The sequence below is a fragment of the Ammospiza caudacuta genome, chromosome 25 (assembly GCF_027887145.1).
Source record: "Ammospiza caudacuta isolate bAmmCau1 chromosome 25, bAmmCau1.pri, whole genome shotgun sequence".
In the NCBI taxonomy this organism is placed as follows: domain Eukaryota; kingdom Metazoa; phylum Chordata; class Aves; order Passeriformes; family Passerellidae; genus Ammospiza; species Ammospiza caudacuta.
Window position 1 is genome coordinate 4953053 of NC_080617.1, and position 138149 is coordinate 5091201.

General features: G+C 49.6%; 8 protein-coding genes and 1 long non-coding RNA gene across 9 annotated transcripts in view; 6 read left to right on the top strand and 3 right to left on the bottom strand.

Annotated features, from left to right (window-relative positions):
• PSMB2 (proteasome 20S subunit beta 2) overlaps window positions 1-3591 on the top strand; it is a 9943-nt gene extending 6352 nt beyond the window's left edge. Inside the window, exons 4-6 of the mRNA XM_058819992.1 lie at window positions 737-899; window positions 2512-2561; window positions 3358-3591. Coding sequence (XP_058675975.1) covers window positions 737-899; window positions 2512-2561; window positions 3358-3465 — 321 coding nt within the window. The 3' untranslated portion in view covers window positions 3466-3591. The remainder of the gene's footprint in view (window positions 1-736; window positions 900-2511; window positions 2562-3357) is intronic.
• Window positions 3592-16302: 12711 nt separating this feature from the next.
• On the bottom strand, window positions 16303-39394 carry TFAP2E (transcription factor AP-2 epsilon). Its single transcript, XM_058819970.1, has 7 exons — window positions 39286-39394; window positions 38731-39177; window positions 38378-38429; window positions 22539-22767; window positions 22211-22329; window positions 18324-18465; window positions 16303-16591 (listed from the first exon to the last, which is right to left on the bottom strand). Exons 1-7 carry the CDS (start codon window positions 39310-39312, stop codon window positions 16303-16305), a joined length of 1305 nt encoding a protein of 434 aa, XP_058675953.1. The 5' UTR covers window positions 39313-39394.
• A 5165-nt stretch (window positions 39395-44559) lies between these two features.
• NCDN (neurochondrin) lies at window positions 44560-49145 on the bottom strand. Its single transcript, XM_058819939.1, has 6 exons — window positions 48710-49145; window positions 47352-48338; window positions 46981-47207; window positions 46581-46805; window positions 46198-46340; window positions 44560-45273 (listed from the first exon to the last, which is right to left on the bottom strand). Exons 1-6 carry the CDS (start codon window positions 48809-48811, stop codon window positions 44807-44809), a joined length of 2151 nt encoding a protein of 716 aa, XP_058675922.1. The 5' UTR covers window positions 48812-49145; the 3' UTR covers window positions 44560-44806.
• Window positions 49146-49488: 343 nt separating this feature from the next.
• Window positions 49489-80657, top strand: KIAA0319L (KIAA0319 like). Its single transcript, XM_058819934.1, has 21 exons — window positions 49489-49663; window positions 50918-51084; window positions 54814-55466; window positions 60402-60675; window positions 63361-63462; window positions 64299-64396; window positions 65801-65888; window positions 66916-67008; window positions 67562-67694; window positions 68543-68771; window positions 69518-69641; window positions 70165-70297; window positions 71106-71254; window positions 71531-71682; window positions 71857-71995; window positions 72305-72464; window positions 74358-74500; window positions 75462-75584; window positions 76217-76307; window positions 76654-76745; window positions 79085-80657. Exons 2-21 carry the CDS (start codon window positions 50943-50945, stop codon window positions 79270-79272), a joined length of 3306 nt encoding a protein of 1101 aa, XP_058675917.1. The 5' UTR covers window positions 49489-49663; window positions 50918-50942; the 3' UTR covers window positions 79273-80657.
• Window positions 80658-88499: 7842 nt separating this feature from the next.
• LOC131568108 (uncharacterized) lies at window positions 88500-90932 on the top strand. Its single transcript, XR_009275696.1, has 6 exons — window positions 88500-88964; window positions 89203-89258; window positions 89501-89560; window positions 89850-89912; window positions 90359-90449; window positions 90709-90932. It is a non-coding gene; the product is annotated as an uncharacterized LOC131568108 (long non-coding RNA).
• A 9003-nt stretch (window positions 90933-99935) lies between these two features.
• LOC131567859 (uncharacterized) lies at window positions 99936-105826 on the top strand. The gene is made up of 9 exons (XM_058819621.1): window positions 99936-100005; window positions 100225-100284; window positions 100572-100640; window positions 102442-102768; window positions 103095-103385; window positions 104289-104351; window positions 104716-104877; window positions 105102-105394; window positions 105668-105826. The coding sequence occupies exons 1-8, from the start codon at window positions 100002-100004 to the stop codon at window positions 105245-105247; spliced, it is 1122 nt and encodes a 373-aa protein (XP_058675604.1). The 5' UTR covers window positions 99936-100001; the 3' UTR covers window positions 105248-105394; window positions 105668-105826.
• A 334-nt stretch (window positions 105827-106160) lies between these two features.
• Window positions 106161-108651, top strand: LOC131568104 (interferon alpha-inducible protein 27-like protein 2A). Its single transcript, XM_058820000.1, has 5 exons — window positions 106161-106210; window positions 106424-106478; window positions 107501-107563; window positions 107928-108089; window positions 108315-108651. Exons 2-5 carry the CDS (start codon window positions 106469-106471, stop codon window positions 108404-108406), a joined length of 327 nt encoding a protein of 108 aa, XP_058675983.1. The 5' UTR covers window positions 106161-106210; window positions 106424-106468; the 3' UTR covers window positions 108407-108651.
• Window positions 108652-109642: 991 nt separating this feature from the next.
• Window positions 109643-112389, top strand: LOC131568105 (interferon alpha-inducible protein 27-like protein 2A). The gene is made up of 4 exons (XM_058820001.1): window positions 109643-109702; window positions 111363-111413; window positions 111778-111939; window positions 112207-112389. The coding sequence occupies exons 1-4, from the start codon at window positions 109699-109701 to the stop codon at window positions 112284-112286; spliced, it is 297 nt and encodes a 98-aa protein (XP_058675984.1). The 5' UTR covers window positions 109643-109698; the 3' UTR covers window positions 112287-112389.
• A 3838-nt stretch (window positions 112390-116227) lies between these two features.
• The window catches only part of ZMYM4 (zinc finger MYM-type containing 4), a 26323-nt gene continuing 4401 nt past the window's right edge, over window positions 116228-138149 (bottom strand). Inside the window, exons 4-27 of the mRNA XM_058819930.1 lie at window positions 136971-137049; window positions 136023-136275; window positions 135282-135456; window positions 134963-135175; window positions 133412-133562; window positions 132630-132745; window positions 132241-132510; window positions 131617-131767; window positions 131181-131353; window positions 130936-131086; window positions 129530-129670; window positions 129201-129238; window positions 127870-128014; window positions 127575-127699; window positions 127068-127239; window positions 126448-126501; window positions 126152-126331; window positions 125537-125631; window positions 125245-125416; window positions 123485-123636; window positions 122105-122216; window positions 120767-121015; window positions 119728-119857; window positions 116228-118195 (exon numbers count right to left, since the gene is read on the bottom strand). Of these exons, the coding sequence (XP_058675913.1) occupies window positions 117988-118195; window positions 119728-119857; window positions 120767-121015; window positions 122105-122216; window positions 123485-123636; window positions 125245-125416; window positions 125537-125631; window positions 126152-126331; window positions 126448-126501; window positions 127068-127239; window positions 127575-127699; window positions 127870-128014; window positions 129201-129238; window positions 129530-129670; window positions 130936-131086; window positions 131181-131353; window positions 131617-131767; window positions 132241-132510; window positions 132630-132745; window positions 133412-133562; window positions 134963-135175; window positions 135282-135456; window positions 136023-136275; window positions 136971-137049 (3705 nt within the window). The 3' untranslated portion in view covers window positions 116228-117987. The remainder of the gene's footprint in view (window positions 118196-119727; window positions 119858-120766; window positions 121016-122104; window positions 122217-123484; window positions 123637-125244; window positions 125417-125536; window positions 125632-126151; window positions 126332-126447; window positions 126502-127067; window positions 127240-127574; window positions 127700-127869; window positions 128015-129200; window positions 129239-129529; window positions 129671-130935; window positions 131087-131180; window positions 131354-131616; window positions 131768-132240; window positions 132511-132629; window positions 132746-133411; window positions 133563-134962; window positions 135176-135281; window positions 135457-136022; window positions 136276-136970; window positions 137050-138149) is intronic.

Below are 138149 nucleotides of genomic sequence, written 5' to 3' on the forward strand. Positions count from 1 at the left end.
TACTGGAAGTATATAAAAGCTGCTTTTAAAAATACATACAATGCCCAAATTTTTTCTGATCCTGTGTTTAAAAATAATACAGTGCACGTATGTTTCATGGTTTTACAAAGTACAGATCTTGGAAGGAGATGTAGGAGAAGAAGAGATGTGTGATTTATTCATGATGGTGGAACACTAAACCAGAACATGGAGTAAACAGCCAAATATTAAAGATTAAACTTGGTACATGCAATAAAAAGCAAATTGCCAGTGAACAGGACACTGTGTGTAACTCACTGTGTGAGAGCTTTCATATGTGCTCACTGGGAGGGGGAGTGGGGAGAGAGCACAGAGTAGGTTAAATGAACAAAGAGTTCTCAGAAACTGCAAAATGTTCACGTTGTGCTCACGTGTCAGCAGTAAAAATCCACAATTTTTATGTTGAGTGAAAGAATCTGGTGTGAAAACTGCATTCAAGTTTTTTAAAGTTTGAGTGTGTTGTGAAAGCTGTAAGAAACCCCCAAACACACTGGTTTGCAAAAGAATGAGAGTTCTGTGTTTTTATTTGCTTGTGCACTCCATGTTACCAGAAAACCTGATCATTTTTAGCTCGAGACTGTGCTGCAGACAGGATTGATGTAGCATTTTATGATAAGGAATTGTCTAATCAGCTCTGCTGCTGTTCCCAGGTGCACAGGGAATCAGGATTCAGAGATTTGCTGTGAGTGCTCTAACAAAACCATCAATTCTCTTTCAGACCCCTTACCATGTGAACCTTCTCCTGGCTGGCTATGATGACCACGAGGGCCCTGCCCTGTACTACATGGATTACCTGGCAGCTCTGGCCAAGGCTCCTTTTGCAGCACATGGATATGGAGCATTCCTCACCCTCAGCATCCTTGACCGCTATTACAAGCCAGGTGAGTGGAGCCACTGGACAGGAAAATTCTCCTGCTTCAATTTAGCCCTTGAGTTTATTAACCAGTGAGAGTGACATTTGCTGAGTCAGGTGGCATTGCTGTGGTGTAACAGATTGGAACTTGACTTTTTGTTGGATAAATGGAGCTCGAAAGGTTGCCTTTGGTTTTGCTAGCAGGGGAACAGAAAACTAGTCAACTCCTTAATTTTTTTTCCTGTTTGCAGCATATCAGACTGGGAGTAAAGGACATTTCAGTTATTCTGAAATATGATTAGACTTTCCTGGACCATTGGCAGCTGGTAGTCTGCTTTTAATAAATAACAGTTTGACAGCTCTATCTTCTTGCTTGTCTGTTGGCTCTGACATGTACAGTTTCCCAGAGTATCAATATTCAGAGGTCAGTCCCAGACGCTATTGCTCCATATCTTGGATTGGCTCTGTGTGTGATAAATTAAAAACATTCAAATGAAAAGATGTTCCTAGCAAGATCATCTCCAGCACTCTGGAGTGGTGGTGATGAATCACAGAGTATGGAATGGTTTGGGTTGGAAGGAACCTTAAAGCTCATCTCATTTCACCTCCTGCCATGGGCAGGGACGCCTTTCACTGTCCCAGGGTGCTCCAAGCCCTGTCCAGCCCGGCCATGGACACTTCCAGGGATGGGGCAGCCACAGCTTCTCTGGGCAAGAGAGGTTTTAGACTGATTTACATTTCTGTGCACTTGGCAGCTGCTCATCATAACTCTTGCACGTGTTTGTACCTGTCTAAACTTTCATAATCCAGTGCCAAGAAAGATACGTGGCCCCATCCCCACTGTGCAGATAAGGAAATGTGCAAAGCACAGAATATTGTTAATCTGACATCTTTGGCTTTAGCTACAAACTATTTGACTCCTGTGTGCAAAGCTGAGTTTAAGTTATTATCTCTGCTCTGAGATTAGAAATCCTTTCATCTACCTCCTTCAAGAAATGTAACTATAAACTGATCGTTTTCATTTAACTTGCCTGAGCTGTGGATGCAGGTCTGGAACAAAGCCTAGAAAGAAGTTTTAGACCCACCAACCCTGTTTGTTTTCTAGTCATGTCCCTCAACATTCTATTGTTCCATTTTCACCATTCCTCGTGGAACAGAGGAAAATAATGAACTTCATTGTCATGGCTTGTCACCCCTATAGAGTGCTGGATTTTATCCTGAAGTGTGAGAATAGCAGGAGCATCCCACACGTGCCTTGTCCTTTATTGAGCTCACACCCAGCAGGAACATCCACTAAACCCATCTCCACCTCCTGCCCTGGACTGGGGCAGCTGGAGCTGATTTAGAGCTGCAATAAACTGCAGGAGAGGGAGGTGGCTGTGCTGCTCTGAGCCAGGCCCTGGCCATGGGAGGCAGAATTCCGTCATGCTTCCCATTCCCTGTAACAAATCGATTCTCAATGGCTTGTTGGGGCGTGAGCACCGCGGTGCAGAGCGTCCTGGGGACATCTGGAAAGTGTTTTCTGTGAGCTGGGAAGGAGAGGTTTTGGTGCTCAGCTGAAAAGTTGTTTAAATTTAATAAAAGTTTCTGTGGAGAGAGATGGCCTCTAGAAATCAATCTGTGGATGTTTTCCCTTTCAGGTATCACACGTGAGGAAGCTGTGGAGCTCTTAAAAAAATGTCTACAGGAGGTGAGTGGCTGAACTCAGGCCCTGATGCTCCTGAGAATGTTTGTTTGCATTCATTCCTGATACTTTCCTGTTCCTCTTGCTGCATTTCTTGCTGCCTTTGCCAGAAGGGTAATAAAGGCACTGGCCAGATGTGGAATAGCTACTGAGGAAAAGGATTTACAGGCAGTTGCATTGCCTTTGCATGGTTCACGTCCTCCAGAACCTAAACTTGAGCTTTTTGCGTGCTTAGCATAATATTGATCCAGACTTTTCCCTCTTATGTTTCTTCTGAATGTACTGCAGCATGCTTGTCACTTGTGTTACACTTAAGAACTCTTAGAAGCATGTACTAATTCTTTTCCAGCTTGTGTGAGGTAAAGCCTTGACCTTAAAGTTCATGACCAATTTTAGTGTCAACATTAGACTCCAGACATTTCAGACACCAAGGCTTTCATTGTAGGAAAATAGTCTTTATCCTTGTCTTTAAGAGGTTGATTTGAATATAACATCAAGAAGTGCTCCAAAGAGGTCCTGTTTGAAGTATCTTTGTGTCCAAAATTTTAGCCCACTCTAGTTTTATTGTTTAAATATCTTCTTGCTAACAGGCCTGGCTGTTTTACATCTCTACCCAAGGTTTGTCTAATGTGATCCATCTTACAACAAACTCCCACTAATTCATTCATGAGCAGTGAAAAAACCCACCCTAGTTCCTAATATTTCAGGTCACTAAAACCAGGATGGAAATTTAAAGTATACTTTTCTCTTTGGTATAAGCTGTGAGTGAAACTCATTTCTTCTTTTTGTCTTTGCTGAACAGCTCCAGAAACGCTTTATCCTCAACCTGACCTCCTTCAACGCCCGGTTCATTGACAAGGAGGGCATCCACGAAGTGGACAATATACCCCTTGCCAAAGTGGAGTCCTAACCCCAAGATCTTTCTTCAACAATCTTGTTTTGTTCTCTCTTGGTTTGTTTTTTTTTTTTCTATTCATTTGAAGTACACGAGTAATGTACTGCAGTGGGAGCTCGAATAAAGCCTGACATTTATATAGCCAGTTTTATCTTTTTATTCCACTGATCCTTCCTGAGAGGATTTGAGTGAATTGTTCCACAGTGAAAGTGAAACTTGATTTACAGTTCATGGGGGCACATTCAGGTTATTTATCTTTCCTCTTCTGAGATTTTACTGCTCTCCAAATTTCTTATTTGTGGGGAAATTGTGTTTTCTAGATGACATTGTGCTGTCATCCCTCTCATCAGTAAAGCTCATCAAACCCCAGGCAAGTGGCCCATGCCAACATGCAGCATCTACATTATTTTTTCAAAGATGTTACCACTCTTTGCTGTATAAATTATTAATCAGGTTTTCAGAGACCTAATTTGCTTTTGATAGAGTTTTTTTTTTTCACTTGAATTAGATTGATACAAAGGTTTCCAAGTAGAATGGATTTTGAAATGCACTTTTAACTCACCTGGCAATGGTTCTGTTACTGGGAAAGAACATTCTGCTGGCACAGTGGGTTCATAGCTACATTAAATAGACTTTAGGTAGTGTTTTAAATAGAAACTAATATATCAGTTGTGTGATGTTTCTTAATTGATGTGTCTGTACATTTAGAAGTACATGAAAGCAGTTCAGTGAGAAATTAAACTGCAGCACTCCTCATAAATCTTTGAATTACTCTCAGCTAGCTAGAGCTTTGTTTCCTTGAGAATAATCCCTGATGATCCATCTAGGCTCAAGATGCTGCTTCCCTACAAAACCCCCATTCATGGAACAGCCTCAGATAATTATCATGTGGCTGATACTTGTGGTCTGCCCAGAAGTGATTTTTCTGAGAACAGTTTTCGGTGTGACTCCTTCCCTACTTGAATTGGCATTAAAATTGCTCTGGATGCTTATTTTTATGTTGGAATAAGCTCATAAAAAGAATCTTGGAAGTAGATGTGTGCAGAATAGTGTGCAGACTGATAGTTGTGTGTTGTGGCACAAGTTCTCAGCTGGAGAAGGTGAGTGACAGACTTAATTTGTTTAAGCTTTTTGGTCTTACCTCAGTGGGCTGTTTGAGAAGATTTTGTTTTTTCGCAAAAAGAAGTTGTCAGTCTTAAAGTATTCCTGTCTTCTGGAATGGATGAGAACTGGATGAGGCTGAGACTTGCTTAATGACACAGAAGAAATTTGCAGCTCCAGTGCCTTAACTCACCCTTCCTCTTACTTAAATCTAATTCTTCCCTGGAGTCCCATCAGGCTTTGTAGTTTAATTCTTCCCAGAATGACTTTAATTACAGCTGGTTTTGCTGTAATGCCTGCAATGGCTTTTATTTAAGGCCAATGGCACAGAACTCTAAAACATTTTGCTACAACTCACTTTATCTCTTGAAAACCTTTTAAACTTTCACACTCAGCAATCCCCAGCCTGATGATTTCCTCTTGGCAGGTCACATTTAACACGAGCAGAGTCGGAGCGTTGTCGTTCCGCCACTGAAATCTCACCCCTTCGTGTTGCATTAATCTACTTGTTTAGCTTAATGCAGCATCTCTAATTTATTTTCCCACTGATGTTGAATGTTTTTGCAGGTTTCTTGTCTCATTTCAAGCTCATCACTGCAGAGGGGCTGAGCTGATGTGATATTTTTGTCACTGCATATCAAAGCAGCGATGCCTCTTCATTGGAGGGATTCATTGTTCAGACACCAAACTGTGGTGTGGAGCTTTTGGGTGATGTGAGCCTGGCAGAGAATCTGCCTGCAGTTTTTATTGGCACCTATTTTGCATGCAGGTGATTAATAAACATAAAACAATTATTCTCTGGTTGGATCCAGGTTGCAGTGGAACATATGTTTTGCCTGAGGGCAGGGCCCAGGATCTGAATCCCCCATGGAAAGGAAGATCCAAGGGGTTGCATCTGAAGCCAATGGAGCAGCAACCTTGAGGAATGAATAAATACAGCCCTTGATTCCAAACCAGGAACAAAAGAACTGGCCCATGATGAGATTGGACTGTAGCCTCTAACAGAGGAGATTTTTTTAAGGACTTTCCAAGAATTCATACTTTTAAAGGAAAAGTGTGATACTTTGCTGTATAGTTTACTTTTTAAAATGTGCTGATACTCAAATTCAGAAGCCAGTTTGCATTTTTGACAGTATTACATGGAATCTGTTTGAAAAACCAATATTTAAGTTAATGAAAGAGTAGAAAACTTTTTACCTGCTTCACATTTAGCCCTAAAGCTTCTGAAAACCTTATTTAGCCTGGAATCCAGGAATCCCTTTTCAAAAGAATTCACCTCTCCATTTGTATTTGTCATGACAGACCTCTTTCATAAGAAATCTCGGAAATAATTGAGCACTGCAAGAAAATACTGCTTTGTACTAATTTTTGTGGTTCATATTATGAGAAATGAATGTAGCAGTCAAGGTACCTTGTTCCTGGGGCACTGTGGCCACGGTGAGCTGCTCTGCCTGGCCTTGCCTGCTAATTCTGACCATATGTTTTACTCTCAAAGCCTCAGGGCCCAAAGAGTTAACAAGGCCCTTTTTCTCGTGTTAGGTTTCTTGTTTAAGGATGGGCTTTTCCTGGGGAGCAGATCATCACCAGCTCATCTCTCCAGAGCTCTGAGTGAGCTCCAAGATCAGTTTACAGATTCTCTGTGCCTTAGGCCACGTTGGGTTGGGAGTGCTTTGCTGGAAGAGGAATGTGAGCGTAGGTGCAGCGCTCATGGGGTTTTTTCTTGGTGTTAATTACAGCTTTCCAAGGAAGAAAATCTGTGTTTTGGGATAGACCTCCCTGTGACCAGAAGCACTGGCCCAGAGGAGCCATCAGAGCTCAGCTGCCTTGTGGAATTGGTCTCACAGAAATCTGTAATGGTGCCAACACCGTTCTGCTGCCTAAAAGCGACTCCACAACTCGAAAGTCCTCCCTGAGTGAAGTGACAGCCAAGCAGGGACATCAATCAAAAACTGAAATGCCTGGAAGGTGAAACTGCCTCCCATGCTGCTGTGTTCAGTTTTGTGGGGAGCTGCTGAGCCCCCCAGGCTGATTCACCTTCCTTTCCCCAGGATTTCTTCAAGAAATCCATGGCCCTGTTAAACCAGGAGATGCTCCAGCCCTGGGCAGGTGATTGGGCTCAGGCAGGGACTGGGTAGCAGTGCAAACCTGAGTGTCAGAAATTCATGAGACTGAATAGTAATAGTAATAATAACTATAATAATAATGATAATGATAATAATAATAATAAATAAATTCAACCAAGACATGCTCCAGCCCTGAGCAGGTGAATGGGCTCAGGCAGGGACTGGGTAGCAGTGCAAACCTGAGTGTCAGAAATTCATGAGACTGCCTAATAATAATAATAATAATAATAATAATAATAATAATAATAATAAATGATAATAACTAAATAATAATTATTATTAAATTAAATAATTAAATAATTATTAAATAAAATATTAAATAATTAACTAATAATGATTTAATTATATAATATTAAATTTAATAATGGTAATTAAATAATGAAATTAAATTATTAAATAATAATTAAATAGTAATATAATAATAATAATAATAATAATAATAATAATAATAATAATAATAATAATAATAATAATATTTCAACCAAGAGATGCTCCAGCCCTGGGCAGGTGAACAGCCTCAAGCAGGGACTGGGTATCCGTGCAAACCTGAGTGTCCTCAGAAATTCATGAGACTGCCTAATAATAATAATAAATAATAATAATAATAATAACAGCAACAACTAGAAATAAAGAGTGTGTGATCAACCCTGCATCCTATCCTCAGCAGTCCCCGAGTTCATCTTCTGCTCGTGGTGATCGGGCACTGGCAGAAGCTTTGTCACCAAATGGAGCTGTCACTTCCCAGAGTCACGATGTGGGAGCAGAGGGGAGAGATGAGGCTGAGCTCTCCCAAGGTTGTGTTTTCCTCTGCTCCTGTCTCTAGTTTTGACAGTAGGCTCCTCCAAGAGGCATTAGCCCATGCCAGGCCTGACATTAGGGATTATGCTCATAGGATTTGTTAGAGTCCATTTTCCCATCTGAAGCAGGGACAGTATATTCCTTTTGTATTAAATAATTTAACATTTAAGGAATAAAAACCCTCTCTTTGCTACCTGTGAAGCACTATATTTATATATTTAAGGAAAAATTAATTTATCCTACTTGTAAAAAGTTTATCCTTCAAGCCATTTTTAATTCTTTCAAGGGTTTAACCTTACATAGAATTTCCATGTGTTGTTATCAGCCATCAACAGTAATTTAATGCAGGAAATTTTCACTGATCAAGCTAAACAGACATCAGTTGTTTTAACAGATTAAAAAAAAAAAAAAAGCAAAATATAAATGGTGGAATTAAAATATACAACTTGTCTATTTTCCATGCCCTTGACTATGTTGGTTTAGATCTGAGTGGCTGAAGACTATGTTAAAAAATAAGTTAGTTGTCTTGAAAATGTAAAGTGACAGTTTAAGTGTTTTGTTTCTGTGCTAATGTGCAATTAGGTCGTTATCCAATAAGCTGATTCATGTAGTTTAACTGGAGACAGCTGTGGAAGGCAGAGAAAACCCTTGGCTGTTGGGGCATGGGGAGAGGTGTCTAAAAGGATCTGTTTCACAACTGCCAGGATGGTATTTTCCCCTGTGTAATACAGTAAAGTTAGCAAGATTTATGAAAAATTCAATTCTGCTGATCAGATCTATAGAGAGAAAATCAAAATGAATGCCAGCAAGTGTGGAATAATTTTTGATCTATAAATCAACTCTAAGACAGCACTACAAGGTGGGGCCAACATAATCACTGAATCCCCCGAAATGATTTCTTGGTTGGGTGTGTTTTGATTTGGTTAAATTACCTTTTGCTTAGGAGAGGTTTCCTTGATGTTGTTAAATATTTCTCGTGTTTATGCACAAACATGAAAATTGTGGATCTCCTTGAGTTAATTTCCATCAGACAAAGGTAACTCTAGGGTTTTTTGTGTCAGTATTTTGGGGATTATTGACAATATCCTGCTGCTGTACCACCAAAACACCCGTGGGCCTCAGTGGCGCTTGATCTCCTTTTACCAAATATTGCACTGGGAATGTGGTGATGCCATTCCTGCTCCCAGAGATTTTGGTTTGTAGGGAGGACCTGTGTGTCTCCCCAGCTCTGGATTCAGCAGAGGGCAGTGATCCTGCACGCTGCTGCCTTCTCCCAAACTGGTTTGTCCTCTCGCTGCCTTGCAGATCAGCTGGTGGTCACAGAATTCATAGAGAGACAACCAGAGCCTTGCCCAGCTGTGGTGGACATACAGGGTTGTTTCTTCCTTTAAGGCACTTATTTTATTTTAATAAATTTTCTTTAAAATAAAACAATTTTGTTTTTCACAAGTGTTGGGCAGTTGTGCCATAAAACAGGTAATTATCCATATTTTCACAAAGGAAGATAGCCAAAAACCACAAAAAACTTGCCAAAAACCAAAAAAAAAGAGCAGCTGGAATCCATCCTGTCCTAGTTCATCCAAGCACTGATGTGAAGTTAAAGTAAATGAAGTAAATCTTTAGGAGTTTTAGAATATTTAATTCTCCCTTGCAGAGCTGCTCTGGACATTCACTGCTGTGTCCTCACGCTGAGGATGCTCACAGGATTTTATCAGCAGCTCTGCCAGGGAGGGAAAAGCTCCTTCACCACATGGTGCTGTTTCCAAAAGACTTTCTGTGATCCCACAGCAAAATTTGCTGAAGGAAAAAAAAAAAATCAGGAAAAGTCTGCAAAGGCCGGTTTGGTATGTGGGGTATCACAAACCATTCATTTGCTCCCTCCCAACAAGCCTGCAGTGTGCTGAGGCTGTGGCTCAAGGGTGGCATTATGGGCCTGGCATTATGGAGCAGAAAATGCACTTGTCTGTGTAATTAAAATGTCCCCAGCTGGATTATATGGGAATCAGAAACTTTCAAGTACATAGCCAGACTCTGACATGGGAACTAGGAAAACATTTCCAAAGCTGTCAGCTCATTTGGTGGTTTTCCTTATTTTTTTGGGCAGCAGTTCCGTGTATCTTTGAAACCTTTGTTACTGGGCAAGGCTGAGTTTGGGATATGAAAGGACTTCCAGGGTTTACTTATTCCTTATTTTCTCTGATTTAAAACGATACAGTTCAAACCTGGTTTTCTTCTTCTTTTTAAACCCACATAGTTTTTAGCGAGGACCTTAAAGAAGAAAAGAATTAAAACAGGGTTTTAATTTAATTTGTCTTGCAATGTTCACTCCATACACATGAGAAACCTGCCCAGAGCATCACTCTGGGGGCACATCTGATATTCCAAGGTTTTTGTGTTGGTTTTTGCCTCAGGATTGATGGCCTGTGCTGTGATAACCAGGGGAAGGCTGCTTGTGTGAGCTCCATGTTCACATAAACCAGAAAGGATTTGAGGTTGACCCCTCCTGGTGTGTTTAGGAGCTGTGAAGCCGCACAGTTTTGGTTTTGGTTTCCATGTTGGCTCCAACATTTACAGGGTACTAAAGCAAAAGGTTCTTTATGTTCAAAAGCTGTGAAAAAGCTTATTAACACATGGAATTAATAGAAAACATTTTTTGCCCCAAGCTGAGCTGAACGGAGCTGTTTTTCCTCACAGGATTTGCTGGATTATTCCTTGGCTCAGCAGGTTCAAAGGCATTGACAACTTTTTTCAGGAATACTTTAAAACAAGAAGGTTCCTTAATTTTTTTAGCATTCTATCTAAATTTTCTGCTTTACCAAGTAAGACCTTTGTATTTTCTAAATAGTCCATATACTAAATATTCTGAAAGATGATCCAAAGGTTTTCCCATCTCTTGGGCCTTCCTCACTTTCCTGGAGAGTGAGAGGAGAGCTGAATGCTTCAGTTTGTCTGAAACCTTCCCTTTTTCCCATCCTGGGATGGGCTGTGGATGTCCTGTGCCTGTTTTGGCTCTGGAGAAGTTTTTTTTGGAGAAGTTTTGTGCCAAAGCCCATCTTCCTCACAAAGAGAACCTGCACAGGGCTGTCTGTGCTACAGGACTGGTCTCATCTCTCATGGTGATTACTGCGTGCTCCTGGAGGATCCCTGTGATGACCAAATTAGCAGGAAACTCCAAAAGCCATAATCTGTAATATATAATATATAACATACAATGTGCTGCTGCCATATGACAGGGCTGGGAGAGGAAATGAAATGAAAATGGGTCAGGAGTGGGAGGCCTGGGCTGAAATAATTCCCTGTGGTGCCAGGGTCCATTTAAGAGGCAAAACAGCAGCACATTACCAAGAGGGTGTAAGAAAGGTTGTTTTCATGGTCCAAACTGAGCAAACTGGCCTTTCCACCAGCCTCCTCCTCCTCAGCATTGCCTTCATCCCGTGTCCTGCCTGCTGCTGGAAAGCTTTTGCAGGTAGTGAAGAACAGAGATTCTTGAAGGTGATAGGCTTTTATCATTGAAAATAAAATTATAAACATACAGATTATATCTTTGAAACAGAGTGTTGAAATGAATTTTGGTTTTTTTTTTTTTTTGTAATGATGGTGCTCAAATTGGTTTGTCTGTGTTTGAACCCCAACAATTTCCTAAACTCCCTGTGTCACTGTGTTCAGCTCTTTATGTCACATCTGTCCTCAGTGAGGTGCAGGTAACTGTTTCCCTTGTAAACTTACCTACTGAAATAGAAATTTGCAGGGAAGAGGTTTCAACACAATGTTTAATACAATGAGGATTTGATGTTTGATGGCACAACAAGGTACTGTGGGAACATAAACTTCTCTGTTCTGTGAAATAATAAATAGAAGCACAGAGAACACATGGAATTTTGGGCCAGAGGAGGTTGATGGACCAGTTGTTTTTTGTTGGGTACAAGTTGTTAGGTAACACCAAGAAAATGCTGCCTTTTAGTGAATTTAAGGCTCTAAACAGTGGAAAAACTCAAGAAGAATTTAAGGCACTTCTGCACAGCAAAACCATTGTCAGATGAGAAGCTGCAGCATCCAGACACATCTTGAGGTGCTGCAGAACTTCTTGGCTTGGAGCAATAAATTGATCTTTCTCTGAACTCATTTACACCCCAAAAAAGCTGAGATGTCTCCATTTGGCTTTTTTTCTTTGGCTACAACCTTTGCTACTAGAACAAGGCTATCCCAATGAGAAATCCTTCTGGATCTCAGGGATTTCAGCCTTTTCTGTGCTGAAAATCATCTTAATTTGATTATCATCTGAAGGTGTCAGGATAAAAACATACAAAGGAACCATCCAGAACTTCACTGCCATAATTTTTCCTGCCTTGAAAAAGTTCTGGGATGCTTCAGCACCACAATCATGGGGACAAAGCCTGGGTGGATGTTCAGTGTCTGGAATTATTATTGCTATTTATGGTATCATATGGAAATGCTCAGGTGGACACAATGGGAATTATTTTTCATATAAAGGAGATAAAGTGGGAAAACCAAAGTGATAACTTGTGCCTCAGCATGGGCACATCTGGGTGATGGCTGGGTCAGATTCTGTGCCAGCTCTGTTTGGGTAATGCAGGCTCCACATCCTGCACCTGGACAGGGAGAGCAAGGTTACACCAATAATCTCAGGAGCATCGTGTCACCCTCACAAATCACATTTATTTCACTGCCTGGCTTGGAAACATTTCCAGTATTGGTGTTTGATTGCAGTGTTGATGTTTTGGTCTACACCAATAATCTCAGGAGCATCGTGTCACCCTCACAAATCACATTTATTTCACTGCCTGGCTTGAAAACATTTCCAGTGTTGGTGTTTTGATTCAGCTGCACCACCAGGAAAAGCTTCCCTTGCTCACAGGCTGTGTGGCTCCTGGATTCTGAATTTAATGGGCTCTCCTATAGGAAGGAATGCATTAACTACAGGTCAGCAAACTCTGGTTATTGGGTTGTTTCACACCAAGAGCTGTTATTACCCTGTTGCTTTTAAGGTGCCTATTTAAAGGTAATTATTCAGTCTGTCCAAAGCTGTGTGGAATTCCAGCACAGCCTCTGCTCCCTGGTGTTAATGATGCAGCACAGTCACTGCTCCATGTTCCCCTTGGTTTGCCCTTGGGACAGCTGACTCTGAGGGATTGAAGAGTTTCTCTCTTTTTCTTTTTCACTTGTCAGGGATTGCTATGTGGTTTCCCTGGATTTGTCATTAATTCAAAATTAATTCAAAAAAGATTTTTTTTTTTTGGTTGTTTCATTCCCCTTTAGAATTGAAATTCCAGCGTGTTCTGTAACAAGCATAGAAACCCTGAGCCTATTTTTACTCTTGGATCTATTTTGGATCTATTTTTACTCTTTGACACAATCCTATGTATTTTCCCACGATGAGATTTGTAATCAGTGTGGGAATTTATACTGGGCTTGAGCCTGGAATTGTGTAAAATGTTTTTTTTCTTCTGTCAGGATGGAAAGGGAGAGGACATGTCAGGGGATGGGACAGTGAGCTGGGAGGGGACTTCAGTACAAGAATTGGCCTTGCACGACCCCTGACTCTTCTAAGTGTCTCTGTAGGCCTGCAGGAATGCGGGTGTCCAAATTTTGGGGAGTCTTGATGCTTTTAGAAAGTTGCTCCTATGTGACATGTCCATTACTCATCTCGAGCATCTGTGGTGGAATCAACAAGTGAATCCAAATCATGCAACTTCCTCCCACTCAGGGTCACTGGAGGTGCCCTGGCCTTTCAGGCACCAGACTGTTCTTCATCAAACATTCCAAAGACTTGCAGGTGCCCAAAAAGGAAAATGAGGAGGGAGGGAGGTGTTTTCCACCCCATGGATGTGGTGTGTAATTACTGGAGGCAGATCCTGATTCTCTGTCTGCGTTGCTCATCCGTGCTGTGTCTAAGAATTCCTTGATATTCAAAGTGCCCCAGCCAAGCCAGGTTTGCATAATGTGATTAAATTAGGAAATGATATTTCATGCCTGGATATTACAGTGTGCACACACACACGCTTTCATCCTGTGTTGGAGCGTCGCTTGCTCTGCTCTGATACCGTGCACCAGAGGATGTCTGCAAATGGAATTATTTCAGCATAGTTATCCTAAATAACCCCACGTAGGGAAACCTGTATTGTGGCACAAAAGCACCTTACTCTCCTTTATCATAATCCATTTAAATGTGGATTATGCTGATGCAGAACAGGGCACTCCTACTTTGGAATAATTTTAAATAGGAATAGTTTTTGTGCTTTTAGCTCACGCCCTGCATTATCCAAACTGGCTTTGAAGTGTAAACAAGCCTCTGATGTGTCTGTAATATTTCCATTCTGCTCCCTGACTCCTCCTTGTTTCTTGGCTCTTCCTTTGGGAAGGTCCAGAGCAAAACCAGACCTGCAGAGCCCGTCATTTAGGTCTCTGCTTTCACAAACCTCATACCAAGGGACCTTTCCAATCCAATTCCCAATTTAAATGCCTCCCTAAGCTTTGAAGGGAATATTTAGATGCAAGTTTCTGACGCTGAGCCACCCCCACAGATTATATTAGGACATTAAATGTTTCCTTTCACACTTTCCTGAGATGGAGGTTTGTGTTTCAAACCTCCTGTGGTCTCTTTTGGGACTGTTTGGGGTTTTTCCTCTATTAGCATCAGCCTGTTCTGCACCTCCAGAGAAACCTGTGGGGTGCAAACTCTGAGAAGGGTTTGCAATGCAGGGATTGATGCTATAGCTCAGTCCCTGCAGCTGCTCCTCTGTGAGGAGCAATGATGTGTAAGAAAGGGTCCCTAAAATCACCCTCTTGCATTGTGCCAAAAGCCATTTTTAAACTTATTCTCATGAAAAATCACAATTTCTTACCCGAGGCACGTAAAATTTACTTAAATCTGCTTCCTGACCACTTCATGGGTGTCCTGCCTCTTGGTTTAGTGTCATTTTTCCCTGTTTGTGCTCTTTTATCCCATAATTTTCCACACCTCTGTCACATCCTGCTCACGTTCTTCCTCCTGCATCTCCAGCCCTTGGTCCTGCCCTGTGTGGGAGTTGCTCCCACCTGAGCTCCCCACGGATTTACCAGCTGGAATTTACCAGATCCGTAAGTGCCAGTTCGGGACAGAGCAGCACAGGGCTGGCACACACAATCTGGTTTTTTGCTTTGTTCATCCTTTTCCTGACCATTCCCATCGTGTTCATTTCTAAGCTCCGGGAGCTGCTGCCGCGTCCTGCTCGTGGCGACGCCACGAACAAAACTAATTTGGAGCTTCATTGCCTGGAGATCAGCGGGGCTCTTTTATCTCCTCTTTTATCACTGATACCATGAGGTCCTTCTGCAGCTCCTCACAGACAGGTTTGGATTTGACTGCCCTGAAACATCAGCAAGCTCATTCATCTCCACTGGCGCCGGCTGGCTCAGCACGAGGGCTGGGGACACCGGGCAGGAACATCAGCTCCTGTCACCCCCGAGCTCTCCTTGTGGCAGCACTCAACCCCCAGCCATGAAACTGGAGAATTCTTTCTTCAATCCATGCAGTTTTATGTCATTTCCATCTAATCAAATCCCTTTTATATACAGAGGCGAAGGATCTTCTCACAAAGACGATGGAGGTGCTTTCTTCAAATAAAAAGAGGTTTATTAAGAGAATGAGAATGACATTGTAGTGTGGGTGTTGTACATCTATTGCAGCATTAAGAGAAACGACAGCAAGTACAAAATCCTGCAGAACTTCTAGAGTCATCATCATCATCACAGCCTAGCTTGTCCATGCTACATTTTGGTGGATCCAAAACTTCATTCCCATTTCTAATGGCAGAAAATCCAAAGATTTTCATCTTTCAAAGGAAAAAAAACCCAACCCAAAACAAACAAACAATCAAACAAAAAAAAAAAGGCAAAACAAAAAAAAAAAAAACCAACTCAATTTGATATAAATAACTTGCACTGGACATTTTAAAACTTTCAGATTTTAATTACACATAAATAAATATATACAGATTTAGAAGAGTTCAGTTTGGCCTGGTTCAAGTTCTGCTCCTTGTGCTTTATTTATTATTATTATTATTATTATTACTAAATTTAGAAACTTGTGTGCTGTTATCTGTGGGTTGTGGAGTTTTATTTAGTCCTGGGTTTAACTTCACCTGCCTTATGCCCAGCCAGGAGGGCAGCAGTGGGGGCACTCCCCTTTGATCTGCCCTGGGACCCGTTGGCCGTGTGGTTGTTCCTCCCTCGTGCCGTGGCTTTGGGGCTCCTCAGCCCACAGGAAAATCCACAGTGAGTCTCAGTTTGAAGCTGTAAACAAAGCCTGGACCTGCTTTAAATCCACAGCAGTTCTGCCAGCAGTGTTCCTTGGCCTGGTGCTGGGGCTGGGCTGTGGGGAAATGGGAAGGTTCCAGCCTCAAAACCAGTGGATAAATCCAGGTAGAGCCAGGGCTGCTCCTGCTCTGGGTCTTGCACTGATGAGGCTTTTTGCTCTTTCCTCTCAGTTTTTCACTTGGAACAAATTCCAGGATTTCACTATGTTTTTATTTTTTTAAAAAAAGCAAAATAAAATCAAATTGCACATGACTTGTCTTCCTGCATCCACGTTACAAAACAAAAAAAAAAAAGGCAAAACCCCAAAGCCACCAGCCTGGCTTCTCTCAACCTCACTACGTTCATTAGCACTGTTTTCTTCTCAAATTCTTTAAATCTTCCTTTTTTTTCCTGTCTGTTCTTTGTTTGCTTCGTGACATCCAAACTCAGCAGTTCACAAACAGTGCTGTGGGTCACCTTTTTCCCCGTGGAGCCAGGGGAAGCTCCCACGGGGGGAGGCAGCGCTGTAATTTCGTTATTTCCGATGCTTCACCTCTTTGTCTGACGCTTTGGAGTCCCCGGCCGTGTGCCCGTTGCCCGTGCTGTTGAGGAATATTTTATCCAGCCCCTTGAGGGACTCCACCAGGTAGTTCTGGAAGGCGGTGAGGGCGGCACAGATGGCAGGGCCCCCGAAGCCGTGGGTGATGAGGCTGAAATGGGTCAGGCAGCTCTGCACGCCCGGCTCCAGGATCAGCGAGGGGCGGCTGTTCCCCAGCGGAGAGCGATCCTGGGCGATCAGGTCTGCAAACTCCTTGCAAATTTGCCTGAAAAAGAGAGGTTTGGTCACTGAGATGCTGCAGGACACAGCCATGGGATCACAGAACAGTTTGGGTTGGAAGGGACCTGAAAGATCATCCAGTTCTGGTGTGGGCACCAGGTCGCTCAGAACTTCGTCCAACCTAGCATGAAAAATGCATGTGTTTTATGACTGCCTTTTCACAAATATTAAAATGAATATTATATGTGCTGTGTTAGGAAGTGATGCTGTATTAATTCTCTTAAGTGCTGTGTTAAATATAGGTTTAGGTTATAAAAGTTGTTAAAATAGAAACGATGCTATGTAGGATACTTTTTTTAAAGAAAGGACTCGCAGCGAAATAGCAGCCACAGGACACCTGAATCTTTCAGAGAAAAGGAATTTATTGCCTTCTTATCAGAAGAAACGAACTTCTTCCTGCCTCAAAGGTGCTGTTAGGATTCAGAAGAAGAAGCTGGCACTGACCAGACAGAATCCTGTGTTTGAATGGAATTTATGCATCATGTATGAGGTGTATGAATATACAACAGGCTGTTGCTTTTAAGGGTTAATCCTTTGTTAACGTGGGTCCTTTTTCAGGTTTATGCTGCCCAGAAAAGGTACTTGGACTGCCCCTAACTCTTTGTATTTGTTGTCTCATATTGTCCTAATTCAAATTGTCCAAATTATTATTACTCTAATTGTATTACTATTTTAAAAACCATTTTATTACAATTAAACTTTTAAACTTTTAAAAACAAGTGATTGGCGTTTTTAACACTAGCATTAAATGCTTTCAGGGACATCCACAACCTCTATGGGTGCATTTTGGGGTTCTTTTCTGTTCCCTGCCTCAACAGCCACCTCCCCATTGGGAATTTTTGGCTCCAGCCTAGGGAAAGCCACTGAATGCAGAACTGGAGCCACAGCTTGGAAAGGGCACATGAGGCAGTACCAAAATGCTCTCCAGGGCTGGATTACCCTCTCCCATGCAGGGGCAAACCCTCAAATCCCTACAGGCCCTCCCCCTTGCTGGACACCTTCCTTCCCCACAGAAAAGCAAAGTTTGGGGGCTAATGCTGAACCCATCTCTTCCCTGTGGGAATTCACAAAATCAGAGGTTTTGGGAAAGCTGCAAAAGGCAGGCCCCAGAGACAGCATAACTGTGATTGGAGCTGAGCAGCAGCCGTGAGATTGGTCAGCAGAAAAATTATTTAAACTGTAGAAAAGCAAGGACAAATAGAACAATGGTCTGTGTATTAACGCTTGTCTAGAATAACTCTCTAAGCTGCAGAAAAGTTTATCTAGTGAGATATTAGGAAGGTTGAAGCTTCATAATGGAGCTCAGTGTGTTGTGTTTTAAGGCTCACAAGCAGGTATTGTATTCGAAATAAGCAAGCATTGTTTAACCAAAGGTACCTGTGCTTATAGTGGTTGGATGGAACTACTGTCAATGTGCTTTTGCTTTGTGTGATTGGTCAAAAAACTTTTAAAGTGAGCTGTAACATTGAGTTCTTGGTCTGCTGCCTGGGATGTGAGCTGGTGGCATCTTCCCATTGTCATCACCATGTAGTGAGACTGATGCTGGAAAATAAAACAGCTCAAGGCACGTTCCACAGCAACCCTGTACCATTTGTGATTTGTAAATAACGCCCTCGCTGGCGATATTCCCCGCAGAAAAGCAAAGTTTGGGGGCTCATTCTGCCCTGCCAGGCTGCAGATCCCCAGTGCCCCAGTGGCTCCCTGCCCTCTGTACTCACTTGGTGGCCAGCAGCATGTTTTTCCTGGTGTGGAGCTCCGTGGGGTCGGAGTGCTGCCGGCACAGGTACTCCGCTGCTGCCTTGGCCGGGAACTCGGTTTCACAGACGTAGCCAAAATCCCGGGCCAGGTGAATGGCTTCACCTGAGAGCAGGACAGAGGGACATCAGCACTGTGCCAGCACCAGTGGGACTGGGAGCTGGGAACTGGGAGCTGGAAACTGGGAGGTGGGAACTCCTGTAGAGCTTCAGAACCATTGGGGCTCAGTTCTGGTGGCACTGGCGCCCTTCCCTGTCTCAGTGGCCACCCAAGAGCTCTCCCCAACTTCATCTCTTGCTGCAGAAACACCACTGAGTTTCTTATTCTCATCTGTAAATTAGTCTGTGTGGGCCAGATAAGCCAGTGCCAGCTCTAAACAGCACCTGGGTCCTTCCTTTACTACATTTTACCAGAGCATCAAGGCAGGGCTGGCCTTGGAGCAGGGTGAGGAGTGACTCTGGGCACCTGCTGCAAAAGGAAGAACAGCAGAGGCATTTCTTACTTGGGAACATCCCCTGCTGCATCTTTCCCTGCCTCCTCCCAAATTCCCTACTTCTTCCCAAATTTTCTGCTTGGCCTCCCCAAATTGAGAAGAGATTGAAAGGGAAACTGGAGGGACAGAGAGTGACCTCAGCAGGGCAGGAGGGAGGAGGAGAAGGAAGAGGCAGGGGGAAGGGAAAAGAAGAAAGGAAAGGAGGAAGGGAAAGGAGGAAAGGAAAGGAGGAATGAGCAGGAGGAAAGGGCAGGAGGAAGGGAAAGGGAAAGGGAAAGGGAAAGGGAAAGGGAAAGGGAAAGGGAAAGGGAAAGGGAAAGGGAAAGGGAAAGGGAAAGGGAAAGGGAAAGGGAAAGGGAAAGGGAAAGGGAAAGGGAAAGGGAAAGGGAAAGGGAAAGGGAAAGGGAAAGGGAAAGGGAAAGGGAAAGGGAAAGGGAAAGGGAAAGGGAAAGGGAAAGGGAAAGGGAAAGGGAAAGGGAAAGGGAAAGGGAAAGGGAAAGGGAAAGGGAAAGGAAAGGAAAGGAAAGGAAAGGAAAGGAAAGGAAAGGAAAGGAAAGGAAAGGAAAGGAAAGGAAAGGAAAGGAAAGGAAAGGAAAGGAAAGGAAAGGAAGGAAAGGAAAGGAAAGGAAAGGAAAGGAAAGGAAAGGAAAGGAAAGGAAAGGAAAGGAAAGGAAAGGAAAGGAAAGGAAAGGAAAGGAAAGGAAAGGAAAGGAAAGGAAAGGAAAGGAAAGGAAAGGAAAGGAAAGGAAAGGAAAGGAAAGGAGGAATGAGCAGGAGGAAGGGCAGGAGGAAGGGAAAGGAGGAAGAGGCAGGAGGAAAGGGCAGAAGAAAAGGGCAGGAGGAAAGGGCAGGAGGAAGGAGGAGGAGGAAAGGGCAGGAGGAAGGGAAAGGAGGAAGGGAAAGGAGGAAGGAGCAGGAGGAAAGGGCAGGGGGAAGGGAAAGGAGGAAAGGGCAGGAGGAAGGGACAGGGGGAAGAAGAAGAGGAAGGGGCAGGGCGAAGGGGGTTACATCCCCCACAGGGCCCTCGGGCTGCACGTGCAGGCAGCGTATCCATCACCCCGTGGAAATGCCCACCCATTGATGGCATTGATCCATCTCCAGGCGTCCCCGTGGAAATAATCAGAGCTGATGGCCATTGATCATGCCCAACACCCGAAATCCCGCTCGGGCAGGCAGAGCTAATTTTCCTTGCCCCCCTGCTGCTCACATGTATTAGGCCATCCATCCTAAAGCATTAACCCAGATCCCAGCCCAGCCTGCCCAGCTCAGGCTGTGGAGCCCTGACACAGGGAAGTGTCTCTGCCTCCCACACAACAGCAGCACTTTCCACTTCATCTCCTCCTCCAGAGAAAGAGCAAATAAGGTAAACCCAAAGAATCAGAATTGCAATTGTTTGTGTGTTAAAAAAAAAAAAAAAAACAGTCAGAAAGGAACAACTACTGAAAAACTGATACTGGGATAATAAAAGAGAGCTGAGTGGCCTCATGTCAGAGCCAGGATTTATTTCTTCCATGACTGTGTGAGTAGCTGCACATTTTAATGTGTTTTAAAGGCAGTTTGGATGCTGGATTAGAGAGGTGCCAGGGGGAACAGGACACTCTGGCTTTAGTGTTAAAGACACATTGAGCCAGATCCTGAGGAGGAGAGCACACAGAGGGCCATGGTGGGCAGCAAGAGCCTGGCTGAGGGCAAATCTCCTCCCAGGAGCTTAGGGACATTTCTGGAGTGGAAATAGAGCCCTGCTGCTCCCCTGGGTTCCAGGCTGGAGGTGCTCTCATGGAGCATTTGCCCCAGAGAGGGTGGATTGCTTGGTGTACATGGTGAGGACTTCCAAGGGAGATGTTTCTACCTGGTGCTCCCTGGGTTCTCCAGGAATATCCTCCCCATCTCTATGAGTGGCTGTGGGTCAGTGTAAGAAAAAATATTTCATTAGCACTCAACACCCCATCCATACTGACTCTTTTAAATAATTAGACCTCAGGAAGGCAGAGGGGAGAAAACAAATTAAGCCAAGACAGTAAATGTTCAGGGAAGAATGTGTTTGGGGCAGAGAGGGACAAACCAGTTTGTGTCTGCTGGGTGATGGCAGTGCAGCAGCACCTTCCTCTGGGTGAAACATCCCCTGGTTCCATCGTGCTTACAAGCAGGAGGAAATTATATCCATCAAACACACACGGCACCACTCCTATTTACTACGAGCTGGGAAGCAGGAACCAAAACATCAGCAGCCACTTGAAATCAAACTGTATATTTCTTCCTTCCTTTCTTTCCTTCATTCTTTTCTTTCTTTTCTTTTCATGGAAATCAGCCTTTCACTCAGCACAACCAACTGCCCTGGGTAACAACCTCGGCCTAATGAAGCGGGTCATTTCATTTGCTGGCGACAATGGAGATGATTTTCTATTCAGGATCCCAAGGCAGCTGGGCAGGGACACAATGGATTCCTGAGCTCAGAGGGAGGCAGAGCAGTCATTCCATTTGTTTGCATCCCCGTGTGCTTTCCTCAGAGGCAGCATCATCATTTCCATGGTGGGGAGAAGTAAGAGGGGGGGAAATGATCGAGTCAGGCAGGGGCACCTCACATGTCTGGGCAGGGCAGCACCTTTTCCATGGCTCTGAGGGTGGCTGCTCCACACCTGAGCTCCACCTGCAAAACCTCAGAGCAGTTGGACATCTCCTTGGTGTCTCACCCATTTCCTGGAGCAGGGAAGGACTTGGATATGGGGCATTTCCCTTTTACAGGTGACATGACCCGGACCTGAGCTTGGGCATGGTTGGAAGCACCTGAGCTGTGCCTTAGGTGGGCACACGGGGCTGCAGGGCAGCTGGGAAATACTTAGCAGCTTTATTAAGGATTTTTTTGTGTTTGGACTCTGTGACCCAACTGTTAAAAAAGAGCTCAAAGACATGAGGGATGCTCTGAGTTCAAGCCAGAAGGATGCTCACATTCCTGCTTGGCACCCATGAGGAGCCCTTTTCCATGGGCCACACCTGATCCAGCAGAAATAGCTGAGTTTTGAAATAAAGACATGGAAACATAGACTAGAATGGTTTGGACTGGAAGAGACCTTAAAGATCATGCAGTTCCAACCTCCTACCACAGGCAGGGCAAATGTGCTTGGACATTTTCTGGGACATTTGCTGTCTTGGTTTCATTCGTGTTCTGCCCGCTGCCGTCCCAAGAGTCTGCTCATTTAAAAGGACACATTCTTGAATCAGTGTGGAGGCTTACACAGGGACATTGCAATGCTCATTCAGTGGTGACCACTCCATATTTTAAGAGTTCTGGTTTGTGGAAAGCTGGAAATTAAGGGGATGGAAGTTTTGGCACTCTACCCTCCATGGAGGGACTCTTACCTTCCACGAGGGATGTGAGCAGGGTGACGTTGGCAGCTTTGCGCCTTCCTGCAGGTAGATTTAATCCAATTTTCTCTAACCTTTCCCTTAAACACCGACCTCCATTTTTTGATTTGGCTCTGGAAAGAGAAAACAGAGGGAAAATAAATTTCCATGTAATTCATGTTGAAACAACCATAATCCTAATTTAAGCTTTGAGGTTTGAAAGGAAAGAAAAAAAAAAAAAAGCAATAAAAATACTATTCCTTGACGCGCCACACACCAGAATTTCTCATCTCTTTATCTGAGGCAAGAGCTGGTGCTGAACACAGATCCTGGGGCAGCTTACCTGCGGAGGACCCCGCCGAGGAGAGAGGCGTTGAGACACTCGGGGGGCGAGAGCCTCCTCTGCACCTCCCCGACCGTCACCTTGTACTTGGAGGTGGAGCTCAGCAGGGACAGGCGGCCGGGCACGGAGCAGAAAACCTCGTTGGGGTTGGTGACGCCTCCGATGAGGCCGTCCTTGCTCATGGACAGCGCGGGGATGGTGGCGCCGTTGGCCTTGGAGGGGATGGGCACTGGAGACAAGGGACAGGGAGAGAAGAGGAGGTCGTGGCTGAGAGACCTGAACACTCCAGGCAGCTCTGCAGCCCCTCCCAGACAGCAGCACGGCTGCTGGGATGTCTCATTAGCTCCTTGTTTTCCTCAATGAGAGAAGCGAGGTGGGGTGATGAAACTAAACTAAATAAAGGTCGAAGGAAAGGAAGAAGCCTGGACGTTGCCCTGCATTCTCACACCTCCCAGCCCAGCTGTAATTAAAGCCAAGGTTTGGGTTGGTCTCCTGAGCATTGTCATAGTGTGGATGGCTGGACCTGTGGCCAGCTGCCCTCCCTGTCCCCTCTGGGTGCTCCATGGAGTTGAGAGGCCGGGCAAAACGTGGCTGGTCCCATGGCCAGGATGCCAACCCTGTGCAGCTGCAGCCCAGCTCAGTGCCAGCACCCACCAGGCAGGATCAGCCACCTCCATCCCCTGCCCCAAGCCCAGGAGCTGCTGGGCTGGCCGAGAGCTCTGCTTCCCTTATGTGCCCACGGGAACCAGGGGAAAGAGTTCCTCTGCCTTCAGCTCTGGGATTAACCCCACAAATAGCCACAGCCCTAAACTTTCATCATCCCGGGCTTAAAGGAAGCTTGAGAAGATCAAACCCAATTAATACAGCGCAAACTTCCCTTTGCTTAATGGGCAAAAGTCAATTAGCACAAGGTTAGGCAGGCACTGGTAACTGCAGCATCTTGTTGGGCCCATGGCACCACACCAGGGCAAAGGGGCTCAGTTTTCCCATTTGTCATCCCATAAGAAACATTCCTAGATGCAATAAAGGCTTGTAAGTTAAAACTGTAGGTGAAACTTGGATTTATTGGATTTATGCTCTGAAATTAATAACTAATTTAACTCAGGGAGAAAAAAAGCAGGTTTTTGAAATAATCCAAAGACCATTTCAGCCCTGCCATTCTTTGTCCTTCCTCAGGAATGACTGTTCCACAGTCAGATGGCTCCTGCAAGCAATGCAGCAGTGACTGCCATGGTTTATAAAGGAAATACATATGGCCAAAATGAAACAGCAGCCCCAGGATTAACCAGGGAGGGTTCATGGACCTATGAGGGGGCTCTTACAATTGGCATATTGTAAATCCAGCTCAACCACTCGCTAGCATGGCAATAAAAATCAGCACATGCCCATAAAAATGACTCATGTTTTAAGGCTAAGGGATGAATGGAAAGGAGCTGAGGGAAATGGAGTTTCCTCCCAGCACAAAACTTGCACAAAGTCAGGGAGCAAAGGGCGAGATGCACCAGTGCCCTGCTGGAGCTGGCAGCTGTGTCAGTGTTTGCCAGGGCTGAGGCTGGTCTGGGGCAGAACAAACCCCAGGAACATCCCCCTGAGATGTAGGAAACCAGAACTATTTCCAGGAAGGAGCAACTTCAAAGCTTTCCTCCGCAGTCCCAGAACAGGTTAGGTTAGTCTCTAGGGGATCCCTTAAAACCAGAAGTCAGAGCATGGTTTGCAAATACCCGTGCAGTGCTGCTGAGCCGTGAAGCCCTGCAGGGTCTCAGCTATGGGTTCTGCTGCAGAAAGGGCCACCCCCAAACCAGACTCCCCTGGGGAGCAGGTGTTGCTTGTAGAGTGCTGTGAAGAGCTGTGTGTGACTGATCCACTCTGTAACCTGGATTTTATTTGGGTACATCCGTGCATGCCTGTGTTCATGCCATGGCTGCACTCAAGCTGCATGCGTGGCCAGGGATCTGCACACACCCAGGGGACAGCAGAGCCATGCAGGGACAGGGAGAGGGCTCGTGCCTCACCACACATCCATGGGGAGGAGGCAAACCCAGCTGGGACCAGTGTGGCTTAACACCAGAGCCTATGGAGAAGGGTGGGACACAGCCCTGGGTTTGCCAGGCAGCGACAGGGGAGGCACAGGTGATGTTGATGTGCAGCATGGAGACACACAACACTTGGGAAACACTGTACTGGAGGCTTTAGGAATGTCAGAAACGAAGCCCTGGGAAGCTGTGCCCTGGAGCTGACTGCTGTGGAGGGTGAAGCCCAGCACAGCTGGCTCAGCCCAGCTCCGTGCCACGAGCAAACCAGGCAGGCCCCAGCACTGAGCGTGGGTTTTGGCACTGCTCGTCTGCCTCAAAGCCTCAGCCAAGGCCACATCCCCGTCACGTTGGGCTGTGCAGGTGTGGGACAGGGCCGTGTCACGCAGAGATTGTGCCCTCACAGGGGACGTGAGGGAGGCATGGAGCAGGGAGCAGTGCTGGGAGCTGGGCCCTGGAGTCCTGCAGAAGTGCTTCAGCCATTAGACAGCATTGCCTCAATACAACAAGAATAAACAAAGCCACATTCGCCATTAATCACGAGTTATTGTTATTGAGCCTCACCTGCTGCTGTTTGCCTGGTCTGATCTGCAGCTTGTTTGCCCATAAACATGCTGCAGGAGGGAGACAAGCTACCATTAAAGCCTGACAGCTTTGTTTCCTTGGCTTTTGGGGAACCAAAATTGTCTCTTGTCATCTGAGTAAACCAAAAGTCCCCCTCGATCTTCAGCTGCTGCTTTCCCGCTCCCGCAAGCAGCAGGTGATCGGAGCACCTGAGCCAGCCTGCAGACAAGAAGGAAGCATGAGAGAGGAGCGGGCCGGCAGCCCCGCGCCCAGCACCGACCCCCTGAGCCCCGGGCTGCTCCCACAGCTGCCTGCCAGGGCTCAGCCCGGCTCCGGGGCAGGGCAGAGACCCCTGGGGCACAGCAGAGACCCTTTGGCACAGAGCAGAGACCCCTGGGGCACAGGAGAGACTCTTGGGACAGAGCAGAGACCCTTGGGGCAGAGCAGAGACCCCTCGGGACACAGCAGAGACGCTTTGGCACAGAGCAGAGACCTTCGAGGTGCAGGAGAGACCCTTGGGGCAGAGCAGAGACCCCTCAGGACACAGCAGAGACCCTTTGGCACAGAGCAGAGACCTTCAGGGCATAACAGAGACCCCTGGGGCAGAGCAGACACCCTTTGGCACAGAGCAGAGACCCCTCGGGACACAGCAGAGACCCTCTGGCGCAGAGCAGAGACCCTCTCGGGGCACAGGAGAGACCAGAATTGTCTCTTGTCATCTGAGTAAACCAAAAGTCCCCCTCGATCTTCAGCTGCTGCTTTCCTGCTCCCGCAAGCAGCAGGTGATCGGAGCAGAGCAGAGACCCATTGAGGCACAGGAGAGACCCCTCGGGACACAGCAGAGACCCTCGGGGCATAGGAGAGACCATTGGGGCATAGGACAGACCATTGGGGCAGAGCAGAGACCCTTGGGGCACAGGAGAGACCCTTTGGCACAGAGCAGAGACCCTCGGGACACAGCAGAGACACTTCAGGGCACAGCAGAGACCCTTGGGGTGCAGCAGAGACCCCTTGGGGCAGAGCAGAGACCCTCGGGGCAGAGCAGAGACCCCTCGGGGCAGAGACAGGGTCTGCACGGTGACTTTGAGGCGCTGAACAGCCCCGATGTGAGCGTGGATTGCGGCGCCTGAGCAAAGGAGCAGCCGGGCACAGCAAGGACCTGAGAGCCGCCCGTGTGGGATGGAAATTCTCATTGTGTCACTGCACACACATCCCTCCTATGGATCTGCCACAGGACACACCCGTTTTTGGCATCACCTCTCCCGCAGGGACCCGGCTCTCCCTCCCTCGTCCCCCTGGCAGCAGCTTGGGCAGGGTCAGGTCCCAGTCCTGCCCATGGAAACACAGGAACACATCCCAGAGATGCTCGTGCGCACAGTGACACACCAACACGCTGCAAAGGCTGATGAGGAAGGGTTGGATGCTGCTGCCCAAACAACCACAGCTCCAGCCCTGCCTGGTGAGCAGGATGGGGCACCCCTGGGTCACCCCAGCCCACCCCAGGAAGCTACAAATGGCACAAGTGGGAGTTTGGGTTGATTCAGCCAAAGAAAGGGGAAGAAGGAGACCTCAGACCTTTAAAAACTGCTCAGAGCACTCCTGGGGAATGCAAGGTCCTCTTTGTTATCTGTTCTTATTATTTATCAATTATTATTTATTGATGCTTGATTGATTCACTCTGTCCTCCTAGTTTTCTTAAGCTGCCTGGCATTTCTGAGAGGGTTTTTTCCCGTGGAAGTGCTTTTTATTCAGATTAGTCCTGCTGCTTCTAAATCAGCAAATTCAGGTGAGCTTGGCTGCAGATTTCAAAAACTGAAGCCCCTGTGACACATTTTGACCTGGACTGGGGATGCTGCAGGTGGGCAGGACACAGGTAAGCACTGACACAGGTCAGAGCAGTCAGATCCGAAAGGGAAAACAGATTTTGGAATAAGGTTGTGCTGGCAGGCCTCAAAGGGCTTCACACACTGCTGATCCTCAGTGCAGTGCAGGTACAGCACCAGCCACAAAGCCATTAACTCACTCCTGACTCAAGGCAGCTCCTGAAAATTGAGGCACAGAGCAAGTTAAATGATTTACCAGAGCTCAGGAACGTGGGCATGATGTGTGTGTGTGCCATTCCAGTCTGTGGCAATGCCTTTCTAAGCAATCCAGGTTCAGCTGATGCCCAAGTGTTGGGAAATGCTGTGCTGCAGGCTGGTTACACACAGCCTCTGTTTTCCTAGCTCTGGATTTTCTGTAGGAAGCTGTGAAATCGAGCTGTTTGTCACTCCATCATCTTGGCTCCTGGAGCTGTGGAGATTTGGAGAAGGGCAGCATGGCAGTAACAGCACACAGCAGAATCTTGCTGAGTGTGGGGAGGGAAATGATCCCCATTTCTTCTGTACACCTCACAGGGAGCGTTTCCATCAGACTCAGCCTCTCACTGCAGCCCTGAACCTCACAGGGCAGGTGCCGTTTGCAATCTGTTCTATTCCAGGTGTGTGTGAGCAGCACTGGAGAGACACAAACTCCCAGAGAGTCGCTTGGAGCAGGTACCCATGACTCCATCCTCCCTGTGAACCTCAAGGTTTGTCATCTCCCATCAGAGAAACCTTTTGTGTTCAGTCAGCTCTGGTTTGTCTTTAAAACACACCCTGGTGTAACTGTCAGATAATGAACCCCACAACTGCATTTGCTGTGGCTCGAAAAACCCTGATGCAGAAAGAGATTTCAAACAAGTCCTGGTGTCCAAAACCACCAAAGGTTTCATCCCTTGGCTTCCCTGAGCTGCAGAACACCCTGCCTGCCTGGGGTTATCTCTTTGTATCTGGCACAGCCAGAATGAAATTGTGTTATGACACAGGACAAGTCACCATCCCAGTCTGGGCTTGACTGTCTCCAGCAACAAATTGCAGATAATAATACAATAATGTCTACCTGGGAGGGATGTTATGGTGCCCAATTAAAACTTTCCAAGCAATCTCTGGTGGGAGATTTCTCCAGGGGAGAAGTCCTTGGGTGTTGAATGCACCAGGAGGAGCTGGTCCAGCCCCTGAGCACGGGATGTGATGATGCCCCTTGGAGCAGACAGGTGCTGGGATCCATAAAATTAGAGGGTTTTGAGAAAGTAACAACAGGTAATGGAAAGGCAATTCCATGAAGAGCAGGAGTCCCACACCTCCAGCGATGCTGCAGCCCATGGGATGGGATGTCACAGCTTTGAATCCCTGAGGGTTTTTCAGGAGACAGCCGGGAGAAAGATAAAACCGCGGCTGAATGGATTGCTCAGCTGTGAATCCAGAGAATGGAATAAGGAGCTTCATTCCTACAAAGTGTCCCAACAGAAAGCACAAAATTTCTGCCACTTCCGGCTTGCAGATCCTTTAGCTTTTAAGTTTAAGAGGTTAAAAAAAGGAGCAAAACAAACCCATCCTTCAAATGCTTTTACCTAGAAAACCTTGGAGAATTTCCTGCTTTTGCCCAGTGAAATCCAGCACGAGCCGATCCTCCTCCTCTTCCTCATCCTCCCTCTCCCGCACGCTCCGGGCTGAGGATGCTCCATCCCTCAGCTCCTGCATTCCTTCTCCTTCCTCATATTTGTTCACCAAAGTCTGTGGGTGAAATTACCATTGTGATTCCTGGAAATGGGCACTTTGAAATGTAAATATTCGGTGAAAAAGGTGCAGCTGCAGCCCAGCTAAGTCTTCGGTGCGGGGAGCTGCAGGAGCCGGTGTCCGTGCTCAGGGCTGGCAGCAAAACATCGATTTTTGGGTTTAAGGGAAAAGAAACTTTCCTACAAAAAGAGAAAAATACGAAGTACAGACTCGTTTCCATAGGAGAAATGCGCTGCTCGCTTGCAAAATTATCTGTAAGCAGGAAAAATTGTGGTACTTGGGAATTGAGTTGCTTATCGTGGTGTTGTTATTTGTTCTGTTCCATTTCCAGCTGGAGCTCGGGGTGCTGTAAGGGGAAAAACAGGTCCGGAGGGAACATGCAAATCGCTGCCCGTCTTACAAGTCTGTTTTCTTGTCTCTCCAGGTCCACTGCAGGTAAATTCTCTTCCTCGGTCAGGCGGAATCCCCGAATATCGGAGCTTTTATTGCGACATCCCTTTAAAAGTGGGAGTGTGCTGCTGTGGAGGTTGCATTTTAAAGAGGTAGCAGTGAATCGCCTTAGGAGACAACCTGGGACAAAGCAATCGCTCATCTTCAGGCACAGCAGCTCTGTCTGCAGCCCCCACCAAAGCCCCTGAGCCCCCCGTCCCTCTCCAGAGAGGGCTGTGATGTAAATTATAACATGGAGATACATATATAAAAAAAATATCTGGATGTGGGTGCGAGCCAGGGAAAGCTGCTCCTGCCATCCCTTTAAAAGCCCTTTTTCAGGGAGGAGGTGCTGCAGAGTTCAGCTGCACCAATTTCCCGGTGTTTCAGCAGAGAGGTATTTATGGATGGTCCAGGGAAGGAGGTCAGAGCCATCAGCTGTATTTCAAACGCACACGCTGTAATTATCCTCTCTTCCCAGAGGGGATTATACAGGTATTCTCTTTATCTCCAATGCACAACCTGAACCAAGTCCCCCTGCCAAAGAGCCTCTCTAGGAACCGCCAGCATCGGCCTTTTCAAATGGAAGGATGGAAAGAATCTTGGTTTTATCTGTGGGTTTTCGAGATCGCTGGGCTCTGATAGGGAAATGAATCTCGGACCCTCAGAGGAGAGCAGGGATACAGCCTCAATCTATTCCCATGAGAAAGCTGATCAGGAGAGGTCCCATGCCTATGCAAAACTCCCATATTTAACATTTTGTTTCCTATGCAAATCCATTCATCACGTTGGGAAGGAAATATGAAGTTGCCATGTGATATTAATTCCATTTTTCATTCTGCACCTCTGTTTGACCCAGTGAAGTCCCAGCCATGTGTCACTGCAGGTGTCTCCTGGGGAGTTTTGAGATGGATCTGAAGAGCAGGAAGGTTCAGACTCCCCCAAATCCATGGGTACAATGGCTTGGTCAAGAATGGTCCCTGCTGAATACATCATGCTTTGATAAGAATGGCCAGCTGATATAATATTAAAATTTACTCAGCCCCCTGTGCTCCTGCAGGACTTGGGAAGGGGACTAGAAAGTGCTTTGCAATTGATAATTCAGCCAATGCATTTTCTGCTTCACCATTTAGGAATGACTCGACCTCAAATATGCTGCTGTTCAGTTTGTCAGTTTTTTGGGAACTGCTCACAATTAATTTGTGGTGAGTTCCCACATGTTTCCTTTCCATGCTTCATTTCATGGAGTGGATTTTGCTGTCTGGGGAACCCTGATGTCACAGTCTGAGGAGTAACTGCAGAAACACTTCACTGGAAGGCACCAAACATCAATGATTAGAATGTCCCCCTAAATAGTAAAACTCAGGTGTCTGAACCTTTAAAGGGAATGAATGAAAACTATTTGGGTTCTGCTTTTGAGGGACAAAGTGTTTGGAGATATTTCCTGCACTGTTGGTTGGAAGCCACCCCGATGCAGCGACTTCATTGAGAAGTCAGTTTAATCTGGTAATTCACATTATTTCCATCCCCCTTGATTCTAAATTACTTTTTCTGAATCTGCAGCTATGCCTTTCCATACCTACACTAGAAAATTAACCATTTCAATTTCAGTTCAATTACTGAATAATTATTTAAAATTCAGTTCAAATTCTGCCGATATAGAATTCGTGTTTCACAGCACAAACCGGGCAGGTTTAGAAACGGGAGACTGGAGAGCCAGAGGATTTAATCCAGAGGAATTGAAAAGCCACACTGCTCCATGCTGACACCAAGGGAAGTTCCCCATCCAATGTCACCCCTGGCTGTGCTGCAATGAGTGATCCCAGCCCCACACACCCCATAACTCAGCCTGCAGCATCAACCACCCCAAATTCACTCCTTTAGCAGCACAAACACTTCGGCGCCCAGTCTATGAGATCTTTATGTGTTTAAACACATAATCCATTTCACAACAACATGCAGGGGAGCTTTTCCCTGTATTCCCTGTAGATGCACCTGAATTTGTGTGGTTGGGATCTCCATAATCTAAAAGGGAAGAACAAAGCTGTGACATCGCGGCGAGCGGCGGCCGATCCTGTGGAAGCCACTGCCACGTTCCTGTCAATTTGTTAAATCTATTCAGGTTGTTGTTGAAGGGCAAAAGACCATCCGGCAAAGATTAGACATGAATAATAATAGAAAAACTTCTTCCTTTTGTACTGAGCTCGCTGCCAGCCCGCCGTGCTGGCGGGGTTTCAGTCTGGGTTTGACCACAGCAACGTGAATCTCTCGGTTCAGCGGCTCCTCGGAGCTGCTCACCCACTGTCACAGCAAAAAAGGCTTTTCCTTTTCCTTGCTCAGGTGCCCTGGGTCGCTGACACCAGTGTATTGCTGAGACAAACCCTCTGATGACGGTTTTTCGATGGCCACCCCATCTCTTGCTAACTGGGATATTATGCTGGAAACCTCCCGAGCACCCTCGGTCAGATCCTCTGCTCGCACCTCTCCAGGCCTGGGATGGTGGCTCTGCTTTCTCCCACACATGTGGCCACTCTGGGGCTCCCAGGGAGCCCTGGGGACACCACCTGGGACCTGTCTGACCAGTCCGGAGGGAGCAGGGCCTGACCCAGTCCCTCTCTCGCTGGCGCCTCGGCACTCTGGTGACTGATGCCAGATAAATGCCTGAGATAGAGGGTGGGGAGACTCAGCCCAGCTGGAATCCCAAGCACGCACCACAGACACCGAGATGGATTTTTAAGCCACGAAGGTGAACCTGCTCCCAGCTCCCCTTGTCCTGCTCCAAGCCCCAAGCTCCTGCCAGGCTATGTTTTGGGGTTGTTTAATTGCAATGGGCACCTTGGGCTCTTTTCTAGCAATTCCCTCTCACTCCCATTCTCTGCCCTTTCCCCCCAAACCACAACCAAAGGGAAGGAAGAGCTGGGTTGGGGACAGGCCAGGGAGATGGGAGCTGAGCACGCAGAAGCATCACATCCAGATTTGTTAATTAGTTCCTCAATTAAGAATTAAAATAAACAAACAAATGGAAGGACAGCAAGAGTGAGTAATTCCCTGGATCACACAGGAAAGGGTGGGATGGTTTAGTGGTTAGAGCGCTAGTCTAGGACTTCAGAGAACCTCATTTAGGCTTCAAATAATTAAGAGAGATTGCAAACATTTTTTTTTCTGAGATCATCTATCTTGGAATATTATTAAACTGGGAGGAATAATCTGTGTTTGCCTCTGCTCTGCTGCAGGTTTAGTGTGACCCTGGTCTGGAGTGACATTTATGGGTCCCTATGGGTCTTGCCTGTGTCTGTGCTGCCCTGGGTGTGTGTCCTGATGGACCCCAGTGAGGCAGGGACCTGGGCTGTCATACAAATGAAGATCTTGGCACCACTTCCTTTGCAGGGACCAACACCACAGGTGTCACCTGGCCAAGGCTGTCCTGCTGCCACTCCACATGTGGATGAAGAGGCCCCTGTGGGAGCCAGGGTAGTGATGTGACAGCAGCCAACAAACTGCAAAATCACCTAACAGCCCCCAAAATATGAAGGGAAAGGTGCTCCAGAGCAAGCCCAACACATCTGTGCTGCTCTCTCAGAGCTGTCCATGGAGAAGCCTCACCTGAGGTTCTCCCAGAACAGAGGTGCTGCTGCTTTGGCTCAAGCCACACGCCAAAAAAACAACCCAAGCTGGCTTTCCTGAACCTACCCTTTAAGAGTTGCTCTTTATTTCAAACCAAGAAAAAAATTCATTTAGAAACATCTAATTAAACAGTAAGTCATGACAAGGTACATGAAACTTGGAGATAACACATGCCTGGGAGGCACCGGGGAGGTTGAGACAAAGCCCAGCGCCTTCACCAGTACCCGCGTGTGTTATCTCACATGAACACACACCTGGGCTTATCCTGGTGCAATTATAGGACATTAAAAATATAATTTTAATGGAGGAATGGTGATCTGGATGCAGTTCAGAGTGAAAACTTTCTTTCAAGTTCCTCTGTTTGATTAGTAGGTGTTCCTGCCGCGCACGGCGAGCGCGCGAGGGAGAAGCAGCAGGCTCGGGAGGTGTGACTGCGTTTCGAGGAGCGCTGCTCTATCTCCCGGTGTGTGCGAGGGCTTGTCCAAACTTTAAAGCATTCATGAGCAGCACTAAGGCAGCAAAACTTCCAGTCAAGACCCGGCTTGTCCCGGGTGAGCCCCTTTTCCTACTCAGGCAAACTGCTGCAGCAATGAGGCTGCAGAGAGCTGGGAGGGCTCCCCAGTGAGCCCAGCACCCTGCAGTTGACTGGGAGCCAAGTACCTCCACCCACGGCCCTGGACAGTCCTGTAAAAGCTGTGTCTTCACAGCCCCAGGTGTTTTACAGCATGACCTCATTTATTACCTTGCTCGTCACAGGAAATGATGTTTATCTAATCTACCATTCTTTCAGGGTTTTTTTTTTTTTTTTCCCCTCTGCCACATCTGGCTTCTTACATTTCTCACAGCTCGATTCCTCCTTGCACCAAAACAAAGGAGAAATGGCACTGCTGCCATCAGGCCAGTGCCCCAATCCCACCAGCCTGAGAAGAAGCTGAGAAGGTTCAAAACCTGGAGCTCGCGTGCGGTGGCGAGTGGATCTGAGGATCTCGGCCTTAATCTCCCTCCTCTGCTGCATTCCTTAGCAGTGACAGCTACTTCTTGCAATATTCCTGACTGTGGGCTCTGAGGCACAGCTTTCCATCTGCCTGTCCAGTATCAAGCCAAACAGGTCCACATTCCTGAGCAGAAACGCTAGCACTGCCCCTCGGAGCGGCTGGATGGAAACTGGAACAAGTCACAAACATCAGGGAGGGCGGCAGGAGCAGATCCACAGAAACGAGGGACAGTGGCAGCACCAGAGCCACAGAAATGAGGGACAGTGGCAGCACCAGATCCACAGAAACGAGGGACAGTGGCAGGAGCAGATCCACAGAAATGAGGGACAGTGGCAGGAGCAGATCCACAAACACAAGGGACAGTGGCAGGAGCAGATCCACAAACACAAGGGACAGTGGCAGGAGCAGAGCCACAAACACAAGGGACAGTGGCAGGAGCAGATCCACAGGAGCAGATCCACAAACACCAGGCACAGTGGCAGGAGCAGGTCTCACTGCCCCAGCACGGAGCTGTGCGTGCCTGGGTGCCAGTGTGAGCCCACGCTGGTCACACCCTGCTCTGCCTCTACTCCAGGTTGTAAAATGCCACAGCCAAAACTCGTGCCCTCGAGCGGGTGCACCAGCCCCTGTGGCTCACCCTGCTCCTGCTGCCACAGGGCCCCAGATCTCCCCTGCCCACCTCCAGCAGGAGCCAGGGCTGCTCCCACACCCCAGGTGCCAGGGAAAGAGGTTTGTATTTTTCTTTGCAATAAAAAGGCTCTCCCAGAAGCTTTCTGCTGATCCCAAAAGGATGTGAAAGCAATAAAACCCCTCCTTATTTTACAACCAAGCCGCGGGATTTTTTGCTACTGAGCACGACGACCTAAATGCTTGATTTCATAACCAGAAGGTCGCACCCTGCACCAGGAGCTCGGGACTTGCTGAGTCCCCAATTTTATCTCTGGGGGGGTCTCACAGCCAGACCTTGATAGCTGATCTGGGCAACTAAACATCAGGGCAGCAGGTGAGTGGAGCAGAAAATTCCTGAGCTGCTGTATACAAAGCAGATAGAGCCCCAACTGAACTATTTCAGAGCTAATTTTAATGTTTCCCAGTCTAATATTTCCTGGTCTTATATAAATGCTTGGAAGGAAAAGTAATAGTAATAATAATAATAATAATAATAATAATAATAATAATAATAATTCGACCACAAACAAAACAACAACAAAAGAAAGGCAAATAAAACAATTTCTGAAATACTGCTGGGAAAAAAGGGAGAATGAACAAATGGGGGTACAAGATATTCATAAATGCTCTGCTGCCCTATCCAAGATTTAATCCATTTGATTCCCAAACGAAATCTATCACCCCATTTGTCACGACAGCACGGGGGAAAGACTCATCCTCCATTTTTCAGAATTATCACATCTCTCCGTGCTCCAAGCGAAATCCCAGCTCACCCACCGCGCCCCACATTCAAACCGGACCCTTCACCGGGGATTTCTCGGTGCCTTTCACCACCCTGAGCGCCTCCAGCCCTGGGGATCACCACGGCGATAACGAACCAGAGCCAGTCCCGAGGGCAGCGGTGGAAATGGGTGTTTGAGCTCCTGTTTCCAGCCGGGATCTGCCTCCCTGGGCTGCCCCCGAAGGGAAGCGGGATGGGGATCCCGGGATGGGGGTCCCGGGATGGTTCCCGAGCCCTTCCTGGGGTGAATCCCCGCTTTTCATCTCCGCTTGTTTCATTCAGAGTTACCTGCAGGAAGGCATCGGAGCGCTGCGGGCTGGGGAAAACACTCGGAGGGGGAAAAGTGGCAAAGCACCGCAGCTCCGAGATGCCCACAAAATCCTTGGAATTATATTAAGGGCGGGAAGTTTATTTGAGAAGGAAAAGGAGGGAAAACAGACACGCGGTGAGGGATGCTCCCACATAGCACTCCGAGGCTCCGGGCAGGGGGACATCGGCAGTGACCTCCCCTGTCACAGGGATGTCCCCAAAAACCGGGATGCGGGAGGGGACAGGCTGCGGGGACAGCGCGGGGCTGCGGGCTCGTCCCTCCCGTTCCGGGCTCTGTCCGACCGGGCACTAAACGCGACTCCAAATATGGGAGCTAAAAGGGAGGTTTGGGGATTTAGGGCAGGTGATTAATACGTTGTTGAACCAGGACAATGGTATCTGGTACTAATTGGGCGAGATAAATCTGTTTCCACACGCAAAGATTTCTATCAGGTTTCTGTGCGACGGCCATTCCGTCTGGAATTCCGGGATTAATCGGTGTTTGGGGTCTCGGTGTGATTTAGGACAAAACTGCGCTTTTTGGGTTTAACCTCGCTCCCTTCAGAGAGGGGATTCTCGAACCCTGCTGCCCGGCCGCTCCCTCCGGCTCTTTCTGCCCGGGACCCGCCGGGAGCTGCCTCAGATGGATTTAATTTAATTTTATTTTATTTTTCCTGGGGTGTCATTCACCCTCAGCGGCTCTGGCCCCGCTGGGGCTCCAGAACACAGCTCAAAGCTGACAGAGCCGCGTTTTATACATTCTAAAATTAAATAAAGCCGAATGTAAAGGAATTTATTCCCCGGGCCGTGTGGAGGGCAGAGGGGTTTGATCCGGGATCCCTGGCTGCAGCTTCCATAATTTTTCCGATTTCTTTAGAGCTGGACTCGCCCTTTTGGGAGCTTCCAGGAGCAGGGGAAGAGGAGCACTCCGGCCCTCGTTCTCCCGATCCCTGATAGCGTGGAGGGTGGTGGAGCAGTGCCGGGACAGAGCCCCGGTGGCTCCGTCCCGCCGCTTCCACTGGGGCTGCCCAGCTCCCCACCACAATCACGCTCTTGGCTTTGGATTTATCGATTTCTCCAGCAAACTCGGAGCTTCGCGCTCCAAACACAGGAATAATAATAGGAAAAATTAAAATAATAATAAAGAGGGCAAAAACAGGGACGGAAAAGATGTATTAATATTAAAAAAAAAAATTTAAAATACCCAAACAAGAACGGGCGTGGAAGAACAAGTGTCCGTGAGCACAGGGGCTGCGGTTGAGATTTTTGCACCGTTCCTGCCTTCAGCCAGAGATATTTTAATTTTATTTTTCCTTTCTTCTTTTTTTTTTTTTTTTTAATTTTTCTTTCCAAGACTAGAGAACTAGAGAATCTTAAAGGGCAAAAAAACAGGCACTAAACAACGACAAATCCGCCTGATAGGAGATAAAAAATTCTAAGTAATGGCGCTTTTGGAAAAAGGAGGGGAAATACCTCATTGAACCATTATAACTCCAACCGAACTTCCAGACAAACATTCCCACTCCGGGATATTTCCCGAGCGTTCCGAGGCGCTCCTGCCCTGCCCAAGCCACCGAGGTAAGGTCGGTGCCGGCTCAGCTTCTTGCGAGCATTCCTCACTCCCGAATGTTTAATGAAACGCCTCTCCAGCGTTCTGATTAAAGCTCAATTAATGCGGGTCATTAATGTCCCGCTGGCAGCCGCGCGTTCCTAGAACAGCTTTTTGTAGGGAAAGGGGATTCCGCTCCCCCCGGAACGACCGACGGCAGCTGGGGAAGAACCGCAGGATCGGGAGGTTTTTCATGCATTTACCGGGGATCGCCCATGGCCCGGACGAGCACCGGGGCTGCAGCACCCACCGGCCCACGTTACCGAGCCGTCCCGGAGGCTGCGGTTCCGTTGTGGTTAAACGCATCCTTCCCATGCACATTTTTTGTAAAAAATCGCGGGGAGAAGCCAAGAGCAGTGCTGGATATTCCATAGCAGGGATCGCCCCGAGCCCCGCACCGGACGCTCCTCTCATCGCTCTCGCAACGGCCCGGCGGAAAATTTAGCACAGAAATATTTTGGGGAGTTGGGCTATTTACCCACCGGTTCCTTGGGTGGGATGTGGGGGACAGATCAGGGTGCGGGACAGAACCGGACGCGGGAGATCTCGGGGGTCGAGCGGGGTGTCTGCCCGTAGCCCCGATCCCCGCTCCAGTCCCGGCGGGGAAGGCTGCTCCTCCCCTCCGGTCCCGGAGCCAAGCCCCGGTTCTGGAGCGGCTCACGGGGGTCTCCGCAGACCCGGGTTTTGCCGAGGTGGGGATGCGGGACAGGCAGCACCGGCCCCAAAGCCGAGCCACTTCTCGCCTCCGTTAAACGCGTCCTTCCCTCGGTACCAGTCCCACCGAATGGTGTGAAGGGTCCGCGGCCCGCGCTGCCTCCGCCGCCGCCAGGCACGGGGCTCCGACCGGGAAACGGCGGGACCGGGAGCAACGGGAGCTGCCGCTGAGCACCACCGGGGCATCCCCGCGCTTTCCATGCAAACCGTACGCGGCCGCCGGCGGGCTGGGCCCCGGGGCTCACGGACAGCAGCGTCCGCCCGTCCGGGCCCTCCGGTACCGGGAGGGAGCGGCGGCCGCGGCACCGCCCGAGGGAGAGCAGCGGGCCGGGGGGCGGGTGGGAGCACTGGCCCGCCGGGACCCGCCGCTTTCGTTTTAGTCTCGCCGGGAACAGCAGCGAGCCCGTCCCGACGGGCGGGGAGCAGCCCCGCGGGGGCACCCGACGCTGGGGAGCCCCGAGGGCAGGAGCGGGGCCCGGTCCGGTGCCGCTTTCCGCTGAGCCGCCGCGCTCTTCTTACCTTTCTTGATCACGGACTGATCGAGCAGGTTCATGCCGCCGTCGTCCACGGCCTGAAAGCACCGAGGGAAGGAAGAGCCGTCAGCCGGCTCCGGGCACCGGCTGCCCGCGGCGCGGGTACGGCCCGAGCCCCCCCTGCCCCCGGCCAGAGGGAATTCTGAGGGCACGAACGAGCCCCAGTAATGGGAATCCCCGGCCCGGTGTTTGTGCTTGCCCGGGGGTACGAACGCCGTGGGGCCCGACTTGTCCCGGCCTGGAATCCCCGGTGGCACAGGCAGAGGGAGATCTGGCCCCATCCCCGGGCAACCAACCCACCCCGGGCACCCTCCCGGTGCTCCCGCCGTCCCCCCGTACCTGGATGTCCTCGAGGCCGTGGTGGCCGAGGCCGTGGAGGCCCAGCGGGCCGTCGGCGAGGCCGTGGCCGCCGTCGGGCAGCCCGTGGAGCAGGCGGGGCACGGCGGGGTACTCGCGGCGAGGGTCGAGCCCCAGGGCGCGGTGCGTCTGCGAGAGCAGCCCCGGCTCGTCCTGCCGGCCGCGCTGCGGGGGCCAGGCCGGCTGCTGGTGCTGGTGCAGGGGGCTGAGCGCCGCGTACGGGTCCGCCAGGTGAGGGTAAGCGGGCTCCTGGCCCTGCGGGTACGGCAGCGGCGGCTGCGGGTACGGCGGGGGGAAGTAGGGCGGCTGGAAGTCGGCGGCGGGCGTGTGGCAGAGCGGCGGCGCCGAGCCATAGGGCGCCTGGTTGAGCGAGGGCAGCTGCGGCAGGCGGGCCCCGGCCGGCGCCCCGGGCAGCCCCTCGGCTCGGTCCTGCGGCGGCGAAAAGAGCGGCGGTGAGGCGGGCACGGACCCCCGGCCCCATTCTCCCACCCCCCGTCCCGTCCCGTCTCGCCCCACGCGTGCCCGTCCCGCACTCACCATGCCCGGGTAGCTGTGCACAAGCATCGGTGCGGGCCCGCGGCAAGCCCCGGGCGGGCCGGGCCCCGGGGGTGCCCCCGTCTCCGCCCCTCTATCCCGCCGGAGCGGCGTCTCCCATCGCCCGCCCGCTCCTCTGCGCCGGCCCCGACTCCATGCACGCCAGTTATAGCGGCGGGGGCGCGCCCGCCGCCCCGGGAGCGCGCGTCAGAGCGCGGGGACGGGGACGCGCCGCCCGCTCCCGCGGGGCCCCGACGGCTCCCGACAGCGGGCGCGGCGGGACGGCGGCGGGAGGCGGCCGGGGCGGGGGGCGAGGGGCACCCGCCGCCCCCTGGGAGCTGGCTGGTGCTACCCCCGCGCCGTCGAGCGGCCCCGGTCCCCTGTCCCCGGTACAGCACACCCTCCCCGCGGTGCCACCCCGGCTCCCCTGCCCCGGGCCTGAGGATCCTGCCGCGGAGAGCCCCGAGGGTCGGGAGAGTGCGGGCGGGCTGTGGGACCACGGCGATGCTCTGCGGTTTGACTTTATTAGCCCGAGCCGGGTGCGGGGCCCCTCCGGGAGCGCTGTGAGGGCCCCGGAGGCAGCCGCGACCTCTCGGGAGCGGGGCCCGGGGCCGGTGCTGCCGGGAGAGCTCGGGGCTCCTCCCGGGGCTCTTCACCCTCCTCCCCGACGGGGAGCGGGGAGCTGCATCCCGGACTGGGGACAACGAGAATTGTCTGGGGATGCTCCGGGTCTGGCTCCCTGCCCGGAGAGACGGACGGGAGGACGGGCGGCGAGTGCAACAGAGCCGGGGGAAAACGGGGAGCACCGACGGGCGGCGTGCCTGCCTCTGCGCCCTCCTCCATCCCTCCCTCCGCCTCCCCGTCCCTCCCTCACTCTCTGTTTGAGCCCTCCCTCCGGGGCAGGACGAGGCGGGCCCGCAACACCGGGTCCCGGAGCGCGGCACCGGGCACGGGACACAGCGGGGCGAGCCGGGCAGAGTGACCCCAATGCCATCCCCCTTCCCCCGATATCACGGCCACGCCGGTCCCACGGCGGAGCGGCGATGCCCGACCCCACGGGCACACGCACAGCCTCGGCCGCTCGCACCCCGGCACACACTGGCGGCACCGGACACGCGGTCACAGCTCCCCGTGGCCGGTGTCACCGCGGGTCCCCGCGGGCTCCCCGTGCCACCCGCAGGGCGGGACCTTCCATCGGCAGCGCGTGTTTTACGTGGGGCAGAGCACAAACCCTTCACCCCCAGCTTAGCACGCCGCGCTGTGTGATCGACATCAACAAACACAGCCCCACACTGCAGTTAATTTAATTCCACTCTTCCCGCCCCGAGCTACAGCTCCCTTCATTTTCATTTTTCCTCTGAATTCCCACAACTCAGACCTCTTTGATTTCCAGGTTTAATTAACAATGCTCATTAAATGAATTTTTATTCATTTCTTTTAATATTACCCTGCCACCTGTCTTTAGGAGGCATGGGCTGATCGTTTATTCTAATTTATTTCTGTTAAAGATGGCATTTAAGGGTGGGAGGAGAGATATGAAGAGGTATAGAGGGTTGATCCATTCAAATCTTTTCATCCCCCTCAAATGCTCTTCAAGGACGCTGCTCCTGGAAGTTCTGTATTTATTTTCCACCAGATCCATTTCATTTGCTAGGAAAAATTGGATTGGACATGCTGTATTTTGCAGTTATGTTCCAGTTCATTCTTAATGTCCCTCACTCGTCTAGTGCATATAATGTCGAGTCTTTATTCATCTAAAAGAGGTGAAACTGTGCAAAATGCAGGCAGGAAGGGCTGGGAGTCAGCCTGCCCAGGACAGCAGGCAAGCAGGAGGATGGTTCCTTGCAGCAGCTTGGAGGGAAGCTGTGTTTCCACCCAAAAATGAGAGCAGAGGAAACCTGCAACACTGGCAGACAAAGGGAAGGAAAAACAAAAGGCAGAGCTGTCCCACTGCCCCTCACGGAACATGCTGGGCAAACTGGGGTCGTGGGAACACATCAGGCTGGGGCAGGGCCAGGCCAGCCTGGAGCTGTGGGGCTCTGAGGGGGTGTCACCCTCCCCAGTACAACACAGCAGGGCTCAGGAAGGAGAAAAGGAACCTTGCAACAGACTCTGGGCTTCAGGAAACCCCCAGGAGCTCCCCTGCCCCGGCACCTTCTCTCACCTTCTCTGGGAGCACAATCACCACCTTCCCAGCCCTGGTGTCCTGCCCAGCAGCACCCTCAGAGCCCTACAAGAAGCAGAATTGTCCTTGCAAGATGTCCAAGACCTGCCTGAGTCCTTCAGTGCCCCAGACCCTCTGTCCAGCACCTGTCTGGTGATGAGGGCAAACCAAACCCTGGGCCTCTCATGGACAGGAGGCACTCATTAAACCATAATGAACAATTGTTCACTTTTTGCTGTCCCGAGGTCCCAGCAGGGCCCAGGACTGTCACACAGGGGGTTGTCAACACACTCTCCCAGCAGCTGCCTGGGTTTGTTCCTGGTTCATCCTGGCCAGGACAATTGCTGGGGTCACCTGAGCACAGGAGGTTCAAGCACAGCTCCCTGATCTTTAGCATCCCTGTTTAAGGATCACAAGTCCAGCTGTGCCACCCCTGCTACATCTCATGGCAGGAGGGAGGGTGCTGCCCTGGGTTCTGGCAGCACAGCGGCCAAATAACTTTATGAAATATTTAATTTTATTGCCAGTGCTTTTAGGGTGAGATGAATAAATGCTGTAAAATAACATATACCACGGTCAGGTTTGCAATGGCATTATGACATTTAAACTGTCAAAGAGAAACAGAATGTGGATCTGCTCCTCTGGGGCCTTGTCCATCTTGCAGGAGCACAGTGAACAATCATCTTGCTCCTGGAGAGCTTGTCCTGGTGTTGGAAATGCACTGGGAGATAAAGCACAGTTTGCTTTGGGTGCTGCTGGCTGCAGTCCCACTCCGTGCTGGGATCTCAAACACTGGCAGAGAGGGGATGTGAGATGATGCCACATCCACCTCTCTGGCACCAAATCATCAGTACCCATGGATGCCAGCTGCCAGAGGCAGAACCTGTGGTTGGGCTTGCAGAGCTCGGGGTGGCTGAGGACATCCTGCAGCCTTTGAAGCCTTGGCCAGGCTGCCAGGGCAGCATCTCCCTCGCGTGGGCTGGGCCAGCCGGGCGTGCTGGTGCCTGTGCACTGGCACACATGGAGCCAGAGGAGATGCCCACGTGGCACGAGGCTTCCAACAGCTCCAGTGCCCTCCCCTCCTGAGCATGCAGTGCTCATGTTGTTAGCACTCAGTCCTGGGGAGGCAAAACAGTCTTTTTGGGGATGCTCTGTCCAGGAATGTTTGGAAAGTGCCCTGGGACAAGAGAGCAAAGAGGAGATCTGCCCCCTCCACTGGCATTCAGCCTGGTAACTTCCCAGAGCCACATTGGTGTCTCACCCCTTCCATTGTCAGCTCAGATCTGTGAGGGGCTCATGAGGAGCATGTTTTGTTTCATGCAAGGAAATAAGTGCATGACAAGATATCAGGGTCCCAGGGAGGGTCCAGCTCTGGCAGGGCACAGCTGGTCCTGCCCACACCTGAGGGGACTTTACACCAAAGAGTGTGAGAATGAGGTGCAGATGCTCCTCTCCAGGCACCTGTTGGTGGCCAAACCCCACTCCCTAAGATGGGGAAGGATAAAACAGGGTTCTCAGTTTGTTCCCAGGTAATCTCTCAGGAAATGACAGAGCAGCAGCCAAAGGCCTCTGGGTTAGGACCGTGCTAGTGCTGGAACTGCAGGCACAGGCTGGATCTCTGGTCAGGTGTTGGAGCTCCAACCACTGCCCACGGGAATGAACCATGGCCAAACCAGATCAGCTGCCCACAGCAAGCCCAGCACTGCACTGGGATAGCAGAACATCCTCCTGGTGATACAGGTCATATCTCTCATTAGCACTAATTAGTGGCTGTCATTAATGGGAAGCCCACACCCCTGACCAGAGGCAAGAGAGCTTACAGGACTGGGAGCACTTGAAGGTAAAGGCTTTGAGGGTTTGGGTGTTTTTCTGACAGCTTTTCCTGCTGCTGTGTCCCTGAGGTGCAGGGATGCGTTCCTGGCAGGCTGAGGAGCCTCTCCCAGCCCAGCTCCACAAAGTTCTGCTCTTTTCCAAGGCCAGGAGGCTCATTTGCTGGTTTGGCTCGCACCGCTCTGCTGGCAGCACCTGCCTTTGTTCCAACTTGCACTGGCTGCTCAGGGCTGAGCTGAAAAGATCTAAAGATACTTTCCCTGAGCAGCAGCCTCCTCTCCAGTTGTGTAAGGCACTCGCTCTAATAAAGCAGCGAGCCAAAAACACAGCGTAAAGCAGGAATACACCCAGAGCCAGCCCTCCTTTTGAGCAGCTTCGTGCTTGATTTTCCCTTGATCAGACGATTCTCAGCCCCCTCCAATGAGTTCTGATCAGCGCCTCGGGCTGGCAGCAGAGCGGTCCCGGCGAGGCAGCAGCTCCCAGAGAACTCCTCGGCTGACACCTGGTGGAAAAGCGGGAGCAGGGAGCGCGGCTCGGATCAGCCTGAGCCTCTGCAGCCACCCTGCGCAGCCGCTCCTCCTGGGAAACACCCTCGGGACAACGCGGGACCCCAGAACTGCAACTGGAAAGCCGGTGCTACAAGAGGTTTACTCCACGGTGCATGTGGCTCTTCTCTTCTCTTCTCTTCTCTTCTCTTCTCTTCTCTTCTCTTCTCTTCTCTTCTCTTCTCTTCTCTTCTCTTCTCTTCTCTTCTCTTCTCTTCTCTTCTCTTCTCTTCTCTTCTCTTCATCAGCAGGAGGAGCTCACCCATTTTGGCTTCCACACCCTAAATGGAGCAGAGCAGACCAAATCCTTCACCTTGCAAGAGTGGAAATCTCTCCCTGTACATCTCATCCTGGCAGCGAGAGGGAGCATAGAAAATCCCATGGATGTACTTCGTGCAAGTGTTTGATGGGGCAAAACCTTGCCAGCACTACTTGCTTTGCCTGTTTTCTAGGTGTGAACTTGGGATGATGGTAACAGTGGAGGATATTAACTGGGGGATCCTCCAGCAGCACAGCATCTTCAAGTCACAAGTGGTTATTCCCAGTGCTATCAGTAAATAATAAAGCTTTTCCCATTCCTGCCTTTTTCAGGGTTCTATGTGTAGTTAGTAATAAGTGCAGGAGTCAGAGAAAATAAGGTGAAAACCTACAGGGCTTACTGTGACAAAACTGTGACTAACAGGAGAAGCAAGCATCCTGTCAGGGCCCTGGGCAGAAAGAAATTCCAGCACTGAGGAGTTTAAAAAAACAAACTGACGAAATATCTTTAATAACAAAACAGGCTGTTTTTACAGAGAAATCCTCACAACAGGTCGAGCAAGGGCAAGGTGAAATGTTCTGAGGGGAAGCAGTTCTGCACACAGATGTGGACAGTGCTGATCATGCTGGGCGCTGCTGCATCACTCCAGTTTTGTGAAGTTTGGTCATTAAAATGGGTTTTTTTGGTGCCCATCTGGCAGAAGTGCTGAACAGACCTTGTGCAGGTTCATTTCCCACCTGGAGTGCTGCTGGCTCCTCTCTGCTCAGCCAGACACTGTTCCAGAGCTGCCATTCCATACAGATTGGCCCAGTCCGTGCCCTGGTGGGACAGGATGACATCCCTGCACTGCTGGCTGGCTCTGGCCAGCTCCACCAGCACGGCCTGGAACGCAGCGACCAGCTCACAATCCACAGAGGCTGGAGTGACCTGGGACAGCAGCTGTGCCATTCCCTGCAGCCAGCGTGCCCCCAGAGCGGTGTGTGGCAGCCAGGGGAGCAGTGGCACACAGCCAGCCCAGGCCTGCATCCCCAGGAACCAGAGCTCAGCGATGTCGTCCCAGGCGCTGGCGTAGGCGGGGGACACGGCCAGGGCCAGCCTGTCACTGCTGGGGTCTGCCTGAGCCACGTGGGCCTGGCACAGGAAGCCAATGGCAGCTCCAAAGAACTCCTTGGCCCGTTGTGTTCCCTGGAGGGCTGGGAGAAAAGGAAATCAATGTTACAATGTAGTTCACCCACTCAGAGAAGGGCCCCGTGGAGCAGAATATCTTCCTGCCCTAGAAAAATCTCTTCATCCCAGCACGCCATGCTGATTATTTCACGTATTCCTTGCTCCTGAACATTTTTGGTTTATTGTGGGATCTCAGCACCTCAGGACTGAGGTGCAGAGAGGCCGAGTCCACCCTTGGGGGGCTCGGGAGTCCTGGAATGTTGCCAGAAGTGTCTGGTGGCTGGACTTTGATCCTACACGGGAGACGACACCTGTATGAGGATGGGAGGATTTCACTGGGGTGAATGGTGAAGGGGTAAGTTAATTAGAGTGTGAAACACAGGGTTTAAGATTTCTGTACAGGGGGGTCTAAAGAAGTAAGATGGAGGAATTGGGGCGTGTCCTCTTCTTCTTCTTCTTGGCCTCCATCTTCTGTGGTGATGTTGGCACTTTGGGATTGGTTATTACTAAAAGTGCACTGGTTAATAAGGGTAAAAGGTATTGGGGAAAAATGATAAATATTGTATACGTAATTTCGAGTATAAAGATAAGTGACCGCCCCGTGGGCTCTCAGTGTGCTCATGGCTGGCTGCTGTGCAGACCTCTGTCGGGCCAAGAGAAAATCTTTTAGATAAACAATTAATAAACACCGAGACCGAGAAAAGATCTGAAGCCTCTTCTCGTCCTTTGAAGCACGGGCTATCCAAGGCCACCCCGGGCCTTTCCAGGTCACCCAAACAGCCCAGATTCCGGCAGTTTATCACTTTTCTAATGACAAGCTGGACCAGTTTCCCTTCTATTTGCTTTGTCCAGCCCAGACCTGTGGCTCTGCAGCCCTGGCACTGCCCACATGCCCGGCCCCAGCTCCTGGTCTCTGCCCATGCAGCTTTGCCAATGGCAACTTCCTTTACCTGCTGACCCTGCCAGGATCCTGGCCATCATCAGGCCCAGAGTGGCAACGTTTGCTGCCAGAACCAGGTGATGCTTCTGGGGCAGCAGAAGTGGAAGAGACTTCAGCAACACATCCATCAAGGAGGAAAAGGTTTTGTCACGCCTAGAGAGAAAATCAACTCTTTTTGACACATTTCCTGAGCAGAGCCAGAAGCACCTGAGAATGTCACGGTTAAACACAGCACCAAAAATATAATGGAATTGGGGCTGAAAAAGGAATATTCCTTTTCAGCATGGCAGGTTAACAGATCCTCAAGCTTGATGCACATGGATCCAAGCCTGAGGATCCTCCAAGCTTTCTTCCCACTGCCAACCTCAGAGCCAGCCCCCACAGCTCTGTTACCTGACCAGGTCTGGAGCAGTCACAACCAGGTTAAGGAAAATCCCACACATGGTCTGCAGACTCATCTCAGTGCTTGTCAGAGGTGCTGGGGCCGTGGGCTCGGAGGTCAGGACCTCCCACTGCTGCAGGAAGTACTCACACAGCAGTGCTGGGGCCCCTTCAGCAATGAGGATGTCCCGGGGTTTGTCCTCTGCTGTCAAATGGCAAAAGCCAGGGAGCAGAAATCTGGAAGGGGAAAGAAACTGGGAGCATGAGGTAGAATGGGTCTGAGCCCTGCATTTACATCCATCTTGGGGGAGAAAGCCCCATGGAAGTGGCACTGCAGGGAGAATGAAAATAGAATAAAATATTTGAGCAGGTTTGCACTAAAATGCAATAAATGTGTGCTGAAAATGCTCACCTCAGAGCATCCTGGGGTAAGGCAGAGCCCTCAGTGCTGACCAGCTCTGCCTGGGGAGGACTCTCAGCTGGGCTGCCCTCCTTGAAAAGCATCCTGGCATAATCAACAAGGAAAGGCAAGAGCTCACAGATTTCCTGCTTCAGGGAGGATGTCTCTTCTGCCATCCAGGCTCCAAGGACTCGAACAGAGGCAAAGATGAAAGGATCTTGCAGCTCCTCCTGTTTAACCTGCATGAAGAAAGCAAAGTGACACATTATTGTCACTGTACATCAACTACCACAGGTCTGGAAATCACAGTGGAACAAGAGGGAGAGTTTGCTCCACACAGAGCCACCCCCACAACCTGCTCTTTGTTAACAGCCCTGCCTTACCTGTCTCAGGTAGAATATTACAGCTCCAAATGCCTCCTCCATGATCCTCATGAGCTGCATTTTCTGCACGTTTTCTAGCAGAGGGTTCTCCTCCCTCAGGCACTCCTGGATGCCCATCTCCATAAGGACATAGCAGGCTGTCACCACTTCCTTCTTGCCCTCCACCTCCAGGGGATCTGGCTCCTCCAGGCTCAGGCGAACCTCCACACAAGCCAAGTTCACCAGCAGGGCCAGGAACTTGCTGCCAGCTCTCCCTGCTGGGATCCACTCAGCCCCACAGGCCTGCACGAGGCTGGCTGCGAGCTTCAGAGCGGGGTCCCGCTGGGACTGGCTGAGTTTGCTGCCCAAAACGTCAGCCAGCCCTTTGTAAAGCCTGCACAGGCACTCAGAGCCCTGAGAGCTCTCTGTGAGAGGATGTGACAGGGGGATGAAGCGAGGCAGAACCTCACACAGCTCAAATTTGGTCATGTCTTCAGCCTTGAGGAAGTCACTGGAGAGCTTGCTGAGCACAGCCAGGAGCTGTGGAGCATCTCTGTGCCAGCACTTGGCCTCTGCTACAGCCAACAGCCCCACAAGCAGTGTGAGGGCACGCTCAGAGCCATGACCACCGCTCAGGTAGGCCTGGCACAGGGCAGACACTGTCCCTTTGGTCACCAACGCCCTGGGGCCCCTGGCTGTAGCCAGGATAGCACTGAGGCACTGGTACACATCATCAACCATGGATGTGCAGTCTGGGTCACAGGGGGACAGCAGAATGTCATTGAAGGTCGGGATTTTGTTCAGGATCTGGGAGTGCCCAGCTAGCTGTGGGTCGGTGCAGAAACAGGCCAGCAGGGTGAGGCCGAGGGCACGGAAGGTGTGCGGGGGGCAGTCGGCTGGGGGCTGCTGGGAGATCAGCAGGCGGGTCGGGAATGTGAAACCGATCGCATCGAAGATCTGGCGGCGGGTCTTGGCATCCACCTCTCCGGCTCTGACTGCTTTGGTCACCTACGAGGCAAAACAGGAGTGAGAGTGAGCATAGCAAAAGGAATTGGTACATGCACAAGATGGAATTGCTACAAATCAGAAACCAAACCAACTTTATTTAGTGCAAGGAAGTAAGCACTGAGCTGGCACTTGCTCCAGTGCTAATCCAGACATTTTTACATGTTTCAACAGTGTGGCAGCACCGACTGGCTCTCCACACACCCAGGTCAAGGCCAGGCTCTCTTGCTTTGCTGAAGGGAACCCCAAAACTCTGAAGCAGCTTTGCTCTGAGCTCCCAATCCCCCTTCCCACATCCCCCGGGCACTCCCGTGTTCAGCAGGGTGTTTGCCCTCCCCTTTACCCCCTCCGGAGGCGATCCCGCCGTTCCTTACCAGGAGCAGCGCTGCGAACTGCTCGCTGTCGTTCCTCGGGTCTCTGAGCACACTGAGGCACCGCTTCAGCGTGGCGAGCCCGTCCCCGGAGTCCGAGGCCATGGCTGGGAAGCGGGGCTGAAGGACTAGAGGGGAACGCGGGCAGGCTTCCCTTGGCCCCTTCCCTCACGGCTCCGGCTCCTTCCCTCGGCCCCGTCCCTCAGGGATCCGGTCCTTTCCCGCACTGTTTCCGCTCCTTTCCCTCACAGCTCCGCTCCTTTCCCTCGGCCCTGTCCCTCAGGGATCCGGTCCTTTCCCGCACGGTTTCCGCTCCTTTCCCTCACAGCTCCGCTCCTTTCCCTCGGCCCTGTCCCTCACGGTTTCCGCTCCTTTCCCTCACAGCTCCGCTCCTTTCCTTCAGCCCTTTCCCGCACGGTTTCCGCTCCTTTCCCTCACAGCTCCGCTCCTTTCCCTCGGCCCTGTCCCGCACGGTTTCCGCTCCTTTCCCTCACGGCTCCGGTCCCTTCCCTCACGGCGCCCCGCCCGCGGGCGCGCGCCGCCGGCCCCGCCTCCCCCCGCAGCCAATCCGCGCGCCCCCTCCGCGCCGCCGGCCAACCGCGCGCGGCCTTGTTGGGCGGTGCCCGAAGCCGCCGCCTCCGCGCGGAACTGTGGGCAAATCACCTGTGGCTGCGCGGCCTCCGCGCCCGCCCCGCCCGGTGCGACCGGGAGCGGCGGCGGAGCGAGCGCCGGGGACTCCACAGCCCTGGCACTGCCCGCACGGCCGGACCCAGCCCTGGTGCCGGCGGGCGGCGGTTCAGCTTCCGGGTGAGCGTGCGCCGCCATGGCCGCGGGGCGGGAGGCCGCGGTGCCCCCGGGCCCGCCGCGCCGGAGCCCCGGCCGTGCCCGGCGCCCGGTGCCCGCCTGAGCTCGCCGAGGAGCCGCTGAGGAGCCGCCGAGCCTCGCCATGCGCCCTTGGTACGTACGCGCCGGCGGCACGGAGCGCTGCGCCTCCCGCGGGGCCCGGGCCCGGCCGCGGGGGCTCCGTGCTGGGGCTCCGGCCGGGCAGGAGCGGGCACCGGGGCTGGGGCGGCGGAAAGTTCCCTCCAGGACCTGTTGGGTGAACGGGCGTGTGTTTACACCTTCATCCCCGTGAAGTTTTGCTCCTGTGTCTGTTCCTGCTCTGCTGCGGACGGTTGAGTGCAATTCCTCGAGGTGTAACCAGCTCTGGGTGTTTGCGGAGCGCTGCTGGATCCGGCTGGGACAGCGTTCCCTGTGACAACATTCCCTGGGACAGCATTCCCTGTGTGTGACAGCATTCCCTGTGTGACAGCATTCCCTGGGACAGCATTCCCTGTGTGTGACAGCATTCCCTGTGTGACAGCATTCCCTGTGTGTGACAGCATTCCCTGTGTGACAGCATTCCCTCTGTCACAGCATTCCCTCTGTCACAGCATTCCCTCTGTCACAGCATTCCCTGTAGCAGCATTCCCTCTGTCACAGCATTCCCTTTGCATTCTCAGAACTGGCCTATTTAATGCCGTTTAGTGCCTAATGATGCTTTCATTGCTCCCTTAAAATAGATACTATTTATTACCTGTGAAATAATTAATGTTCTCCTACCGCGTCACCTAGAGATAATTTGCATTCAATTAGCATGTAAGGCTATTAAATAGCCTTTGGCATTAGAAAGGCAGAGAAGTTTGGTGATCTCTGCCCTGTGGAGCACAACAAGAAGCAAACCAGGGCGTTAGTTCCCAGTTTCCCAGTGTTGCTGTGCTGTCATTTCCCTGTTTGTGGCTGGCACCAGCCAGCACGGACGTGCCTGTGGTGACATCTCTGGGCAGATGTGCAGGGGTTGTCCCTGCTTGTGTCATCCTCATGCTGCTGCTGGGTGTCCAATCCTCAGGCATATATGAAATTGGAATTTCCTAAATGCCTGTTTGGATACCAGTGGACAGCTATTGTGATATCAGATGAAAAATGGGGTCTGGAGGAGAAAACCACAAAGGAAAGGCTCTCTGCACTCAGCACTGGGAGCTGTGCCACTACAAATTTCATTTTGGTATCAGGCATTGATAGTTCCTTAGCAACAGCTGGACTAATCCCAGCTGATAAGACATTCCTTTTCCTCCACAAATGCTCTGTTCACGTTGCACTCTGGCTGGATCCGTGCAGGAACGTTTCAATTGCCACAGGATGTTTTGTGTTTCACCCCCTGCGTGTTTCTAGAACCCTGCTGCTGCCCACAAAGGCCATGGAGAAGAGGTTGGAAGCCAAGCCCAGCATCAGCACCCGGTTCCTGTCCCGATACTGCCTGGGAAGAGCTGTGAGGGAGCTGGGAATTCTGCAGCTGCTCTACCTGTGCACTTGCCTGTGTGCCTCGTGCTCCTCTGCAGGTGACTCTTCTGTTCTCTCTGGGACTCTGTCTGTGGATTTTTATGCTCTTTATCCCTCTTAGTTGTTTAAAACTTACTCTGAGATAAAAGTGAAATGATTTACTGGTAGACATTATAGGGTTGGTTTTTTATTGGTTTCCTTTTTAATTTTTTTTTTTTTTTAACTGAGAAACCAAAGCAGTTGTTGTTTTTTTTCAAACCAAACAAAGCACCACCCTTAGCAGCTGCTAAATGAGCTCTCAAAAGTGTAGTTTGTATCTCAGAGAGAGCTTTTTTCTGACCTTAATTTTTGACAAAGGGACAAGTGATAATCTGGAAAATAATTTAATTTAAGGAAATCAACCTGGAAAGGCAGGAATATTTTTTAGCCCTAAGATGTTTAATGCTCTTCCCAAGAGCAGTGTGTCAGAAGTCTTTATTTGCCTACAGGCAGTGGGTATGTTTGTTTTTTATTGTTTCCTGTTCAAACTTGAGCAACCAACCTCCTGCTCAAGTAAATAACAAAGTTAGTGGCTTGGATGGAAGTTTTCCTCTAATGGATTGTGTGATGTTTGGTTTGGGAAGGGGGTTGGTTTGTTTTGTTTCCCAGTTATGTGGACATGTGCAGCGTCCCTGCTGTGTTGCTGGTCCTTCCTGGACAGTTCCCAGTGGCAGATTTGATTAAGCTAATGAGCTGTGTGATTTTAATCAGCTAATTCAGACCCTGGAAAAACATGTTTGTATTCCTACTAAGGGCTGTGTGTTTGAATGATGAGTGTTTCCTTTTCAACTGAGCTTCCTGCCTGCATTTCCTGGCTTTAGTAATTTCTTGGAAGTTCAGAGTTAGAGCTCCTAGAGGGTGTTCTAGACAGTGTTGATGTGTTTAAGGGCTGCTCTGCTTGGAAGAGTTAAAGCCAGGACTCAGAATTGTTAAGATTGGAACAGTGCAGCTCTGAGATCACCAATTCCAACTGTTAAATGAGTGAAGAGTCCATTAAATTAAAGCTTTTGCGTGTGCAGAAATAAATATAATTATATGGGCATAGCTACCCTGATGTGGACGTTTTTTCCATTGCAGAGTTTTTGTTATTTTGGGCTTGTTTGTGAAGCTGAGGAGGAGTTCTGGCTGCCTAGAAATGAGCATGGTCATGTGGAGTTACACAAGGGGGCTGTGTTGACATAACTGACTGAGTGACTGTGTGGCAGGTTTAAAAAGTCCACAGAGTCAAGTCTTTAATCATTAATCTGCTATCAGGCAGGATTAACTGCCTGGGCAAGTCTGTAAACCTGAAGTTATTAATAGAAGCTCTGTGTTCCATTCCCCTGCAGCTCAGCAAGGCTGGGAGCTGCATCCCTGGGACAGGAACTCCTGAATTCCAGGGAAGAGCAGTTTTCTGCACTGATGTGACAAAAACAGGATGGAAAAGTGACTAAGCACTCCCACTGTGCAGGTGTCTTGTGACTTGTGTGGTGCTGAGCTTAGGAGGGAACTCATCCTCAAGAATGTTTCTACTTTCCACAAATGACTGCAAGTGTAGCTTTTGTTTTCTCCCAGGGCATGTAGAGTTGTCTGAATGTTTGATGCCCAGCAAAGGCCATGGAATTTGAAAATGCAAAGTGAAAATCAGTATGTCTCTGTGGAAAATTCACATCTGGTGTGCTGGGAGTTGCCTGTTCACTTCTGTCATTCCTGAGAGTTATCTGAGTTCTAAGCTGTCCATGTACAGCAATTCAGAAGAACATACTGGCTAATTTCAAAGAAATATGTCCCAAGTGGCCATTAACAGAGTTCTAGAAATGAAATGTAGCCAAAATATTATTCAAATCTTGTTTTAGCAGTGTGTTAAAAGAGAAGCAGAATGTTCTCAGCATGGCAGTGTTGTGTCATCCAGGCTAAGTCATGGCTCTGACATGCTGAGATATTTTTGGGGATCCAGGCTTTACATTTGAGATAAATAAATATAATACCTGTGTTATGTAGTGATTTGTCACAAGGGATATCTTCCCTGGGAACATTTTTCTTTTAAATGTGCCCCATTCTGTGTGTGCCCCAGTTCCAAGCCTGGTACTAGAAACTGCTGCTGAATTTCACTGCTTCCATATCAAGCCTTAATTTGAGTGGTATGTGTGAGCCAGGCCTGACACATGAGGAGAGATGGATGAGCAGTGATGGAGGAGGAGGAGGAAGGATTTTAGGGATGTGGGAAGCAGCACATTTCCCTCATGCTCAGGATATATTAGCAACAGTGATTCACCTTTAACAGAAAGGGAATTTTACAGGCAAAACAGATCTGAGTGGATGAAATCCTATTGAAATTCACAGGGGTGGTGTAATTCTTCAATTTGTTATTGTTTCTCCAGGTCTGGAGAGAGTGTGTGTGCATACACATGGGTTTGGTGTGTACACACGTTCCATATTCTGCTCTAATTCCAGCCCCATCAGGTTGGTGCCAGGAATTTCTCCCTGCTGTGACTGTGACAGTGCCAGTCCTGGTATTTCAGGTGTGATGAGGCTGGCAGCTGCCCTGGGCACACAGATTCCCTGTCTGCTCTCTCTCCAAGGAAGTGCTGTGTGTTGATGAGGTGTGACAAGGGTGCTGAGGTTTTTAAAAATCCTGGTATCAACTTCTCTTCTTCTCTTGCTGTTGAACATTTGCAGAGTTTCTTTTACACATTTCAGTGCTCTCCCCCTTCTGCACAGTGGTGGGTTCAGACACCCACAGCGAGCTCTGTCCCCATGACTTGGTCACTAAACTCAACTTCATTCTCAATCAGGATATTGTAATTTAAATTCATACTTTATTTTAATGGAGAAAAACGTTTCCCATTTGTGTTGTGTTCAAGAACTCCATTCTTGACAGGGAGGGAGCCAGATCTGGAGCATATTCTCCAGCTGCACAACTCCCATCTAGCAACACTGTTTGTAAAGTAATCTTCCAATGACCTGTTATTGCTTGGATGCTGAACACAGCACAGTGGAACAGTCCCATAGGTCATTAGGCTATTTTTAGGGAGTCCTTAATCTGCAGAGCTCTGAATTTTGGAAGCCTTTAATCCATTGATCCCTGCAAGCACTCAAAATTTTCATGCTAAGAAAAAAAGAATCCATATGCAAAGCAGTTGCTGCCTTACTGCAGAGCTGAGACCTGAAGTGACTTGACTCTTAACTGAAATTTTTGTCAAATGTTTGAGGGTTTTTAATGAAAAACACCATGGCAGGGTGGGTGGCAAGGCTTTGCCTTGCAGAACTCTTTTCTAGAACCTGTTAGCAACTTCCCAAGTGGAGCAAATTCAGTCAGAATAAGCAACTGATGTCAAATATCAGCATGGAAGAGTTAAAAATGCCTCTGTGCTGTGCACCAGGCCAGTGCCACTGTGTACAGTGTTTTCTTTCTGGGCAGAGAGGCAGGGCCATAACTGGTTAAAGAGCTGTGCTTGGCATTTTGGGGTTCAGTTTCTGGCTCTGATCTTGCTGTGTGACCTTGGTCCAGCTGCTCAGTGTGGGCATTATGGGCTCCTCTGAAACAGGAACATTTCTGTCGTCACTTCTGCTCTTGGAAAGGATGGTGGTGGCTTAGGTAGGAGGAGCAGATTGCTCCTTCAAATCTTGTGTAAGTGCTGGATAGTGAGGCCAGGTAGAGATTTCAGAAGTCAGATTTACTTTCCTGTGTCCCAAATAGTGATGAGATCTATTACCCACTGCTTTAAAGGACTGAGAATTGTCTGTTTGTGTTCCCTCCTCTTTCCCAGATGCAAACTGGAACGGATCTAAGTGTGAGCTGGGGAAGATCCTGCTTGGTGGCCGTTTGACATCGTGGGCAGGTCACCATTTGCAGCTTCTGGAGGGGTTCCACACTCTGAGCTCCTGTCAGACCACTTGCTGCCAGCACCCCACCTGTGATGCCTTTTGGTTCTTGGAGAATATGTGCATCCAGGTGAACTGCACCATGCCTGGCACCTGTCAGGCCAACAAAACTGGCTTTTCAGATTCTGTTTTGGTGTTTTTAAAGAAATCAAAAAGCACAGAGCACTTGTTAAACTTCCATGTGGAAGGTGATGGGAAGACTTGGAGTCACAAGTGGTTGGACTGGGATATCCGTGTCCAGAGGAAGAAAAGACTGAGGAGATCCTTGCAGAAGTGGAGGTTGGCAGATGACAGGGTGCAGCTCCTGAGAAGGGATCTGGCAGAGAACTCCAGAAGCAGCCAAAGTGCAACAGAACACTTGAAGGATCAGGTCCTGAGGCACCTAGTGGCAGACAGAGCTGCTCCTGAGAAAGAAAAACAAAAGCAAGACTTGCTGAGAAATGGGCAGAATCCAAGAGAACTGAACCCCAGAAGCCCAATCCTTACTAAGAGCAATAATGTGAACAGGTCACAGGATGCTGATGGTGACTTGCCCCAGGTGAGTGATGGGTGGGGCAGTCTGGGACAGCTGTTCCCCTCCTCAGTCTGGCTTTAGGTAGATTTTGACTTGGAACTGATGGGATAACTTTTCAAGTTACCAATTTTCAGCCTCCTATCAACAAGGCACAGCCAGTGGTTTGGGTTTTTATTTGGGTTTTGGGGTGGATTTTTTTCCCCTTTTCTTAGCTGGGATAAACTGTGTTGAAGTGGGAATGTAAGGCAGGATGGAGTCTCTAATAATGCTTATCCTCTGTATAATCACACAGTGTGCTTGCCAGATGAGAAGGAAAGGTGACATGTCAGTGGGAATTATATGAGAGCTGAAAACTGTTACCTGTAAAAGTACCTGTTCAAATCCACACAATTAAAAAAGCTGTTTTCATTTAAATACTGAATCAAGGCAGTTAAATGCATTATTTTATAGAGTCATGCATAGAGCTCACAGTGTATTTTGATGTCAATCTGCTTGCTTGAGTTGGCATCTTAATTCCAAATGTTCTCTTTTTTGAGGAGTGCTCCAGTTTCTCAAATCCTCCAAAGCTTACCTTGGCACTGGGTGAATGAAATCAGTTTAGTCTCTACTCCAAATACATGCAGTGTTAAGCCAGTACATCATGATGTTACAGAGAATTTGGCACATTTGAATTGTTAAGTGATGTTTGTATTTTTACATCTGCAAATGATTTTTGGAGCCTTATCTCAAAAATGCTTGTGCACTCCTGATGGTGCAATATAACTCTACTTTGTTAAACTGCTCCTGAAATAGCTTTTGCCACGTTTCAGGGATTTGCCTTTGTACAAAACTGGTGCCTCTGGTTCTGGAAATGACTGACTTTTTCAAATCCTGGTTGCAGGTAGGGCTGTGAGTGCCTGAGCCACCACCCTGGAGCAGGATGTGGCGAGCAGCCAAGGGACACTGCTGGGCAGCCAGGGTGACATGTGAAACCAGGCACTAAAACCTGACAAATGTTGGATTTTCCAGAACCCCCTCAGCATTTGAGGCTGACTTGAGCTCAGATTTCTCTCTCCCCTGCAATGCTGCAGCATTTCCACCCTCCCTGTTCTTTCCTCCTCCTAGGAGTAGAGCTGAGATGGTGACCCCATTCTCTCAGCTGTCACACGTGTGAGGAGATGTCTTTGCAGCCACTTTTAAATGTTTTGTCTTGCTCTTGGGGAGCAGCTTTTACATCTCCCTACTTGTTCTTTTTGCAGTTTTGCTTTCCAGGTTATCCTGCTATTACAGTCCAGTGTGTGTCTAGTAAACTGGTTACAAATATTAAATTACACTGATAAATCAGCTTCTAAATGTTGCTCAACATGCAGGATTTCCCTTCTTTAGGAATTGCTCCCATTGTCATTAATGTGCACTGTTGGGTGCACATTGACATTAACCTTTCCACTGCTGGGGAAAGGTTTTTATTTTCCTTGATGATTTTTGCTAATAAGAAAGTCCATGGCTCTTAACAAAATGCAAATTCTTAAATATAAAAACTAAAAACATTCTACAAAAATATAGTGACATGATGGAATTCCTGGCATTTGCATTTTTGATGTTTAGGATGGAGTTTTTGAGGAGAAGAAAGAATTAAAATACCCACCTGGGCTAATTCCAGGATTATTGAACCATCCAACTTTACCTGCAAAATGCAAAGCCAGCTCTGCAGCTGTCCTTGCACTTCAAATCCAAGAGCAGTTTAATGTGAGCCAAGGATAAAACACTGGGGGCTGTGTTCCTGGGACATGGCCAGACCTTCCAGGAGTGAGGTATTCCAAGCTGGGACCAAAATAAAGTTACACCCATGCTGAAATCAATAGAATTTCTGGGCTACATTTGGCCCAATCCATGGAGCACATGGCTGGGTGTTTCCTGCTGTTATTTAGGAGGGATTGGTTGATGGGGACAGTTCTGGCTGTTCACACCTGAGAGCATCAAACACCTGAAGTAGGAAAGGAGATTTGAAATCAAAGTGCTTTTTCTGCTCTGCTGCTGCTGAGCATTGAATGTATGGAAGGTAAATATTTTCCTTTGCTTTCCTTCTCTCCTTCAGAGAGAAGGAAAATTATAGTTTTGGGGAAACGTTGCCTCTGTGGGTTTTAATTTTCCTCTTGCAGTTCTGATGGCTCCACAGCCATCTGCAATCACATTTGCTAATGTGCACTGAGCATTAATTTCTGGTTTTACTGTATCCATGCAATGGAACCAGGATAAACCACAGTGCATCCTGCTCATCAGCCCTTAACTTAGGGAGATTGGTACTTTTTCATTAAAGTGAGTGACAGGTTTTTTTCTGTCTCATTGTAAATTCCTTGTCAATTTTAAATTATAGCCACACATTTAACAGCCAGTCAGGAGAAGTATTTAACTGTAGCACTGCTGAGGAGCAGGGATGCTGCAGCACTGCAGCAGCTCTGCAGACAGATGGGAAAGGCGGGAGCAGGAGTGTTGCAACAGAGCCAGAGAACTCATTCCTGCCCTCACATCAAACCCACTGTTTGGCTCCTGCTGTCACACTTCCTGCAAGCTTTTCATCCACAAGGAACAAGGAAATGTCTCTTTACCACCAGCACTAACTCTGTAATGGTTTGTGACATTACCTACATTTTAGTCCTTGAAAGACTTCACAGATGTGGCACTTACTGCAGACAGCAAGGAAACCATCTAAGCTGAAAAGAGCCCATTTTGTGAGTTCAGACCAGGCTATTGAAATTAAAAAATAGAAGTAATTTCCAGGACAGAGGTATTTTTCTCTCAAGTAACTTGGGCTCAGTGTGGATTCTGAGGCACAGGGCTGCTCTAGTCCCTCTCCCAGACATGGGACTCCCAGACAAGGACACTGGGTTATTTGTCTCAGGCCAAAGGCATTTAGGGGTGGAATCAAAATTGTCTGAGGCTCCTGTGTTGACTCAGGCCAATGTGTCACTCCTCTCTATTTTCTAAGCTAATAAGATAGGACAGCTGGCAAACTTCTAGTCTCCTTGTCATTTATCCCCAAGAACGAAATAATCTGTTCTTTGCTTTAAAGAATTCAGAGTTATGGAGCAGAGATAAGAAATGTCTCAGCTTGCAAGCATTAGAGGCATTTTTGACTGTTGTGTTGCCCCAGGCAAAGCTTATCTAATTCCAGCTCTCCACAGACATTTGGCTGTCAATTAATCCTGAAGATTTTTGGAAGGAAGAGGATCTCTCTTAACTCTAAAGTGGGGGTTTTTTGGGAATTAAAAGTGAGTCAAGAAAGCATTCAGCTCCCTGAAAATATTGCCAAGCAAAGTGGGGACTCTGCTGTGACCAGCAGGTGAATGTGGATCTCCTGTATGTTTTTTGTGGCTCTTGTTCTTGTGACCCTTCTGGGTTGATTCTTGAGAAACAAAAAGTTGTTTCCCATAATGGTAGGAAGTCATGGGAACATTCTGCTCCTGTGCCTTTCCTAAAGAGTCTCACTTGGGTTCCTGCCTGGCTGTTCCCTCTTTCTCCTGCCAGCATTTCAAACTTTATCTTGAGGGAAGGGAGTCAGTACCCTTTGCAGTTGTCAGTGGGTGGAAGATGATACAGCTTGGGACATCCAGCTGTCCTGGGGCCACTGAGGAAGAGCAGCATGCCAGATTTTCCCTGCATAGATTCCAAAGAATCCATACTTCTGTTTAAGTTGAGCCCATTAGTAAGTAACCAAATAAAGGAAGACAGCTCATGTCTGTAACACCAACAAGTAGTGTTTGATTCCTTGGTACATACAGCTCAGATGTTAATCAAAGAATTGTTTTCCATTCTGTGAGCAAAGGGAGCTGAGATATGGTGAGAGGAAATTATTTGCCCAAGGCTGAAACAGAAACCTTGCAGAGAAGCCCTGAGTGCCTTCCCTGCTGCTTCTGGCTTGGCTGGGTGTTCAGTGTGGGCAGCACAGCTTTATTTTCACAACCAACATTTAGTGTTTTCTAAAGCCCAGCCCATTTACTGACAAGGATGTTGCCCACCATGATCTGGAGAGTTTTCCCAGTTCCTTTTTCCTGGACTGAATGCCAGCAGCATGGTCTAAAAGTATATTGAGTATATTTCCTCCAATATGAGCTTTTAATGACTCCTCTAATGGGCAGTAGTGGTGGGAAATCCAGCTCCAAAGCAATTTCTGAGTCAAAGATGGTAAATTGCTCCATTTTAAATATTTAGCAGATGTTCTCAAAACAGAGTTAGCTAAAACAAAAAGTGCTACACACATGGACTTCATGGTGGAGGGAAATTGTCAGGAGTATGGCCTGGTAGGCTGGGAGCTGGAATGGGGCTAGGTAAAAGGAATTTTCTGATGAAAGAATGGAAATTGTTCCTGCCACTCTGATTATTTTCAATCCAGTGGCTCATCCTGTGTGGATGTGAGCAGAGTTTGTGCCCTCCAGCTCCTCTCCCTGCCCAACAGCATCTCCTGGGGCAGGCATGCAGGGAGCTCTGTGTGTCAGCTCACCTTGCTTTGAAGAGTGATTCCAAAATAAATGTCCTCTTGCTGCAACAATTCAGTTATTACATAAAAATGCCATTGCCATCCTCCTGCTTCATGCTGGCCAACTGCATGGATTCAGGAAATCACAGCCAGAGTAAATAAACCCCAGTTTGTGGTCCCTGTCTTCAGGCTCTGTCTTATCCCACCTTTTTGTTCTTTTACCTCCACTCATTGCAACTTTGAACCTGGATCTTCTCTTATATTTGTCACATCAACAGCCTTGGTACTTAAATGCTGTAGCTAAATCTGGTGTTCAGCTGGGGTAGAAATGTCTGCTCTGGAGGAAGAACATGGAGAAACTTCAGAAAGAGAGAAGAGGAAGCTGTAAAAATTCCTGCTTCTGGAAAAACAAACCAGGGATTTTCCAGCCTCCTTAACTGTGGAGGAGCAACTTAAAACTGCCATTCAGTGTTCAGGTCAAACTCAGACAAGTTCTTCCTTTCCAGGTCCACACAGGAACATCTGCACCAGAATCCTCAGTGCTGGCTACGTTCTCCAGCCCTGTGGCACTGGACTTGACAGCTGCAGGGAAGACTGAGCAGCCTGGGCAGCCTGGTGATGCCCACCCTCAGCTGCCCACAGCCAGCCCTGTGCCAGTGAAAAGCACAGCAAAGGCACAGGCAGAGACTTCTGTGCCCAGTGGAGTGCCCACAAATGGCAGTGTCACTACAGCCCAGAGCAGCACTGCTGCTGCCCCCAGCACTGCTGCCACCACGCCAGGTGAGGACTTGGGGGGCTCCAGCAAATGGCACCTGCTCAGGCTTTTTCCAGCCACAGCAGTGTGGAAAATTATATCTAGATATATTATAAATAAATATAAATAATAATAATAATAAATGTTATATATATATATATATATGTAAATATATGGTGCCAAGGTACCATAATTATCTATATCTATATCTCTATATCTTCATCTTCATATCTATATTATTTATATATATATATAAAATAGATAAATATAGATAGATTAAAATATATAGATATATTATAAATATATCTGTAAATATATGGTATCAAGGTACCATAATTATCTATCTATCTATCTATCTATCTATCTATCTATCTATCTATCTTTTATATATACAAATATAAAGATATAGATAATTATATATAATATTTATAAATACATGTATAAATATATATATATAAATATCTATATATCTGTACAGGTATATATTATATATAGATATAGATAGATTATATTATATATAATATTTATAAATATATGTATAAATATATATAAATATCTATATATGATATAGATATATATGCACATATATAGATATATATATAATATATATTATATATATAAAATATGTATAAAAATATATAGATATCTATATATGTATGTGTATATTTCTATATCTATCCATCTATATATCTATGTCTCTATATATCTATATATATTATATATAGATTATATTACATATGTATAAAATATATAAGAATATGTATAAAAATATATAGATATATAGATAGTTATGGTACCTTGGAGAGAATACTGAGGCATCTGTGTCAGCACATGTGCTGTTGGATCCCAGTAATTCCTGAGGGTCTAGAATGGGACTTGAGCATCATAAATCTGCTTGTGACCAATGCATGTGAGGACAGCTGGGAATTAATGAGGATATCTCAATTCCCCAAGTGAAGGCTGAGATGTGATGCAGGGCAGAGTCCTGGGAAGTGTTTTTCCAGTAGCCTTGGCACAGTGCTATCCATCAAATCGAGCAGAAACCTTAATGTGTGCTCAAAAAAGGGTGTGAGTGATTCTTTTGTGTCCCTGAGGTGTCCCTGCCCAGTTCAGCCGTGGAGAACAGAGTACTTGGCTGTTAGCCCTGCTTGCTCTGCAGCATGCTGATGTTTCTGTTCACACTGCTATTTCCTAAAACAGACTGTTGAAAGTGCACAAGGGCCAAAATGCCCTTTGGCAGCTCTGTTCCCTCAGGCAGGCTGGCAGCCCTCCCTGGAGGGGTGGCCATGCACAGGGAATGGCGTGTACTGCTCGTGTGCTGTCTCAGAATTCACTTCGGCCAGTGCCTGAAACATTCACTGCTGAATTTCTTTTGAATTTAGGGTGCCTTTCCCTTACAAGGGAACAAATGGAAAGTGTAAGGCAAGCACTGCATCCAAAGATGGTTTTGGCAGGAAGCTCATTGGCTGCTTGTGCTGACAAGTTAATTTATTTTTATTATTTTTTAAGGGCTTACCCCACCTAAAACTGGAAAATATGCTTTAAACAACTTCATTGGCTTGTCTAGGAACACTAACATAGCCAAGGCCTCCTAGCTTTACTAAACAATGCAAAGATGATGTAAAGAACAATTTTTCCAAGGTCTTTTATCTGTTTGTCTGGTTTTTGTTTTTATTATTATTTCCTAATGAGATCTGATTGCTTTTTGCCTTGGAACTCTTTGAAGGTGAAAGATTGATGAGTATTTGAGAGGGGAAAGATTGATGGAGTATTTGAGAGGAAAAAAAAAAAGGTGGTTAATTCCACTAGCTATTAAAACTGGAAGATAGATAAATAATAGATAATAAAGGTGGGAAAATAGCAGAATGTCTAAGGTCCTTTTTTCCCCATTTGTTAAATTTGGATTTTTTGTGCATACCTCTGAAACATTGTCTTTGACAGGGTCAAACTAAAGAATTAATATTTTCTATGCATAATTCCCAGGTCCAATAATAAAAAGACAAATATAAAGCAAATGGGAAGGGAAGAGAGAGATGAGGAGGCCAAGAGGTGTTTTTAAGAAATGTGTTGAACTTTCTGGTTATCTTAATTCTAATAAAAAGTAGAAAAAATATGTCCCTGGCTATAGTTTTCAAGGTTACCCTGTAGTTTTTAAAAGGAACCTGTCAGTTTATTTGAAATGGAATGGCAAGAAAATTCTTGAGTGGGTGTGGAAAAGAAAATACAAATAAAAGGACCAAGTTTGTATCTTGAGCTTCCATACCCAGTGTGGCAGCTATGCAAGTTAAAAAAAATTCTCTTAGCCCTCAAGCAATTTTTCAAAAATGAAATTCTGTGGATTCTTTATATATTTGTGAAGCTCAGGAATTGCAGTTTGGAAGTAGCAGTGTTTGTCTTGCTGTGCCATGAGCCTGCAGCTGAGTTCTCTGCCAAAAAGCTGTCAAGTAAAACCCTTCCCATCCTGCTGGACCCGGGTGAGGAGGTTTCAGCACAGTATCTACAAAGAAAGAGGTGACTGAGTCATTTTGGGCTTGTCTAAAAATTGTAAACCCCCATTAGAGCTTTTACATTGACAAAGAGAGCAAAACCTGAAATGAGAGCAGGATATTTACAAAATACATCATTTATAGCTGGGGTTTATTCCATAAACTGAAACCAAGGTGTTTTTTTTCCCCCCTGTTCCTCTCCAATTCTGTGTTTGTCCCTTTCAGCTATGAAGGAGCTGGTGGTTTCTGCTGGAGACAGTGTTGAAGTGACCCTGCCAAAGAATGAAGTTCAGCTGAATGCATTTGTGCTTCCTGAGCCACCACCTGGTAAAGCTTCCCTGGGAGTTCTGCTAAGGGCTGGGGATGTGGAAAGGCAAACAGTGATTCTGTGTGGCATGTAATAAGGGCAGTCTTGAAAATGTCTTTTGTCAGAGAGCACTTTCCTGTGAAAATTTTCATACTCAGCTATTGCCTTGTGCTGCCTCTCAGAGAAAATAGTGAGGCACAAAAAAATGGAAAGTGCTACAAAGCCAGTGGATTTGGGAGATTGTGGGAAGAGATGGCACATTCTCAGGGTGGTGTGTGACAAAAAATTGTACTTTTAGCATCTATTCTTTATATTTGGTGATAGGAACTGAGCTGTATTAGCGAGTGATCAAAATCTGAATTGGGGTATTTGCCTGCTGAGGAACACATTCTGTACACTCCTCATTTCATCATGCAAATTGTTGGTAGATATTTTTAAAGTTCTTCTCCTAACTCTGTCCACTGTGGCAGTGGGAGCTGTAGAGGCAGGTGTCTTCCATGTTGTGGGCAGCAGGGATTGATTCATTCCTGTTCAAAAATTGGCATTCCTGTATCTGCAGCATCTGAGGATGTCATAAGGCTTTTCTCTCTTTTTATCCTGGAGCTGTGATTGTTCCAAAGCTCTTTATTGCCTTGGAGGCTGAAAGATGGGTTTTGATTCCAGAGTAAATGAGTTTGGAAGCACAGATTGTCTCTTTTCCTGGGTATATTCCCAAAAAGCAACAGGCCAAGCTGTCTCATTTCTCCACAGTGCAGCAGAATGTGCCTTGTAAATGTTTAATACCTTTGCAGTTCTTTAGCATGGCAGAAAGACAGGCTTTGAAAACAAACATCTGGACCTTTTCTTTTTGTTTAAGGAACCACATATTCCTATGAGTGGGAGCTGATTACTCATCCAAAAGACTACAGTGGAGTAATGGCAGAGAAGCACTCCCAGACCCTGAAGTTGTCTAAGGTAAAGCTTTGGCTACTTCATATCCTGTTGTGTTAAATGCCAAGTGGAGAAGATGGGGACCAGCAGCCAGGAAAGACTTGTGTGGGATTTCAGGATGGAGAAGATGGGGACCCCAGCAGCCAGGAAAGACCTGTGTGGGGTTTCAGGATGAAGAAGATGGGGACCCCAGCAGCCAGGAAAGACCTGTGTGGGGTTTCAGGATGAAGAAGATGGGGACTCCAGCAGCCAGGAAAGACCTGTGTGGGATTTCAGGATGAAGAAGATGGGGACCCCAGCAGCCAGGAAAGACCTGTGTGGGATTTCAGGATGAAGAAGATGGGGACCCCAGCAGCCAGGAAAGACCTGTGTGGGGTTTCAGGATGAATAGGAAATTGCATGATGGGCAGGCAGCCAACATTGGGCTGCAAACCCTCTTCTGAGGCTCTTAGAGAAAGGAGATTGATCTGGCACGAGGGAAGGAAGAAATTGATTTCAGGAGGTATAAGCTGCCTACAAGCAGTGTGACAAGGCACACAAATGGCACAATTTAACAGTAACAAGGGGAGGGAATATTCCTGGAGCAGTGTGGCAGTCTGAGCCTTGTACTGCCCACTGGAAGGGGGTCTTGCTGCTTCCATTAACCAGAGCCCTGCAATATCTCATGGCATGTCCTGGCTGCTGCTCTTAGACAAGCTCTGACAGGGAAAGGGTTGCCAGGTCCTGCATGTGGGGATTCTTAACAAGGAAATGACTCTTAAGTACTGTGAATATACAGTTCTGTACTTGAGACATTCCTTTGAGCAGCCTGGATTCTACTGCACTCAGAAAAAAATCTACAGGCTGTAGTAAGGATATCATGCAGAGCCAAACCTTTGGAAAGGAGTGTGCAGGTCTCTGTCAGGGTTTCAGCCTTTTGGGTGTCAAGATTGTTGTCCAGCACCTGGTCCCTCATCCTCTCATTTTGGCTCAATAGTGGATGGTGAAGAGGTGACTGCCTGGCTCATGTCACCTGGAAGGAAAAGAAGAAACACTTGCATTTATAAAAATGCACAAAAAGAGATTTTCTTCTTACATGCAGCTTTTTTCACCTCAAATGCAATCTGCTAGCTCAGATTCCTGTGGCCAGACAACCTGAACTAATCTCTCTTATCTCTCTTCTGTTTGCCTTTTGTTGCTGGAAAATAAAGCTTGACTGACAATCCTGTGGCAGAGGGAAACATGAATCTTTGGTTTCTGCATAGCCATTGTAAACTAAAATACCTGTAATGCATTTTGGCCTGGAAACCCTCCTTTGCTGTGTATGCAGAGGCTGAAGCACAATTGCCTGGGTGCTCCTGTGCCAAAGCACAGGAACTTGACCTTCCAATAGGTCCTGACAAGGTGCCACCAACCTGTAGGTAAATAATCCTTTGTGTTTGTTTCCAGCTTACTGTTGGCCTGTACGAGTTCAGAGTTGTTGTGGATGGGGAGAATGCTCATGGAGAGGGATATGTGAATGTAACAGTGAATCCAAGTGAGTGCTGGGGTTGGATTTTCCTTGATTTCACCCATCTCTGACAAGCCAAGGCAGCTGTACCATGGGTTAGATTGTTTGGTTTGGTGTGGGGATTGTTCATTGTGCTGTGAACTTGCAGAATATGTGTAAATATATATATATATATATATATACACACAAACACACACATATATACATGTATATTAAATAATTTCCTGAGATTGGAAGCTATTGCTAACACACTTCTATTTTTGCTCTACTGTATCAAGCCAACCACTTTGATAAAAGAGCTCTAACCCTGATAGGGAAGTGCTCAGCAAACACCTCACCCTGAAAGGTCACTGCTTCCATAAAAACTAGCTGCAGTCTGACAAAAAGCTTCAAGCAGCAGGAGCAAAAACTGAAGAGAAGCCAGAGCTTTGAAGCTCCTTTGGTGGTTCCTTTCTTTTCTGTCCATAAGGAATATCATTCCCAACCACAGGCAGGTTAAGTCAAATCTCATTCCCTATTGTAAGACTTGGTTTGCAGATGAGCTGGTGGAGATGCAGCATTTTGTGCTGCCTCACTTTTTATGTGGCCTGTGTGTAGAGACAGCCACAGGTGTCAATAAAACCCTTAATTTTGCAGCAAGACTTTAATTTCAGCTAGACTTTTGTACAAGCTTTGTGGGCAAAGAATCCTCTTGCACTCCCTAAATTAGCAGGAGTGTGTGGCTGGTCTTCTGGGTGCTGTGGCTGCTCATTTCCTTATAAGCAGTGACTTTGCAGCTGGCAGCATGCACCAAAATCCTTCACTTTTCAGAGCAGCAGCCACACTGTGGCAAGAAGCTGTAGGTGCTTGACCTGATGCAGTGCAGCCTTCCCAGAACACTGATGTGCTGGCTGTTCACCCCCACACTGTTTGAACCCCCTTTTGGCATCACTGATTCCCCAAGCTGGTGTAGAACGTGCTGGAAGCACAAATCACTGTTGCTGATAGTTTTGCAGTTTTTTGGCCAGGATTTTCTGCCTGTGGTGTGATGGTAACAGCTGGGTTGTTGTTGCAGAGCCCCGGGTGAATCAGCCTCCTGTTGCCATCGTGTCCCCACCGTTCCAGGAAATCTCCCTGCCGACCATTTCCACTCTCATCGATGGCAGCAGTGAGTACCTGCAGGTTTTAGTGCAGCATCCAGCAGGGGGCTTTGTGTTTGCTCCTGGGCTGGCCTTTTGCATAAAGTTCAAGAGAAACAGTGACACTGAAAAGAATTAGCCTCTCTGGCCAGGAGAGCAGAACACACACAACAGCACCTCTCCATGTTCCTTTTGAAGGGCACTGGCCTGAGCCAATCTCCTAAAAAAGGAAAAGCTCTGGAGGTTGCTGCTCAGAATCAAAAAATAATTACTGTCAGTCAAAATTACTGGGCTGTTGGCTAAACTTCAAATGTGTAGGTTACTGACAGGACACCTTTAGTGATCCTGACCTGCACCAGAGCTTTTCAGGAGTTCCTTTATACAAATTCAGGTTGTCTTAGCCCCATCTAGCATTGATTTGTTACAGTTTGGGTGTCTGAGCATAACAGAGACTTTGGGCTTCAACCAAAAATACCTTTGCCCACTAACCCCAGGGCAGAAGTGGGGACTGACCATTGGAATCTGTGAAGCAGCATTTTCCAACTCCTTGTGTGTGTGTGTTTTCCTCCATTACTGAAACAGAAAGCACTGATGATGATAAAATTATCAGCTACCACTGGGAAGAGCTGAAGGGTCCCCTGAGGGAAGAGAAGGTTTCCAGTGACACTCCCATACTGACACTGACCAACCTGGTACCTGGGAATTACACTTTCAGGTAGGTCACACCTGGCAGAGTCCATCAGTTCTCATCCCTTAAGAGTGAAATATATAAGATTCCTGAAGTGTTAATCTGGTTTAAAAAAAAAAAAAACCCAACACAAAGCATGGAGAGAACTGCATTTTGTGATGTTCCCTCTCTCCACTCCTACACTTTCAAGTAGTTTTGTAGCTTTGCACTTCAGGAGAGATAAGCTGTCCAGCTACTTCTTATTCTTGACTTGTAGCCCTGGTTAAGATGATGGCTGCTCTGTCAGTGCTACAAAATGTCCCTTGAAATGTCAAATCTAAACTCTCTGGGTAAAGGCTTAGGAAGAAATGCAGTCTTGAAATCCAGTTTTTAAATGCAATGTGTTTGTGTCAGATAAGTGAATGAGGTCTAATGGGTTGGTGTACAACCTTGGCAATAGGTGGTGGCTGATTTTAATTCTGTATTTGTCCTGTGATTTTCCTTTGGCCTGTATTTTGGTGTGATGTCCATCACTGCACCAGCAGATCTATTTAAAGTCAAATAACCTGGAATGCCTCTTACTGAGCACTGCTTTCTTGTTAGGCAGTTGGCATGAACTAATCAGATCCATGTTCAGGTCTAGATTTAGCAAAAAGCAGCTGTGTTTGTGGTACCAGCTACCTGAGGAGATGTGCTGTGTCATTCCACTTGTGGGTTAGTAATGCACTTCTGTGTTTCACCTTGGAACTGGTTGTTAGATTGCAAGTGAGAGATGGATGTGACTGTTGAGTTCCTTGCATCACTTTGAGGCTGATAATTGGACATTGGGGGAAGTTTCTATTCAGAAAAGCCTGTATTCAGCTCTGGTCACCATCACTTCTTATTTCCCTCTTCAGTCTGACAGTTGTGGACTCAGATGGTGCCAGCAACTCCACCACTGCCAACCTGACTGTGAAGAAGGCAGTGGATTATCCTCCAGTGGCCAATGCTGGCCCAAACCAGGTGATCACCCTGCCCCAGAACTCCATCACTCTCTATGGCAACCAGAGCACGGACGACCACAGCATCGTCAGCTACGAGTGGCTGCTGAGCCCCAACAGCAAAGGGAAGGTGATGGAGATGCAGGTCAGTGTCTCCTGTGTTCCACCTGGGTTGCTCACTAGCTGGGATTTTGTCTATAATCAAACCAGTTTGAATGGACTGTTAGGAAATGTCTTTTAGAATCCTACAGAGCAAAGGTGTGATGATAAGTATGTGCCTAAAGTGAAATCCTTGTTTAACTTTAAACAAGGATTTTGGAAGCTGGTGGTGGTTTAGTAGCTGAGCTGTTGCACCAGCCTCACCCTGGCATCCTGTTCCTTTCTTGGGCAATGCAGTTTTAAATCCTGCTGAAGAAGGGGGATTGAGAGAGGTGGGAACTTTCAAGCTGAATCTTGGAGTCTAAATTTTGCTGATACTGACCAGACCCTCCTAAAAAATAAATGTTGGAACTTGTTTCTGTGTCATCATTTTTCTTTTGAAGATTATTACTGTCAAATTTGTAAAATAAGAAAGTCCATGAATCAGGTTCACAATGTGTGGGATTTGCACATGGCTCCTCAGAGATTTTACTGGAGTTGGGAACTACTGAATCCCTAAAGGTCTGCTTGTATGGCATTGCTCTTATTATGTCCCACAACAGTGTCCTTGTAGTGTGCATAAATTTAGCTGCAAGAGCTTTGCTGAAGTGGCACAGACTCCTGCTCCCACAGCAGGAGTTGGTAATAACCCCCTAGAATGTGCTGGTAATGGTTGCTTTAGAATCAGAGTCTTCTGGTCCACCCTCATCTGCATGAGGATTGTTTTTAACCCATGAAAATCTTTTCTCACAGGGTGTGAGGACACCAGTCTTGCAGCTCTCTGCAATGCAGGAAGGTGATTACACCTACCAGCTCATAGTGACTGATTCTGCTGGGCACCAGTCCACTGCAGAGGTCACTGTGATAGTCCAGCCAGGTAAGCTGCCTTTACCTGCTCTTGCTGCTTCCCTCCCAGGGGTTGGAGGTGAGCAGCAATCTGTCAGCAACCTCTTATGGTGACTTTCAGGAAAGCTGATCTGATTTAGGAACATTCTGGGCTGGTATATTGCTGATAAATGAGCAAAATAAAGCTTGTAGGAATATTGTAATTGTGGGCCATTCTCTTATTTTACACAGTGTAACCTGATTGATATTTTCCTACAATAAAGGCAAGATTGTGTTTCCAAACAGCTGTGTCTGCCCACAGTGCTGGGTCCTGGGACAGGGGCAGGAAAAGTGGAGCAGTACTGAGAGAATGAGAGCAAAAATCAGAATTCCTGGTTTTCAGTTTCATTTTATTGCAGATGTGTGAATTAAATGCTTATTGGATTTCTTAACTGCTTTTAACCTCAGTTTATCTGAGTACAAAGTAGTGGGCAAGGGATGTACTGGAAAATCTTATTGGTGGTGTTTAAGCTTCCTTTATGGTTGTGTTTGAGAAACCCTGCATTCTTTTCCAGAGAACAACAAGCCCCCAAAGGCAGATGCTGGTCCAGATAAAGAACTGACTCTTCCTGTGGACAGCACCACTCTAGATGGCAGCAAGAGCTCGGATGACCAGAAGATTGTCTTCTATCTTTGGGAAAAAACTCGGTGTGTATCACCTTCCATGTTCTTGTGTATCCAAATCTTTCATTTAAAACACCCCCACACCTCCCTTGTGTTCAGTCATGGTCACATGGGGCCTGCCAAGCTTTATCTGAATAAGACAAGGATTTATGTTTGATTGAAAAGAAGTGGAGTTTTCTTTGAGCATGAGAAAATAGCTTTGCCTTCATCTCTAGGCCTGAGCATGGTGTGGCTCAGCTGTGTTTCCATTCACAGCTTGGGTCTCATGGAGAGCCTGGCCCTTGTAATCAAACAACAGCAGGGCCTCCTAACTTGATGCTTTTGCAGTTTGTTTAGAGGCAGAGTTCTCTTCAACTCTAAATTCCCTGAAATGCTTTAGGGAACTCAGGAAAAAGCCTATTAGCAACTTGCAGTCATTTTTTCTGTTTGTTAATGCAATGTCTGTGCAAAGCCTTAGAAATGAAGGATTGTTATTGCTTTGCCCCTTCTTTTTTTTTTTCAAAATTGGCTCATTGTGCAGTTCACAAGCCAATTTGCTGAAAGTACAACTATTTGTAAACACCACCTAAGTGCTGTTATCAGTGTTCCTCTGGTTTAAAATTAACCAAAACATTTACCTGCCAGAAATTATGCTTTTTGTTCTGGATCCTGCACTTATTGTTTAGATTATCTTGCTGTAACTCGAGAACACAATTTTGATTTTTATAATGGATTATTATTTCCAGGCTCCTGTTTGGAGTGAGTTTGCCTCCAGTGCTCTGTGCAAAGTTTAAACTTATCAAAACCCATGAAAGAGATCAAAAACTAACCAGAGCCCTTGTGTGTTTGTTAGGGGTCCAGATGGTGTGAAGCTGGAGAATGCCAACAGCAGCATTGCCACTGTCACAGGCCTCCAGGTTGGGACATATGAGTTCACTCTGACAGTGAAAGATGAGAGGAACCTGCAGAGCCAAAGCTCCGTCAACGTCATCGTCAAGGAAGGTACATCCAGCCACAAGAGCTGCTCAGTCACTGGTTATGTCTGAGTTCAGCAAAACCTGTGTTCAGAGACAGAAAAAAAAGTAAGGAATGGAGGGAGACAATGTGGAGAACACTGAAGTGGCCTTGAATGATATTTTCAGCCTAATCCTGCAGCATTTCCCTTCTCTTCCCTGGGGTTAGACAGGGATTTCTGGAGTACACTGGAGATCTAATGCAGTAATTTTTGATTGGGCATTACAAGGTCTTTCTCCAAGTGTTTTCTCTCTGTTTATTTAGAGATAAACAAGCCGCCCGTTGCAAAGATTGCTGGTAACGTTGTCATCACCTTGCCCACAAACACAGCAGAGCTGGATGGATCCAAGTCCTCTGATGATAAAGGGATTGTCAGCTACTTGTGGACCCGGGATGAGGGGAGCCCTGCAGCTGGGGTGAGCTTTCTTTTGTAAAGGATCACAAAAATCAGTGCAAAATAGTGTTGTCAGCTCCCAAGGAAATACAAAGCTCCTTGTTGGGCTGTTACTCTGTCATATCCTGAAATATGACAATACATGGTGCTACTTTGATCCTTTGTTTCCTCATACTTACTTTGTTCTGCCTTCCAGGAAGTCTTAAATAATTCAGACCATCATCCTGTCCTCCTCCTGTCCAATCTGGTAGAAGGGACCTACACATTTCACCTCAGAGTAACAGATGCCAAAGGAGAGAGTGATGTGGAAAGGACCACAGTGGAGGTCAAACCTGGTGAGTCTGGCTTTTGTGCTGTACCACATTTGCCTGCAGCCTTCTGATACAGTATACTGGGATCAAAATATGTCATCTAGTGTAGTTTAGAACTGTAAATGTCAAAAGTTTTGAGGGATGTGGTTGTGTTTTCCTGTGGTTTTTGAGGGCTGACTCACTGCTTTTGTTACCTTGTGTCCCTTCCCACAGTGCTGCTCTAGTTCTGTGTTCAAATCAGAAACATCCTGGAGAGATAGCTAAAAACCTGCCTTGTGCCCAGGCTGCTAAATAGAAACTCTTAAAGATCTGTACAATCTACATTCTGTCTAGATCCTAGGAAAAACAACCTGGTGGAGATAATCCTGGATGTGAACGTGAGCCAGCTGACGGAGCGGCAGAAGGGGATGTTCATCCGGCAGATCGGGGTGCTGCTGGGGGTCCTGGACTCAGACATCACCGTGCAAAAGATCCAGCCATACACTGAGCAAAGGTGGGATTCATCTGGGAGGGTACACAGCAAGGAATTGCTGGAGGGTTTGGAAAATCAAAGCCACTTGGAAAGCAGATTGGATCATTGGGACATGTGGAGTTGTTAACGTTGATATTCCTGCTTGGATCAGAGTTGTCAAGCAGGTCTTTGGTATCTTTCCCCTCTGGAGATGGTGCATTGCCCTTGAAAACTGCTGCTGCTGATGTATTTTCACCTCAAACCTGTAAAATAAGAACAAATCTGATTTGTTTTTTGAAAGTTGTGGAGATTGTGTGAAGGGATGTTCTGCAGCTGGAGAAGTAACAGAGCTTGGTGCAGGAGTTTGCTGAAACACTTAAAACACACCAGAGTGTGAAACAATCCCCCTCACCTTCATGCCAAATTGATAGCTCATACAATCACAGACTGGATTGGGTAGAAAGGACTTTAAGGATCATCCAGTTCCAACCACACAGCCCCAGGCAGGGACATCTTCCACTAATTCTGCAGAAGCTTTATTGCCCACACAACTGCTTCAACTTAGTGTATGAAAAAAATATATTGAGCCAATATGATTTCTGTTTGAAGAGGTAGAGAAGCTTAATTTTGATTGCTAATTGCCTTACAGAAAACTCCTATTTATCCTAAACACATGGAAGTTGGCTGCTGAGCAGGGCTGTAGGTCAGGGTGGTATTGCCTACCTGGAGAGTGGCAACAAGCCATGAGTGGAAATCTGTTGAAATAAGTGCAATATTCCACTTAGTTTTTATTAAAAGGGGAGTAGTTTTAAAGTACCTAAAGCACTGAAGAAGATTTAAGGGACGTGCTTAAAGTCCTGCAGCAAGTCAGCAATAAATCTGCTGTTACTTTACACCCAGCTGAGTGCTGTGATGTATCGATTCCTTTGTGTCCACCTGGCCTGCTGTAGCAGGAAAATCAGAATTCATTGTCCATGCAAAGCTAGGGAGCTGAGAACAGAGGAGCCAGCACTTTCTGTTGTAACTGTAGCTCTCTGTCTCTGCCATGAGCAAGCCAGTCGCCCCTGAGGAAGGCAAGTAAGGGATTCTTGTCATTAATGCTTCATCTGTTTGTGTGTTCCAGCAGACAAAAGAGTGGGAAGTGTTAAAAAGGAGCAGAGATTGTTTCCTGACAGATGGCTTTAAGATCCCATTTTTGCTTCCACTGTCAAAGTAACTTGTGCTGTTAAAAAAGAGCTTTTTCCTCTGACTGTTGGTATTTCACATACTCTGAGGGTTTCACTGATATGCCATTGACTCTTGAGCTCACTAGTGATAATAAATCCCAAACATTCATGCATCCTTTAGTGAGTCTAAAGGATCCACAGGGCTCTGCAAGGTGAGCAAGCCATGAGGAACAAGTTCTTCTGTCATAAAGTTAATGCAGTAAAGCTGCAGAATACAGAATCCTCCCCACACCTGGGTTGTTTTTGGGCTACAGCACTTGGTGCATTCAAACTCAACTCTGCAAAAGAGTGTAAATTTCTATTTTCTGGTGCTGGAGCTCTGTGCTGAGCATGTAAATGGACCCCAAAGTTTCAGAGTAGTAAAATCTCAGGATCCCAGAGCAAGGAAGGAAGGAGAGTATGAAAACAGCAGGACCTTAAAGTTTGGGGATTTGATGCTTAGCATGAACATACAAAGATCTACTTAATGTGTAAATTCAAGAACAGTGCAGCCCTCCCTTGAAAAATATGAATGGATCAGATATCTTGAAGGGTTTTCTACTGTAAAACCAGGTCTGCCATTACTGCTTTCAAACAGAGCCAGCAGTCTGGTCTTCAAATAAATTTGGGATTCTGAGTAAGTCCCTCTAATGACAGACTGGAGAGTGTGGCTCTCCACCTGATATTTGGAGAAGCAGCAGATAATTAGTAATTTTTTCCTCTCTTCCAGCACAAAGATGGTGTTCTTTGTGCAGAACCAGCCTCCCCACCAGATATTCAAAGGACGGGAGGTGGCCTGGACGCTGAAGAACGAGCTGAGGAAACAACAGTCAGACTTCCTCATCTTCCGGGCCCTGGAGATTAACACAGTCAGTAAGTGAGAGTCTCTTGGGACAGACTGAACATCTTTTACCTTCCTTTCAGCTGCCTGATAGAAATAAGGGTGCTGAAAACACCCCCATGCCCAGACACATGCAGGAGCTTTCATGTTAATAAATGGGAAACAGAAAATTAAGTCTATTAGACTATTCACTAATCACTTATTTACCAGTTAATTCCATCCATTCACTATTCAGCTTCTTATAAATAATTACTTGCAGTGTTGCTGTGAAGATAAGAGTTCACAAAACCAAAAGCAGATTGATACTTATGAAACTAAAATACAGTGTTAATGGACTATAGTCACTGAAATCAGTGTCATCCTGAAAACAATGAACTGCACATCTTGGTAGCTGTGAACCCACTTGTTTCCTGTGCAGCACAAACATCAGTCTGCAAGAAATGTTCCCCTTCTATCATTATTTTACATCTTTACATTAGCACTGCTTTTCTTTTATGAGATCCATCCTGTGAGGATCATTTGCTGATCAGTTAGAGATTTGAAACTAGAATTGTGTAAAGTAATTATTTTCATTACTTCCTGATTTTACCATTTTTTGGCCTTCAGAAGCCATTTTTCAATTCTGTTTGGTGCCTCCAAAGGATCTGTTTGTTTCTTGTCTGTCTCACAGTCGGGGTTTGAATTGGAAAATCAAAACTTTGTTTAAAAACATTTACTTGACTAATATACAAATTCCACAACTTGTATATCAAAATGAGGATTTATTAGGCAAAATATATGTTGCTGGTGAAGTGGGATGTTTCAGTTTGGCAGGAAGCCCAGCTGCTTACTTTGCACTTCTCACCTCTCGTGATTACTGAGCTATGAATGAGCTGCAGAGGGGCCACATTCAGATCAGAGCCTGCAGGAGGGGTTGGCTGGATTGAACCATTTTCTCCCATTTTTACCTCACCTGTGAGTCATTTAGTTCACCTTGCTGGTTTTGGCCCCCAGCCTGTCAGCTGAACTGCTCTGAGCACGGGCGCTGTGACTCCTTCACCAAGCGCTGCGTGTGTGACCCCTTCTGGATGGAGAATTTCCTCAGGGTGCAGATGGGGGACGGCGAAAGCAACTGCGGTGAGTGACCCCCCTGGGTGGCACCTTGGCACAGAAACCCTCTTTGGAACCCAGGCTGGGCACATGGCAGGCATCCCCATTGTTGTGATGAGATGCTGAGACCGGGACACAAACCTTTGTCTCACCTTTGGGCAGATGTTTGACAGGGGAGTGAGTTCCCTTCACACCCTCCCAGTGGACACTCACTGAGAGTTAAATCTATTCTGGGTGTATAAATCACAGCTCTCTTCTGTCATCTCCTGATGAGATGCTGACACCAGCACACAGACCTTTGTCTCACCTTTGGGCAGATGTTTGACAGGGGAGTGAGTTCCCTTCACACCCTCCCAGTGGACACTCACTGAGAGTTAAATCTATTCTGGGTGTATAAATCACAGCTCTCTTCTGTCATCTCTGTCCTGCCACAGGAGAGCAAATTTTATCAACCAGCACTCAGTGAGCACTGCCCAGCAAATCCACACATTGGATTTTGAGCTTCCCAAGGGGATCTGGTGGTGCTGCCAGTGGGGAATGCCAGCCTCTAATTCTGCAAAGAGGCAGGCCTTGCCTTTCCCAAAATCAGTCCCCTAAAATGTGCACTGTCAGTTGTACGAGGTGCCAAAATGTGTTTATCTCTGGGGTTTTGCTTGCAGAGTGGAGTGTGCTCTATGTGATCATTGCATCTTTTGTCATCGTGGTTGCCTTTGGAATCTTGTCGTGGATGGTGATCTGCTGCTGCAAGAGGTGGGACTGAAACCAAACCCTGCTGTATTCAGGTTTCACAGCCAAGTGTCTGCAGTAGGAGGTTAAAGATTCAATCCCATTGTCCCAGCAGGTCATCTGCTGAGCCTTGGGATCCTGGGTTTTAAGTGTTTCAAGTTAAATGTTAAAGTTCCAGAACTCTGGGTTATGTTAAGAAGAAAATTTGGATTAACCTATAAATGTGCAACTGAGCAACATTTTAATGTTTCACTTTGTAATGTGAACATAATCCTAAATAGTGAGTGCTTTAGCTTTGAAGATCAGAGTTGTTTTTCTTCTGGCTCTTTTGGAAATGGACTGTTCCTTAATTCCTTTTTCTCCCCTTTAGACGGAAAGGAAAATCCAAAAGAAAAAGCAAATACAAGATTTTGGATGCAACGGATCAGGAAAGCCTGGAGTTAAAACCAAATCCCAAAGCAGGTAAAACATGAGAGGGAAGAGCTCAGCACTTCCAGAGGGCTGACTGAGGATTCTTCCTCAGTGGACTTAACAGTGAAACAAATGTGATGTAGGGACTGACAGAGGAGTCTCAGAAGATCTGAGAGCTTGTCTCAGATCTGTATTTAGTAAAGTCATCTAACTTTTAGGTTTGGAAATTGGGGCTGAAACTGGCCTGGTCCTGATGTCTCCACTTGGCACCTCAGAAGTAGGAAGGGGATGCATTAAGCTGTGCAAAAGAGTCTGACTCAGGAAGCCCAAAATTGGGTCTTGACTGTAACTTCTCCTGCTCTGAGGTTTTCCCCTGGGTTCTGGTAGTTCCCTTCTTGCCAATATGCAATTCTTTGGTCATTCTCTACAGCAAAGCAGGAATTCAGTGGCACTAAACATTACACTGAACTGATCAACACCTGAGAACAAACTCAAAATACTTGTGTACTGGAGAGATTGAGGTTTATTTGTGCTCTGCTACTCACCCACCACAAACAACTGGTTCATCAACTTATTTATTCTTGCTCCTGTGCACATCAGGCTGTGAAAATTTCACATTTTAGCTCATCCTCTAGTTTTCCAGTAAGCAGATGCATTTCAGAGGGAGCTCCATGAATTCCTCAGTGCTCCTTGTGGCTACAGGTCATTGGCCCATTCCAGAAGGGCAGAATTTGTCCTCAGTGTTCTTAGCCAGCATTGCTGACCTGAGAGTGCTTGTCAGTGCTTTGCAAAGATCAGGGAGTTATTTCAGGCTGGAGTGTTTTTATCTGATACATGAACCAAGCCATGGGCACCTGCTGACTGACCAGGAAAAGAGGGAAGTGTTGGGAAGGATGTGCCAAGTACAGCCCTGCTGAAAGCCAGGGAGCTCTGCAGCTGCTGAGTGTGTGTTTCATGTCAGAGTGTGTCCTGGTTTTGTTTAGAGAAGGGGATGTGTTAACTGTGCATGGAAAAGAGTCCCTGATCCTTGTTTGTGAGCAGAAAACGACTGCTCATGCTGGTGTTATCCCATTTAATGGTGTTCCAGCAAAGTGAGCAGTGCCCAAGAGCAGCATGGAGGGCATTGCAGTGACAGACTGATCAGCTGTTCCTCTGAGCACCAGGCTGTCCCGCTGCTCAAACACAGATACCCTTGCAGGAAACCTGGGTGTGTTTCCCTTCCTCAGCACCCAACTCTGCTTTAATCTGACCATCTGTCACCTCAGAGCCCACTGAGCAATCAGTGTGCTAAATGTGCCTCACCATTTGCTCTCTGGTAACTAAACTCATCTTGCTGCTTCTGAGGCTGGCTGTTGAGTGAAGTCTTTTTTCCCTGCTAGATATGTCCAGGGAGCTTTCTGCTAAGAGAGGAAATGTTGCATTTCTCCATTAAGGAAAAGCTAAATTTAAATATTTCCTCTGTTGACAATATCAGTAAATATCTCTCTCCTGTCCTTGTGCATTAATCTGAATTCATCCTGCTAATTTATCTCTCTTCTCTTGCAGAGAGGAGAGTAGGGAGAGGGTAGTGAGATGGCAGAGATCTTCCCTCACACACCTGCATATTCTCTTGCTCCAGTTGTGAGCCCTCCAAGCATTTTCTAGGCAATGCCCCGAGCAAGGTCAGGGAGACAGAGCTCCCCCATGTACTCACATTCCCTTCTGGTCACATCATTGCCTTCCTGGCTGCTTGTTGTGCTTTGTGTTGTCTTGGAGTGTTGTTGTGACCCCTGACATGCCAGAGTGTCTGAGACAGGATCACTATACTTTTTCCACATTTAACTGAGGTTTTAACATATATACTCTGCAAGACATAAACACACTCTGTTCATACAGGTTTTTCTCTGGTACTCCTGTAAGTTTTCACCTAACTCTCCCCTCTATTTTTAGCAGAGATCCTAGTACAAACCAAATAGCTACACCTACTAATCTTATACAAAATCTAACTACAATACAGATTTACTTTTCTAAATAGGAAATAATTTCTATTGTGTTTGAAAAGATATATGAAAGAAACCATGGGTCACCCTCAGAAATACAAAAAGAAATCCCAGGTTAGACTTACTACTGCTTTTTGTCCTGATTTGGATTTCATGGCTTGTTGTTAAAAAATAAATGCAAATGGCAGATCATTCCCTAATTTCAAGAAGGAGAATGTATTCATCCTGTCTCATGTCTGAGACAGGATCACTTTGGCTTCAGCATCCCAGGGAATAAGAGACACACAGAGGAAAGTCAGGTTCTGCTGCTCTTAGACGTGATGAGAAAAGGAGACTTAGAGGGGATGGAGCAAGGTGAGGTCCTCACTGGTGTTAAAAGCTTTTCTAACCTGGGAATGTTTCCCCTTCAAGGTGGCAGACAGAAAGCCCAAGTCCTCAACACGAGCCTGATGCACTCAGAGTCGGAGCTGGACAGTGATGAAGCCATCTTCACGTGGCCTGACCGGGAGAAAGGGAAACTGCTCCGCAGCCAGAACGGCTCCCTGCGCAACGGGCAGCTGAGCCTCAAAGCCAAGAGCCAGAGGGAGGAGATCCTATAGCCCCCCTTGGGCAGCCTTGGCTGGAGCTCAGCAGGGAAGGTCAAATCCCATCCCTGTCCTAGCAGGGCCTTTGGAGGCCACTTTGACCAGGACAACGCTGCTAAGTCGTTTCACAGAAAAATAACTTTGGTTTTGTGGGTTTCTTTTCATTCGGTTCAAACTGGTTGTACTTGAATTTGAACTTCAAGGGAAATCAAAGGGAGGAGAAGGCAACTGTGAACCCCAGGAGAAGAGTCAGGAAAGGATGGAGCTGGCATCTGGAGAGGGCAGGACAGAACCACTTGGAGCAACTGTGAATGTGCAGGACCCTCCTAAGCCACCTCAGACTGCACTGGAGGGAGTACCTGTGGACTTCAGCTCACTTACCTTGGAGCTCCTTGGAGAAGGAAAGTCAAGGACTTGAGCTGTGCTCTGAGCTCCCTTCAGGCTCCCATAGCCTACCACAGGCTAGTTATGCTGTCCAACAACTTTCTTCTCCTTTACTCCCACCTTCCCTAATGGTTTGAGCACTATTTTAATGTAGATTGTCCTTTCACATGCACTTGGCTGCTGTTGGAGTGTAGAGGAGGGGGAATGTAAACACTCTGGCAGTTTGCAGGTAGGAGGGGGTTTGTGGCTGTTCCCAATCACTGTCAGGCTGCTCTCATGGGGAGTGTTGGGACTTGGTGCCTGTTCATGTGTGAAAAGCTGACCTGTGGTTACTGCCCAGGCTGGGAGACCCCCTCCTGCAGCAAAGTCCTGCTTGGTACCAGAGCTGGGGACACACAACCCCCTTTGGTGCCTCTGTCCAATGTCTGGCTTCATTCCAAAGCTGTGACATGTTCTGTGGCCCCAGCACTTTCTGTTGGTCACCAGGCCGTCCATGAGGCTGGACATAACCATATCTCAGTTATGGAACACTATGTACTGTGGTTTTTTGGTTTGTTTGTTTGGTTTTTTTTTTTTCCCTTAAAATTTGCACATCCCAGGTGATGGGGATTGGTCTGTGCAGTCCCCAGCTGGCTGCTCCCTCAGGCTGGCAGCTCACTGGCCCTGTGCTGGCGTGGCTGCAGAGCCCTGTGTGCTCCCATCACAGTGTCAAGAGCACACTGATGTCCTTTTGTGGTGGAAAAGGGAACTCTGGGTGCCCAGGGGTGGTGGGCAGTGCCAGCAGCACGTGGCACAGCGTGTCACTGTGTCCCTGCTGCCTGAGCCCGGGGGCAGCAGGGGGCTCCTCTCCCATTGCCACTCCCTTATGTCACTGTGCTGCTGTCGTGAGTTGCACCCTGTCCTCGGGCAGAGCTCAGCCTCGTGCTGGCATGAAGGATGCCACTCCTTCTCTGGGGATGGGTGGGCAGTTCATTGCCTTTCTTTGTGTTTAATTTAAAAACTGGAAACTGGTTTCATTGGCTTTTTTTTTTTTTTCTTCTTATTGAGCTATGAAAGCCAAAAGGCTTTAAGTTCCTCAGTTGTATTTATATTGCTGCACTACTGATTTGTGTTGAGCTAGATGAAGATTAAACACTATTGAACGTGAGGGGGTGTTCCCTCACTGAATGTAGTCGTGGCTGCTGCTGAGTTTATTTTTTGGGCAATCAGCTGTTGCTCAGGCCAGCTCTGGAGCCTGCAGCTCTCCCAGTGCTGAGGCTGTGGCATTTGCTGGCGTCACAGGGGCCACCCTGTGCCTGGGCTGTCTGGCACACAGCTGGGGCTTGGCTCAGGCTTCCCCTCCCTGGAGGCTCCTGCACCCTCCAGACCCACCCAGGCCCACACACAGGCAGGGCTGACCCTGGGAGGCTCCTCAGAGGGCACAGCCCAGGGCTGGCTGTCCCATGGCCCCACACTTAACTCTGTGTGTGCCTTCATTTGGGTGTGAGTCAGCAAACTGTGGGAACAGGAGGCTTTGGAGCTGCAGGGATTGACCAGGTGTGCCCTGAGGCTGCAGCTGGGAGCACTTTGTGCTGGGAGAGGGGAACTGTTGGGCTCTGCTGAGTTCTGGTCATTGGGGACTGTGCTTTTTGAGCCCCTCTCTCCTGCCCATGCCAGGGAGGGCTCAGGCACTGCAGGGGTCAGTGCCCTTCTCAACAGACCCAGGGTGGGCTTTCAGTGAGCCTGGCTGCTTGTTACAGGAGGGAATTACAGTCCCTGTTACCTCCAGCACCTTTGTTCAGCTGTTTCCTTCACCCCTGTGTTTCACTGTGGGGTCACAGCCCTTCAGGGGGGGTGCTGTACTGAGGGGCTGTACCCCAACCCAAATTTGGGCTTTAGGAGGGCTTTGGCCTTCCCTCTGTGCCCAGCAGCTCCAAGTCCCTTGCCATCTGTGGGTGCAGCTTTGTGACAGCACAGCACAGCTCACATTAGATTCCTGGCTCCATTAGTATTCCCTGGCTGTGTAGCCTCTTCCCCCTCCACGTGTTCACCCTCAGCACCACCAAACCTTCGGGAATGGGGACAGGCTCTGCACCCCAGCTTTGGGGGGCACAAGGACGTGTGGGGCTGACAGAGGTGAGGAGACCCCCCATGCTGAAGGTGGGAACAGGCCCGAGGCAGGAGCAGGGTGGGCTGTGTGCTGCAGTGCCCCAGGAGCACAGCCCTGCCCAGCTGTGTGCCCAGAGCCTCCCTGGGCTTTTGGAATCCCTTTTCCTGCTCTCCTCCTCTCCCAGTGTCGCTGATTTTGCTGCTGGTTTGTTAGCCGAGCGCCGTGAGCGTGCCCTTGCTCAGGAAGGTTTCTGCATTGCTATGCTGTATGATTTCACAATTAGACACTGGCTACAAGTTGCCCACGTGTGGAAGTTAAAGGCTGAGACATCTGTCAGATGAACCAGCACCTTCACTCAGTTTTATTTCATTTAACATATTCAAGCTCTAGTGAAGATATTTGAGGCACATTCTATAGTTTTTAAATAGTTTGCTCTTAAATCTTTTCCACATCCTGCTGCATAGCTGGGGGTGCCCAAGCTGTGTGCACTTTGGTTAATGATGTTTGGTGATTCCAGTGTTACTTGGGTCAAGAGTAAAAGTCTTTTTTTTTAAACAAAATGCTTCTTGCACATGGGAAGGTGTTCCTTGCACATGGGAAGGTGTTTCTTGCAAATGGGAAGATGTTTCTTATAAATGAGAAGATGTTTTGCTTCGTTATCCAGTTTCAGCTATGGGACAGGTCTCACCTAAGGCTTCATTTCACAGGAAAGCAAAGCAGCAGCTGCCCCACACCTGGATGGCAGCACCTCCTCATGCAGCAGAGGAACATTTATTAGTTAGTGGAGTCCTTGAAGGAGGTGACTGTGGCCACCCAGCTCTTGCTGGGGCTGCCTGTGTACGAACACAGTTTAGCACATGGCACTCGGTAGGGACTGATGGCACTCGGACACAGATTTTTTGGAGATTCACCTTCAGGGTTGTCCTTCTGTCCATGCAGAGTTCACGTGGTCCATGGGGTGGGCTGGAGCCTCTGAGTTCACTTCCCTCAATGTCACCTAAGGACAGAGGAAGCCGGATCTGCTGAGCTCCCCAGCTTGGCTCTGCTTGACGGGTGGGGAGAACTTACAGCAGCCAGAACAGGAGATTGGGGCTTCTCACTGCCCTGAGGGCAAAGAGCTGCTCCTGCCTCCAGCAGATTTTGGTCTGTGTCACATCCCCATGAGGGGATCAGCGCCTGGGCTGGAGCCTCAGAGCATCCTCAGTCTGTGAAATGGGTTTTATTGCTGGAATTTCACAGCTCAAGAAACTGAGGCAGCTGTGACCAAGGCAGCAGTGAGGGCTCTCCCACCACGGCTGTCCCGGTGTTTGGGTGGCTCAGCAGCCGGGGAAGCCCCACAGTCCCTCGGGTGCCGGGATTTGGCCGCAGGCACCGAGGCCAAGGCCAGTGACAGAGCTGGGGAGGTCGGGGCTGCATCCGCAGCTTCACCACTTGTGCCTCCCTAAGCAGCACCGTGACTACAAAGAGTTAAAAAACCCCAACAAGCTCTTTCCGGAGCCAGAGGAACCCGGTTTTTCCTCTCTTTGTGCTCATCCTGCTGCATGTGCTGTCCTTGCTCCGACCGTGTGGATTTGGCGCTGCTCCCCAGCGCCTTCCTGTCATTAGGATTCCCTGGATTGCTGCTGCTTTCCTTCTTCAGCCGGGCTCTCCCTGACAGCGGCTCCCGCACCTCGCCCGGGGCTCCCGTAGCCACGGGAGGGACACAGCAATGATTTATCTGTAAATTATCCCTGTGCCGAGGGTGCGGGCACACTGCAGGGGGCTGGTGGGACACTTTGTGGCACCTGCGGAGATGCCAGAGATGCCACAGTGTGGCACCTCCACCACGGGCTGGGGAAATACCCCAGGGGCAGTTCCAGATTCCAGAGCCGGGCAGGAGCGTCGGTCACGGCCCTGAGAGAGGCCGGGATTTGCGGGGCTCAGCTGCAGGACCGACCCTGTGCCGGCCGTGTGGCCCCATCACAGCACACCTGGTCCCACCACCAGCACCCCTCACGTCCCTCCTGACCCAGCATCACTCCCCGGGGACTGTCACAGGCGTTTTGGGGCGAGCGTGGCTGGCTCGGAGCAGGAGTTGCAGAGCATCCCCGCTCCTGCCTCCCCTCTGAAGCAGAGCCCCGAGGGGCATCGGCGGCTGCTGCGGTGGAGCCCCGCGGGCACCATCACCCTCCATCCATCCCTCCGTCCGCCCGTCGGTCCAGGCGGGGCCCCGCGCTCCGAGTGAGTCCGTCTTTCCATTGTTCAAACAATCTCTTTTCCACACGCGGTGCCAAGGGCTCCCCGCTCGCTCCCGCACGCGCCAGTATATTTAGCTGCCTCTAAGCCTCTACCTTTCCTTATATAGGAGAGGCCAAACGAATTTCTCACTCTCATTATTAATAGCCTGAGAGGAGCTCTTAGGAGGCTGCCAAAAATAGCAGGCAAACAGAGCGCACCCGGCGTGGGGAGGGTGTCGTGGCAGGCAGGGAGCGGCCGGGACCGCCGCGGGAGGGATGCCACGCTGCTGGCCCCGGCTTTTCCCTTTGGGAGCCACGCTGAGGTGTCTCCCAGAGTCCTGCCCCTTGCCCTGCCGGCTCTCTGCAGGTAGGACACGTGGGGCTCCGGGTGGGCAGAGCAGCCCTGTACCCCCGGACTTGGCAGCTGGGGATGCTGTGACAACCGCCCCGTGGTTGGGGACACCCCAGGTGGGTGGCCTGGGGACACCCAGGGATGCCCATCCGCACGGGGAATCTCGTGTGGCTGAGGTGGTGACAGGTTTTACCCTTCTGTGCACTCCACCAGCTCCGTTTTGCCCTCGAGCTGCCCTGGGCTGCTGCTGGGCCCGGGGCTGTGTGCCGGCTCCCCCACGACAAGGCTTGGGACCCCCGAGGGCGCCCGGGGGACGTGGGGCAGGTGGCAGAGCTGGGTCGCTCTCTGCGTGCTGGTGGCAGCCCTGGCTGTCCCTGTCCGGGAGGGAGAGGGTTTCTCAGCAGAGATCACCCAGAATCGGGCACGTGTGCCGGGACACCGACACCAGCATGGGGAGAGCGAGGAGGGAGCTTTGGGGTGCCCAGCGAGCCAGGGGTCTTCAGCTGCACCCGGAGATGTTGCATCCCCGGCAGGGTCTGCCTTAAATCCCTCCCTCCTCCCTCCCTCCTGGCGAGGAACTTCTCCCGCTGAACTGGAGGATGCTGCAAGCTCCTGCGGACGAGCCGGAGGAGTCCTGTGGCAAAGTCAAGGCGAGCAGGGAAGCAGCAGCGTGCCCGTGCCGGGTGTCACCGCAGCTCGCTGCCGCCAGCCCAGCCTGCTGCGGCCGCTGTCACCTCCAGCACCGTGAGTGGCCTTGCGGGCGGGAGCTGCGGGGTCTGCGGGGGGCAGCGGGGCTTTCCCCGCCGCCAAGGTTTAACCTTCAGCGAGCCCGGCCGGTGCTGAGCCCGCCGGGGCCGGGGATGCTCCGGCTGCGGGCGCCGGCGGCGTGGGCGGGGAGGGGACGCCCTGGGGAGGGGGACACCGCAGCCCCCCCACCCTGCCTGGGGCCAGCCCGGTGCGGGCGGAGGAGCGGGGGGTGGCAGCAAGTCCCTGTGTGGCTGGGGGAACAATGGGGCCCCCTCGGCAGGTCCTGGCTGCGGAGGGGTCCTGGGTGCTGAATGCTGGGGCTCTGCGGGCAGCACCCGGCCCTGCTGCCTGCGGGGGTCCCCCCTCCCCAGGGACCTCCGCCACGCAAAGTGGGGACACCCCAGGCCTGCGGGACAGGGTGGGAAACCCAACTTCTGGGCACCTCGGCATCGCGTTGTGGACCGGCACGGAGGGAAGCGCGGACCACCACGGCCGGTGCACCGGGGTCCTGCACCCACCGCCCCGACACGGGCAATGCCGGGCCAAGGGACGGCAGGAGGGAGGCGCGGTGATCCCCCGGGCACCCCGTGCCAGCGCTCCCCCTGCACCCTCCCGCTTGCTGGGCCTCTTGGTGTTTTATAAGTCACCCAGCAGCTGCTGCAGTGGGGATGGATGAGCCGGGGGAAGCCGGCTGGGGGGGCAGCGCTGGGTGGGAAAACTTGGAAAGGCCCTGCGGGGCAGCGGCTGCAGAGCTCGGCCAGGGACGCGGCGCTGGCGGAGCCGGGGGAGAAAAAAGACTCTTCCTTTTATAGCCAAGCCGGGGTTGTTGGGTGCCTGCGGACGCGTGGGTGCCACCTCGGCCGGCCCCGGCAGCCCCTGCAAAGCCGCCTGGTGCCCGCAAACCACCCCGGCCGGGCACGGAGCTGCTCTCGGGGCACGCAGAGAGCACGGGGGGCTGCCCCGGCCGGGGATCCACAGCCGGTGTGCGGGCATGGAGCGTTCCTGGAAGAGGGGCTGCCCCAGGCCACAGCTCCCTGGTGCGTTTCGGCTCGGGGGCTACAGCTGCAAAATGCAGCGCTGGGGCTGGGGAGGGCTCGGGGAGGCCTTCGGGGGTGGGGGGCACGCCCGGGGATGCAGAGGGGTTGGTGGGGATGACCAGAAATGTCCGGGCACGGAGAGGGCAGTGGGGTAGAAGCGGTCTGTGGAACAGGGCAGGGGCAAGGAGGGGTGGTGGGAGCAGGCAGGGGGGCCCGGGCTGGAGCAGGGGACACAGCGAGGTGCCTGGGATGCAGTGAGGATCCCCTGAAGCTGGTGCAGCCTCCAAGGTCACTGGGAGAGCCCGGCCGAGGGCTGTGGGATCAGTGCCACGGGCTGAGGCTGTGTGGGCCACTCGGGCTGGGGTGTCTCTGATTCCCAGCACTGGGAGCCTGCCCAAGGTCAGCCGAGGTGACTGGAGATGAACTCGGCTGCCATGTGAGAGCCCTGGCTCTGTGGTTTCAGGGTGGGTTCAGCCCTGAGCTTTTGACTCCCACTGCAGCCTGGCAGTGCCGGCAGTCCCTGGGACCCCGGTGCTGCTGCAGCAAATCCTCAGGGCAGCCTGGCACTGCACTGCAGGGCCGGCAGAGCCCCGGGGCTGGAGTGGGTGCATCTCTGCAGCCTCGGGCTCAGGACACCCACTCTGTTTGGTTTGGGGTGGTTCAGGGGAGCTGGTGCTGCCAGACGCGCTGTGCCCACGGCTCCTGCCGGGCTGGGCCCTTGTCCTGGCTCCTGGGAGCCGTGTCTGGGATGCTCAGGGTGGGATCCCTGGGGAGCAGCCATGGGGAGCTCCTGGGCTGCTGGCAGAGCATCCTGGCTGTGCCATGCCGTGCCCCACAGCAGTGATTGGTGTCTTGGGGTGCCCTGAGCAGTGACTGCTGCCTGTGTGTGCTGTGAGCTGGGCTGGTGACGTGAGGCTGCACTTGGCACCCGGGGGCTCCTTGCAGGGAGCTGTGGTGTGTGTGGCCAGGGCTGCTGGTGCTGAGTCACGGCCACGCCATGTCCAGCCAGCCCCTCCTGCCCACAGCCAGACCCCCACGCACCCCTCACCTCCTGTCCTGAGAGGGGGCAGCCCTGGGAACCCAGGAACGCTCCCTGTACCTGCCATTGTCCCATTCCAACCGCAGGTTTAGGGCTGGGAAGGAAACTGAAGTCAGCGTGCATCCTCTCTGTCACCCTGCCGTGGCTGTGCTGGGCATGGGAAGCCCCCACAGCGCCCTCCTTCCAAGCACACGGATTCGTCAGACTGTCAAGACTCTGAGTTCTCAGCTGAATCCCTCCTGCCATGGGCAGAGGCACCTCCAGCATTCCCAGTCCAGAGCCGCTGGGTGGGGAGGGGCCCAGAGTTCTGCGTCCTTCTCCTGGCTGCGCAAACAAAATGGGCAGGGGCATGGGGGTGTGGGAGGTGGGTGCCCACCTACACTGACTTTATGTGCACCAGCTGAAACACTGCTCTGGCACATGGACAGATATGAGGATGTGGAGTTTGGGGGTCATGGGGGATGCAGGGGAATGAGTTGGTGCATCCTGACCCAGCAGAACAGCAGCAGCACCAGGGGACCCCTGCCAAGCCAAGAGCCAGAGCCAAGGAGGATTACCCTGTGGAAATGGCTGCAGGCACAGGCACCCACCTCTGCCACCCATCCCTGCTGGCCCCTGTGGGCTTGGTCATGCCTCCTTCTCCTTGCAGGTGCAGCTGCACTGGTGCCCTGCAGCACAAACCACTGAGCCTCAGCTGCATCCTGGAGTATCCCATCACCCTCAAAGGGCATCCAAACCCCCCAAACACCATCCTGAACACTCTGCAGCCACTGAGGGGCTCTGGGTCCGAGGCACACATGGGTTGGCCATGGCTCCAAACACGAGGAGCAGTTTGGTGCCTGTGGGCACAGGGGCCATCTGGGCAGTGCCTGCACCTGGGCTGCACCGGGGAGAGGATGAGGATGAGACTGGGGCTGGGCAGGAGGTGCCCCCAGAGCCCCTGCCCGCTCTCGGGTTTCACCATGGCCACGGGCTCCTTGCAGGACCTCACTGGGGCAGGAGGACACGGCCGGCAGAGGGGCAGCCCCGTGCCCTGCGCCCCCAGCCCCGCGGCGCCCGCCCCTCCCTGCCAACCCTACATACTTCTTCATATGCCCATATGGAGCCGGCCGGTGCTATGGAATGTTAAGAAGTATGTATTTTTGGGCTGGGACCCCCGCGCCGGGAGCCCCCCATCACCAGCAGCGACCAGACGGAGCCTCCGGAGAGACGATGCGTCCCCTGGGGCTGGTAAAAAGGAACCAGATCAACTTGCAACTGGATTTGGTCCCCTTCAACCAGCTGCAGCGGCGCATGAGCCACAGCACCCGCTGGCCCTGGGCGCCACATCCGTGCTGACCCGAGCGGGATCGGGCTGAGGAGCGGCTGCAGGGACCGGGACAAACGGGGGTGCAGAGAGGGGTTTCGGCCGGATTTTGAGGCGTCCCTGTGGGGAGGAGGCAGAGCGGCTCCGGGTCTGTTCTCCAGACTGCTGTGGGTGCTCCTCGGAGCCGCGGAGTTTCATCGGTCCCAAACCTGCTGGGGAAAGGCTCCGTGAAGCCACAGGAGCCCCGGCACAGCCTGAGCAGCCCCGGCCCGGCGCGTCCTTCCCCCTCAGCCCCCGCAGGTCCCGCCCGAGGCCATCGGGGCCAAAGGGATCCCTGAGGGGACACCCCGAGGGTCCCAGCCCTGCTCTAGCAGAGGCAGCACCATCTAGAGTTAAGAAGAGAATGAAACCGAGCGAGCGGCTCCAGAATTTCCCGGAAAGCAGCTGACCCACAGCTGCCGTGCCTGGCGGGAGCTTTTCCGACCGCCATTGGACCCTCAGAGCGTAAACAGGACTTTGGTGTCGTGGAGTGTCGCGGTGGGTGTGTGGGGACAGCAGCCTTTCTGTAATGGGGGGACAGTAGCGGGGGCTGCTCCCCTCGCTGTGCCGGCGGAGCAGCCACGGACCCCTGGGACGGGCAGGAGCCTGGGCGGGAACTGGGGGGAGTCTCTTCTTGTGAGGGGAGGGGGCCGGGGTCTCCTGGGCGGGAGAGGGGTTGTTGGGGGCGATCGTGGAGGGCAGCAAAGCCCGCAAAAAAATCTTCTTGCTTCCCAAGGTACCGGGATTAGAGCAGACTCATCGCAACTCTCGCTCCTGTCCAGCTGCCCATGAGTGAGTTGGGTGGCTCGGGGGTGGGGGGCCCAGACTCTGGCGTGGGGCAGATCGAGGGGGGCACAGAGACCCTGGGGTTCGCCCCTGCTCCCCTCTCCTCCCGGAGGGCTGAAGGAGGGCGGTGCTGGCAGAGCTGCTGCTGCCTCTGGGACCCTGCCCTGCCCGGCACAGGGCGCTGGGCTCCAGCTGGGAGGAGCTTTACTGCCCACACACTCCCGCCCATCTGTCATTTTCTTTTTTAGGCTTTCTTCCAGTTGCCGTGGCGTACCTGGCGGTACTGGTCATAGGCGCTGCAATTTTGGGTGAGAATTTGACACGGGATGAGCAGCGCTCGGCTTCGCTTGTTGTGCTGCTGAGGGGGAAGGGGCAGCTCTGGGCAGTGCCTGGAATGGAGTTGTGTCTGCCCCCGCTGCTGCAGCCCTGCACGCTGCTCCTCTCCTGCCGCCCAGGGCTGTCCCCGTCCCTGCAGCCCCAGCCCTCGCTGCCCGCTCTGCTCCCTGGCTGCTTTTGGGGAGGCCGGGTCTGGTGCAGGTGGCAGGGGGAGATGGGGCTCACAGACAGCACCCTAACGCTGCTCTGCCTTCACTGCAGCTGTCGCAATGAATCAGCCCATGGAGACCTCTGTGAAAGCCGGGGGTGTGCATGGTGATCCTGGTGAGTGGGGAGGGCAGGGGGGCTGGGCTGTGCTGGGTGGAACACGGGCTTGGACCCTGGGCTTACTCTGCAGCCAAAGCAGCCCTTGAACCCCTCACTGGTCTGAATGTGCCCAAACTGAGGGAAAGGGATCCATCCCAATGTGGTGGGAAGAGCCAGGACACGATGGGGCAAGGGCATTGGGGCTGAGGGCACTGGGGCTGTGCAGGCAGGTGAGTGCTCTGTGGTAAGAACTGCTGTGTCCACTGGCAGCACTGGCCAGAGGTGGAAATGGAGAGCAGGAAGGGGCTGGATGTGCTCAGGGAGCAGAGCTGACTGCAGCCAACGCTCTGGAACAGACTGAGGAGGCTCTTGCTGGAGAGACATTGTTGGCTGTCCCTGGATCCTGCTTGTGTATCAACAGGCAGCCTTGATGCTTCTGGAACCTGACACTCCTGTCTTTATAGGGGGGAAACAAAAGGCCAGCCCCCCAGGCTGCAGCCAATGCCCTGCTGACCAGAAGAAGAAAGCCTGATCACCATGGGCAGTGAACAGAAGGTGATTTCCTTCCCTCCAACAGCCTGCTTCATGTCTTCCCACATGAGCCATAATGCCGTCAGTGATCAGCAGCTGACCATTGAACAGATTTGTATGGCCTTGAGCAATAAATGCTTTTGAATACTTTAATAGAAGTGCATTTCTGGTGCGGGTGTGTGTGGTGGTGCCTGGTATGCGTCGTGGCTCAGGTTCCTGCCTCATGCTTGTCCCTCAGCAGGCAGCGTCGATGCTCCTGGAACATCACCCTCTGTCTTTGCAGGGGCTGCATAAATGACCTGACTCTGCCCTCTGAGCAGCAGCTGCTGGCATGCTGGAACAGAAACAGCTCCCTGTGCTCAATGCAAGGGAGCAGAAGCAAGATCCCTTCCTTCCAAGCCCAGGATTCGTCTCCAAACGGCTGGTGCTGGAAAGTCCAATCCCTCCCACAGCTTCTGCTTTCAGTGATTTGGAATTCAGCAATAAATAAGCCATAAATGCACAGTGCTGGCATGTCTGTGTGGTGGTACTTGGGTGTGCATTGTGGCTCAGGTTGCTGCCCCGCAGCTGGGGCTGTGCTGTGCTCCAGGCAGGGATTGCACAGGCCGTGTTCCCAGCCTTGCTCCCTGTCCCCCTGCACAGCCAGGGGCTGCTCCCACTGCAGCCTGGCCGTGCTGGCAGTCCCTGGGAGCCCGGCGCTGCTGCAGCAAATCCTCAGGGCTGCCTGGCACTGCACTGCAGGGCCGGCAGAGCCCCGGGGCTGGAGTGGGTGCATCTCTGCAGCCTCCAAGGGCAGCCAAATCCCCCCAAAACACCATCCTGAACACTCTGCAGCCCCCCAGGGGCTCTCGGTTCGAAGCACACATGGGTTGGCCACGGCGCTGCCTCGCCCTCCAAGCACGTGGAGAAGGTGCTCCCCAGAGCCCCTGCCCGCTCTCGGGTTTCACCATGGCCACGGGCTCCTTGCAGGACCTCACTGGGGCTGGGGGACACGGCCGGCAGAGGGGCAGCCCCGTGCCCTGCGCCCCCAGCCCCGCGGCGCCCGCCCCTCCCTGCCAACCCTACATACTTCTTCATATGCCCGTATGCGCGACCCCGAGGACGGGAGAGCCTCACTCCTGCTCTAGCACAGGCAGCAACACCAAGAGTGAAACAGAAATTAGAACTGTGACTGGTTTAAGAATTCTCGGAAATCAGTTGGCCCACCCCCGCCTTTCCTGCCGGAAGGTGCAAGGGTGGGTCCGCTTATTTTCGGCTGCCATTTTCCCCTCAGAGCACAAAAGACGCAGCAGAGGTTGAGGTGCCGCGGTCCCGCGGTGGGTGCTCGGGGACAGCCGCCTTTCTCTGAGGAGGGGACAGTACCGGGGGCTGCTCCCCTCGCTGTGCCGGCGGAGCAGGCACTGGTCCCTGGGACGGCCAGGATCGTGTGCATGGGCTGGGAGTCTCTTCTTGTGAGGGAAGGGGCCGGGGGCTTTTGAGTGGGAGAGGGGCGGCTGGGGGCGATGGTGCCGGGCAGTAAATCCCCTCTGATCCCACCTGCTGCCTATGCAGAGAAATCTTGTTCTTGCTTCCCAAGGGACCGGATTAGAGCAGGGTCATCGCAGCTCTCGCTCCCGCCCAGCCCACCATGGGTAAGTTGGGTGTCTGGTGGAAACTGGGACACGGGACTTGCAGTGGGACAGACGGGGAGGGGGCACAGGGACCCTGGGGTTCGCCTCTTCTCCCCTGTGGGGCCTCTGCAGGGCTGAAGGAGGGCGGTGCTGGCAGAGCTGCTGCTGCCTCTGGGACCCTGCCCTGCCCGGCACAGGGCACAGGGCTCCAGCCGGGAGGAACTTTATGCCCACATATTAGCCCGTTTGAATTTTTCCTTCTTAGGGCCAACTGTGCTCGCCTTTCTGGTCGTCCTGGTTGTCGTTACTGGATTTACAATTGTAGGTGAGAGTCTGGCACGGGATGAGCAGTGCTCAACTTCACTTGTTGTGCTGCTGAGGGGGAAGGGGCAGCTCTGGGCAGTGCCTGGAATGGAGTTGTGTCTGCCCCCGCTGCTGCAGCCCTGCACGCTGCTCCTCTCCTGCCGCCCAGGGCTGTCCCCGTCCCTGCAGCCCCAGCCCTCGCTGCCCGCTCTGCTCCCTGGCTGCTTTTGGGGAGGCCGGGTCTGGTGCAGGCGGCAGGGGGAGATGGGGCTCACTGAGAGCACCCTAACGCTGCTCTGTCCTAACTGCAGGAGCAACAATGGCAATGAATGTAAATCGTCCGTATCGGTCTTCTGCATGAATACCGAGTTTGCATGTTTCCATTTTGGTGAGTGAGGAGGGCAGGGGGGCTGGGCTGTGCTGGGTGGAACACGGTGTTGCACCCTGGGCTTACTCTGAAGCCAAAGCAGCTGCTGAACCCCTCACTGGTCTGAATGTGCCCAAACTGAGGGAAAGGGATCCATCCCAATGTGGTGGGAAGAGCCAGGACACGATGGGGCAAGGGCATTGGGGCTGAGGGCACTGGGGCTGTTCAGGCAGGTGAGTGCTCTGTGGCAAGAACTGCTGTGTCCACTGGCAGCACTGGCCAGAGGTGGAAATGAAGAGCAGAAAGGTGTTGGATGTGCTCAGGGAGCAGAGCTCACTGCAGGCCAACAGTCTGGCACCGTCCATGGAGACCTCTGCCTCTCCTACTCAGGAGAAGTCATGGGCTGTCCCTGCTTCATGCTTGTTTATCAGCAGGCAGTGTCAATGCCCCTGGAACATCACCCTTCTGTCTTTGCAGGGGCTGCATCAAGGGGCTGACTGCCCCCTGAGCAGCAGCTGCTGGCATGCTGGAACAGAAACAGCTCCCTGCGCTCAATGCAAGGGAGCAGACGCAAGATCCCTTCCTTCCAAGCCCAGGATTCGTCTCCAAATGGCTGGTGCTGGAAAGTCCAATCCCTCCCACAGCTTCTGCTTTCAATGATTTGGATCCATTTTACTTACAAAATCATGCTAAACAATAAATGAGCAGTGCCAGCATGTCTGTCTGGTGGTGTTTCATGTGTGGTTACTCAGGTTGCTGCCGCGCAGCTGGGGCTGTGCTGTGCTCCAGGCAGGGATTGCACAGGCCGTGTTCCCAGCCTTGCTCCCTGTCCCCTGCACACCCACTCTGTTGGGTTTGGGGTGGTTCAGGGCTGCTGGTGCTCCAGACGCGCTGTGCCCACGGCTCCTGCTGGGCTGGGCCCTTGTCCTGGCTCCTGGGAGCCGTGTCTGGGATGCTCAGGGTGGGATCCCTGGGGAGCAGCCATGGGGGAGCTCCTGGGCTGCTGGCAGAGCGTCCTGGGGGGAGCAGGGCTGTGGTGGCAGCCACCGTGGTGGCTCACGGCAATGGTTGGTGTCTCAGGGGTGGCACTGAGCAGTGACTCTGCTGCCTGTGTGTGCTGGGGCAGGGCTGGTGATGTGAGGCTGGACTTGGCACCCGGGGGCTCCTTGCAGGGAGCTGTGGCCGGTGTGGCCAAGCTGCTGGTGCTGAGTCACTGCCAACAAGACGGGCAGGGGCATGGGGGTGTGGGAGGTGGGTGCTGCCCTACACTAACCCAGCTACTCCAACCTTCAACCACTGCTCTGACAAATGGACAGGGACATGTGGAGGGTGTCCTGTGGAGTGCAGGGGGCAGGGGAATGAGTTGGTGCATCCTGACCCAGCAGCAGCAGCAGTGACCCCTGCCAAGCCAAGAGCTTGGGCTGAAGGAGATTCTCCTCTGGAAGTGGTTCCAAGCACAGGCACCCACCTCTGCCACCCATCCCTGCTGGCCCCTGTGGGCTCACAGGACATGGCCCTTGGCTGTGCCCCCATCTCCTTGCAGGTGCAGCTGCACTGGTGCCCCCACAGCCCAAACAACTGAGCCTCAGCAGCATGCCAAAGCATCCCTGCACCCTCGAAGGGCAGCCAAAACCCTGGAACACCATCCTGAACACTCTGCAGCCACTGAGGGGCTCTGGGTCCGAGGCACACATGGGTTGGCCATGGCTCCAAACACGAGGAGCAGTTTGGTGCCTGTGGGCACAGGGGCCATCTGGGCAGTGCCTGCACCTGGGCTGCACCGGGGAGAGGATGAGGATGGGACTGGGGCTGGGCAGGAGGTGCCCCCAGAGCCCCTGCCCGCTCTCGGGTTTCACCATGGCCACGGGCTCCTTGCAGGACCTCACTGGGGCTGGGGGACACGGCCGGCAGAGGGGCAGCCCCGTGCCCTGCGCCCCCAGCCCCGCGGCGCCCGCCCCTCCCTGCCAACCCTACATACTTCTTCATATGCCCATATGCGCGACCCCGAGGACGGGAGAGCCTCACTCCTGCTCTAGCACAGGCAGCAACACCAAGAGTGAAACAGAAATTAGAACTGTGACTGGTTTAAGAATTCTCGGAAATCAGTTGGCCCACCCCCGCCTTTCCTGCCGGAAGGTGCAAGGGTGGGTCCGCTTATTTTCGGCTGCCGTTTTCCCCTCAGAGCACAAAAGACGCAGCAGAGGTTGAGGTGCCGCGGTCCCGCGGTGGGTGCTCGGGGACAGCCGCCTTTCTCTGAGGAGGGGACAGTACCGGGGGCTGCTCCCCTCGCTGTGCCGGCGGAGCAGGCACTGGTCCCTGGGACGGCCAGGATCGTGTGCATGGGCTGGGAGTCTCTTCTTGTGAGGGGAGGGGCGGGGGCTTTTGAGTGGGAGAGGGGCGGCTGGGGGCGATGGTGCCGGGCAGTAAATCCCCTCTGAACCCACCTGCTGCCTATGCAGAGAAATCTTGTTCTTGCTTCCCAAGGGACCGGATTAGAGCAGGGTCATCGCAGCTCTCGCTCCCGCCCAGCCCACCATGGGTAAGTTGGGTGTCTGGTGGGGTCTGGGACGGGGAACTTGCAGTGGGACAGACGGGGAGGGGGCACAGGGACCCTGGGGCTCGCCCCTTCTCCCCTGTGGGGCCTCTGCAGGGCTGAAGGAGGGCGGTGCTGGCAGAGCTGCTGCTGCCTCTGGGACCCTGCCCTGCCTGGTACAGGGCACTGGGTTCCAGCCAGGAGGAACTTTAGTGCCCAACTCCTGCTCATCTGCCATTTTCCTTCTTAGTCATTCTTCCAGTTGCCGCTGCATTCTTTGCAGGACTCGCCATTGGCGTTGCAATTGCAGGTGAGAGTTTGTCACGAGATGAGCAGCAGTCAGCTTGGCTTGGGTGCTGCTGAGAGGGAAGGGGCGGCTCTGGGCAGTGGCTGGAATGGAGTTGTGTCTGCCCCCGCTGCTGCAGCCCTGCACGCTGCTCCTCTCCTGGCGCCCAGGGCTGTCCCCGTCCCTGCAGCCCCAGCCCTCGCTGCCCGCTCTGCTCCCTGGCTGCTTTTGGGGAGGCCGGGTCTGGTGCAGGCGGCAGGGGGAGATGGGGGTCACAGAGAGCACCCTAACACTGCTCTGTCCTAACTGCAGCACTGGCAATGGGACGGCCCATATGGATCGGTATGACTCCCACGGGTCTGCTTATGCGTGTTGGTGAGTGAGGAGGGCAGGCAATTGGGCTGGGCTGTGCTGGGTGGAACACGGGGTTGTACCCTGGGCTTACTCTGAAGCCAAAGCAGCTGCTGAACCCCTCACTGGTCTGAATGTGCCCAAACTGAGGGAAAGGGATCTATCCCAATGTGGTGGGAAGAGCCAGGACATGATGGGGTACGGATCAGGGCTGAGGGCACTGGGGCAGTGCAGGCAGGTGAGTGCTCTGTGACAAGAACTGCTGTGTCCACTGGCAGCAGTGGCCAGAGGTGGAAATGGAGAGCAGAAAGGGGTTGGATGTGCTCAGGATGCAGAGCTGACTGCAGCCAACGCTCTGGAACAGACTGGGGAGACTCTGGCTGGAGAGACATTGTTGGCTGTCCCTGTCTCTTGCTTGGCAATCAGCAGGCAGCCTCGATGCTTCTGGGACCTGACACTGCTGTCTTTATAGGAGGAGAACACAAGGATGACCCTCCGAGCTCATGCAAAGAGATCCAGAAGAAGTACTGTTGATTACCACAGCCAGTGACCAGAAGCAGATTTCGGGCTTCCTCTCTTTCTCTCTCCCCACACTCCTTTTCCATTTTCCTTCCTTCTTCTCTGTCTTTTCTACACTTTTTAGTAGTGTAATTTCTTTTTTTAAAATTTCTTTTGCATTTTCAATAAACAGTTTTCATATACAAGGTTGTTTTGGTTGACTTCTTTTCATTCCAGATCATCTATTTTCAAAATATTTCCTCATAGTTCCCCACAGTCGAAAGCCACAGGCTCCCTGCAGGGACAACCCCAAGGTCCAATGTCCTGGAGATGGGAGAGCCCCAGCCCTGCTGCATCTGAGACAACATCAAGAGTTGATGAGAATGAAAGTGAAATTCAGTGATTGAGCAATTTCTTGTGAATTGCCTGCCCTGACATTCCATTTTGGGATCTCTTCTGCAGCACTTTGACCCTCTGAGCACAGCAGCCACAGGACTGGCTGGTGGTGGGGGTGCTGTGCTCCCACAGTGGGTGTTTGGGGACAGCACCTCCTTTCTCTGTGTAGCGGGGGCAATAAGGGGCCCTGCTCACCTGGCTGTATCTGTGGGGAGAGATAAGATAACAGGCTGTGGGCTGTGCCTGCAGAATGCCATGGCAGCATGGAATAACTGGTGTCCCCTGACCTTGGGAAGAAAAGCCACTTTGTGGACACCCTAAGGAGAGGAGCCTGTTGGAACCTGTATGGCATGAGATGACCCCATAGAAGGATGATAAGAAAACGTTAAGAACGTTGCTGATATGGCAATGTGTGAAAGGTCACTTAGTGATAAAAAACGTACAAGGAAATCGTGGGTCTTGATGAAAGGTATAAAACCAGCTCCTTTTTCTTGATAAATATCTCAGTATCCCTGTGGGTCTGAGTCCGTGCGCTGGCGGAGCAGTGGAGCCTGGGTGGGCACTGAGGGGTCTCTGCTCTTATAGGACAGCTGGGGTGTCCTGGGTGGGAGAGGGGTGGTTCAGGGCAATCGTGCAGGGCATCAAAGCCCCTCTGACCCCACCTGCTGCCCATGGAAAGATTTCTTGTTCTTGCTTCCCAAGGATACCGGGATTAGAGCAGACTCACGGCAGTTCTTGCTCCTGCCTAGCTGACCATGGGTAAGTTGGGTGTCTCATGGGGTGTGGGACATGGGACCTGCAGTGGGGGGCACAGGGACCCTGGGGTTCGCCCCTTCTCCCCTGTGGGGCCTCTGCAGGGCTGAAGGAGGGCGGTGCTGGCAGAGCTGCTGCTGCCTCTGGGACCCTGCCCTGCCTGGTACAGGGCACTGGGTTCCAGACAGGAGGAACTTTAGTGCCCAACTCCTGCTCATCTGCCATTTTCCTTCTTAGTCATTCTTCCCGTTGCCGCTGCATTCTTTGCAGGACTCGCTATTGGCGTTGCAATTACAGGTGAGAGTTTGTCATGAGATGAGCAGCAGTCAGCTTGGCTTGGGTGCTGCTGAGAGGGAAGGGGCAGCTCTGGGCAGTGCCTGGAATGGAGTTGTGTCTGCCCCCGCTGCTGCAGCCCTGCACGCTGCTCCTCTCCTGGCGCCCAGGGCTGTCCCCGTCCCTGCAGCCCCAGCCCTCGCTGCCCGCTCTGCTCCCTGGCTGCTTTTGGGGAGGCCGGGTCTGGTGCAGGCGGCAGGGGGAGATGGGGCTCACTGAGAGCACCCTAACGCTGCTCTGCCCTCCCTGCAGCACTGGCAACGAAACGGCCCATATGGATCGGTATGACTCCCACGGGTCTGCTTATGCATATTGGTGAGTGAGGAGGGCAGGGAATTGGGCTGGGCTGTGCTGGGTGGAACACGGGGTTGCACCCTGGGCTTACTCTGCAGCCAAAGCAGCTGCTGAACCCCTCACTGGTCTGAATGTGCCCAAACTGAGGGAAAGGGATCCATCCCAATGTGGTGGGAAGAGCCAGGACACGATGGGGTTGGGGCTGAGGGCATTGGGGCAGTGCAGGGAGGTGAGTGCTCTGTGTCAAGAACTGCTGTGTCCACTGGCAGCACTGGCCAGAGGTGGAAATGGAGAGCAGGAAGGGGCTGGGTGTGCTCAGGGAGCAGATCTCACTGCAGGCCAACTCTCTGGCACAGACTGGAGAGGCTCTTGCTGGAGAGACATTGTTGGCTGTCCCTGCCTCTTGCTTGGCAATCAGCAGGCAGCCTCGATGCCTCTGGGACCTGACACTCCTGTCTTTATAGGGGGAGAACACGAGGATGACCCTCCGAGCTCATGCAAAGAGATCCAGAAGAAGCACTGTTGATTACCACAGCCAGTGACCAGAAGCAGATTTCCTTCCTTCCAAGAGGAAGATTGCTGATTGATTGGTGTCTTCCCACTGCAGGAACTGGAAAGCCTCCAGTGACCCGCAGATGCCTCACCAAAAATTAGGATTGCCCTGATCAATCAATGCTTTGAAATCTTTAATAAAAATGCACTGCTGGTGTGGATGTGTATGTGTGGTGTTGCTTGGTGTGCGTGGTGGCTCAGGTTGCTGCCGTGCAGCTGGGGCTGTGCTGTGCTCCAGGCAGGGATTGCACAGGCCGTGTTCCCAGCCTTGCTCCCTGTCCCCTGCACACCCACTCTGTTGGGTTTGGGGTGGTTCAGGGCTGCTGGTGCTGCCAGACACGCTGTGCCCACGGCTCCTGCCGGGCTGGGCCCTTGTCCTGGCTCCTGGGAGCCGTGTCTGGGATGCTCAGGGTGGGATCCCTGGGGAGCAGCCATGGGGAGCTCCTGGGCTGCTGGCAGAGCGTCCTGTGAGCATCGAGCCACTCCCTGATCTGCTGCTGCTCACTCCCACTTTTGTCTCTGGCTGCCTCTCTTTCTCTCTCCCCACACTCCTTTTCCATTTTCCTTCCTCCTTCTCTGTCTTTTCTACACTTTTTAGTAGTGTAATTTCTTTTCTTGTTTGTTTTTGAGTTATCAAGAAACAGTTTTCAGATACAATGTTGTCTTGGTGGACTTAATTTCATTCCATACCATCTATTTTTAAAATAATTCCTTGCAATTCCCCAGAGTGGAAAGCCACAGGCTCCCTGCAGGGACAACCCCAAGGTCCAATGTCCTGGAGATGGGGGAGCCCCAGCCCAGCTCCAGCAGAGACAGCAAAATCAATTGTTGATTAGAACGAAACCGAAACTCAGTGGTTGAGCAATTTCTCGGAAATTACCTGTGGTGACATTACCTGTTGGTACCTTTCCTGCTGCCCTTTGACCCTCAGAGCACAGCAGACGCAGGACAGGTCGGTGGTGTGGGGTGCTGGGCTCCCACAGTGGGTGTTTGGGGACAGCACCCCCTTTCTCTGTGCAGGGGGGGCAATAACGGGGCCCTGCTCACCTTGGGGGCAATAACGGGGAGCATCCACCAAGCCCTGGGCGGGGCAGGGGCCTGGGCAGAGTCTGAGGGCTCTGTGCTTGTGTGGGGAACCGCGGGCTCCTGAGTGGGACAGGTGTGGCTGAGCACGATCGTACAGGACACCAAAGCCCCGCCAGCCCCGCCTGCTGCTCACGGAAAAACGTCTTGTTCTCGTTTCTCGGAGGAGCAGGATCACAGAGGACACAGTGCAGCTCCTGCTGCCGTCCAGAGCACCATGGGTAAGTTGGGTGGCTCGTGGGGTCGGGGACACGGGACCTGGGTGGGACAATATGGGGGGGGACAGGGACCCTGGGGTTCGCCCCTTCGGGCATCTGCAGGGCTGAAGGAGGAGCTGATGCTGCCTCTGGCACCCTGCCCTGCCCTTCACAGGGCGCTGGGCTCCAGCCGGGAGGAGCTTTAGTGCCCAACTCCTGCTCATCTGCCATTTTCCTTCTTAGACTTTCTTCTATTTGTCGCTGCATTCCTCATTGGAATCCTCATTAGACCTGCACTTGTAGGTGAGAGCCTGGCACGGGATAAGAAGCGTTTGGGTTCTCTTGTGGTGCTGCTGAGGGAAGGGGCAGCTCTGGGCAGTGGCTGGAATGGAGTTGTGTCTGCCCCCGCTGCTGCAGCCCTGCACGCTGCTCCTCTCCTGCCGCCCAGGGCTGTCCCCGTCCCTGCAGCCCCAGCCCTCGCTGCCCGCTCTGCTCCCTGGCTGCTTTTGGGGAGGCCGGGTCTGGTGCAGGCGGCAGGGGGAGATGGGGCTCACTGAGAGCACCCTAACGCTGCTCTGCCCTCCCTGCAGCACTGGCAAGAGGTGAGGCCATCAAGTTCTCTATGAATTACAAGTATTTTGGCTTCAGTCTCCGAATCGGTGAGTGGGGAGGGCAGGGAATTGGGCTGTGCTGGGAGGGAACACAGACTTGTACCCTGGGCTTCCTGTAGAGCCAAAGCAGCCCTTGAAGCCTTCAGTGGTCTGAACCCAACTGAAATCTAGCAAAGGAATCTAGCAACGTGGTGGGAAGAGCCAGGAGTTGCTGGGGCAGGGACCAGGGCTGAGGGCATCGGGGCTGTGCAGGGAGGTGAGTGCTCTGTGGCAAGAACTGCTGTGTCCACTGGCAGCCCTGGCCAGGGACAGAAAGGCAGAGCAGGAAGGGGCTGGGTGTGCTCAGGGAGCAGAGCTCACTGCAGGCCAACGTTGTGGCACAGACTGAGGTGACCCTTAGTGGGGTGCAGCCCAAACCACTGAGCCTCGACTGCATCCTGGAGCATCCCATCACCCACGAAGGGCAGCCACCCCCAAACACCATCCTGAGCATCCTCCAGCCACTCAGGGGATCTGGGTCTGAGGCACACATGGGTTGGCCATGGCTCCAAACACGAGGAGCAGTTTGGTGGCTGTGGGCACAGGGGCCATCTGGGCAGTGCCTCCACCTGGGCTGCGCTGGGCACAGGCTGAGGATGGCACTGGGGGTGGGCAGGAGGTGCTCCCCAAGGCCCCTGCACAACCTCTGGCCTCTGACTCCCATCCAGGCATTGGATGGCTTTGTTGTAAACCACGTTTGAGTCACCTTGTGCCGGTGACAGGTGACAGACTGGGCTGACAAGTGCTCTGTGTCCCGTACTTTGCCCCATGTGTGACCTCAGGGCACTCCCCACACTCAGCTGAGTTTCAGTTCCTGCATTCTCTCTATTATTTACCTCAGATACACACATTCTGCAGCAGTGTTGGTAAACAAGGCAGCACAGCATTTCTCCAGCACCCTGAGCTTTGTCCTGCCAGGGCAGTGCCCACGTCCAGGGCCTGGGGTGGCCACGGGAGCAGGGTCCAGGCCCAGGGGTGCCCCGTGTGGCCCTGCTGCCTGCGCTGCCCTGGCTCTGGGGACACCTGATGGCAGCAGGGAGCTGAGATCTTGGGGATCTGCTCCTCCATGGGGTGCTACCCCTTGCTAGGGGGGATAATGGGGGTCCTATGCTTAGGCAGGGCCAGCTGGGGAGCCCTGGGCTGATTTCTCCTCCTCTTCCTCAGGACTCCTCACAGCTCTTGGTCATTGTGCTGCTTTGGGCTGGGCTAGGGGTAATTTTAATTTTCCTCCCAGGGGCTGTGTTTTGGTTTTGTGCCAAACACGAGGTTGATGCCACAGAGGTGTTTTGTTAGTGCTGAGCTTGCCCAGAGCCCAGGCATTTCCAGCCCCTCACACGGCCATGCTGGGGAGGGATTTGGGGGTGAGTGAGAGGTTGGGAGGAGACGTGGGAGGGACAAGTGACCCCAACTGACCAATGGGATATCCCAGACCGTGGGACATAACATGAATGGACAAAGGAGGGGACACTTGGAGTGATGGCATTTCTCTTCCCGCGTCTGTCCCGTCTGCAGGAGTCCCGCTCTCCCGGAGGAGCTGAACCCCTCCCTGCCCGCGGGAAGCAGGGACTGAATTCCTGGGTTTGCTTTGCTTGCGTGCACCGCTTTTTCTTTCCCTATTAAACTGTTTATTTCAACCCACAAGTTTTCTAGTTTTTACCCTTCCATCCTGTCCCTAGTCCCGATGGGGTTGGAGGGGTGGGAGTGGTGAGCAAGCGGCTGCGAGGCGCTTTGGGCTGGCTGGGGTTAAGCTTCGGCAGCCACGCAGGGCTCAGGTTCGGCTGCCGTGCCGTGACCCTCCCGTACACCACAGGACCCTCGCACTCGTCTGCCGTGACCCCACACTCTGGAACCCCTCTGGTTCCGCGGCCGGGACCCCCACCCCTGTCCCGTGCCGCCCTTGCTGTGTCCGACCGCCCGAACGGAGAATCAAGCTCAGCCCGCTGCCTCCTGCCTGGGCGCGGCTGGGACGGGGCGGCCCCGGGGCGGGCACCGGCACCTCTCCAGGGCACCGGGCACCGCGGGGCCGTTCCGGTGCACCGGGAACTGCAGGACCTTTCCAGGGCACCGGGCACCGCGGGACCATCCCAGTCCATCGGGCACCACGGGACCATTCCAGTACACCGGGCACCGCGGGCAGGTGAGCAACGCCGGGGGCAGGTGGGCAGCGCTGCTTCCTTCCCTCTTCCACCTTCCCTGTCCTCTTCCTCTTCGCTTTCCTTTTCCTCTTCTCCCTCCTGCCCTCCTCCCTTTTTCCCTCTTAGCTGTGAGACACAGAGGCAAAGGAGCTGCCACTGGAGGTGAAGGTCTGGCACTGGGGTTCACTGCCAGGCTGGGACTGCGAGTGCTGGGAAGGAGAGACTCAGGGTGCTGCTGTGAGGGAGGGGCAGGACCAGCCTGGAGCTGCAGGTTTCTCTCTTGGTGCTAAAATTGGGCTGACATCTATCCTGCTGTCACTCGGTGCAGGAAACTTTGCCAAGACGTACAAGAGAAAGCCAACTCCAGTGGAGGAACCCAAGGAGGAGACACTTTTGGATGAGAAATCTGGGGAGCACACAACTCCTGGTGATGAGCCCAAGAAGGAGAGAAATTCAGATAAGAAATCCTGGGATGAGACAGATCATGGTGATGAACCCAAGGATGGGGATGGTCCTGAGGATGGTGCTGGTGGTGGTCCTGAGGATGGTCCTGGTGGTGGTCCTGGGAATGGTCCTGACAATGGCCCAGACGATGGTCCCAACAATGGGGATAATCCAGGTAAAGTTCGTGGGAAGTTTGGGTGAGACATCAGGGAAAAATTTCTTCACTGAAAGACTGATTGGGCACTGACATTGTCTGGCCAGCGAGGTGGTGGAGTCACCATCCCTGGACGTGTTTAAAGACACTGGATGTTGCTCTCAGTGTCATGGTTAGGTTGATGAGGGGGTGTTAGGTCACAGGTTGGACTAGATGATCTCAAAGTTCTTTTGCAGCTTAGCTCATTCTGTCATTGTTTGTGGCTTCCCAAGGGAAGCCAAGCAGATGCCTGACCCCAAGGTCCCTGCCAGGCAGCCAGGTAGGCTCTGGGAAGCCCCAACAGCCTGGGCACCTTGAAGAGCTGTAGGAGCGAGAGGTGCCCCAAAAGCAGAAGTGCATGGCAGGAGGGGCTGCAGTGGTGGTGGGTGTGCAGGTACCTGCTGAGTGCCCTGGGAATTGCTGTGCTCCAGGAAGGGATTCCAGAGGGCACTGCTGCCAGCCCTGCTCCCTCTCGCCCTGCACAGGGAAGGGCTGGCAAGGCAGGGGGTGAGTTTGTTATGAACTCTGTTTGATTGACCTTGTGCTGGTGGCAGGTGACAGACTGGGCTGACACCTGCCCTGTGTCCCTGTGCTGTTCTGGGTTGGTGGCTGTGGCGGGCAGGGCAGGGCAGGGTGGGTGTGTGGGCACTGCGGGATGTGCCCCTGTTCCTGCCAGCCTGGGGGGACACTGGGACCCACCCCTCCAGAGGCCTCTTCCCAGGGGTCTTGAGAGGCAAAAGGCAGATGAAGGCAGGGGGAGGCTGGAGGAGCTGCTGCTGGCTCTGGGACCCTGCTCTGCCTGGCACAGAGTGCTCAGCACTGCTCAGGGGAGCTGTGCTGTCCATGCTCATGTCCTTCCTCCCCTCCTGCCATTTTCGTTCTCAGGGGACAATGGAAGTGGAAGTGGAAATACCATTAAAACTGTCCTTGGAGCCACAGCGGGAGCAGGTGAGGATCTGGCACTGGATGAGCAGCGCTCGGGTTCACTGCCTCGTGCCAGCCCCGTGGGGTCCTGGGGACTGGGCTGGGCTGGGGGCTGCAAGTACCAGGGCTGGGGAGAATTGGGGTGCCGGCAGGAGGAGAAGGGGCAGCTCTGGGCAGTGGCTGGAATGGAGTTGTGTCTGCCCCCGCTGCTGCAGCCCTGCACGCTGCTCCTCTCCTGGCGCCCAGGGCTGTCCCCGTCCCTGCAGCCCCAGCCCTCGCTGCCCGCTCTGCTCCCTGGCTGCTTTTGGGGAGGCCGGGTCTGGTGCAGGCGGCAGGGGGAGATGGGGGTCACAGAGAGCACCCTAACACTGCTCTGCCCTCCCTGCAGGGTTGGCAGTGGTTGGCCTCCCATTGTGTGTTGCTGCGCTGGGTTTCACCGGGGCCGGCATCGCCGCCGGTTCCTTCGCTGCCAAGATGATGTCGGCAGCTGCCATCGCCAACGGCGGCGGAGTGGCTGCAGGCAGCACCGTGGCTGTGCTGCAGTCCATCGGTGAGTGGGGAGGGCAGGGGAGCTGGGCTGCCTCTCATGGCAGGGAGCACGGGCTGGCTCTAGAGCCAGAGCAGCCCTTTCACCCCTCCCTGCTCTGAATTGCTCCAAACTCTCGGGCTTCTCCCTGCTCGGGAGGAGCCCTTGGCTGGCTGTGCCCAGTGCTCAGTCCCTCAGCAGGCAGCCTTGATGCTCCTGAAACTTCACATCTCGATTTGTCTTTGCAGGAGCTGCAGGTCTTTCTGCTGGTGCCAAAGCTGCCCTGGGCTCAGCTGGTGCAGCAGCCGGTGCCTGGTTCTCAAAAGGGAAGAAAGCTCCAAGTGACCAACCTAAAAAGGATAAAAACCCAAGTGACCAACCCAAGAAAAAGTAACTCGGGTGACTAACATGAGGAGGTGACAACTCCAGACAAGCAACCCAAGAGAAGTCAAGCAGGTTGCTGATCCCAAAGCCGTGCCTTGCACAATGCAGCTGAGAAAACCCCACAGACCCCTCAGGGCTCTGCCTCCCCTTTCAAAAGGTTTGGATTATGTGAGCAGTGATTTCCCTGAAGCCAATAAAAGCGCCTTGCTTGCAGCAGAGTTGGTGTCTGTGTGTGGCTGCTCTCTTGGCTGATGGTGGCATTAGAGGGGGACAGGGCACAGGGGATGCTCAGTGCCCAGCACTGACCTGCTCGCTGATGCTGCCCCCAGTTCCCCTGCTCTCAGTTTGGGGCAGGGGAGAAGTTACAGCCCAAGCCAGAGGATGGATGCACTCTTTCATTAAGGTTAAAGGTTTTTAATCACTTTTCCAGAATACAGATACAACTGTCTCAGCTCAGCAGCAAAGGGGGCGTGCAGCGAGGGTTTTCAGCCGGCTTTTGAGGCTGCCCTGTGGGGAGGAGGAGGCAGAGCGGCTCCGGATCTGCTCTCCGGACTGCTGTGGGTGCTCGCTGGAGCCGCGGAGTTTCATCGGTCCCAAACCTGCTGGGGAAAGGCTCCGTGAAGCCACAGGAGCTCCGGCACAGCCTGAGCAGCCCCGGCCCGGCGCGTCCTTCCCCCTCAGCCCCCGCAGGTCCCGTCCGAGGCCATCGGGGCCAAAGGGCTCCTGAGGGGACACCCCAGGGTGAGGACGGGAGAGCCCCGGCCCTGCTCGAGCAGAGGCAGCACCATCAAGGGTTACCCAGAAAGCGAAACGGAGCGAGCGGCTTCCTTGCTGATTTCTCGGAAATCAGCTGACCGGCCGCGCCCCTTAGCTCCGCCTTTCCTCAGCCCTCGGCTCCCCAGAGCACAACAAACACACGAGAGGTTGGAGGTGTGAGGTGCCGCCGTGGGTGTGTGGGGACAGCAGCCTGTCTGTAATGGGGGGACAATAACGGGGGGTTCTCCTCGCTGTGCCGGGGGAGCGGCCCGGCAGGAGCTGGGGCTGGGGAGAGGGAGGGGTTTCTTCTTGTGAGGGGAAGGGCCGGGGTCTCCTGGGTGGGGCCTGGGGGCGATCGTGCAGGGCAACAAAGCTCCGCTGATCGCAGCTGCCGGCCACGCAAAAAAATCTTGGTTCTCGTTCCCCCAAGGTACCGAGATTAGAGCAAACTCATCGCAGATCTCGTCCCATCCAGATGGCCGCGGGTAAGCTGGGAAGTTCCTGGGATGGCAGTCTGGGTCCTGAGGGGGGCACAGGGACCCTGGGGTTCGCCCCTGCTCCCCTCTCCTCCCGGAGGGCTGAAGGAGGGCGGTGCTGGCAGAGCTGCTGCTGCTCTGGGACCCTGCCCGGCTCAGGGCGCGGGGCCCCAGCTGGGAGGGGCTTTAGGGCAGATGGGCTGGGCTGTGCTGGGTGGAACACGGGGTTGCACCCTGGGCTTACTCTGAAGCCAAAGCAGCTCTTGAACCCATCCCTGGTCTGAGTGTGCCCAAAGTGTGGGAAAGGGATCCATTCCAATGTGGCAGGAAGAGCCAGGACCTGCTGGGGTTGGGGCTGAGGGGATCAGGGGCTGTGCAGGGAGGTGAGTGCTCTGTGTCAAGAACTGCTGTGTCCACTGGCAGCACTTGGCCAGAGACAGAAAGGCAGAGCAGAAAGGGGCTGGGTGTGCAGCACACCACAACACTCAGGGAGCAGAGCTGACTGCAGGCCAATTCCCTGGCACAAGCTGAGGATGCTCTTAGTGGGGTGCAGCCTTCCAGGTGCTACCACAGCTCAAACCACTGAACTTCGCCTGCATCCTGGAGCATCACATCACCCACAAAGGGCAGCCACCCCCAAACACCATCCTGAGCATCCTCCAGCCACTGAGGGGCTCTGGGTCTGACGCATGCATGGATTGGCCATGGGTCTAAATACAAGGAGCTCCGTGCTTAGGGGTCCTGTGGGCACAGGGGCCATCTGGGCATGCAGGACACAGACTGGGCTGACACGTGCCATGTGTCCTGTGCTGTTCCAGGTCGGTGGGTGTGTCGGGCAGGGCAGGGTGGGCATTCCGGGGTGTGCCCCTTCTCCCTGTTCCTCCCAATCTGGGGGCGTATTGGGACCCACCCCACCAGTGGCCTCTTCAGGGGCTGAAGACAGGGGGAGGCTGGAGGAGCTGCTGCTGCTCAGGGGAGCTGTGCTGTCCATGCTCATGTCCTTCCTCCCTTCCTGCCATTTTCTTTCTCAGGGGCGAATATCATTATCATTAAAGCTGTCATTGGAGCCACAGTGGGAGTCACAGTGGGAGCAGGTGAGGATCTGGCACGGGATGAGCAGCGCTCGGGTTCACTGCCCGGTCCCAGCCACACGTGGCCCTGGGGACTGGGCTGGGCTGGGGGCTTCAAGTACCAGGGCTGGGGAGAATTGGGGTGCCGGCAGGAGGAGAAGGGGCAGCTCTGGGCAGTGCCTGGAATGGAGTTGTGTCTGCCCCCGCTGCTGCAGCCCTGCACGCTGCTCCTCTCCTGGCGCCCAGGGCTGTCCCCGTCCCTGCAGCCCCAGCCCTCGCTGCCCGCTCTGCTCCCTGGCTGCTTTTGGGGAGGCCGGGTCTGGTGCAGGCGGCAGGGGGAGATGGGGCTCACTGAGAGCACCCTAACGCTGCTCTGCCCTCCCTGCAGGGTTGGCACTGGTTGGTGTCCCGGGGAGCATTGCTGCACTGGGATTCACCAAGGCCGGCATCCTCGCCGGCTCCATCGCTGCCAAGATGATGTCGGCAGCTGCCATCGCCAACGGCGGCGGAGTGGCTGCAGGCAGCACCGTGGCTGTGCTGCAGTCCATCGGTGAGTGGGGAGGGCAGGGGAGCTGGGCTCCATCTCCATGGCAGGGAAAACACGCTGGCTCTAGAGCCAGAGCAGCCCTTTCACCCCTCCCTGGTCTGATTTGCTCCTAACTCTCGGGCTTCTCCCTGCTCGGGAGGAGCCCTTGGCTGGCTGTGCCCAGTGCTTGGTCCCTCAGCAGGCAGCCTTGATGCTCCTGGGAGTTCACATTTCAATTTGTCTTTGCAGGAGCTGCAGGTCTCTCTCTTGCTGCCAAAACTGGGCTGACAGCTGCCCTGGGCTCAGCTGGCGCAGCAGTCGGTGCCTTGCTGCCCAAGTGATAGAAACCTCCAAGTGACCAACCCAAGGAAAAGTAACTCGGGTGACAAACATGAGGAGGTGACAACTCCAGTCAAGCAACCCAACAGAAGTCAAGCAGGTTGCTGATCCCAAAGCAGTGCCTTACACAATGCAGCTGATAAACCCCCACAGACCCCTCAGATCTTTGCCCCCCCTTTCAAAAGCTTTGGATTCTCTTGAGTAGTGATTTCCCTGAAGCCAATAAAAGCTCTTTGCTTGCAGCAGAGTTGGTGTCTGTGTGTGGCTGCTCTCTCGGGTGATGGTGGCATTAGAGGGGGACAGGGCACAGGGGATGCTCAGTGCCCAGCACTGACCTGCTTGCTGATGCTGCCCCCAGTTCCCCTGCTCTCAGTTTGGGGCAGGGGAGAAATTACAGCCCACGCCAGAGAATGGCTGCACTCTTTCATTAACGTTAAAGGTTTTTAAGCACTTTTCCAGAGTACAGATACAACTGTCTCCGCTCAGCAGCAGCAAACGGGGGTGCAGAGAGGGGTTTCGGCCGGTTTTTGAGGATGCCCTATGGGGAGGAGGGGGAGGCAGAGCGGCTCCGGATCTGCTCTCCGGACTGCTGTGGGTGCTCCTCGGAGCCGCGGAGTTTCATCGGTCCCAAACCTGCCGGGGAAAGGACCCGTGAAGCCACAGGAGCCCCGGCACAGCCTGAGCAGCCCCGGCCCGGCGCGTCCTTCCCCCTCAGCCCCCGCAGGTCCCGTCCGAGGCCATTGGGGCCAAAGGGACCCCTGAGGGGGCACCCCAGGGTGCGATCCCGAGGACGGGACAGCCCCAGCCCTGCTCTAGCAGAGGGAGCGACTTCAAGGGTTAAGGAGAAAGTGATGCTCAGCGATCGGCTTCAGAAGTTCTCGTACATCAGCTGACCCGACACATCTTTGTTAGTACTTTTCCCGCAGCCCTTGTCCCTCAGAGCACAGTCCACACAGGACAGGTTGGTGACGGGCGGCCGGTGTTTGGGGACAGCAGCCTTTCTCTGAGGGGGGGACAGAACCGGGGGCTGCTCCCTTCGCTGTGCCGGCGGAGCGGCCACCAAAACCCGGCCGGGCAGCAGCCGGGGAGGGTCGTGGTGGTGGGCGCAGGGTCGTCTCTGCTTTTAAGGGCAGGGGGCGGGAGTTCCTGGGTGGGAGAGGAGTGGCTGGAGGCGATCGCGCAGGGCAAGAAAGCCCCGCTGATCTCATCTGGTGCCTACGCAAAATGTTCTCGTTCCCCAGGGATCCGGGATTAGAGCAGACTCATCGCACATCTCGCTCCCGCCCAGACGACCATGGGTGAGCTGGGAGGTTCCTGGGGTGCGGGCCTGGGTCCTGAGGGGGGCACAGAGACCCTGGGGTTCGCCCCTGCTCCCCTCTCCTCCCGGAGGGCTGAAGGAGGGCGGCGCTGGCAGAGCTGCTGCTGCTCTGGGACCCTGCCCTGCCCGGCACGGGGCGCGGGGCTCCAGCTGAGAGGGGCTTTATTGCAGATGGGCTGAGCTGTGCTGGGTGGGAACACGGGGTTGTACCCTGGGCTTACTCTGAAGCCAAAGCAGCTCTTGAACCCTACACTGGTCTGATTGTGCCCAAAGTGTGGGAAACGGATCCATCCCAATGCGATGGGATGAGCCAGGACCTGCTGGGGTTGGGGCTGAGGGGATCAGGGGCTGTGCAGGGAGGTGAGTGCTCTGTGTCAAGAACTGCTGTGTCCACTGGCAGCACTGGCCAGAGGTGGAAATGGAGAGCAGGAAGGGGCTGGATGTGCTCAGGGAGCAGAGCTGACTGCAGGCCAGTTCCCTGGCACACACTGGGGACACCCTTAGTGGGGTGCTGTCGGTTTCTCGGCTGTTGAGGTGACTTGGAATGGCCCGGGGTGGCCTTGGACAGCCCGCGCTTCAAAGGATGAGAAGAGGCTTCAGATCTTTTCTCGGTCTCGGTGTTTATTAATTGTTTATCTAAAAGATTTTCTCTCGGCCTGACAGAGGTCTGCACAGCAAGCCAGCCATGAGCACACTGAGAGCCCACGGGGCGGTCACTTATCTTTATACTCGAAATTACGTATACAATATTTATCATTTTTTCCCAATACCTTTTACCCTTATTAACCAGTGCACTTTTAGTAATAACCAATCCCAAAGTGCCACCATCACCACAGAAGATGGAGGCCAAGAAGAAGAAGAAGAAGAAGAAGAAGAAGAGGACACGCCCCAATTCCTCCATCTTACTTCTTTAGACCCCCCTGTACAGAAATCCTAAACCCTGTGTTCACACTCTAATTAACTTATCCCTTCACCATTCACCCAGTGAAACCTTCCCAGTCCTCATACAGGTGTCGTCTCTTGTGTAGGATCAAAGTCCAGCCACCAGACACTTCTGGCAACATTCCAGGACTCCCGAGCCCCACAAGGGTGGTCTCGGTCACTCTGCACCTCAGTCCTGAGGTGCTGAGATCCCACAGGGTGCAGCTTTCCAGGTGCCCCCACAGCTCAAACCACTGAACCTCGACTGCATCCTGGAGCATCCCATCACCCACGAAGGGCAGCCACCCCCAAACACCATCCTGAGCATCCTCCAGCCACTGAGGGGCTCTGGGTCTGATGCATGCATGGATTGGCCATGGGTCTAAATACAAGGAGCTCCGTGCTTAGGGGTCCTGTGGGCACAGGGGCCATCTGGGCATGCAGGACACAGACTGGGCTGACACGTGCCATGTGTCCTGTGCTGTTCCAGGTTTGTGGGGGCGGTGGAAAGGACAGGGTGGGTCAGCACTCTGGGGTGTGCCCCTTCCCCCTTTTCCTCCCAATCTGAGGGGACATTGGGACCCACCTCTCCAGAGGGCTCTTCCCAGGGGTCTTCAGGGGCTGAAGGCAGGGGGAGGCTGGAGGAGCTGCTGCTGCTCAGGGGAGCTGTGCTGTCCATGCTCATATTCTTCCTACTCTCCTGCATTTTTCTTTCTCAGGTGACGGTGGAAGTGCCATTGGAACTGTCATTGCAGCCACAGTGGGAGCAGGTGAGGGTCTGGCAGTTGTTGAGCAGCGCTCGGGTTCACTGCCCGGTCCCAGCCCCGTGGGCTCCTGGGGACTGGGCTGGGCTGGGGGCTGCAAGTACCAGGGCTGGGGAGAATTGGGGTGCCGGCAGGAGGAGAAGGAGCAGCACTGGGCAGTGCCTGGAATGGAGTTGTGTCTGCCCCCGCTGCTGCAGCCCTGCACGCTGCTCCTCTCCTGCCGCCCAGGGCTGTCCCCGTCCCTGCAGCCCCAGCCCTCGCTGCCCGCTCTGCTCCCTGGCTGCTTTTGGGGAGGCCGGGTCTGGTGCAGGTGGCAGGGGGAGATGGGGCTCACTGAGAGCACCCTAACGCTGCTCTGCCCTCCCTGCAGGGTTGGCACTGGTTGGTGTCCCGGTGTTCCTCGGTGCGCTGGGTTTCACTGGGGCCGGCATCGCCGCCGGCTCCATCGCTGCCAAGATGATGTCGGCAGCTGCCATCGCCAACGGCGGCGGAGTGGCTGCAGGCAGCACCGTGGCTGTGCTGCAGTCCATCGGTGAGTGGGGAGGGCAGGGGAGCTGGGCTCCATCTCCATGGCAGGGAGAACAATGGGGCTGCAGGGATGGGGACACTGAGGCAAAGGAGCGGCTCTTTGGCTCTAGAGCCAGAGCAGCCCTTTAACCCCTCCCTGCTCTGAATTGCTCCAAACTCTCTGGGTTCTCCCTGCCCAGGAGGAGTCCTTGGCTGGCTGTGCCCAGTGCTCGGTCCCTCAGCAGGCAGCCTTGATGCTCCTGAAACTTCACATTTCAATTTGTCTCTGCAGGAGCTGCAGGTCTTTCTGCTGGTGCCAAAGTTGCCCTGGGCTCAGCTGGCGCAGCAACTGGTGCCTTGCTGTCCAAGTGAAAGCAATGTCCAAGTGAAAAACGTAAAAAAAGGATAAAATCCCAAGTGACCAACCCAAGAAAAAGTAACTGGTGAAAAACCTGCGCAGGAGACAACTCCATACAAGCAAACCAGAAGTCAGGCAGGTTGCTGATCCCAAAGCCTTACCTTGCACAATGCAGGTGCTGGGAAACCCCCACAGACCCCTCAGAGCTCTGCCTCCCCTTTCAAAATGTTTGGATTGTTGTGAGCAGTGTTTTTCCTGAAGCCAATAAAAGCTCCTTGCTTGCAGCAGAGTTGGTGTCTGTGTGTGGCTGCTCTCTTGGGTGATGGTGGCATTAGAGGGGAACAGGGCACAGGGGATGCTCAGTGCCCAGCACTGACCTGCTCGCTGATGCTGCCCCCAGTTCCCCTGCTCTCAGTTTGGGGCAGGGAAGAAGTTACAGCCCACGCCAGTGGAACAGAACCCAGTGTGAGTGGGAACCACCAGGTGCTGCTGTGCAGGTGATCAGCTGCAATTTTAACAGTGGCTTAAAAACTACTGAGCCCTCCCCATATGAAATCTGTGAGATTCTGCTTTCAAGCTGGTTTGCAAACTGCTTTTAGATTCCAGCGTCATAGAGGAAAGGAGGATGGCTGCACTCTTTCATTAACGTTAAAGGTTTTTAATCACTTTTCCAGAATACAGGTATGATTGAAACAAAAACTCTTTTGAGGGTCTCAATAATTCACTTATGAATACCATACATTGAACTCTATAAATTCTCATATTAGAAAATCTCTGTTTAATATAGGTTATGATGCACTGCTGACCTAGTTACATCTGAATTAACACTTTGCAGTTTTATAGCACCTTTCAACACAGGGCAGCAAAGCATCCTGTGGAATTCTGCCTGATAATGCCCAAACGAGGTAGGAAAGTCTGGCCAATTTACAGAGGGTACAGCCCAGGGACAGATTGGAAGGGACAAGGTATGAGGTGTCATCAGTCCTCAGGAGTGATGGGAAGTGTGTGCTGGGGCTGGGGGTGGGTTTGTGGCTTAGCTGGGGAGAAAGTTCAGGTGCCACCACCCTCACCCTTCCCTCCAAAGCTGCAGCCTGGCTCCCAGCAGGTCCAAAAGACCTTTGCAAATTGCTCTGGCTGTTTATACTATAAATATGCAGAAGAGAGGATAAAAAGCCTCTTGACACACCCAAAGGCTGACTAAGAATCAAGGCTACCAAGCTGGGGTGTGTGGCTTGTGCTGCCCACATCCACTTGGATTTCCCAAGATTAAAACCATGTTCTTGGGATTCATTTTGAGATGTGGGGTGTAAAGCTTTATCCAACTTCCCTGTTTCATTGTCATAAATTCCCTTCTCCCATCTGAGAGGTGAAAGTCAGGTATCCCAGGTCTTTAAGAAAAGTTGAATATCTGCTAAAAATCCATCAGCTTGGGCAATGTGATGTCCAATGGACGTTTCAGTTCTGTGGCTAGAGGAATCCAAGCTGCCCAAGTTCTTTTGAGCCTTCATGACTTTAAAAACCATTCTGCATCTGTGCAACACTCCCTGGAGCAGAGCCAGCACTGGTGCCACTGGCTGAGCACCAAGGACCTCCTCAATGAGATGTTTGGAATATAAAACCATTAATCTTAGGGATTTAATATTTATATTAGTGTTTTGCCATGTACCATCAATTACCTGCCTCCCCAAAGCACATTCCCAGCACCTTGCAACAGCTCTTCTGCCACTTGCTCCTCCTGGCATGTCCAAAATTGTCCCCTCTGAAAGCACAACACAACAGAAAACTTCTGAAATGCTCCTTGGGATTTTGGTGGGGAAACGGAAGATAAAAAGACAAGTTCTTATAGCTCTGCTGCAATTGGTGCCAGTGGTCAGACTAAATGAGTGATTTCTTCCTTAGTTTAAAAAAATCTACCTAAAAAAGGGCTGAGGACAACTTCCTAACGAGTACAGTAATACTGTGCAAAACAATTTGGCCTCCTCATTGTTTCCAAACCAATTGTTTCCTCCTGGGGAAGATGCAAAAGCAGAGTCACTCCTACCTGCCCAGCTCTGTGCTGCTGGAGCAAAGGGATTTCCCTGTAAGGCAAAGGGGGGGATCCCATCGGGACTCCTCTGGCACATCACCCATGGCAGGTGTGAAGCTCTGGCCATGTGAGACAAGACCTGCAGCTCTCAGGGGCACAACACACCCATTTCAGTGCTCCCAAAACTCCTCTAGCCTTTCTCCTCACCAATGGTCTGTGATTTTTACAGACTTTTGGTGCTCATACACAGGTAAAGGAAAAAACCCAACAGTTAATGCTTGAGAGATCAAAAGCTCAAACCTTATTTCTTACACAGCATCTTACAAGGCAGGGGAAGAACTGCTAGGGAGCTGCTCCTTAATGAAGGCAGCAAATCTTTGTTTTGCCTCTGGAATGTTTAAAAAGGACAAGAGGCCAAGGAAGAATGGGGAGGAATCTGTTGTGCTGAGGGCAGCAAAGTTCCAGCCATGCCAGGGTTACGAGCACAGTAAGCACTGGCTGCAGGAGCATTTGTTCTGGCTTCTTTGGTTGTTAAGGCAACAGTGAAATTGCTGCTCAGGAGACCTGGGAGTTACTGAGATTGCTACCAAAAACCAATGACTTTATTGCACATTGCTGTGAGTCACCTGCCAGCCCTGGCACTGAGGCAGCAGCACAGCTGGGGACATGTGACAAGGGACTTTGCTGCTGTTTTAAATCTCCAAGGAGTTGGAAACTATTCCAGAGAAATCCTGGAGTGGTTTTTTTTAAAGCAGTAGTTGGCAGAATAATTCCCAAGGTAATTTAACTTCCTTTTGCACCCAGTTCTGTGGCTTTCAGCATGCCCCCAGTTCCCTTCTTTAGTGAATTGAAGCAGGATGGAGCAGTGGGTTTGCACTGAGCACTTCCCGCACTGGGAGCTGCTGGAGGAACCCTGTAGCAGGGAGTTTTCCATTTTTCTTTCTCACACCCATCTTTATTGCTTCTCTGTCCACACTGAAACTACAGTTTAACACTGGATGTGGCACTCAGTGCCATGGTCTGGTTGCCAAGCTGGTGCTGGTCTCAGGGTGGACTTGATGATCTCAAAGGACTTTTCCAGCCCAGTTAACTCTGGGATTCAGCAGGACATAGCATGATTTTTTTTTTTTTTGGTTTAAAACAGTATCTCAATAAATGTTGTGTGCTCAGTAGTCAGAAATGTTGATTACAAACAAGATTGTGTTCAGAACTTTGAGCCTGTGTGTATAATTTGTATATACTTTAATCCTTCAAGGTAATCCTTCTTGTGTTGTCTGTGTGAACTTGAGTTGAGCTGACAAGAAATCCTTCAAGAGGCAAAAACAGCCCAGGCAGACCCTGGGAAAAACAGACCATTGCCAAAGGGCCTCCAAGCAGGAGTGAAATAGAAACTAAAACTACTTACTGTGTTAATTATTACCATGGAACTGCCATGAAACGTTTCTCATGTCACAGCCACCACACCAAAGGAGTTTACACCATGTTTAACAACTCTGCTCTCAGCCAGTGAAAGTTAAAGTGATTTCACTTGCCTATCTCTCATTCTCAGTGCCTGCAAAAAGATTGGCCACAATTAAGGTGCTCCCAGACAAGAAACAGTGAGGGTGTTCAGAGGAAGCAAAGTGTTTCCCATAAGGTACAAACATCCTGTGTTATTCTATGGGAATATTTCTGTTAAACTCTGTTAAGGAACTCTCAACTTTGGGATTATTTTGCACACCATCCTGCCCTCCCCACAGCCTGTCCTCATTGCTGCCTTCTCATTCCCAGGGGAGTCAGGGAAGGAAGAGGAGACACAGGAATTCCTGGAGCCTCCCCTGTGCCACCGAGGCTCTGGGCACACCTCAGACATTCTCAATCCCCTCCAAACTGATCTTTCCAGCATCATTTTGTTTTCCCTGTCCCTTCCCAATCCAAACCACTGTGCCTGCAATGTCACTGTTCAGTGTAACAATGGGGAGGGGCAGGTTGGTGTCCATGGAGCAGGAACTGAGCCTGCAGGAGCATCCCTGTGCTGAGGAGTGGCCAAAACATCTCCCCCTGCCAGGCCATGGAGAAAGCAGAACCTTTGCTCAGAAATGACAGACACAGATGGGCTTTGGTCAGACAGAATCAGGGGCAGGTTTTACTTTTCACATAATTTTCTGTATTAAAAAATACATCAGTGAAATCTGTTACAGGCAGGGACAGGACTACCGAGTACACAACGTCAATAGACTACTTTCTGATTTTATTTTTGTTAAATTACTTTTGTAACTGCTAAAAAAATAATAATAAAAAAAAAAACAACCAACCAAAACAAAACAAAAAACCTGAAATATTTTTCAAGGCTGTTGATTTTCATCTCTTGAAATTTTAGTGACAAGCTCAAATATCAGACCCTTGTTACAGAAGATGGATAACTGACCAGAGCTAGATAAAAACCATATAATTCTCCTCTTCAAAAATAGCTTGGGTTTCCAGTGAATTTGTGACCTCTGGTCAGCAGAAACACACACCTAGAGCTTGAGAAAACAGAGATACAGACAGTATCTGATAATGTCCTGTCCTCTAAACACCACATGGGAGCTTTACTCTTCCAAAAGACTCAGTAACAGCCAAGCCTTAAAAAAAATCTCTTTCAATTTCCAACACTATGACTAAATCTCTTTGGGTGGGGCGGGATAAAAACACACATGGTCATTTTCTACCACAGTTCTGTAGTCAGAAGTAATACTGCATCCTTTGTACAACACTGCCCGTGTTGCAAAGGTGGAAAGAGAAAGAGAGTGTGTGTATTCCTTTTTGAAATGACAAAGCCCTCTCTAGATTTGCCTTACAAAAGAATCAAAACCATAGGAGTAGGGAAAGAGGAGAAAGGAAAGCTGCCTTAAGGGAAATGAACTTTCCACGCACCACAGTATTCACTGGGTTATATGGACAGACTGCAGAGCTACTGGGCTGGGAAAGGAATTCTGCACAGAGCCCAGGACATCCCTCCTGGACATTCCCCAAAGGTCACTCAGAAGTTTGACCTGTAGCACCTCTTCCAACACAGCTGGAGTTGGTGTGAGCCTGGAGCTGGAGTCCAGCCTCGTGTGACCAGTTAAGAGCAGCCAGAGTTGTCCCTTGGGATGGCCAGTGGCTCCTGCCTTCCTAACATTTGATCCCAGTTTTCAAAAAAAAAATTATAAAAGTGTAGGTGTGGGTGTATTTATAATGGAAGGTGTCTGTTTGTCTCAACCTCACCCCTTTCTCTTGGATCCTCTGGAAGAGCTCAAGGATCTCCACGTGTTCCTTGGCAGCAAGGGCTGCCAGCCAGCAGGCTGGGAAGTCACCTGAGCCACAATCTAGCTCTCCATACCCACCAGTGTGAGGGTAGATTTTACACAACCATTCTTTTTCCTTAGAAAGATCTCACAACTTTTAAAAATCCTAAACAGATAAAGGATTTATGCACCAATCCAATGGGTGAGTTCCACTTGGATTTGTTCTGAGGATTGATCAGTGCTGCAGGACGTTGGGATTTGCAGCTTACACAGCTTGCTTCCTTTGCTTCCTTCCAGTTCCAGTTTGTACATCCACTGTGGTACAAAATCTGCCTGTAGGTGACGTTATCTTGGCTTATTTGATACACATTTTCCAAAGGCTGGACGTATTCACATTTTGGTGCTTCTGATGTGTATTCAAAGGAAAATACCCCACTGCAGTTAGTCTGATAACTCAATATCAGAGTCCTCTGATTTGACTTTGGCAAGTTCTTCGTGTACCTCCCTCACCATTAGAATCCTTGTTAACATGATGTCCAAGGTTCCTGGGTCTATTGGCAATGTGGAATACCAAATGGGGCTGTTGGGAACACAGGAGCGCTCGGGCTGCAGGTAGAACACATCACTCCTCTGCTTCACACTTTCAGAACTGCCAAGGCAAAGGAAACAAAGCTTAGGATGCATTTACAATCTTACCAAAAGTTTAAGAGAGAATCAGCAAAGAAATCAAAGTTACATTGGCATGGCAACACTGTCTCCCCCTTCTGAAGAGAGAACAGTTAAGTTGTTTCCAGGTCAGTCAGCATTAGTTGTTTATAGAAACAAAGAAAATCAAAGTAACTTCTTTACAGCAGTGGTTCTTCAGTGTCAGCCAATTAATGATAGAGTGATAGATGGATTTCACATGCAATCTCTGAGTTAAACTGGCTCTGGGATTCCAGAATTGTTGGAAATGGCCTCAAGGCTTAGACTGGATATCAGTGAAAATTTCTTCACTGAAAGGGCTGTCCAGCCCTGGCACAGCTGCCCAGGGTGAAGTCCCTGGCCCTGGAGGGATTTAACAGCCATGTGGATGTGGCATTTGGGCACATGGGTTGTAGTGCCCTTGGCAGTGCTGGGGAACAGCTGAATTTGATGAGCTTTGAGGGCTCTTGGAACCTAAATGATTCTAAGGTGGTGTTTAAGAGTGAGTAAAACCAAATCCCAGCTTGCCTGGCCATGCTGCAATGCTGAGCCCATCTGCCTGAAAGCCTGACTGACCCCAAGGCAGCTTCCAGGCTCTGGTGGGGTTCCAAGTCCCTCCTGCCTGGTTTTGGGATAAAACACCAAAACAGCAAAGGGAATTTGTACTGCTGCCTTCACCACTGCAGAGGCTCAGCTATGGAATATGCTGGGCAGCAGGAAAATGTTTCCCCAGCCCAAGAACAACTAAAAGCTTCTAAAAATGTGCCAGTGAAGGCAAGGAAGGTAAGAAGAGGGAGAGAAAGAGTCTGGACAGCTGAATGCCTGCCTCTGCCTCAGGAATGGGATATTTGCAGTGAGCTCAGTAGATCCATTTCTGAGGGTCATTTATCTGAGTTTCAGCTGACACTAATGAGATGCTGTTTCATTTTACATGTGTATTTCCTTTGAAGAGAGAAGAACATCACCTTCCACCTGCTCAAGGATCTAACTGAAGTTTATACAGAAACAGGAGAGAAAAATGATTTATATCTCTGTCCTTGCTATAGTCTCCTTCCTAACTCCTAAACACTAGTTAATCTCACATCTCAGCAGGCAAAATTTATCAGGAGTTTTACCAAATTCACTCTTCTCCTGTATTCTTTCACAAGGAGCATGATGTTCCTTGGGTATTAGTTATAATCTCCTCACAAGGATGGTGTATGGGAATTAAGGGAGAGAGAATGCCATGGGCACTGTAGTAATGTCTCACATTTATATCAAAGAATTTATTTATTTAAAGAATACATCTCTCTCTGTAACTCTGTTCTTGACTCAACATCAGTAACAAACAAACAAAAAAGCTGTTTGGGGGTCTCAGAGCAGTGCTGCTGTTGGAATTCCTGTTCTGCTCCCACTGAGGGACTGGGAAAGCACAGGCACAGAAGGTCTGAGTGGGCTCCTTGCCCAAATGCCTGTTCCAATCTACACACAGACCAAAACTCAAGTTCTGTCACTCACCATTTTGATAAGTAGAATTCATAAAGTCGGACTGGGCACCGGAGGGGATTATCTGTGTTTTCAGCCATTTCCACTGCTGTGGGAACCTCCTCATCTTCACTGCGTTTCCTCTTGCCTACTGATAATTTATCTGGACACACAAAAATGGCATCACAGAAGCTCAGTGAAAAGCAGCACATTCAGAAACAAGGCCTGGTGTCTCAGCCCAGCACCCAGTGGTGACTCTGCATCACCCAAACCCACTCCTTGAACTGGTTCTGTCACATGTCACCATCCAACCATGGTCACCTGTGTCATCTGCTGGGTGGGCAAGGACTGCACATCCTACAGGCCAGGTCCACATCTAGAAAACCCACAAGAACTTGCAGGAAAATATGGAGGATAGAATTTTACTTACTAAGACAAATTCATGTAATGCACTGGAGCTCTGAACTGAAGAAGCCAAAAGGATCAAAGATTTCCCCTTCCCAAGTGCCAAAATTAATTGAGAACAAAAATTTGTGTGTCTTTGCCTCTAAGTGCAAACCCCATATTGTTGTTCTCCACTGGGGCTGCTTGGTCTGCTCCCCACAGAGACCCAGGACAAATATGGGAATTAAAAAGGCACAACAAAGGTCTGGACCTGCAAAACCCAAGATAATGAAGTGCTGAGAGAAGAACTTCAGTAAAGGCCTTAAACTCTTGCAGTATTAATAGAGCTTTATGCAAGTTGAGGATGTTATGAAAGACTATTAAACAAATTTGCAGCCAAATCTGTGACTTTAAGTTTTTCCTGGGTGCCTTGGCTCTTTGAGAATTTCTCTTGGAAGCAATGAAAAATACTGCAAATGTATTCAGGATAACAGCATATGAGAATTTCTCTTGAAAGCAATGAAAAATACTGCAAATGTATTCAGGATAGCAGCATATGCAGAACATATTTCTCCCCAATCCTTTTTAAAAGAGAAGCAGACAACACAAAATCACAGAATTCTGTGATTCTGTCATTCAGACCACACAAATGTGACTGTCCAAACACCAAAGATCAGAGAGCACTCACCTGATTCTACCTCTTGTTTTTGAAAGGGTGGGAAAAAACGTAAATATGTCATCTTAGTATTATACTTCAGAGTTCGGGTGCGCCTCATAACGTGGGCAAAGGACAGTTTCAGGTGCTCACTGACATTCTTTAGTTGGAAATATTTGGTGTTGAAGAACAGAAGAGTGTTCAACAAAACGATGGGGGAATATGCACCCAGCTGCTTACACTCCCACAAGTGTTCCTCTTCAATTCTTGAGAACATATAACCTACAAGGAATGGGTAAAGAAAAAAGAAAATAGTTATTTATGCATATAAATCTTTTTTCAGTTAACCTCTATTCATGAACCACATATCAAATCAAATTCACACCTATCATCAGCAACTGTAATCCAATAAAACCAGAATATTGCATGGGCAAACATGAGGGGGAGCATAGAGAACCAAGCTGTGGAACAGCATGATCTTCCAATACATGAAGAAAAGGATAAAAAGGAGCTGCAGACACCAGCAGATTCTCACTAAGTTCTAATTTCACTGTATTAAACCACAGCCAGCCAACTGCAACATGTAATTCCTACAATGTGAAGTATGAGTTTAAAATGTCCCATTTTGTGTATAAACAGCCCATTGTGATTATCCTAAATCAGGAAAGGGAGATGTGGGGGCTTAGAAGAAATTTGTTGTAAAAAAAATATCACTGGGTGCAGCAAACTATAGGTAATTGGATTATTTCTGTATGAAATAAAAAGTTCATTTTTCTAAATGAAAAGGCAGTTTTGGAGTTGCCAATATTAATTCAAATTTCACTGATACTCTAAAGATGTTGTGTGCTCATAGGGCTGGTGTTCAGCTCTATAAACACCATAATCAGGCTTGAAAACCAAATAAAAGTATCTGCAGAATTTGGGAAGTCTTAATTTGGAGTCGAGACAAGATCCCATTGATTTGTTAATGTGATCCCCAAACTCACCAGGAGTATTCCCAGCACTAATAGGGAAATATCAGTGCAGCTGTACACAGATTTTGCAGTACCTCACCTCAAATACAGCATTAAATTCTGGCTAAATTCTGGCTAACTTTTTTTCTGTATGAAAAAAAGAGCTGAAACTTGAGGGATGAAGAAAACTAATGTGTTGAGTGCCAGAATAGAAATATTTTCTTTCTAAGGATTGATCAGAGGCAAAGATACATTTAAGAATAATCATAACTGGTAGAAACAGATATAAAATCCATGGTGTAGAGAGGGGAGACTAATGTGAGAGCCTCAGATCACATTCTCTTCCTGGTCCTGAGAAAATATTAATTTATGATACAGCTTTGTCATGCAGCTATATAAAACAAAAGAATTGTCCTACCATTTGGAAGAATTGTAGGTTCCCAGATTTTCAGAAGTTTTGTAAGTTCAATCATAAACCTGGAATAGGGCTCGGTGAAAATGTTATCTATTCTACCATTCTCAAACAGGTACTGCAAGAGAAAAAAACAGAAATAAAAACAGTTTATGATTATAAAACATTGTGAGAAGATACAGCACATCAAATTATTTTCCTTTCTTATCTCCCAGTGGCTTATGGGGACAAACACTTTGGTGAAATTTCCAGTAAAACAGTAAATCAAATTGTCTGCACGGACTGGGACCACTCCAGTATGAAAGGAGAGGCTCAGCAAGAACTGTGGTTAATATTTCAAGCTCTAGAGCTGTTTTCTGCAAAATCATCTTCCTCTAAATATTTTTGAAATTCCTTTAAATATTATTCTGCCTATAAAAACCAGAATAGTTATTAAGAATTTTTCTGTTGAAATGAACTTTACATGTTAATACCTCCTGACAAGAGACACAGGCTGCTGAAATTGCTCCACTTGCAGCACCAAGGAAGAAAAGTTCTTTAAACTTTTCAAGGAGCAGTTTAAAAGTTTCCTAAAAGGAGTTTGTATCAATGAATAAGTCAAAACTGTGACATAAAAATCCCTGATACTCTGAGAATTTATCAACGGCCCTTTGAATTTTAACTCTTTCTACATTTTGTCCAAACATAGCAAGGAAAAAAATTAAGATAATTCCATATCTAATTAAATAGGCTTTATGTCAAAATAGCTTTTGACTCTTAATCTCAAAATGAGTTTCAGAACAGGACCAAGCAGGCTGTTCTAAAGGAAACAGAAATGTACTGAACATGGAGTTTTAAACATAAATTAGCTTTATTCTAAGTTTGTACTGCTACTGTTGCAAGACTGGTAATAAGGACTTACTACATTATTTTTAGTATTTACTAATTACAATACAGTTATTCCCAGTGTATTTTCTCTGTAAATATTGCCAACACAACAGCTATTTGTCTTGTCACTGAGAATCCTTCCTGGGCAACCTCTTCCACATAAAGTTATATATTGGAAGAACTCTGGGTAATTATTTTAGCTCTAAACCATTTCATCTTAAAACAAGAATTTCTGAGGAGCAAATCCTTCCTAAACATGAAAAATGATCCAAAAAGTTCCAAATCCAAGTTCTTATGTCTAGGTAGAAACACTCAACATCACACTCCTATAAGGACAGAAGAATTTGGTCACTGTGACCATACGAAAATCCATAAAAATGGGTCATATGTGGGACTAAAGCAAACAATGAAATTCTTGCCTCCTCTATAAAGCCCAAGCTGCTCTGTGGGGCTGTGGATGTCCCATAAGTGACCAGAGCAGTTCTGTATTCCTCAGGAGTGCCCCAGTCCCAGAGTTACCTGCTGAATTCCAAGGCACAAGTATAAGATGCTGTCAGGGTCGTATTTTTCTCCGTTTGGTCTCCGCACCTCTTGAATAAACTGGCACAACCCAAAACTCAGCTCAGCAAATGTGCAGGAGAGAATGTCCTCCTTGAGCTTCACAGGATGAACTAGGGTTGAGGAAATGATCAGAAAAATTAATTCAGCACATTAAATAGTCCCATATTCCTTATTATTTCATGTAGGCAAAACTCCTAAATTCCTGTCTCATACATGAATTACCCTGTATGATTAAATGGTGAATTCCTTCCTATCTGTTGGCTGAGAACTGAATGATTTGGCCAATAAAACCCAGACCAGCTGCATGTGCAATCAGTGTAAATGTTACAATGAGTGCTGAGGCTGCAGGAATTTGGAGTCCAGACATGTAAATGTTTGGGAGTCTGCTGAACCCAAAATGTGGGACAGCAAAGGCTGCAATGAGCTCGAGGCTGATAAATGGGTTTCACCCCTCCAGCAGGACTCAGGGGAGTGAGAGACTCACTCCAGGATCAGAAAAAGACCCTGAGTATTTCTAACCATGAGTTGAGTGCAGCAGATCTCACTTCTTAAAGGAAGAGCTCAATGGGACGTGCAGGTTTGGAAAGGGAAGCAGCACAACCAGGAATTGATTGATGAAATGATCTGCAATGAAATCACCAGGCTTGGCTGCTCCACACCTCAGAAATGCCTGCTTGGGAATCTTTCTGGGCACAGTTTCCTGGAAATGACTGTAATATTTACTTCCTTAGCCTCAAGAAGAAAATATAGTAACTCATGTGAATACTCCTGGGAAATAAACCCCAGCTGCTGTCATGGAATGACAACAAAAATTCCAAGTAAGAGATGAAAAAGCAGATCTCATCCTAACTAGAATTTTTCCCTTTGCAGGTTTTTCTTATCATAGCTCTGCCATGCTCAGTTCTTTAAACTGCAGAAGTATTTATTATGCTCAATTCTATTCCTAATTTAAATTCTCTGCTTGACTCTGAAAATTTGCCCACAAAACTCAGTGCAATGATGTAAGATCTGAGACCAGGGAAAGGGGGAGTTAGACACTGCCAAATCCCAGTTCTGCTGGGCTTTTGTAAAAAAAATAAATTAATCATTGGAAAAATAAACAAAATGGTATTTAATTGTCATTGTTATCTATCCCCTCTGTGAGACATGAGGAGTAATAACATTTCAGGCAGGTTGCAGCACAGAATGGGCAGATTTTTGAAATGTTTCTTTCCAGCTGTGAAGCCTAGAAATAAGGTGTTAAGATTTTGATGTTGGATCAAACAATTTTTTTACAGCAAACAGTTCTGCTGACCAACAAATACTTTGGGAATGTGCCAGCTACAAATAAAATGGATGGGGCCAAGTTGGTGCTGTCAACTTAGAATTATGGCCTGATAGATCTGTAATTTCATGGTTCTATAATAGCTCAGAAAAGCTCTGCAGCTGCATAAAGCATCTGTGCTGCAAATGAAGAACTACTGCATGCAAAGGAAGGCAATGTGGAGATTTCTAATGCTTTAAAGACTTTTTTTAAAGGAAACAGATCAATTGAAAGTGTAATAGCTATGATTTTTAAATGCATGGAATGATGCAAGACAGAATTCTATAAAATTTGTTTTCTACTAATGGGCACTGCAAAACTCAGTGGTATCTAATCCAAATTTTTACCTGAACAATGAATCAAACCAAATGCTCTTCAACTAAGTAGTTCTGTTTCCACTCAGAGACAAATTTACCTGAAAACTTCAGGTCCCCTTGTTCCTCCTGTGCATTTTTCCATTGGACCCAGTTTTTCCAGGCATTTACCCCATACATGTATTTGAGGGTCATCCCAGAAACAGAGCAGCCAGGGTAGGAGCCCTGCATCAAACCCCGAGGCTCCACAGCAACCACCGACTTCTTCCGTCCCTACAGGCAAACAAAGACACCCAAACCAAGCAGAATTTCATCAGCTCCTCATCCATGGATGGTTAGATTAGTGGTTATTTCAAAATGGAAGGGATTTGTGTTGTAGAAATACTTCCTTACCCTTCTTTTTGGCTGGGGGAAGCCATCCCTGTGTCTCCGTCTCGCTCGTGAACGTGAATGCAAACCCGGTCCTTTACTGAGAGGGTCAAATGAGTCTGGAGTCAAATCAACACCATGAAGAGTTTAATCACATGATTTAGCAGCCCAGGTAGAAGTGTCACTGTCACTGAGGTACTATGGGACACCTTACAGCTGACAATCACACTTGTATATTCAAGTAATCCTGAATATTTTGACTAATTTAGCAATCCGTGCATTTGCTGTTTAAAGATGGTAAATTCTCAGTAGGACAAAAAAGCCCCCCAAACAGTGGGTGCATTTATTCAGACAAATATCTTAGCAACCACTCCACATGGATTATACCCAGGGATACAGAAATGATGAATTCAAAGGAGGTAAGCAAGAACTTCCTGCTACTCCTGTCAGAGGCTGTCTTTAAAGACAGCAGTAATATTCTAACAATAGTAATATTTTATAGATGTGATCAACTACTGCAGCTTTAAATATCCACTGTCACTAGATGAAAATGCACAAGCAGGCTGCTGGGACAATGTTCATGCAGAGAATTGTGTGTGCTTTTATAAAACAATGAGTTTTTCTTCACATGACACCGACCTGATGGGAAATCTGCCTCCAAATCCTGTTCCACATCACCTTTGGAGAACGGCTTGAGCTCTGGATCAGGCTCTGGCAGGGCATTGGATCTTAAGGTGTAGTGATTCAATTCCTCCTCCCAGCTGTGAGGAGTGGACACTGCCTCTGATTCCAGATCTCCACTGTATGTGCTGCCCTGGTCTGCAACGAGAGGGACCACAGGCACCATGTGCTACAGGAAAGGCAGAACCAGGAGGTTGCAAGAAAAGATGCAGCAGGATCAAAATCCATTTGGAAAATAAAGAAATCTGACTGACCTTTCTCAAATATCTTGGGGTCCAGGAAGAGCTCGTGCTCAGATGTTTGAGATCCTTTAGAAAAAAAAGGAAATCTGTATCTACACATGGCTGACAGTTTGCACAACTGATATAAAATACTTTGAACAGCAAAAATCTATGTATTAGGTGATAACATGAACACACATGCTGTGCCTTCTCCTCCACTGCAGCTCTCCTAGCAGCTTTCTACCTTGCTTATGCTATTGCAGGGGAGACAGAAATCACAACTAATGTAGGTTTGCTTTTCCAAAGGCTTCCATCCCTCCCTGATTGTTATCCAGTAGGATATTTTGTTTATCTTTTTCCAGCTTGTTTCACTTTCATTACATGGATTGGTCGCTCTCCAACAAACTCTGACCTGCCTCACCCTCCATAAAAAGCCTGATAGGAAAATTTTCTTTCAAGGCAGCTGCTCTGTCTTCTTGATTTTGACTCTTCCTTCTAACACATGATGTACTGATCTGGAGGTTTCCACCTCTGGTAACCTGTCCCTGTCACCACAAGTCAAATCAGCATGTAGAATGAGGGAAAGGGAAATTCTGTGGTGAGAGGACCTTCACCTCACTGCATTTCATATCCTTTTTAAAACCACCACCTACCACCATGAGAGTGTGTTTTATCTCTCTCTGCATCTTCTGCAATCATTTCTGCCATCTGAAGGAGATCAGCTTCAAATGGATTAATGGAAACCTTTTCCTTGTTTTCCTGAATGTTTTCAATGATCTTATCAGCATTGTCCGGGGTGCTTGGGATGAGCATGGGAACTGGTACCTATGGAACAGGTGGAAAATGTCAGAACATACTTAGGGGTGAAGGGAAACAGCAAATACACCTCAGGAAGTCCCTCCATTTAGCCTTATGTATATTTTAGGACTACTAAAATGAAGTTAAAAATAACTCCAGACTGGACAGCTCTGTACTCTCCCTACAATTTGGTAGTTCTGTGTGATAATGTTTAACCAAATATGATGTAATAAGGAGGAAAATGGCATCAAAGACTCCAAATATCACTTGCATGAGCAGACAGAGCACCCAGTGACACAGTGAACCACTGCCTTCTGTAGTGAACAGCATCATAACTTACACAGAACTGCAGCATAACTTACAGGTATTGGCATTCCCAGGGGAACTGGTGTGTACTGGGTGTAGAGGTGGAGGGGCACTGGCACAAACACTGGTACAGGAACAGGTACCACAATGATCTGGGGTTGGGCAGGTGCTTCTTCTCCTTCTGTTATAACAAAAACAGACCAAAAAATGTTGGAAAATACCATACAACAACCTGAAAACTAGTTAAGGTTTAATTATACGTTCAAAAATACTCTCTGTTACATAAATCATGTATTCTCTCTCAACTGCAGTACAGACAATTCCAACAGGGGTAGGAGATCACACACCCACCTGTCTGGCATTCTTTGTTTTGTGTGTGAGGTTTGCAGGAGGTGGCCTTAGTCTGGGTGATTGGCTTACACAATAAAGCTTTGTTTTTCAGAAGCCTGGGCGGTTTTGATGATGGGAGCTTTAGGGCATCTGTCTGGGTACTTGCCTGTTTGGAAAACACAAACGAGGGTCGAGTCAGTATTGGTTTGAAAGATAACATAAGACTAGAGTTTGTTCTATACTAGGGGAAGCTGAACAATTTAAAACTGTATTTGCTGATAAAAATGATCATTTAAAAACTACTGCAAAATAAGCTTGCTTATTTGGTGCTTTCTGGTCTCCATCTTAATTTAATTTGATTCAACAATAATGCTGTTTAAAGCTAATTTTGCTAATAAAGCTTATTTTGTTAACAGTGCAGTGAACAAATCTGCAAGAATATTTGGTTTCTGTAGTCAAATAACTGCTATAAACTTTTGACCTTGGAATTTTACTGATGGCAGAGATATGAAGAGGAATTATGTTAAGATACTTTTGATGACTAAAAGTCTGCCTGATACAGACACTGATAAAATTGAGTAAACTAATGTGAAACCACTGAAAGCAAATAAATGTAAAAAAGGAACAGCAATGCTGGCAGCAGCAGTATCATTTCCTGATACACACAGACTGACTATTCATGCTTGTACTAATGTCCTGCTAACTGTAATTTGCAGTCATGCATTCAAATAACAGGATCTGTTTCAAGAGGGAAAACTCATACTCTAATTCATAAATGACACTCCAGCTAAAAGCAAAGCTGTCAATCTTCCAGAAACTAAAGCTACATAAAAGCATCTCTGATTTTAGGAGAGTTGCAGGATGTTACAGCACAAACCTCAAAGAGCTCAGGAATAGGGACTCTCAGAGTTATCCCCAGATAAGTGGTGACAGTGGCTCCCCACAGCTCTGTCACCACACTGCCAGGGGCTGGGAAGGAAAATGAAGCTGCAGAAGCTTGGTCATGTCAGTCCCAGCAGCCCAGGCTGGTCCTTTTGCTCTTCTATCCCACTTCTGGGCACAAAAGGCAGCCTCAAGTGCAGAAACCACACATGAATTACTTGGGAACCACAGACACCTCAAGAGCTACAATCTGAGCTACAATCCCAAGAGCTACAGTCTTAAATTTTGCTTTAAAACATCCAATCTGTCAGTGGACACAAGACTTTTGTACCATCTAAGTTCTATGCATTTTTTTAAAAGCATCCACAAGCTGGATGAATTTTAGTTACAAAATGATAGTGCCAAAGTCTTGGATACTTTACTTGTTATTTATACAATCTGAAAAGTGAAAAAAGTCTTGTAAAACTTACATCTCCTATTGTTTTTGCTGTCACAGTAGGGACTGCACCTGTGAAGGAAAAAAACCATACAATAACATGTCTACTTCTCATCAAGAACAATAATCCATATTCTGCCAAGGTCAAAAAAAAAGAAATCCAATTAAAACTCATTCCCTGATGTATGTACATAAATTTAAGTCATTATTTATCCCTAGATAAAGGAAGGACAAAAGCAATCATCTGCAGTGACGTGAAGCATAATGAAGAGGTGGCCGCTGTTCTCAGTAAAATCCCTGAGCAAATATAAATGTTCAGGAGTAGAGATGTAAAAGTACAGGCATGGTATTCAGCTGCCTTACCCTGTAAAACATTGTTGGAGTTAACAGTAGGCTGGGCAGCTGGGGTGCTTGCAAGGGACACCACGTTTGCTATGACAGGGGTTGAGTCCTTTCTTAAAGAAGGAGGGCCTGAGGAGGAGGCTGGTGCCATGGAAAGGTTTGCTGGACACAGTGGACAGAAGAAAATGAGAAGAAGCAGTAAGATAATTGAGAAAAAAAGCATTTCTGAAACAACACCCACCCTTGAGATCTGTCTCCAGATGAAAGAGGCTGCTGTGTGAGAAGGGGATGGAGGTGTCAGGTTGCAGCATTTCAGTTTAAACAGGAGCTAGTTCCACAAGCAAATCAGGCAAGAAGGGAAAAGAGCTGCCACCAATGTAAGCAGCAGATTGCACCGAATTGAAACAATGTGCACCATGGCCTAAAAACTGACAGTTCATATTTTATTGGTTTTGGGTATCCTACTCTTGCAGCCACTCAGTGGGAAATTATGCCCTTCTTTAGGATCACTGATATTCCTGCTTTTCCTTTCCCTTCCTGTCTTTGAGGGCCTTTCATCTCTTTGTGTCTCTACAGAAACTCACAGTTCACATTCCTGTGGGCTTCATTCCTACCCTCATTCCCATTCCACCTGCTCAAGGAAACAGCTACAGCACTTGTACACCTTGGGATTGATAATTCCCAAGAATCAACACTTAATGCCACAGAAATGGGAAGTCTTCATATGCCTACAGACGGCACAGAAGCGGCTGCTTTAAGTGCATATATAGGAGTCTGTATCTAAAACCCTTAAGTCTACTAATTTCATTGTTAAAAGAATATTAACATTCTACCATATCTTCTTGGTGTTATGAAGACAAGCTAGATATTTAATATTTAACATGTCTGCGCTAAATATCAGTAGATTTTAGCCCAATGAAACAGCTTTTTGTTTCATGAAATGGGAAGTCTTCATATGCCTACAGACTGCACAGAAGTGGCTGGTTTAAGTGCATATATAGGAGTCTGTATCTAAAACCATTAAGTCTACTAATTTCATTGTTAAAAGAATATTAACATTCTACCATATCTTCTTGGTGTTATGAAGACAAGCTAGATATTTAATATTTACCATGTCTGCACTAAATATCAGTGGATTTTACCCCAGTGAAGCAGGTTTTTGTTTCATGAAAGTGACTGAAAGCAAGTGTTTTTGCTTCATCTTCTTGAAAATTTGTTTGGTACACAAAGCAATTGCATTTCACACCTACAGAAGTTTGAAATGGTCTCAAGCAAGAGTGATCTAAACCAGAGACCACTCAACAGCAACAGAAAAGCTCCCCAGGAGAAGACAGATCTTAGAGAGTTCACTGAAGTGAATTTGCAGATAAATATCCATTTCACTGCCCCACACATCAAAAGGCAACACCATCCTCAGGCTGCTTTACCTGTGTTGTTTGGGAGTGGAGGGTCAGGAGCACTTTGCTGTTTACAGAACAGCAGAATACAAAGCAGATTGCAAAAATGCTTCATCTCCCCTTGCCATTTGATGGACTCGTTGAGTTTACCTTGTCTCTTACAACCATCACACTTTGCCATCTAGGAAAACAGTGAGGGAGAAATTGAGCACATCTGGAAACACCAACAAGGGGTAGAGGCATAAAAACCTAGAGGATGTGAGAATATAGCTTACCTGGTAAAACAAAACAGTGAATTTAGACATGCACTCCTCTGAGCAAAACTCCTCTGTTTTCCCCCCAAAGTGATTCTGGACCAGTTTGGGGGAGGTTTGTAAACAGTAACTGCACATTTTACAGTGGTTTCCCCAGCGCTTGGACAAGTCGTGTTTATAGAGCAGTTTACAGACTAAAAGAAAAACAGCAAAATTATTCTTTAATATCAATATGATAATCCCTCAGCACTCCTAATTCCTGTACTAAGTGATGTCTGTAATTATTCATTGAAACATACCATTAAAATGTAAAGTGTGAACAGGGTTCTGTGTTCCTAAACATAAAAACCAGATTCCTAACTTAAAAATATTAGATTTCTTTTAGTATTACTGATAATTTTTAGGCAAAAACACTTGTGACTTGATTTCTTTGAGGCAGGGTTTTGCCCTTTCTTACCTTCACTACAGAATGTTTTATCTATGCCTGAGACTCTCACTGTCTCCTTGATAATTTTCTCAAACCTGCAGTATTCACACAAAGCCATCATATTGCCCTTCTTCTTATATTCATCACAGCAGGTCTTCCCACAGAACTGGAACATTTTACCCTGCAACACAGCCAGAATGTTTTGGTTTCAGTGTTTGAATGAGTCACATCCCAGATAATACATTTAAATTGTTAATAGAAACGCAGAAGAGTATTTATACCCTTAGAAATCAGCAACAGAGCACTGGCAGATGATTCTCCCCATTTAGTTTTATAATAAAGCAAAATTTCTTGCAGAAAGCCCTCACCAATGGTCTTTGTCCTTGGATTAAAAGGTACAAGAGACAGGGATGTGTTTATTTAGACAGGCAATTGTTTGGTTTGGGGTTTTTTTGGAGTTCTTTTTTTTTCTGGTTTTAAGACCATAGAGATAATATCAGTATTAATTTGATATTGGTTAAAATCAGTTTTAAAACTCTCCACAGCAGGTCTGTGCAAGCAACAAAGCAGTACTGACAGATCAGTGCACATAAACAAGAATTTTTTGAGTTTCTGTTGTGAAAAAAGAGCTTTGAAAGCCCTGATCTTTATTACCTTGTAGTCAAGCAGTTCAGGTTTGGTGGCAAATGATCTGTTACAGTGGTGACACTTGATTTTCACAACAGAACGAGTAAAGGTGACCTGCTGGCACTGGGCTGCCAGTCTCTGGAGCCCTGCTGCTGCTGGGCTGCTGGTGGAGCTGGGGGACACAGTTGAGGTGGTGCCAGTGGCTGACACTGTCCCCGAGGAGATGCTCACAATGACCTGGCCCTGAGACAGGGGCACCACTGAGGAGTTCAGCCCTGTAGGCTTGTTGAACAGATTCTGTGGGAAAACAAATAAATAGGTTTTATTTTACGTGGTTAAGTCTTACACCTGGGTATTTCCACCATCAATTTAGCATTCTGTTAATTCAGCTAAAAAGAAATCCTAGAATGTCACACCTGAAAAGCTACTACACAATTGTAGCTGCAAAAATTTCGTATGCTCCCATCTGACATAGCCAAGTGATACTGAGGGTTTGCTGAGGTTTTACAGCTGTTGCATTGAACTTGAACACCTGAGGGTGAAACAGAGAAGAAAAAGTGATTTATGCAACATCAAGTTGTATTGCAGCTAATTTTGCACAGTGCATACAAAAACAGAGTCTGAGTGATGAGCCAAGGCACAGACAGAAGCCCACGATGATGTTTTCACAGATTCAGAAGCAGACACTGCAGCTGCTGTGCCTGGTGCTTGCCAGAAATTTAATTAATCTCCCAGTATCCCTAGGATGTCAGTAAGCATTTTTCTGTTTCCACATGAAAAATAGCTGAAAATGTTTGCCTAGCTCCATGCAATGTTGGGTAGAGGTAATAAAGCTGATCACCCCAGGGAACAAGGGCCAGGAGAGTCCCAGCACTGGGATGTCCACACAAGAGGTTTCTCTAGCTGGAAAACCCACCAGCTGCACTTGCCAGAGCAAAAATAAAATAGATTTAAGATTGGTTACCATGTGGAGTTCCCTAAAACCAAAATTGAAATAGCTGTACTGTCACTGCTACATTTATCTACAATAGAATGTCCTTTCATTCCCATCTCAGCACTTAAAAAACACTTAAAAAACCCTTAAAAAACACTTCCCACCCTCCCAAAAAGAATATCAGCCTTAACTTTCAAGACAAATAAAGCTGGGATATGAGCCACAGGAAATGAAGCTTCTATGGAAGTAAAAGGATGAGCTTACCTGAAGAAGTGACCAATTTTACTCTGTATGCTGACAAACAGTTAACAGAACAAAACAGTTCCATCTTCCCCAAGTTATTTGTGCCCTCCACCATCTCAGCTGAAGATCTCAGAGATTTACACAGTGTGCAGGGTGTAATTTTAGCTGACTTCTGTGGAAACAGGGAAATTGTTTAATTATGTGAAACTTGGCATTTTTTATTAACCTGGAAATTGTCGTTAATATATAAAATACTTATAAAACGTGCTTGAAAGAGAGCTTGTTTTACAGCTGTGTTATTTATGGTGCAGATTCATTGATCTGAGCTGTGGTTTGAGCACCTGCCCAGGCCACTTTAACCAGTACCAGGCTCTCTGGGTACTGCAAACACTCCTACAGGTACCAGCACAGATCTGCACCCTGTACCAGACAACTTCCAACAATTGCTGAGGGGATTGACATTTTGCTTATGGTTTTTAATGCATCAGCTCTGTAGATAAACAATATTCCCACTGAAGAGATGAGGAAACAAGGAACAGGGAGAAGCAGGTGCCCTGATGATGTTTGATAGCAAAATGGGAAAGAGATCCTTATTCTAGTAATAATCACAGTTTTCAGTGTGTGGTCTACAAACACAGGAAAAAGCTTGATTTTCATAAATACATTTTCTGTGTTTAAGATTTTTTAAGGTCTTTAAGTTTGGAAAAAACTTTTGAGAATTAGTGCACCAGATTATTTTAATATGACAGCCTTAAAAATGCACTTTGTTCTACCACCAGCTATTCCAGCTCTTCACAGGACAGAACAGAATACAAGCTTTTAGGGATTTTAAAACACCCACAAACCTCCAGAAACTATCAGAATGTACCTGACAATTGAGTTGAATACTATTTAAAAATCAATTAAAAATAGATTTGACTTAATCTTATAAGCTTTGAACATACTGTATTTTCAAGAGAATTATCACATATGGGGTTTTGATGTGTGATATAAAAGCAGCATGAAAATGTTTCCAGCTTATTTAATTTTATCTCCAGATTTGTTTCAGAGGACAACTAATTCTGAAGGCTATTTTCTGGATGAAATACATTTACCATAATTTTTTTTTTTTTCTTCCCAATGTCCATCTAAGTCTGAAATTTCTTCCCAATGTCCATCTAAGCCTGAAATTTCTTCCCAATGTCCACCTAAGCCTGAAATTTTTTCCCAATGTCCATCTAAGCCTGGAATTTCTTCCCAATATCCATCTAAGCCTGGAATTTTTTCCCAATGTCCATCTAAGCCTGGAATTTTTTCCCAATGTCCATCTAAGTCTGAAATTTCTTCCCAATGTCCATCTAAGCCTGAAATTTCTTCCCAATGTCCATCTAAGCCTGGAATTTCTTCCCAATATCCATCTAAGCCTGGAATTTCTTCCCAATATCCATCTAAGCCTGGAATTTCTTCCCAATATCCACCTAAACCTGGAATTTCTTCCCAATATCCACCTAAACCTGGAATTTCTTCCCAATGTCCATCTAAGCCTGCCCTCTGGCAGTGGGAATCCATTCCCCCTCGTCCCATCACATATACCTGCTTGTAACCTGTCACACATATGGAACTGCAGAATTTTTTGGACTGTCCCTCTATCTGCAGGATGTGACACTGGCCAGAGCCACTGTAGCAGTATCCCCCACAATATTCACAGCAGTTCATGGTCAGGTTGTTGGCCGAGCGGAATTGGGAGAAGCAGGCGTCGCTGCAGAGCTTGTGCACCACGTTCTGGTAATTCACCTCATGCCTGATCTGCAAGGAAAGGAATAAACAGCAAGGACAGGAAGAATTTCTCTGGTCATCTCTGAGACAGCAAGTTGTGCTGAGCTAAAATTTAAATGAGGAAAATTGAAATTACCACTGCGTTCTTCTGGCACATGCTGCACTTGCTGGAAATGCTGTTGGTGTGGATAGTGACAATGGGTTTCCTTTTCAGTTCATATGTGGACAGACAAGACTGGCTGCAGAAGTCTTTACTGAAGTCTGTGTTGTCAAACTGGGCAGTGATTACATCCTTTGGATTTAGAATTTCTCTGTGGAAAAAGAAAAACAAACACAGAGATAAAGGATTAATGTGAGATCCATGTCAACTTGCTTATTCTGGAGACTAAACATTCTCCAGGAGAGGGTGCATCCATTTAACTGAAACCTTGAATACATTAACTACCCATGTTTTCCTTCATTTTAGGGATTCATAAATCTGTTTTTCTTTAGAAGAAATAATGCACAAAATACTTTTTGAAAAGGTACTCTTGTTAGCAATTTTGAGAGTGCAATGACATTTTGAAATGGCAGGTGGATGCTGGACCTTTTGAAACACAGTTTTTCATATTTGGCTCATTTAAATATAAAAAAGAGAAGATGCATTCTGCACCACAGAGGCTTTTAAATCTATGTGTGTGTAAAACCCAATTAAGGAAATGGAACTGCAAGCAGACAGACCAATTAACACAGAACAGCATCAGCCACCAATTTTTGAAGGGAAGCATAAGAGGAGCAGCACTACCAAAGCAGCAAGGGGCACAAGAGCAGAACTGAAGCCTTTCATTATCTGCTTGAATATCAATTATTAGTGGAACTAATAAAAGCACTGTCCTACTTTGAGCAGCTTGAGCAGGTTTTCTTGGTAGAAGCTGGTGGGCGAGAAGCTGGAATGGTGTATCCAGTGAGGCACAGTGTGGAGCAGAAGAGCTGGGTTGAGCCTTTCCTCTGGTAGGCAGTTTGTCCCTTCTGCAGGATTTTTTTACAGCCAGAACAGGAAACCCGAACAGCTGTGCTTGGAACTGAGGGGAGCATTTTACTCATGCCAGAGGATGCCACAGCAGGCTGGAAACCTGATGACAGCTGTGGAACTAAAAAAAAACCACACAGAGAAAACACAGAGTCAGTGTTACAGATCCATTACAAAGAACTCACTAGTGTGCAGGGGCAGGCACAAGCTCATAGTTTTATTTGGGTTGTCAGGATCTAGAGGAGAATCAAATAGCAGATGAACTCTCCACAAATGCATGCCCTGGGCTGGTTTTCTGCATAGCAGATTTTTATAACTACTCTGAAGATGGAGAATGCACTTTTAACTTCCCTTTCATGGAATCACAGAATGGTTTAGGTGGGAAGGGGTTTTAAAGATCATCCATTCCACCCCCTGGCAGGAGCAGGGACACCTTCCACTATCCCAAGTTGCTCCAACCTGGCCTTGGGCACTGCCAGGGATCCAGGGGCAGCCACAGCTGCTCTGGGCACCCTGTGCCAGGGTTTCCCCACCCTCATAGGAGAACAATTTTTTTCTAAGATCTAATCTAAATCAGCCCTCCTTCAGCTTAAGACTATTGAACACATTCAGTTCTCCTATGCATTTTACATTCAATTTTCCTATGCCTCAATCCACAATTATTTTATAATCTCAATTTCATTCTCTCTAAACCAAACTAGTTCTTCATTCCTACTGGGATCAGACACAGCAAATGAAATGCAGAGTGACCTGCAGTATTTGCAAAGGTGACACATTTTACAGATTTAAATGAAATTAGTCTTGCCTATTCCTTACCAAGAGGATTGCCACTGACTGAAAATACAGCACTGATTTTCAGCTCCCCTTCCTGAGATTTTGGCTGTTGGCCGTACTCCTAAAACAAAGGGAAAGAGAACAAACACACAGATGTAATAACAGCTTACATGATTCCATTCCTTCACAATGCTGCATTGAACCTCAGGGAAGAGTGGCTGTCCTAAGCCTGCTCCAAAGGCTGGGTGACAAGTGAGCAGCACAAACAGCTCCTGCTCAGAGCAAACCACACCTGAGGGGGCACAAATGGACAGGTGGGGCTGCCTGCTGCATCCCCCTCTGCAGCTGCACTCCAAGACACCTCAGAATTGAGTAAAACTTAAGGAAATCTTTGCTTTCCATTCCAACTTTCCAGCTGGAAGTGCCCCTGTTCTGGGAAAGAAGTTTTATCTTCACATAAAGGAGGATAGCAAGGAAATAGAGCTGGGAGGGGAGAGTTCTGTATTAACCAGGAGTTAAAATCATGGAGCAGCCTAAGGTGAAGCTTTACAGCAGACCAAGGCTGGACCATCACAGTCCCAGCTCCAGCATGAAGGGAATCACCTCACATTTGGTACAGGATGAGAAAATCCCTGGCCAGCTGCTGCTGGAATAGCTGACATGCTCTAAATGACTGGCTGAGTCCCCAGCAGCTATTCACACTGCCAGCACATTTCCTGCCCCTGCTCTCCCCAGAAATCTGAGCCAGAAAGCAGCTTGGAACACTCCACATGGAAATCTTAATAGGCTGAAGAACATAATCTCTTGGAACTCCAGAGATGATAAGATTTAGCCTACTTCCAGTCGTTTGGGAGTAGTGAGGCATGATGTCATGTTATGACTGAGCTAAATTCACAGTTGCTGCCTGGCTGCCAGGGAAACCAACTCAGAATCACTAAGCAAAAGGAAGCTTTCCCTTTCCAGTGGCAGTGAAATGCTCCCCCAGCTCCCAAAATCCCACAACAACCTCCACTGAGCACTCCTTCCTCTCACTCCTGTGGGAAAAATTGGAATTTCTATACTAGACAAGCAAACTATTTCTCAGCATGTTTCCCAGGAGACAGGCACTGGTATTCCTTGACCATGTGAACCATCAGACTGAAACAATCAAATCTCAGGTTGAGAAGCTCAAAGCTGGGTATGGGCATGCTGTGATGAGATTCTTAAGCACCATTTTTATTA

What these genes read in the sequence shown, in the direction of transcription:
- TFAP2E (XM_058819970.1), bottom strand. Translation starts at nt 39,312, where the DNA reads ATGCTTGTGCACAGCTACCCGGGCATG. An exon ending in CTCGGCGGGGTCCTCCGCAG is followed by an intron (nt 22,330 to 22,538) that starts GTAAGCTGCCCC and finishes TTCTCTTTCCAG; the next exon opens with AGCCAAATCAAAAAATGGAG. An exon ending in GCTCACATCCCTCGTGGAAG is followed by an intron (nt 18,466 to 22,210) that starts GTAAGAGTCCCT and finishes TCCTGCTCTCAG; the next exon opens with GTGAAGCCATTCACCTGGCC.
- NCDN (XM_058819939.1), bottom strand. Translation starts at nt 48,811, where the DNA reads ATGGCCTCGGACTCCGGGGACGGGCTCGCCACGCTGAAGCGGTGCCTC. An exon ending in TAATATTCTACCTGAGACAG is followed by an intron (nt 47,208 to 47,351) that starts GTAAGGCAGGGC and finishes TTCTTCATGCAG; the next exon opens with GTTAAACAGGAGGAGCTGCA. An exon ending in TTACCCCAGGATGCTCTGAG is followed by an intron (nt 46,806 to 46,980) that starts GTGAGCATTTTC and finishes TTCCCCTTCCAG; the next exon opens with ATTTCTGCTCCCTGGCTTTT.
- KIAA0319L (XM_058819934.1), top strand. Translation starts at nt 50,943, where the DNA reads ATGGAGAAGAGGTTGGAAGCCAAGCCCAGCATCAGCACCCGGTTCCTG. An exon ending in AGGGGAGCCCTGCAGCTGGG is followed by an intron (nt 71,683 to 71,856) that starts GTGAGCTTTCTT and finishes TCTGCCTTCCAG; the next exon opens with GAAGTCTTAAATAATTCAGA. An exon ending in CCTGGAGATTAACACAGTCA is followed by an intron (nt 74,501 to 75,461) that starts GTAAGTGAGAGT and finishes TTTGGCCCCCAG; the next exon opens with CCTGTCAGCTGAACTGCTCT.
- LOC131567859 (XM_058819621.1), top strand. An exon ending in CATTAGACCTGCACTTGTAG is followed by an intron (nt 100,285 to 100,571) that starts GTGAGAGCCTGG and finishes CCCTCCCTGCAG; the next exon opens with CACTGGCAAGAGGTGAGGCC. An exon ending in GGCTGTGCTGCAGTCCATCG is followed by an intron (nt 104,878 to 105,101) that starts GTGAGTGGGGAG and finishes TTGTCTTTGCAG; the next exon opens with GAGCTGCAGGTCTTTCTGCT.
- LOC131568104 (XM_058820000.1), top strand. An exon ending in GGGAGTCACAGTGGGAGCAG is followed by an intron (nt 107,564 to 107,927) that starts GTGAGGATCTGG and finishes CCCTCCCTGCAG; the next exon opens with GGTTGGCACTGGTTGGTGTC. An exon ending in GGCTGTGCTGCAGTCCATCG is followed by an intron (nt 108,090 to 108,314) that starts GTGAGTGGGGAG and finishes TTGTCTTTGCAG; the next exon opens with GAGCTGCAGGTCTCTCTCTT.
- LOC131568105 (XM_058820001.1), top strand. An exon ending in TGCAGCCACAGTGGGAGCAG is followed by an intron (nt 111,414 to 111,777) that starts GTGAGGGTCTGG and finishes CCCTCCCTGCAG; the next exon opens with GGTTGGCACTGGTTGGTGTC. An exon ending in GGCTGTGCTGCAGTCCATCG is followed by an intron (nt 111,940 to 112,206) that starts GTGAGTGGGGAG and finishes TTGTCTCTGCAG; the next exon opens with GAGCTGCAGGTCTTTCTGCT.